Genomic DNA, 119,725 nt, shown 5'->3' on the forward strand with positions numbered 1-119,725 from the left:
GCAGCAGAGATAGCAGAACTGGACTGAGGTACAGCACCGGACAGAACCGCAGCAGAGATAGCAGAACTGGACTGAGGTACAGCATCGGACAGAACCGCAGCAGAGATAGGAGAACTGGACTGAGGTACAGCACCGGACAGAACCGCAGCAGAGATAGGAGAACTGGACTGAGGTACAGCACTGGACAGAACCGCAGCAGAGATAGGAGAACTGGACTGAGGTACAGCACCGGACAGAACCACAGCCGAGAAAGGAGAACTGGACTGAGGTACAGCACCGGACAGAACCACAGCAGAGATAGCAGAACTGGACTGAGGTACAGCATCGGACAGAACCACAGCAGAGATAGGAGAACTGGACTGAGGTACAGCACCGGACAGAACCACAGCCGAGATAGGAGAACTGGACTGAGGTACAGCACCGGACAGAACCGCAGCAGAGATAGGAGAACTGGACTGAGGTACAGCACCGGACAGAACCACAGCAGAGATAGGAGAACTGGACTGAGGTACAGCACCTGACAGAACCACAGCAGAGATAGGAGAACTGGACTGAGGTACAGCACCGGACAGAACCACAGCAGAGATAGCAGAACTGGACTGAGGTACAGCACCGGACAGAACCACAGCCGAGATAGGAGAACTGGACTGAGGTACAGCACCGGACAGAACCACAGCAGAGATAGCAGAACTGGACTGAGGTACAGCACCGGACAGAACCACAGCAGAGATAGCAGAACTGGACTGAGGTACAGCACCGGACAGAACCACAGCTGAGATAGGAGAACTGGACTGAGGTACAGCACCGGACAGAACCGCAGCAGAGATAGCAGAACTGGACTGAGGTACAGCATCGGACAGAACCGCAGCAGAGATAGGAGAACTGGACTGAGGTACAGCATCGGACAGAACCGCAGCAGAGATAGGAGAACTGGACTGAGGTACAGCACCGGACAGAACCACAGCCGAGAAAGGAGAACTGGACTGAGGTACAGCACCGGACAGAACCACAGCCGAGATAGGAGAACTGGACTGAGGTACAGCACCGGACAGAACCACAGCAGACATAGGAGAACTGGACTGAGGTACAGCACCGGACAGAACCACAGCAGAGATAGCAGAACTGGACTGAGGTACAGCACCGGACAGAACCGCAGCAGAGATAGCAGAACTGGACTGAGGTACAGCACCGGACAGAAACGCAGCAGAGATAGCAGAACTGGACTGAGGTACAGCACCGGACAGAACCGCAGCAGAGATAGCAGAACTGGACTGAGGTACAGCATCGGACAGAACCGCAGCAGAGATAGGAGAACTGGACTGAGGTACAGCACCGGACAGAACCGCAGCAGAGATAGGAGAACTGGACTGAGGTACAGCACCGGACAGAACCGCAGCAGAGATAGCAGAACTGGACTGAGGTACAGCACCGGACAGAACCGCAGCAGAGATAGCAGAACTGGACTGAGGTACAGCACCGGACAGAACCGCAGCAGAGATAGCAGAACTGGACTGAGGTACAGCATCGGACAGAACCGCAGCAGAGATAGGAGAACTGGACTGAGGTACAGCACCGGACAGAACCGCAGCAGAGATAGGAGAACTGTACTGAGGTACAGCACCGGACAGAACCGCAGCAGAGATAGGAGAACTGGACTGAGGTACAGCACCGGACAGAACCGCAGCAGAGATAGGAGAACTGGACTGAGGTACAGCACCGGACAGAACCGCCTGCCGGACCCTGGTAGTGCAAGTGTGAAAGTAGCCTAAAACATGCAAGAAAACGTGACAAAAAAACCTACATGTGAACCTACCCGAGGGGAATTTCTAACATACAATATAATGAATCTTTCTGTAACTTCATCATCTTCAAGATCTCTGCCGGTGTCAGTGAATGATTTTTGAAAACACTGGAGCTGCAGAGATCCTTTAATAAAGCGACATCTCATACGATGTTCTCCCGTGGAATGCTGAAATAACCGTGCCCCAATAATATCGCCATACTGCAACTGATACAACCAGGAAGTGAACATGAAATAAGAGAGCGATACCGCCAGACAGCGACACGGCTCTGTTCCCATGACTATTGAGCCTACCGTCAGAGGATCTCCCGAGGTGTACCGCCAATGCTCTGATATAGGACTCCATACATACACATACAGTGGAAAATCCCCAAAGAAGACTTCTCTGGCATCAGTTGTGTAACTGAGCCCCAAGCGGGATCTTTCCCAGTATAAATGCCATGTGTATGGCGGAACGTCAGGGTCAACATAGCCTAATACCGCCACACACAGCTGAAATAAAAAAGGCTATAGTGCTAAAATATAACTGCCATACAGTGTTCAAATAATACTGCCAACAGCAGCTTATATGATACTGCCGTACAGCGTCCACGCCATACAGTGACTGAAGAATACCGCCATAATCCTGCCGCACACAGCTCATAATAAAAGGTTATATAGTGGTTGAATAATACTGCTGTATGCTACGTGCACAGGTCACGCAGTGCTGCCATACTGGGAGTGAATAATTCCGCTATAAGCAGCTTACAGTATATGCCAGTGTCATATGGCGCTTAAATAATATTCCCATATACAGCTCTATTAATACCGCCATACAGCAACCATATAGCGCTATATCGTACTTACAGACAACGGCCTGATCAGCAGTGACCAGTGGGGCAGGTTGACCAGACTGGAGAGGCATCCCAGGTGCCACCACACACCAGGATGGGGCCTCGGGGTGGGGGCCCATGTCGCCTGCGCTGTGTTATCCACAGATCATTCACTCAATGTAGTTTTCTATACACTCATTTATTTATTTATTTTTGAAAGCCCAAAGTCCGTGCTTTCATCACCCGTGCAACAAAATCGTGCAGCGTGCCACACAAAAACGTGCACTAGGTTGCGGTCTATCGAAGGCCCTCTCCATAAGAGACGGGCCCCCATAAACCATTCCCTGTCCCTCTGGGCCTATGGCTCCTGCAAGGGACTGGGACAAATGGCGACCCTCAGCCGAAGCCAAGGGCACGCCCGTCTATGCTCCCGGCTTTCTCTTCGGCTGCCACCCAGGGCGTCACCCCGGAGCTTCAACAAGGACTGGACTCTGCCCGGAGGGAGAGCCCAAGGGGTTTGGCAGGGGGTGAGGAACCAATATGGCCACACGCCCCCCCCCAGACCTCAGGGGGGGAACACGTACGGGCGCCACAACCCTGAAAATCCTAGTGAACACAACAAACGTGTAAAAGTGCAAACAGTGAACACAAAAAATAAACAAAGTCAACGTGCGCCATTACGGCCCGGACATTCGACCGGAATTATAACAATTCCTCATATTTTTAGGGCTGAAGCCGAGGAAAGAGGTGAGTGCGCTACAAATGTGAGAAAGAAAGTGCTGCGCCAACGTGCCGTCTCTCAGTGGGATCGCACCCCCGGTGAGTTCAGGCACCCCTGGGGCACGACTCCTGGGGCACCACCCCTGGGGCACTGTGCACTTTGGGCATTCAACACAACCCTGCCTCATGGCTTCGATCCGTGGTTTTCCGCTCCACATCCACGGTCTGGGTAACCGCTCCTCCCATAGACGGAGCAGAGTGCGGCTGCACTGAAGGACGGGCGCTGCACAGCGGTTCTCTGCGCCACGTCCATGGTCTGGGTAACCACTCCTCCCATAGACGGAGCACAGTGCGGCTGCACTGAAGGACGGGCGCTGCACAGCGGTTCTCTGCGCCACATCCATGGTCTGGGCAACCACTCCTCCCATAGACGGAGCAGAGTGCGGCTGCACTGAAGGACGGGCGCTGCACAGCGGTTCTCTGCGCCACATTCATGGTCTGGGCAACCACTCCTCCCATAGACGGAGCAGAGTGCGGCTGCACTGAAGGACGGGCGCTGCACAGCGGTTCTCTGCGCCACATTCATGGTCTGGGTAACCACTCCTCCCATAGACGGAGCACAGTGCGGCTGCACTGAAGGACGGGCGCTGCACAGCGGTTCTCTGCGCCACATCCATGGTCTGGGCAACCACTCCTCCCATAGACGGAGCAGAGTGCGGCTGCACTGAAGGACGGGCGCTGCACAGCGGTTCTCTGCGCCACATCCATGGTCTGGGTAACCGCTCCTCCCATAGACGGAGCAGAGTGCGGCTGCACTGAAGGACGGGCACTGCACAGCGGTTCTCTGCGCCACATCCATGGTCTGGGCAACCACTCCTCCCATAGACGGAGCAGAGTGCGGCTGCACTGAAGGACGGGCGCTGCACAGCGGTTCTCTGCGCCACATCCATGGTCTGGGTAACCGCTCCTCCCATAGACGGAGCAGAGTGCGGCTGCACTGAAGGACGGGCACAGCACAGCGGTTCTCTGCGCCACATCCATGGTCTGGGCAACCACTCCTCCCATAGACGGAGCACTGTGCGGCTGCACTGAAGGACGGGTGCTGCACAGCGGTTCTCTGCGCCACATCCATGGTCTGGGTAACCACTCCTCCCATAGGGGAGCAGAGTGCGGCTGCACTGAAGGACGGGCACTGCACAGCAGTTCTCTGCGCCACATCCATGGTCTGGGTAACCGCTCCTCCAATAGACGGAACAGAGTGCGGCTGCACTGAAGGACGGGCGCTGCACAGCGGTTCTCTGCGCCACGTCCATGGTCTGGGTAACCGCTCCTCCCATAGACGGAGCAGAGTGCGGCTGCACTGAAGGACGGGCGCTGCACAGCAGTTCTCTGCGCCACATCCATGGTCTGGGTAACCACTCCTCCCATAGACGGAGCAGAGTGCGGCTGCACTGAAGGACGGGCGCTGCACAGCGGTTCTCTGCGCCACATCCATGGTCTGGGCAACCACTCCTCCCATAGACGGAGCAGAGTGCGGCTGCACTGAAGGACGGGCGCTGCACAGCGGTTCTCTGCGCCACATCCACGGTCTGGGTAACCACTCCTCCCATAGACGGAGCAGAGTGTGGCTGCACTGAAGGACGGGCGCTGCACAGCGGTTCTCTGCGCCACATCCATGGTCTGGGTAACCACTCCTCCCATAGACGGAGCACAGTGCGGCTGCACTGAAGGACGGGCACTGCACAGCGGTTCTCTGCGCCACATCCATGGTCTGGGTAACCACTCCTCCCATAGACGGAGCAGAGTGCGGCTGCACTGAAGGACGGGCACAGCACAGCGGTTCTCTGCGCCACGTCCATGGTCTGGGTAACCACGCCTCCCATAGACGGAGCACTGTGCGGCTGCACTGAAGGACGGGTGCTGCACAGCGGTTCTCTGCGCCACATCCATGGTCTGGGTAACCACTCCTCCCATAGGGGAGCAGAGTGCGGCTGCACTGAAGGACGGGCACTGCACAGCAGTTCTCTGCGCCACATCCATGGTCTGGGTAACCGCTCCTCCCATAGACGGAACAGAGTGCGGCTGCACTGAAGGACGGGCGCTGCACAGCGGTTCTCTGCGCCACGTCCATGGTCTGGGTAACCGCTCCTCCCATAGACGGAGCAGAGTGCGGCTGCACTGAAGGACGGGCGCTGCACAGCAGTTCTCTGCGCCACATCCATGGTCTGGGTAACCACTCCTCCCATAGACAGAGCAGAGTGCGGCTGCACTGAAGGACGGGCACTGCACAGCGGTTCTCTGCGCCACATCCATGGTCTGGGTAACCACTCCTCCCATAGACGGAGCAGAGTGTGGCTGCACTGAAGGACGGGCGCTCCACAGCGGTTCTCTGCGCCACATCCATGGTCTGGGTAACCACTCCTCCCATAGACGGAGCAGAGTGCGGCTGCACTGAAGGACGGGCACTGCACAGCGGTTCTCTGCGCCACATCCATGGTCTGGGTAACCACTCCTCCCATAGACGGAGCAGAGTGCGGCTGCACTGAAGGACGGGCACTGCACAGCGGTTCTCTGCGCCACATCCATGGTCTGGGTAACCACTCCTCCCATAGACGGAGCAGAGTGCGGCTGCACTGAAGGACGGGCGCTGCACAGCAGTTCTCTGCGCCACATCCATGGTCTGGGTAACCACTCCTCCCATAGACAGAGCAGAGTGCGGCTGCACTGAAGGACGGGCACTGCACAGCGGTTCTCTGCGCCACATCCATGGTCTGGGTAACCACTCCTCCCATAGACGGAGCAGAGTGCGGCTGCACTGAAGGACGGGCACTGCACAGCGGTTCTCTGCGCCACATCCATGGTCTGGGTAACCACTCCTCCCATAGACGGAGCAGAGTGCGGCTGCACTGAAGGACGGGCACTGCACAGCGGTTCTCTGCGCCACATCCATGGTCTGGGCAACCACTCCTCCCATAGACGGAGCAGAGTGCGGCTGCACTGAAGGACGGGCACTGCACAGCGGTTCTCTGCGCCACATCCATGGTCTGGGTAACCACTCCTCCCATAGACGGAGCAGAGTGCGGCTGCACTGAAGGACGGGCGCTGCACAGCGGTTCTCTGCGCCACATCCTGGGAGTAAACTCCACCGGACGGATAAGAACAGATACTAAGAGGCCGAGAAGCGATGCACACATATAGTGCTCCAGCAGGGGGCGCCACGCAGCAGGCGGATGTATTGCACGCAGTCACTTCTTGTGTCTTCTGTAGACTGAAGAGTAATATCATGGTCTGTACTCCCAGCATCCAGATAGTGAGGCCTCATGCACACGACCGTTCCGTTTTTTTGTGGTCCGCAAATTGCGGATCCGCAAAACACAGAAACCGCCAGTGTGCTTTCCGCCATTTGCGGAACGGAACAGGTGGCCCATTGTAGAAATGCCTATTCTTGTCCGCAAAACGGACAAGAATAGGGCATGATATATTTTTTTTGCGGACCACGGAACGGAGCAACGGATGCGGACAGCACACGGAGTTCTGTCCGCAACTTTTGCGGCCCTATTGAAGTGAATGGGTCCGCACCCGAGCCGCAAAAACTGCGGCTCGGATTCCGACCAAAACAACGGTCGTGTGCATGAGGCCTAACACTCTCATCATGTATTTTACTGCTCTGCATGTGTCAGTCTGCTCTATTGTTCTGGAATTCTATTCATAAACCAGGATGAATGATGTATAGGAGAGAGCTGAAGAGCAGGGGATTGTGGGAGAACCCAGAGGCTATAAATGATGACCCCCCTAAAATGTATCTGGGGGCGCGGCCACTGAACGGCATCTGTCAGCAGCAGAACCGGTCAGCCAGTGTCATTGGTACAAACCTGCTGACAGCTGCCCTGGCCTCATTTCTGTTCTTCATTTTACTTCCCCCTCCCCCATCAACACCAGATATATGGACGAGCACATACTGAGGCAGACATGCGGAGGCGCACATACAGACGCGCACATACGGAGGCAGACATGCGGAGGCGCACATACAGATGCGCACATACGGAGGCGCACATACAGACGCGCACATACGGAGGCAGACATATGGAGGAGCACATACGGAGGCAGACATATGGAGGAGCACATACGGAGGCAGACATACTGAGGCGCACATACGGAGGAGCACATACGGACGCACACATATGGAGGCAGACTTACGGAGGCGCACAAACGGAGGAGCACATACGGAGGTGCACATACAGAGGCGCACATATGGAGGCAGACATATGGAGGCAGACTTACGGAGGCAGACTTACGGAGGCAGACTTACGGAGGCGCACATACGGAGGCGCACATACGGAGGCGCACATACGGACACAGACATATGATGCAGCAATTAGTGGTGGGGAGGAGGGGGGTGCAGCTGCAGCTCTGACATCACTCAGCAGCAGGAGGCTCCTCATGGAAGTTATGATGAAATTCTGGTCACCAGTCAGTGTGGCTTCTGTCACCCTCCATGTCCTGCTGAGAGGTTGTCACAGCCCCGCCCCCTGCTGATGACATCACTGATATAATGACGTGAGATCCACACACCTGATACTACAGGAACATCTATTACTGCTGACAACCTGCCCGTATAGCCTGCCTGAGAGGTAGTCACAGCCACGCCCCTTGTACACTGCTGTATCACACTCTCCCTGTGTCACGAGATCCTTAGATACACTGTATCACACTCCTCCTGTTTCCGGGGATCCTTAGATACACTGTATCACACTCCCCTTGTGTCTGTGGATTCTTAGATACACTGTATCACACTCCTCCTGTGTCTCGGGATTCTTAGATACACTGTATCACACTCCCCCTGTGTCCGGGGATCCTTAGATACACTGTATCACACTCCTCCTGTGTCCTGAGATCCTTAGATACACTGTATTACACTCCCCCTGTGTCTGTGGATCCTTAGATACACTGTATCACACTCCTCCTGTGTCCTGAGATCCTTAGATACACTGTATCACACTCCCCCTGTGTCTGTGGATCCTTAGATACACTGTATCACACTCCTCCTGTGTCTCAGGATTCTTAGATACACTGCATCACACTCCCCCTGTGTCTCGGGATTCTTAGATACAATGTATCACACTCCTCCTGTGTCTGGGGATCCTTAGATACACTGTATCACACTCCTCCTGTGTCCGGGGATTCTTAGATACACTGTATCACACTCCCCCTGTGTCTCGGGATTCTTAGATACATTGTATCACACTCCCCTTGTGTCTGTGGATCCTTAGATACACTGTATCACACTCCCCTTGTGTCTCTGGATCCTTAGATACACTGTATCACACTCCCCCTGTGTCCGGGGATTCTTAGATACACTGTATCACACTCCTCCTGTGTCTGTGGATCCTTAGATACACTGTATCACACTCCTCCTGTGTCCGGGGATTCTTAGATACACTGTATCACACTCCTCCTGTGTCCGGGGAACCTTAGATACACTGTATCACACTCCCCCTGTGTCCTGAGATCCTTAGATACACTGCATCACACTCCTCCTGTGTCCTGAGATCCTTAGATACACTGTATCACACTCCCCCTGTGTCCTGAGATCCTTAGATACACTGTATCACACTCCCCCTGTGTCTGTGGATCCTTAGATACACTGCATCACACTCCTCCTGTGTCCGGGGAACCTTAGATACACTGTATCACACTCCTCCTGTGTCCGGGGAGCATTAGATACACTGTATCACACTCCTCCTGTGTCCGGGGAACCTTAGATACACTGCATCACACTCCTCCTGTGTCCGGGGATCCTTAGATACAATGTATCACACTCCCCCTGTGTCCTGAGATCCTTAGATACACTGTATCACACTCCCCCTGTGTCCTGAGATCCTTAGATACACTGTATCACACTCCTCCTGTGTCTCGGGATCCTTAGATACACTGTATCACACTCCTCCTGTGTCCTGGGATCCTTAGATACACTGTATCACACTCCTCCTGTGTCCTGAGATCCTTAGATACACTGTATCACACTTCCCCTGTGTCTGTGGATCCTTAGATACACTGTATCACACTCCCCCTGTGTCTGTGGATCCTTAGATACACTGCATCATACTCCTCCTGTGTCCGGGGAACCTTAGATACACTGTATCACACTCCCCCTGTGTCCGGGGAACCTTAGATACACTGCATCACACTCCCCCTGTGTCCGGGGAGCATTAGATACACTGTATCACACTCCTCCTGTGTCCGGGGAACCTTAGATACACTGCATCACACTCCTCCTGTGTCTGTGGATCCTTAGATACACTGTATCACACTCCTCCTGTGTCCGGGGAACCTTAGATACACTGTATCACACTCCTCCTGTGTCCGGGGAACCTTAGATACACTGTATCACACTCCTCCTGTGTCTCGGGATTCTTAGATACACTGTATCACACTCCTCCTGTGTCTCGGGATTCTTAGATACACTGTATCACACTCCTCCTGTGTCTCGGGATTCTTAAATACACTGTATCACACTGCCCCTGTGTCCGGGGATCCTTAGATACACTGTATCACACTCCTCCTGTGTCCTGAGATTCTTAGATACACTGTATCACACTCCCCCTGTGTCTCGGGATTCTTAGATACAATGTATCACACTCCCCTTGTGTCTTTGGATCCTTAGATACACTGTATCACACTCCCCCTGTGTCCTGAGATCCTTAGATACACTGTATCACACTCCTCCTGTGTCTCGGGATTCTTAGATACACTGTATCACACTCCCCCTGTGTCCGGGGATTCTTAGATACACTGTATCACACTCCCCCTGTGTCCGGGGAGCATTAGATACACTGTATCACACTCCTCCTGTGTCTGTGGATACTTAGATACACTGTATCACACTCCCCCTGTGTCTGTGGATACTTAGATACACTGTATCACACTCCCCCTGTGTCTGGGGATCCTTAGATACACTGTATCACACTCCCCCTGTGTCCTGAGATCCTTAGATACACTGTATCACACTCCCCCTGTGTCCGGGGAGCATTAGATACACTGTATCACACTCCTCCTGTGTCCGGGGAACCTTAGATACACTGCATCACACTCCTCCTGTGTCTGTGGATCCTTAGATACACTGTATCACACTCCTCCTGTGTCCGGGGAACCTTAGATACACTGTATCACACTCCTCCTGTGTCCGGGGAACCTTAGATACACTGTATCACACTCCTCCTGTGTCTCGGGATTCTTAGATACACTGTATCACACTCCTCCTGTGTCTCGGGATTCTTAGATACACTGTATCACACTGCCCCTGTGTCCGGGGATCCTTAGATACACTGTATCACACTCCCCCTGTGTCTGGGGATCCTTAGATACACTGTATCACACTCCTCCTGTGTCTCAGGATTCTTAGATACACTGTATCACACTCCCCCTGTGTCTCGGGATTCTTAGATACAATGTATCACACTCCCCTTGTGTCTTTGGATCCTTAGATACACTGTATCACACTCCCCCTGTGTCCTGAGATCCTTAGATACACTGTATCACACTCCTCCTGTGTCTCGGGATTCTTAGATACACTGTATCACACTCCCCCTGTGTCCGGGGATTCTTAGATACACTGTATCACACTCCCCCTGTGTCCGGGGAGCATTAGATACACTGTATCACACTCCTCCTGTGTCTGTGGATACTTAGATACACTGTATCACACTCCCCCTGTGTCTGGGGATCCTTAGATACACTGTATCACACTCCTCCTGTATCTGGGGATTCTTAGATACACTGTATCACACTCCTCCTGTGTCTCGGGATTCTTAGATACACTGTATCACACTCCTCCTGTGTCTGTGGATCCTTAGATACACTGTATCACACTCCTCCTGTGTCCGGGGATCCTTAGATACACTGTATCACACTCCTCCTGTGTCTGTGGATCCTTAGATACACTGTATCACACTCCTCCTGTGTGCGGGGATTCTTAGATACACTGTATCACACTCCCCCTGTGTCTCGGGATCCTTAGATACACTGTATCACACTCCTCCTGTGTCCTGAGATCCTTAGATACACTGTATCACACTCCTCCTGTGTCTGTGGATCCTTAGATACACTGTACCACACTCCTCCTGTGTCCGGGGATCCTTAGATACACTGTATCACACTCCTCCTGTGTCTGTGGATCCTTAGATACACTGTATCACACTCCTCCTGTGTCTGTGGATCCTTAGATACACTGTATCACACTCCTCCTGTGTCCGGGGATTCTTAGATACACTGTATCACACTCCCCCTGTGTCTCGGGATCCTTAGATACACTGTATCACACTCCTCCTGTGTCTGTGGATCCTTAGATACACTGTACCACACTCCTCCTGTGTCCGGGGATCCTTAGATACACTGTATCACACTCCTCCTGTGTCTGTGGATCCTTAGATACACTGTATCACACTCCTCCTGTGTCTGTGGATCCTTAGATACACTGTATCACACTCCTCCTGTGTCCGGGGATTCTTAGATACACTGTATCACACTCCTCCTGTGTCTCGGGATTCTTAGATACACTGTATCACACTCCTCCTGTATCTGGGGAGCATTAGATACACTGTATCTCACTCCTCCTGTGTCTCGGGATTCTTAGATACACTGTATCACACTCCTCCTGTATCTGGGGAGCATTAGATACACTGTATCACACTCCTCCTGTGTCTCGGGATTCTTAGATACACTGTATCACACTCCTCCTGTGTCTCAGGATTCTTAGATACACTGTATCACACTCCCCCTGTGTCTCGGGATTCTTAGATACACTGTATCACACTCCCCCTGTGTCTCAGGATTCTTAGATACACTGTATCACACTCCCCCTGTGTCCGGGGAGCATTAGATACACTGTATCACACTCCTCCTGTGTCTCGGGATTCTTAGATACACTGTATCACACTCCCCCTGTGTCCTGAGATCCTTAGATACACTGTATCACACTCCCCCTGTGTCCGGGGATTCTTAGATACACTGTATCACACTCCCCCTGTGTCCGGGGAGCATTAGATACACTGTATCACACTCCTCCTGTATCTGGGGATACTTAGATACACTGTATCACACTCCCCCTGTGTCTGGGGATCCTTAGATACACTGTATCACACTCCTCCTGTGTCTGTGGATCCTTAGATACACTGTATCACACTCCTCCTGTGTCCGGGGATCCTTAGATACACTGTATCACACTCCCCCTGTGTCTGTGGATCCTTAGATACACTGCATCACACCCCCCCTGTGTCTGTGGATCCTTAGATACACTGCATCACACTCCTCCTGTGTCTGTGGATCCTTAGATACACTGTATCACACTCCCCCTGTGTCTGTGGATCCTTAGATACACTGTATCACACTCCTCCTGTGTCTGTGGATCCTTAGATACACTGTATCACACTCCCCCTGTGTCTGTGGATCCTTAGATACACTGTATCACACTCCTCCTGTGTCTCGGGATTCTTAGATACACTGTATCACACTCCTGTATCTGGGGAGCATTAGATACACTGTATCACACTCCTCCTGTATCTGGGGAGCATTAGATACACTGTATCACACTCCCCCTGTGTCTCGGGATACTTAGATACACTGTATCACACTCCCCCTGTGTCTCGGGATCCTTAGATACACTGTATCACACTCCTCCTGTGTCTCGGGATCCTTAGATACACTGTATCACACTCCTCCTGTGTCTCGGGATTCTTAGATACACTGTATCACACTCCTCCTGTGTCTGGGGAGCATTAGATACACTGTATCACACTCCTCCTGTGTCTCGGGATTCTTAGATACACTGTATCACACTCCTCCTGTGTCTGTGGATCCTTAGATACACTGTATCACACTCCTCCTGTGTCTCGGGATTCTTAGATACACTGTATCACACTCCTCCTGTGTCTCGGGATTCTTAGATACACTGTATCACACTCCTCCTGTATCTGGGGAGCATTAGATACACTGTATCACACTCCTCCTGTGTCTCGGGATTCTTAGATACACTGTATCACACTCCTCCTGTATCTGGGGAGCATTAGATACACTGTATCACACTCCTCCTGTGTCTCGGGATTCTTAGATACACTGTATCACACTCCTCCTGTGTCTCGGGATTCTTAGATACACTGTATCACACTCCTCCTGTATCTGGGGAGCATTAGATACACTGTATCACACTCCTCCTGTGTCCGGGGATTCTTAGATACAATGTATCACTTTTTCAGGTTTCCTCAGGCTTCAAACAGGTTTCTGACCAATCAGAGGTCGTGGGAAAACCCTGACAGCGCGCCTGAGCCAATCCCCTGTGAGCAGAGGCGGGCAGTGGGCGGGGCTTGCGCTCGCCGTTCGGCTGAATGAGAACTCGGGCGCACAGAGGACGGAGCGGGATCCGGAGCTGCGCGGGTTCTGGGATCGGCAATTCTGGGCTGGAATCCCGGATCTGAGGGCTCTCTGGGGCCCCTCCTGGTGGTGCTGGGCCCGTGGGGGAGGCAGACAGAAGCATGGAGGCCGGAGGCTGCGGGTGACTCCTTCCAAGGGGAATGGGCAGGATTGAGGACATCCATTCAGGCTCCTGCCCTCCTGACACTGAGGCACCACATCTACCACCCCCACCACTCTGCTGATAGCACCAGGACAAGGACTCCCATCATCCGTGTTGCCGCTGATCCCGCTCTTCGGCATGCCTGGTCCTGACATCCCGGCTGGATCACGCTGAGCCTGGTAACAAAGGGTTAATCCATGCCCCCCGGCAGCGCTGTCTGGGGGTGATGGCTCTGAACCGGCGCCCATCGCAGATCTGGGGGTGACTCTGGATTTACCCCTTGTCATCGGAGGATCGGTGTGAGCGCAGGGATCGGGCAGAGCGCCGCACCGTCTTCTCCATATTGGATTATTGTAATTGGATCTGGAGCCACAGGTGACCATGGGAGGAGCGACCCCGCTCAACCTGGAGACCCCCCTGCACCAGTGACATGAGGCCGCTGTGCCCCCCACAACCCTGCATTCCACTCAGTTTTTTTTCTGATATTTTGGGACCACATGACGCGTTTTGGATTTTCTTCTCCCTTGCGGCATGGCGTGACCTGGCGACCAGTGGACTTCTCGTAGTGAGGGGACATGTCTAGGTCAAACAGCGTCAGCCCACCAGGATTTGGGGCCCCCGCGTTACGGGCAGGTGCAGAGCACCGATCAGCTTGGGTCGAGGCTGAGACCAGGGCCAATGGGTACCCCTACTCCAGCCGCTCCTCTAGAAAGAAGACCTCACGGATGATGGGACTGTGGAGGAGCGAGGAAGACTATGAGCCTCAGCCGGGGAGGAACCCCCTGCCAGACAATAAAGTGGGCTTCAGATCCAAGTCGGCTTGGCAGGAGCACGGCGAGGAGAGCAGGAACAACAACAAGCCCCTCCAGAAAGGCCCCGAGGGGGAGCTGAGACCCAAATCAGTGGAGCTTGGTTTGGATGAGAAATTGGGCAAAGGTAAGGGAGACGGGCCGGAGGATGGGTCGGAGTTCCACTTCTCCATGGGGGTCTGCTGTACCGATGTCCTGCAGATCTTCCGCTCCAAGAAGTTCCAGTCGGATAAGCTGGAGAAGCTCTACCAGCGCTACTTCTTCAGGCTGAACCAGAGCAGCCTCACCATGCTGATGTCCGTGCTGATCCTCCTGTGCCTGGTGATGCTCGCCTTCCACTGCTTCCAGCTGCTCTACCAGGTGCCTTACGTGGTCGTCCTGTGTGTGGCCATGCTGATCATTCTAGTGCTCATAGGAGTATGCAACAGAAACGACTTCCACCAGGACTACATGTGGCTGGCCTGTTACACCGTCATCATCGTCATCTTCATGGTCCAGGTGGTGTGCGTCCTGATGGTGCGGCCGCGGAGTGCCTCCGATGGGATCTGGTGGACCGTGTTCTTCATCTACACCATCTACACTCTGCTTCCAGTGCGGATGAGAGCGGCGGTTCTCAGTGGGATTATTTTATCTGCCGCTCATCTCGCCATCTCCCTAAAGATCAATGAGGGTGACACGTTCCTGGTCAAGCAGGTAAGACCCCCCCCCCCCCCCTTACATGGCCGCCGGGGACATTCAGTTAAGGATCCGCAGAAAACCAGGCGCCTGCCACCAAAATATTCCCATCCAGATGTGTGAATGCACCCTGAAAACACCGTCACACTCTTTGTGGAGTGGTAATCGATATGACCGCCATTACAGCTCACACGGGGGTCATTACCCAACAACGACACAGGACGGCTCGGTGCTGGGGTTCCGTTCCTCTGTGATCGTTGCAGCGCCAATCCCACAAAGTAGATAACAGCATTACAGGGGCTCCTCTGTGCAGCGCGGTGGTTATTTGTGCCGTCTCCTCCATAGACCTTTGCAGCGCGGTGGTTATTTGTGCCGTCTCCTCCTCAGACCGGTGCAGCGCGGTGGTTATTTGTGCCGTCTCCTCCATAGACCTGTGCAGCGCGGTGGTTATTTGTGCCGTCTCCTCCATAGACCTTTGCAGCGCGGTGGTTATTTGTGCCGTCTCCTCCATAGACCTTTGCAGCGCGGTGGTTATTTGTGCCGTCTCCTCCTCAGACCGGTGCAGCGCGGTGGTTATTTGTGCCGTCTCCTCCATAGACCGGTGCAGCGCGGTGGTTATTTGTGCCGTCTCCTCCATAGACCGGTGCAGCGCGGTGGTTATTTGTGCCGTCTCCTCCATAGACCGGTGTAGCGCGGTGGTTATTTGTGCCGTCTCCTCCATAGACCGGTGCAGCGCGGTGGTTATTTGTGCCGTCTCCTCCATAGACCGGTGCAGCGCGGTGGTTATTTGTGCCGTCTCCTCCATAGACCTGTGCAGCGCGGTGGTTATTTGTGCCGTCTCCTCCATAGACCTTTGCAGCGCGGTGGTTATTTGTGCCGTCTCCTCCATAGACCGGTGCAGCGCGGTGGTTATTTGTGCCGTCTCCTCCTCAGACCGGTGCAGCGCGGTGGTTATTTGTGCCGTCTCCTCCATAGACCTTTGCAGCGCGGTGGTTATTTGTGCCGTCTCCTCCTCAGACCGTTGCAGCGCGGTGGTTATTTGTGCCGTCTCCTCCTCAGACCGTTGCAGCGCGGTGGTTATTTGTGCCGTCTCCTCCATAGACCGGTGTAGCGCGGTGGTTATTTGTGCCGTCTCCTCCATAGACCGGTGCAGCGCGGTGGTTATTTGTGCCGTCTCCTCCATAGACCGGTGTAGCGCGGTGGTTATTTGTGCCGTCTCCTCCATAGACCGGTGCAGCGCGGTGGTTATTTGTGCCGTCTCCTCCATAGACCGGTGCAGCGCGGTGGTTATTTGTGCCGTCTCCTCCATAGACCGGTGCAGCGCGGTGGTTATTTGTGCCGTCTCTTCCATAGACCGGTGCAGCGCCTGGTTATTTGTGCCGTCTCCTCCATAGACCGGTGTAGCGCGGTGGTTATTTGTGCCGTCTCCTCCATAGACCGGTGCAGCACGGTGGTTATTTGTGCCGTCTCCTCCATAGACCGGTGCAGCGCGGTGGTTATTTGTGCCGTCTCCACCATAGACCGGTGCAGCGCGGTGGTTATTTGTGCCGTCTCCTCCATAGACCGGTGCAGCGCGGTGGTTATTTGTGCCGTCTCCTCCTCAGACCGGTGCAGCGCGGTGGTTATTTGTGCCGTCTCCTCCATAGACCGGTGCAGCACGGTGGTTATTTGTGCCGTCTCCTCCATAGACCGGTGTAGCGCGGTGGTTATTTGTGCCGTCTCCTCCATAGACCGGTGCAGCACGGTGGTTATTTGTGCCGTCTCCTCCATAGACCGGTGCAGCGCGGTGGTTTTTTATTTGTGCCGTCTCCTCCTCAGACCGGTGCGGCGCGGTGGTTTCCATTTTCGACTCTCGGAAAGCTGGGTAATATCTTCTGTAACGTCACCCAACTTTCCAAGGAGCAGATACAGCTAAGAAGTGACAGACGGGCGAGGGTTGGGGGAGGTCATAAGGTGAGGTGTTATCACCTGTCAGCCTCCATGTACGGTATACTCTGCGGTGGAGCCGGCCTGCACGATGGTCGTAGTGACCACACAGGAGCTTCTGGGCAACGAGCGCAGATCGTGTGTGACGGAGCAGCCGTGTCTTTACAGTGCAGTGTTTCAGCAATGACTACAACTCCCAGTCTCCGGTAAATCACTGTCACATGGTAGATCCACGTACACTGAGGCCGGATTCACACAGACGATATTGGGACAGATTTATGACAAAAAAGAACGAGATATGTAATGGAAGTAGTGGATTTAGATTAGGAGGGCGGCGTTACAGTGTGTCAGTGCAAAACACAGCAGCAGCACAAATGTCTTGGACTCCAAGCTGATGGCTCCTGCCACGCTGAAACATTGTAACAAACCCTCAGCTGTGTGAGTAGGACTATCTGTGCATTTTGTGATGGCGGTAGTATTACAGGTCAGGGGTAATGTGCTATTTATATTAATACAGGTCTGAGCAGAACAGATGATTAACCCCAGAGTCTCCACCAGTTATGGGCCCTCACTGTACGGGGCCCAGACTTCTATCCTAAGAGACTGCAGCTGTACTATATAGCAGTGTCATTGGAGCATTATACAGTGAATATTATATGGGCACTGTATGGCGGTATCATTGGGGCATTATACAGTGATTTATTATATGAGCACTGTATGGCGGTGTCATTGGGGCATTATACAGTGATTATTATATGAGCACTGTATGGCGGTGTCATTGGGGCATTATACAGTGAATATTATATGAGCACTGTATGGCGGTGTCATTGGGGCATTATATAGTGATTATTATATGAGCACTGTATGGCGGTGTCATTGGGGCATTATACAGTGATTATTATATGAGCACTGTATGGCGGTGTCATTGGGGCATTATACAGTGATTATTATATGAGCACTGTATGGCGGTGTCATTGGGGCATTATACAGTGAATATTATATGAGCACTGTATGGCGGTGTCATTGGGGCATTATATAGTGATTTTATTATATGGGCACTGTATGGCGGTGTCATTGGAGCATTATACAGTGATTTATTATATGAGCACTGTATGGCGGTGTCATTGGGATATTATATAGTAATTATTATATGGGCACTGTATGGCGGTGTCATTGGGGCATTATACCGTGATTTATTATATGAGCACTGTATGGCAGTGTTATTTGAGGCGTTTTGTGGCAGTATTATTTAGGCAGCAGTTGTCTCTATTTCCCTCATAATACTCCAGAGGATGTGGCCGGCAATGTATGGTGGTACACCGCCCCTAGGCAGCGGTACACTCTGAGGTAAGATGTTGGATGTTATGTGGCGGTTTGCCGGACTCCTTGACCTCGGAGGCTCCCACACACTGATGCGTCATGGGCATGATATAGCGGTCATCACCAGGGACTCGGCTCAGTCCCGGGGTTCACCCCCATCGGGAGGCCCGAGCACCCTGTTGTCGGTGGTCTCTGGTCACTACCTCATATTATTTATAGATGGTGGGAGATTGGCGCCGCTCCCACCACCACATCCCTCTGTGGTGATGCCGGATTTCTCACATTTATCTAGAAAATTCCCTGACCTTCAGCATGGTTCTACTTTATAGAACGTCCCATTTTATAGCGCCATATGGGGTCCACCAATGGAAAAGATCAGTACGTAATACACAACTACTACCCCCAATTTCCCAATGCTCCAGACGAAGGAGGGGTTGTGGGTCTATCCTTCCCCGGACCCTCTACCCTTGCAGGGGCAGCACCAACAGATTGTCGGGGTTTTACACCTGGGAACAATGAAGTCACCACAATGGCGAGCTCGGGCGTCAGAGGACGTTCCCATGAGTGTCCGATAATCCGGACTATCCAATATGGATGCCGGACTAACGGAATGTTACTGCACATGTCTCGGGAGTCAATCTCAGTTTTGATTGTTCCTGGAATGTGACTCTTGCCAAAAATGCTCAGAGCAGGGGGTCCAGGTTGGGTATGGGGGGTCCACGGTGAGGCTCTGGGGGCGGGGGGTCCACGGTGAGGCTCTGGGGGTGGGGGGTCCACGGTGAGGCTCTGGGGGTGGGGGGTCCACGGTGAGGCTCTGGGGGCAGGGGGGGTCCACGGTGAGGCTCTGGGGGCAGGGGGGGTCCACGGTGAGGCTCTGGGGGCAGGGGGGGTCCACGGTGAGGCTCTGGGGGCGGGGGGTCCACGGTGAGGCTCTGGGGGCGGGGGGTCCACGGTGAGGCTCTGGGGGTGGGGGGTCCACGGTGAGGCTCTGGGGGCAGGGGGGGTCCACGGTGAGGCTCTGGGGGCAGGGGGGGTCCACGGTGAGGCTCTGGGGGCAGGGGGGGTCCACGGTGAGGCTCTGGGGGCGGGGGGTCCACGGTGAGGCTCTGGGGGCGGGGGGTCCACGGTGAGGCTCTGGGGGCGGGGGGTCCACGGTGAGGCTCTGGGGGTGGGGGGGTCCACGGTGAGGCTCTGGGGGTGGGGGGTCCACGGTGAGGCTCTGGGGGCAGGGGGGGTCCACGGTGAGGCTCTGGGGGCAGGGGGGGTCCACGGTGAGGCTCTGGGGGCAGGGGGGGTCCACGGTGAGGCTCTGGGGGCGGGGGGTCCACGGTGAGGCTCTGGGGGCGGGGGGTCCACGGTGAGGCTCTGGGGGCGGGGGGTCCACGGTGAGGCTCTGAGGGCGGGGGGTCCACGGTGAGGCTCTGGGGGCGGGGGGTCCACGGTGAGGCTCTGGGGGCAGGGGGGGTCCACGGTGAGGCTCTGGGGGCAGGGGGGGTCCACGGTGAGGCTCTGGGGGCGGGGGGTCCACGGTGAGGCTCTGGGGGCGGGGGGTCCACGGTGAGGCTCTGGGGGCGGGGGGTCCACGGTGAGGCTCTGAGGGCGGGGGGTCCACGGTGAGGCTCTGGGGGCAGGGGTCCACGGTGAGGCTCTGGGGGCGGGGGGTCCACGGTGAGGCTCTGGGGGCGGGGGGTCCACGGTGAGGCTCTGGGAGCGGGGGGTCCACGGTGAGGCTCTGGGAGTGGGGGGTCCACGGTGAGGCTCTGGGAGTGGGGGGTCCATGGTGAGGCTCTGGGGGGCTTCAGGTTGGGGAAGGCAGCTCTGGATGGACGCTGTGAAGACGCAGCCTGAGCCGTGGGCAGGTGTCCGCTGTCCACGCTACCTCCTCCCCGTGTAACATGGCGGCTGCGTTGAGTGTAAACGGGCGCCACATGTGACTGTTATTCCTCCTCACTCTTAGTAACTTGCGGCGCGGCGCCCCCTCTCATCACATCTCGTATTGCTGTCGTCTGCTGTTTCCATGGTAACCTGCGTTCACTTGGCTTGCGTCCTGTGGCAGCCTATCAGCTCTTCTGCGATTTCCTCCGTTCAGGTTTAACCCTCTCAGTACCGAGACAGCCCACAATAACTGGCATCCAGAAAGTCCGGTAATCTGGTGCGGTGTCGATGGTTTGGAATTTCTTGCGCTCACAAGCCGATGCGACGGCAGCAGGTTTTTGGGGTTCCTGTGTGCCTGGGGATCATCTGTCTCTGATGGCGGGGGGTGCATGCCCCTGGACGGCACTGCTATAACGGCGCTCCTGTGTGTGAACGCTGCTTTGTTATAGGCCGCTGCGTTATAAGTGGACGCGCTCCTTTTAAGGTTGCAGTGTATGGAGCGAAGGCGGAAACCCCTGGACCCCAATGGAAGCCCCGACCTACCATGTCACATCACACTGGGGTCTTCTTTGGACCCCTGCTACCTCTGCCGCCAGTAGGTACACCCCTGATGTGGAGGCTCTGTGCTCCAGTATGGCTCCACCATAGACCTGAGCGCAGCTCCTGCAGCAGCGGATGCTCCAGTGGGATTAATATTTGTGCCATTTCTTCCTGGCACTGTGAATGCCCATGGCATTTATTGGGTTAAGTTGTGTGGTCACTTGGAGTGTGTGAGTCTCTGGGTGTCGGAGCCAGCGCCTGTCTATCACACGCCATCTGCTCTGGCTCCGCACGCGGACTTGGCCCCGATCTGTATTCCTATGAGATTAATAATAGCTATCTGATTATTGTTGTTGCAGCTGGATGCGCCGTGTACGGGAGGGAAGTGTCCACCGCCACACACTGATACATTGTTACCCCGACACAATGGTGACGTACTGCTGCATGGCACAGGCAACAATCAGGGGCTGGTACTGCCAACCAGTGACGCTCCGTACTGCTCCTTACTCTAAGGGGGAATCTGTATTATATCTTATCCATTATACATCATATAATCACCTACAGAGAGAACCCGCACAAACCAAATACTCACTGTGTACATACATTACTGATCCTGAGTTACATCCTGTATTATACTCCAGAGCTGCACTCACTATTCTGCTGGTGCAGTCACTGTGTACATACATTACTTATCCTGTACTGATCCTGAGTTACATCCTGTATTATACTCCAGAGCTGCACTCACTATTCTGCTGGTGCAGTCACTGTGTACATACATTACTTATCCTGTACCGATCCTCAGTTACATCCTGTATTATACTCCAGAGCTGCACTCACTATTCTGCTGCTGCAGTCACTGTGTACATACATTACTGATCCTGAGTTACATCCTGTATTATACTCCAGAGCTGCACTCACTATTCTGCTGGTGCAGTCACTGTGTACATACATTACTTATCCTGTACTGATCCTGAGTTACATCCTGTATTATACTCCAGAGCTGCACTCACTATTCTGCTGCTGCAGTCAATGTGTACATACATTGCTGATCCTCAGTTACATCCTGTGTGGACAGCTTAGTGGAGCGGCGGTTGTTTTTCGTACATCAGGCGCCTGTATACGCCCGGGAGAGATCTGCAGACGCTGAAGCAGGGAATGCTGGGAGATTCGTAGATAATATTAATTCTGTGTGGACGGGGTGGACGTGTTTGGCTCACAGAGGATTGCCTACAGTGACATTGTAACAAACCCCCCGCTGTGTGAGTAGGAATCATTGTGGATGGGTTTTAGCTTTTTAAAATGACTTTATGCTTTGACAGCAAGCAGAGGTCTTAAATTTAGTGAGAAGTTGCAATATTTACTACGGGATGTGACTGTTCAGACAGCGGCTCTGGCATTAAGGGGTTAAGTGCCTGGTGGCCCCGGGTAGATTTACTAACACTGTATGTGGCGAAATCGTAGCCAGGCGGCTAAAGATGCACCAGATTTATGGCGCATACAATGCCACACCCATTCACACCAAGCCACTCCCCCTAGATGCATCACATTTTGGTGCGTTTTTCGACCAGATGAGGCGCCATGACGTTGGTGAATGTGGCCCCTGTGGACGTCCCTCCGCAGCGCCCCCGGCGCTCTCACAGTTACGCGGTTTTGCTTCTATGTTTAGATTCTCTCTGAGGAGACAAAAAACAGTTTGTGGCCGGAGTCCAGCTGCTCGACATGGGAAACCCACCCTGGAGCGGACGGGCGGTCAAAGGTTCCGTCCCTGCGAGGATTTATGTCCCAGCAACATCCTTATTACAGGACAGCCTGTATCTGCTGGAGGGGGGGGGGAGGGGGGGGTAATAATAATATAATCACCGGGGTATTGGGATCCAATAAAGAAACAGATTTATAGGGACAGAAATCCTCACATTACAGATTTTATATCAGTACTGGAGCGTTATAAGAGGAGCGGCTGATATCAGTCACATGTGATGTAATGTCTCTGGAGGTTATATCAGTACTGGAGCGTTATAAGAGAAGCGGCTGATATCAGTCACATAGGATGTAATGTCTGGAGGTTATATCAGGACTGGAGCGTTATAAGAGGAGCGGCTGATATCAGTCACATGTGATGTAATGTCTCTGGAGGTTATATCAGCGCTGGAGCGTTATAAGAGGAGCGGCTGATATCAGTCACATGTGATGTAATGTCTCCGGAGGTTATATCAGCGCTGGAGCGTTATAAGAGGAGTGGCTGATATCAGTCACATGTGATGTAATGTCTCCGGAGGTTATATCAGCGCTGGAGCATTATAAGAGGAGCGGCTGATATCAGTCACATGTGATGTAATGTCTCTGGAGGTTATATCAGCACTGGAGCATTATAAGAGGAGCGGCTGATATCAGTCACATGTGATGTAATGTCTCTGGAGGTTATATCAGGACTGGAGCGTTATAAGAGGAGCGGCTGATATCAGTCACATGTGATGTAATGTCTCTGGAGGTTATATCAGCGCTGGAGCGTTATAAGAGGAGCGGCTGATATCAGTCACATGTGATGTAATGTCTGGAGGTTATATCAGCGCTGGAGCGTTATAAGAGGAGCGGCTGATATCAGTCACATGTGATGTAATGTCTGGAGGTTATATCAGTGCTGGAGCGTTATAAGAGGAGCGGCTGATATCAGTCACATGTGATGTAATGTCTCTGGAGGTTATATCAGCGCTGGAGCGTTATAAGAGGAGTGGCTGATATCGGTCACATAGGATGTAATGTCTCTGGAGGTTATATCGGTGCTGGAGCGTTAGAAGAGGAGCGGCTGATATCAGTCACATGTGATGTAATGTCTCTGGAGGTTATATCAGCGCTGGAGCGTTATAAGAGGAGTGGCTGATATCGGTCACATAGGATGTAATGTCTCTGGAGGTTATATCAGCGCTGGAGCGTTATAAGAGGAGCGGCTGATATCAGTCACATATGATGTAATGTCTCTGGAGGTTATATCAGCGCTGGAGCGTTATAAGAGGAGCGGCTGATATCAGTCACATGACATGTACTGTCTCTGGACCGTATATCGGTAGCAGTCTGTTTGATGCTTGTCTCCGTCGCTCCCACAATCTGCTTTGACATTTGCCGATTACGGACGGATCTTCTCTTTGGTTCTTCCATGACGCGATGTGGCTGCAACTGGAGCCCAACAAAACTGATACTGAGAGTCTGTAATAATCCTGTTATATTATCTCTCATGTAATAATCAGATTATGATATCACTCGTAACAATCAGGGTGTAATATTGTTTGTGTATTCATTGGGGTATGATATGACCCCCCTGGGGGTCATAGCAGTCACGTAGTAGTCGCGGGGTCATATCGGTCACGTTGTAGTCGCGGGGTCATATCGCTCACGTGGTAGTCGCGGGGTCATATCGCTCACGAAGTAGTCGGGGGGGGGGGGGGATATTTCTCACGTGGTAGTCGGGGGGTCATATCGCTCACATTGTAGTCGCGGGGTCATATCGCTCACGTTATAGTCGCAGGGTCATATCGCTGACCTTGTAGTCGCAGGGTCATATCGCTCACGTGGTAGTCGCGGGGTCATATCGCTCACGTAGTATTCTCGGGGTCATATCGCTCACGTAGTAGTCGGCTGGGGGGTCATATCGGTCACGTAGTATTCGCGGGGTCATATCGCTCACGTGGTAGTCGCGGGGTCATATCGCTCAGGTGGTAGTCGCGGGGTCATATCGCTCAGGTGGTAGTCGCGGGGTCATATCGCTCAGGTGGTAGTCGCGGGGTCATATCGCTCAGGTGGTAGTCGCGGGGTCATATCGCTCAGGTGGTAGTCGCGGGGTCATATCGCTCAGGTGGTAGTCGCGGGGTCATATCGCTCAGGTGGTAGTCGCGGGGTCATATCGCTCAGGTGGTAGTCGCGGGGTCATATCGCTCAGGTGGTAGTCGCGGGGTCATATCGCTCAGGTGGTAGTCGCGGGGTCATATCGCTCACGTGGTAGTCACGGGGTCATATCGCTCACGTAGTATTCGCGGGGTCATATCGCTCACGTAGTATTCGCGGGGTCATATCGCTCACGTGGTAGTCGCGGGGTCATATCGCTCACGTAGTATTCGCGGGGTCATATCGCTCACGTGGTAGTCGCGGGGTCATATCGCTCACGTGGTAGATCTGTATATAATGAGTCCAGCAGGGATTACCAAGTGTTCTGGTTCCGGAGAACACCCTGAGGACAGGCAGGGATAAGACCTCTGCTCCTGGTGAGAGCCCAGACTGACGCAGCGCCGGACTATCAGACGGCGGATCACAGGACTGTACATCCTCCACCTCCCGCCGAGCAGCGGAAATAAGATGTTTGGTTCCCCATCTGGAGACGGTCACATAACCCGTGTAGCGGAGCTCAGCGCAGGGTCAGTGTCTGGCGGCTTCCAGTAATCCCTGCAGGATGGAGGCTTATTCAGGGATATTTGGTGACTCTGTGGTTGGACCCCGGGGCCCCATGTGAAGTTCAGGGTAAATAGTAACATTTTATAGACCAGAGGGGACGGAGTTAAAATTCTCACCCAACTTTCTCAGAAATGGATATAAACTGAGCATGGCCGTCTTCAAGATCCCGCGTTGCCGTCAATACAATTCAAAACGTTCCAGTATTTCGCTCCACTCGCCTTGCTGATGGTTTCCCCTGCGTCTCCCAATGTGTGATGGCTTCTTACGCACCGCGATTGGGTCCCCTGCAGTCACATGACACCTCACACATGGCAGGGCCACGGGGCCACGCGTGTTTATTGGAAAGTTTACTTTTTTTTTTTTTTATTCCCTGTGATTTTTAGGGGCAAACTGTTCCCTTCTGCTCCATCCTTAGGGGTCCCCTCAAAACCAGGCCTGGACCACCGAGGGCTTTACTGTGATGGCTGAACTACAACTCCCAAGATGCACACTTGCTTGGCTGTTATCAGAACTTCATAAAAATGAATAGAGCATGCCGGGAGTCGTAGTTTTCACCAAAGCTGGAGGTTAGCTATCACTACTATAAGTTATGGTAGTATTATGTGGACACTATATGGTATGGCAGTATTAAGCAGACTCTATGTGGTATGGCGGTATTATGCGGACACTATATGGTATGGCGGTATTATGCAGACACTATATGGTATGGCAGTATTATGCAGACTCTATGTGGTATGGCGGTATTATGCAGACACTATATGGTATGGCGGTATTATGCGGACACTATATGGTATGGCAGTATTATGCGGACTCTATGTGGTATGGCGGTATTATGCGGACACTATATGGTATGGCAGTATTATGCAGACTCTATATGGTATGGCGGTATTATGCGGACACTATATGGTATGGTAGTATGAGGGCGCTGATTGACAGTTATGTGGTCACTATATGGTAGTACGTAAGTACATATGAGAAACAAGTACAATAAGCATTAGCAAGATGCTTTACAAATTGGTACAGAAGAAGAGAGGACCCTGCACGTGAGGTCTTACAATGTACAAAAGTACAGTTATATATTAGGGTATAGCGGTATTGTTTAATCACCGCATGGCAGGATTTTATGGGAACTAGAAGATAGTATTATTTGGATACAGCATATGGTAGGATTATGGGGCTTCTATACGGTAGTATTATTCAGACATTGTATGGTGGCATTATTTTGACATTCAATATGGTAGTAGTGTTTGGGTAATGCATGACGGTATTATTTAAAGAAAACATGTCATCTCTCCCGAAGTAACCGCATGTTTTCCCCATGTATTAACAATTCTGGAGCATCTGTTCTTATGACTTCTCCTGTGCTATTCCTGTATTATTCCTGCTAGAAGTTTAACAATACATTTTATGTAGCTTGCAGTAAGGGTACCTACGGGTATTACCTCTACTGGTAACACCCAGCAGTACCTTTATTGCAGACCCTAACGCGTTGCGGGAACATGCGCGATTTTTCCGCGCGAGTGCTAAACATTGTAATGCATTTTGCACGCATGTGAGAAAAATCGGCATGTTTGGTACCCGGACGTCTTCACAGAAGTTTGGGTTTGGGATCAGTGTTCTGTAGATTGTATTATTTCCCCTTATAACATGGTTATAAGGAGAATAACAGCATTCTGAATACAGACTGCTTAGTACAATAGCGCTGGAGGGGTTAAAAATAAAATACAATAATGTAACTCACCTTAATCCACTTGATCGCGCAGCCGGCATCTCTTCTGTCTTCTGTGCAGGACCAGGACCTGTGGGGACGTCACTCCAGTCATCACATGATCTTTTACCATGGTGATGGATCATGTGATGGATCATGTGATGACCGGAGTGACGTCACCACAGGTCCTGTTCCTGCACAGAAGACAGAAGAGATGCCGGCTGCGCGATCAAGTGGATTAAGGTGAGTTAAATTATTTTATTTTATTTTTAACCCCTCCAGCGCTAGTGTACTATGCAGTCTGTATTCAGAATGCTATTATTTTCCCTTATAACCAGGTTATAAGGGGAAATAATAATGATCGGGTCCCCATCCGATCGTCTCCTAGCAACAGTGCGTGAAATCGCACCGTATCCGCATTCACTTCTATGGGGCCTGCGTTGCGTGATAAACGCACAATATAGAACATGATGCGTGAAAATCACCGCTCATCTGCACAGCCCCATAGAAATGAATGGGTCCGGATTCAGTGCGGGTGCAATGCGTTCACCCATGCGGAAAACTCGCCCGTGTGAAAGGGGCCTTAGAGCCTGTGTCGGGTCTTTAGCTTCTGTACTTGATCTTGGTCCCTCAGAGGCGACGTCCAGGCAAAAAGCGAATTCTGTTTAGAAGATCACACGGGGTTAAATAAAATAATCAAGTCTGCGGCTCCGTCATCTGCGCCAGGGCCTCCGGGTGTAAGGGTGGATGCTGTCCCCTCAGTGCGGCTCATGTGCGGCCCCGTGACTCATGTAAACATGAATTCTCCAGAGCGGCGCTCAATTTAGCTTAATTAATTTCTTAAATGAAAGATGAGGGCGGGGGAGGGGGCGTCTTTATTCAGCGCCGTGAGTTTCCCGGAGTCTCCTGCCGTACATAACGCATCAACGATATCCTTCTTCCCACTATTCCAGGCAGGTGATCACGGCTTCCACCTTCCATCTAGAACAGGCTTTCATCCTGTTCTTCCTGATGCATGAACAGAACTACAGGGCATACTGACACACGGGCAGCGCAGCAGGAGAGAATGGGTTAATAATGAAGCTTCTATATTGTGACGGTCTGCAATAAGACTTTGGCCCTGATTTATCCAGACCGGTGTGTGCTACCCCAAAAACATGGCGTAGGGGAATGATACATTTCCATCTTTGTGTTCTAATTCCTCACCATTTGCAACATCTCTGCTTGTTGACAGTGAATAGAAACATTCATTGTTTTACCCTGTCCTGACCTATAACTTCTCTTATGTGACGGTTGCTACAATGTAGCAGGAGTTGGAAGCGAGATTAGTGCTGCTGGATTGCTACAATGTATCAGTGCAGGTGTTTACATCACAGAGGGTTGTCAGAGGTGATGCCCGCCCCTTTATGGTACCTGTGGGGCGCCTGCTGCAGTGCTGGGCCTTAGGTGCCCCTGATTTATTATGGGGCGATGTTGATGTTGGCGGCAGCACCCGGGGGCAGATCACCAGTCAGGAACTGGAAGGTCTTGTTCTGGAAGAATAAGTTGAACCTCGGGACGATGTTTTTGCCAACCCCAAAGAATGAGGAGCATTAAGAGCCTCCCGACGTGTGACCTCTCATGAGACCCTCGTCCCTCCAGGATTTTCCTTCCTTACAAGTGACTTTTCTTTGTGGTGAATTATCAAAGCAGTCACATTCCCCGAAGAATCAGGAGCCCCTACAGCAGGGATCAGCAACCTGAAACTACAACTCCCAGAATGCTCCATTCTCTTCTATGGGACTTGTGAGAACAGCCAAGCATGTTTGCATGCTGGGAGTTGTAGTTTCACAGCAGCTGGATTGCTGAAGGTTGCTGATCCCTGCCCTTACAGCATGCACAGAGGATGCAGAGCAATGTTGGGGGAAATACCTGCGGGGGGCTTATGATGTGCTGTACGCTCAGCCAATCGGATGTCTCCACAGCACTGAGGAAGAGACTCTGCAGCTGCATCTCCCCCCCCCCCCCCCCCCCCCTCCACATCTTATATGAGATTTATCACACTAGATGGATTTCCTAACGGCAGAAGACATTTCTGAACAGAGACATCTGGAAGGCGAGGAGGATGAGAATGTGCCACAATATCCCAGGTTTCATGGCCACCTTGCATATAAATGAATGAAAGGTTCATATGTGCACGTGTCTAGGTTGCAGAATAGAGGGCATAACCTATGGTGACCACTGACCAGACCAGGTGTGAGGACATAACCTAAGATGACCACTGAGCAGACCAGGTGTGAGGACATAACCTAAGGGGACCACTGAGCAGACCAGGAGTGAGGACATAACCTAAGATGACCACTGACCTGACCAGGTGTGAGGACATAACCAAAGATGACCACTGAGCAGACCAGGTGTGAGGACATAACCAAAGGTGACCACTGACCTGACCAGGTGTGAGGACATAACCAAAGGTGACCACTGACCTGACCAGGTGTGAGGACATAACCAAAGGTGACCACTGACCTGACCAGGTGTGAGGACATAACCAAAGGTGACCACTGACCTGACCAGGTGTGAGGACATAACCAAAGGTGACCACTGACCCGACCAGGTGTGAGGACATAACCAAAGGTGACCACTGACCCGACCAGGTGTGAGGACATAACCAAAGGTGACCACTGACCCGACCAGGTGTGAGGACATAACCAAAGGTGACCACTGACCCGACCAGGTGTGAGGACATAACCAAAGGTGACCACTGACCCGACCAGGTGTGAGGACATAACCAAAGGTGACCACTGACCCGACCAGGTGTGAGGACATAACCAAAGGTGACCACTGACCCGACCAGGTGTGAGGACATAACCAAAGGTGACCACTGACCCGACCAGGTGTGAGGACATAACCAAAGGTGACCACTGACCCGACCAGGTGTGAGGACATAACCAAAGGTGACCACTGACCCGACCAGGTGTGAGGACATAACCAAAGGTGACCACTGACCCGACCAGGTGTGAGGACATAACCAAAGGTGACCACTGACCCGACCAGGTGTGAGGACATAACCAAAGGTGACCACTGACCCGACCAGGTGTGAGGACATAACCAAAGGTGACCACTGACCCGACCAGGTGTGAGGACATAACCAAAGGTGACCACTGACCCGACCAGGTGTGAGGACATAACCAAAGGTGACCACTGACCCGACCAGGTGTGAGGACATAACCAAAGGTGACCACTGACCCGACCAGGTGTGAGGACATAATCATTGACCAGACCTCCCCAGGATGTAGTAGCAGGTTATGTTGGGAGTGGTAGTGGTCCATGCAGACCAGGTGCGCTATCTGGAGCAGCTGACGCATTTTGTTCCTCCCTTATGTAATCTCATTCCCAGACTTTGACACCCGGTAGAGGATTGTAATGTGACAGAAGTGGCGTCAATCAGCCGGGGTTGTGTGATCATTAACCTGCGCGTCTCATGTCCCGTATAATGTACGGAGGCCGCGCTGATCCTTAGGTTACGAGACGTGTGCCGGAGCCGCTGACCTTCTCCATGAATTCCTTTGTTCTGGAGGAAAGTGAGTGCGTGACATTGTGATGGGCTCATTATCTGCCCCTCTTAGGGCTGTGTTACACCGACAGATTATCTGACAGATTTTGGTCAGACGGCCGTTTTCACAGATCTTTTGTTATACGCACCGACTATTGGTCTGATTGGACAGAAATTGGTCAGATAATCTGTTGGTAATACCGCTCTTATAATAGTGAAGGATCGTCCCCCAGGAGCCGCAAATTACCACCTCTTATCTCTCCTGTAGCCATGCTACCAACCCCAGAATGGCGCGACTAAACCTCAGCAGCCAGCCGAACACCAGGAGCAGAAAACCGATGTGGCGATCCGGAAATGAGCAAGATACCTTATACTGGCGAACATTTACTACTGAACCTGAATTCTGGTGGAATTTGCTGAAAACTGTGGCGCATCTCATTGTAGACGCAATTAGAAAGAACGTAACCATAAAGAATAAGCCGCTGTGATTCATCCGCAGAGGGCGTGGCCTAATGGATGGGGCGCAGCTTTAGATGTAACACTTTACCATAGAACTCTTGTCGAAATTTTGTGCATTTTACACTAAATGTTATACGGGAGTCGGAAATCTGTCTATAAGATCCCGTATAAGTGTAGTTACCGCTCTCCCATCCTGATCTCTACATTGGAGGAGTCTGGAATTCTATTTTTGACCACGACTTTACAGACTAGTAACTAAGGGGCACCCCCCCCCCCCCTATGTAATCTCCGTCTACTTCACATACATGCAAGTGTACATACATTACTTATCCTGAGTTACATCCTGTATTATACTCCAGAGCTGCACTCACTATTCTGCTGGTGCAGTCACTGTGTACATACATTACTTATCCTGTACTGATCCTGAGTTACATCCTGTATTACATTCCAGAGCTGCACTCACTATTCTGCTGGTGCGGTCACTGTGTACATACATTACTTATCCTGTACTTATCCTGAGTTACATCCTGCATTATACTCCAGAGCTGCACTCACTATTCTGCTGGTGCAGTCACTGTGTACATACATTACTTATCCTGTACTGATCCTGTGTTACATCCAGTATTATACTCCAGAGCTGCACTCACTATTCTGCTGGTGCAGTCACTGTGTACATACATTACTTATCCAGTACTGATCCTGAGTTACATCCTGTATTATACTCCAGAGCTGCACTCACTATTCTGCTGGTGCAGTCACTGTGTACATACATTACTTATCCTGTACTTATCCTGAGTTACATCCTGCATTATACTCCAGAGCTGCACTCACTATTCTGCTGGTGCAGTCACTGTGTACATACATTACTTATCCTGTACTTATCCTGAGTTACATCCCGCATTATACTCCAGAGCTGCACTCACTATTCTGCTGGTGCAGTCACTGTGTACATACATTACTTATCCTGTACTGATCCTGTGTTACATCCTGCATTATACTCCAGAGCTGCACTCACTATTCTGCTGGTGCAGTCACTGTGTACATACATTACTTATCCAGTACTGATCCTGAGTTACATCCTGCATTATACTCCAGAGCTGCACTCACTATTCTGCTGGTGCAGTCATTGTGTACATACATTACTTATCCTGTACTGATCCTGTGTTACATCCTGCATTATACTCCAGAGCTGCACTCACTATTCTGCTGGTGCAGTCACTGTGTACATACATTACTTATCCTGTACTGATCCTGAGTTATATCCTGTATTATACTCCAGAGCTGCACTCACTATTCTCCTGTTTGAATCACACTCTGTGCAGTTACAATGTAACTATCGTGTTTACCCTTCTGTAACACTCTGGGCCCCGCCCCCTGTACATATCTTCAGATTATCTGTTCAGCAGGATCTTGATCTGCGGGTTTTTTCACTAATTAGTGGACGATTCTTCATGAATTACTTCCTGTCCGGTTACTTGTACACTTAACCCTGGAGCAGAACCATTGGCAGTGAATAAACCACCCAAAGCCCAGACAGATCCGGGGATGACCATGATCCACCCGCTGGATGAGCTCCTTATCATGGCGCCTAAATCAAGCGCCCGCCCTGCTCGAATGGGAGGGGGCACTGTAAGCACTCCAATGTGAAGTCTGTACCAGGCCCCCCATGTGCCATTTATTGTAGGACTGCCTTGGGGGTGACTGCTCCCTCGTGGCCCTGGCTGTGAGAAGAGGGTCGCCCCAGTAAAGGGCCTTGACGCCATCTCGCTGTGGACACTGGTTCTCGGTCGTCATTCACATGTGACGTCTGCTAGGAAGTTCTGCTGCCACGTTCCGTGCAGTGAGAGACGCTGGTGGCCTCTAGAAACGCAGATTTTAGGGAGTGAGGAGTCATCAGTAAAATCATGAGGCGTAGGGGCTAACGAGCCGCAGGAAGGACGGACGCATACGATTATCTGCACCAGATATGCTAATTACTGCAAGGAGGCTCCAACTACAGCCCTGTACCTAGACGTGTGACATCGCACTCTGTACATCTGTATATTATGTAATAATCACTGTATGGCGGTATTACTTCATCACTGTATGGCAGTATTATTATTTCATCACTGTGTGGAGGGATTTCATCACTATGGCGGTATTAATACTTCACTGTATGGCGATAACTTTATATGTATGTAAATCTTTTTTTTGCGGGGGGTGGAGACTTGTGACTTGTGTCTCTGATTTTTGAAGACCCTGGTGACCCCCTGGCCCCCCACTTCTCCATCTCTTGCGCAGTGAGGGCAGGGGCCGCTCTACGTGGTGAGCACCAGGTTACTTAAGGGCACAAGCACCGGCTAAATTACTGCAATCTGGGTTTAGTAACTGGGGGACTCGGATTGGTTTACTAATTTACATCATGGATGAAAGCCAAATGCGATTGGCCAGAGTCCCGCGCAGCCTCTGGCGACTGTTTGCTGGAGATTATGGTTAGCGAGTGCAGCTCCGCGGTACCATGGGCACAGAGTGAACTCAATTCTGTGATAATCAGCAGAGATCCTGACATTATGGCCGAGGATTAAATCGCCATAGAGACGTTTATTACACCGCGCTCCCCCGGCCTCACCCTCACCTCTCCATTTCCTCTTCATTATTACAGATCTGATTGCCGCTTATAATTAGTTGTCACTGAGGTTGATATAATTTATATCCTGAGAACATTCATCATATTATCCGCAAACGTCCACTGCTCTGGAAATATCTAGTAACCTGCGTTGTAATTATGAGTAATACCCAGAGCATTCTACTATTATACCCAGAGCATTGTACTATAATACCTGGAGCATTCTACTGTAATGTAATACCCATAATATTCTACTATAATACCCAGAGCATTCTACTGTAATGTAATACCTGGAGAGAATTCTACTGTAATGTAACACCTGGAGCATTCTACTGTAATGTAATACGCGGAGAGCACTCTACTGTAATGTAATACCCGGAGAGCACTCTACTGTAATGTAATACCCAGAGAGCACTCTACTGTAATGTAATATCCATAGCATTCTGCTGTAATGTAATACCCGGAGAGCACTCTACTGTAACGTAATACCCGGAGAGCATTCTGCTGTAATGTAATATCCGTAGCATTCTGCTGTAATGTACTACGCCGAGAGCACTCTACTGTAATGTAATACCCGGAGAGCACTCTACTGTAATGTAATATCCGTAGCATTCTGCTGTAATGTAATACCTAGAGAGCACTCTACTGTAATGTAATACCCATAATAATCTACTATAATACCCAGAGCATTCTACTGTAATGTAATATCCGTAGCATTCTGCTGTAATGTAATACCCCGGAGAGCACTCTACTGTAATGTAATACCCGGAGAGCACTCTACTGTAATGTAATATCCGTAGCATTCTGCTGTAATGTAATACCCGGAGAGCACTCTACTGTAATGTAATACCCATAATATTCTACTATAATACCCGGAGAGCACTCTACTGTAATGTAATATCCGTAGCATTCTGCTGTAATGTAATACCCGGAGAGCACTCTACTGTAATGTAATACCCGGAGAGCACTCTACTGTAATGTAATATCCGTAGCATTCTGCTGTAATGTACTACGCCGAGAGCACTCTACTGTAATGTAATACCCGGAGAGCACTCTACTGTATTATAATTCCCAGAGCAGTCTCATATAATACCAAGAGCATCCTATTTTAATGTTATATCCTGAACATTCTAGTCTAATGTAATATGCAGAACACTGTAATGTGGTGTAATACCATTATCATACTAGTCTAATATTCAGAGCATTCTATGTTAATATGAAGCCTGCAGAATTTTCTGTACCACAAGAATTGTAATAACATTTGCAAAGACAGTTGCACTCTACGGTTTTACTAACCCTCATACTGATGTTAAAATTGAGAGATTAGCCAACAGATCCTACTGTGGAGGACATGTCTGAGCCCGGGCACCGCGCCAAGGTTTCTCAAGTAGCTTGGGACCTAACACTCACCTACCTGAGCCGTATGGGCAATACCAGGAGCCAGTGGGCAAATTACAGGGGCGTGAGGTCCGACTCACAGACAGCTCACCAGTTACCTCCAGCATGTAGCCGTGCTTGCAATGGGAGGAGGGAGCAGTCTGCGAGTCCCACTCAAGACTGGCCGATATGCCCAGGCCTGGCAGGTGCACCTAAATGTAGCCTGTGGATGGAAAACAGGGCCATTTAAATTGGAGTTTATACACCTCCAGGCATCTCTATATACAAACTGAAAACATGGTGTGGTGTTACACAGGCAGGAAGTGCTCGCACCCATATGCAGTCGTGCATGTGTATACAGGGGAGCAAATCCTGCACTTGTGGCCCGTTGCTAATGGCGATCCCCAGCAAAATGCATACAGTGGAGGATGCCCGCAGCGGACCACAAGTACCACAATAGACATCCTACACAAGAGAGCAATTATGTGGATGTGATAACCAATATAACAATATAATAACATTTGCAAAGACAGGTACACACTGCGGTCTTCCTAAACCCTCAAACTGATGTTAAAATTGAGAGATTAGCCAACATATCCTACTGTGGAGGACATGTCTGAGCCAGTCTTGAGTCGGACTCGCAGACTGCTCCCTCCTCCCATTGCAAGCACGGCTACATGCTGGAGGCAACTGCTGAGTTGTCTGTGAGTCGGACCTCACGCTCCTGTAATTCGGCCACTGGCTCCTGGTATTGCCCAGTATTGGCACAGGTAGGTGAGTGTTAGGTCCCGGGCTACTTGAGAAACCTTGGCGCGGTGCCCGGGCTCAGACATTTCCTCCGCAGTAGGATCTGTTGGCTAAATCTTTAAATTTTAACATCAGTATGAGGGTTAGTAAGACCGCAGAGCGCACCCGTCTTTGTAAAAGTTATTGTTTTATTGTTTATCACATCCACACATTTGCTATCCTGTGTAGGATGTCTATTGTGGTACTTGTGGTCCGCTGCGGGCATCCTCCACTGTATGCAGCCACAAGTGCAGGATTTGCTCCCCTGTATGTAGATGCACAACTGCATGTGGGTTTGAGCACTTCCTGCCCCCAGAATTGTAGTCTAATATATTATCGGTGTCTTGATACTGAACCAAGTAACATTGCTTCTGGGTAGGATTTATCATAAAAGTTCAGATGTTGGGGGTTGTTGTTGATTGTAGTTGGTCATCCCACGGTGACCCCTGCCCACACACTGCATCAGTCCCATCATTGGTCCGGTTAGTTCTTCAGATTTTACAGCCGGCGATGGCCGCTGCGTCCTGCCGTTTCCATGAAGCGCTCTTGTCATCGATGTTATTGTTTGTCACTTGTGCGATTTTCATAATTAATAATTTACAGAGAAAAGGAAGCGGAGGAGAGGATATTAAACCCCAGGGCAGGGCGGGCACGTCAGCTGCACAGTGCGGATATTGGGGGTGATCATTTACCAGATTCTAACCCATTAGTATGACTTCCCCACATGGGGACACTAGACATCTCCTGATACAGATCTCAGAACCCACAACCGGGCTCCACAGAACCCCAGTGTCACATGGACCCCGGAGGCGAAGGCGGCTCTAAGCAAAGCCCCAAATGAGAGGATTATTTAGGTCGTGTTTCCCAGTTAAAGGGTTTGTCCACTGTTCAGCCCCATTTTACAGATATAATTGACCATAACTTTTTATGGACTTGTCACGTGTTAAAAACGGTCAACTGGACAGACAAACGCTAAAACACACGCAGTATTAGTGTCCGGGTACTGATTCTACAGCCTGTGTTCTGCTCCGAAGCTGCTGGTTATTATTGGAAACAGTCAGCAAGTCCGTGGACCTGTGCCACCTAAGAGCTGAGCCACTATGATGTACAGAAATAGTATGTATACAGTGACTGCAGCAGCAGAATAGTGAGTGCAGCTCTGGAGGATAATACAGGATGTAACTCAGGATCAGTACAGGGTAAGCAATGTATGTACACAGTGACTGCGCCAGCAGAATAGTGAGTGCAGCTCTGGAGGATAATACAGGATGTAACTCAGGATCAGTACAGGGTAAGTAATGTATGTACACAGTGACTGCGCCAGCAGAATAGTGAGTGCAGCTCTGGAGGATAATACAGGATGTAACTCAGGATCAGTACAGGGTAAGCAATGTATGTACACAGTGACTGCACCGGCAGAATAGTGAGTGCAGCGCTGGAGTATAATACAGGATGTAACTCAGGATCAGTACAGGATAAGTAATGTATGTACACAGTGACTGCGCCAGCAGAATAGTGAGTGCAGCTCTGGAGGATAATACAGGATGTAACTCAGGATCAGTACAGGGTAAGCAATGTATGTACACAGTGACTGCACCGGCAGAATAGTGAGTGCAGCTCTGGAGTATAATACAGGATGTAACTCAGGATCAGTGCAGGATAAGTAATGTATGTACACAGTGACTCCACCAGCAGAATAGTGAGTGCAGCTCTGGAGTATAATACAGGATGTAACTCAGGATCAGTGCAGGATAAGTAATGTATGTACACAGTGACTGCACCGGCAGAATAGTGAGTGCAGCGCTGGAGTATAATACAGGATGTAACTCAGGATCAGTACAGGATAAGTAATGTATGTACACAGTGACTGCACCAGCAGAATAGTGAGTGCAGCTCTGGAGTATAATACAGGCGGTAACTCAGGATCAGTACAGGATAAGTAATGTATGAACACAGTGACTGCTCCAGCAGAATAGTGAGTGCAGCTCTGGAGTATAATACAGGGTGTAACTCAGGATCAGTACAGGATAAGTAATGTATGTACACAGTGACTGCACCAGCAGAATAGTGAGTGCAGCTCTGGAGTATAATACAGGATGTAACTCAGGATCAGTACAGGATAAGTAATGTATGTACACAGTGACTGCACCAGCAGAATAGTGAGTGCAGCTCTGGAGTATAATACAGGATGTAACTCAGGATCAGCACAGGATAAGTAATGTATGTACACGGTGACTGCACCAGCAGAATAGTGAGTGCAGCTCTGGAGTATAATACAGGATGTAACTCAGGATCAGCACAGGATAAGTAATGTATGTACACAGTGACTGCACCAGCAGAATAGTGAGTGCAGCTCTGGAGTATAATACAGGGTGTAACTCAGGATCAGTACAGGATAAGTAATGTATGTACACAGTGACTGCACCAGCAGAATAGTGAGTGCAGCTCTGGAGTATAATACAGGATGTAACTCAGGATCAGTACAGGATAAGTAATGTATGTACACAGTGACTGCACCAGCAGAATAGTGAGTGCAGCTCTGGAGTATAATACAGGATGTAACTCAGGATCAGCACAGGATAAGTAATGTATGTACACGGTGACTGCACCAGCAGAATAGTGAGTGCAGCTCTGGAGTATAATACAGGATGTAACTCAGGATCAGTACAGGATAAGTAATGTATGTACACAGTGACTGCACCAGCAGAATAGTGAGTGCAGCTCTGGAGTATAATACAGGATGTAACTCAGGATCAGTACAGGATAAGTAATGTATGTACACAGTGACTGCACCAGCAGAACAGTGAGTGCAGCTCTGGAGTGTAATACAGGATGTAACTCAAGATCAGTACAGGATAAGTAATGTATGTACACAGTGACTGCACCAGCAGAATAGTGAGTGCAGCTCTGGAGTATAATACAGGATGTAACTCAGGATCAATACAGGATAAGTAATGTATGTACACAGTGACTGCACCAGCAGAATAGTGAGTGCAGCTCTGGAGTATAATACAGGATGTAACTCAGGATCAGTACAGGATAAGTAATGTATGTACACAGTGACTGCACCAGCAGAATAGTGAGTGCAGCTCTGGAGAGACATAGACTTCCTTCAGTTCTTTTTCCGTTATTGGTAATGGGCGCAGATATTTTGATGCAGTGAGGATGATCTTCTATATTTTTCCTATGTTGTTGTCATGGGAAATAAGTGTCCTCTGATTGCTGTCGTGGTGAGGACTCTGTGGTAGAGACTTTTCGCCTATTATTGGGTGTATTGGACAGCTGTAGCTTTGCTCCAGTGTCACAGCCTCTCAGCTTTCATTGGTGCAGATTAGGATCCGTCACCAGCAGTCCGGCCTCTGGATGTTGCCGTTCTGTTTACCACAGAGGAGCCGCTTTGTGCCGTATCCTGATAAGGATGCAGATGGACACTTAATGGAGCGGTCAGGGCGGCGCTGGCTCCGACATAGAAGGGGAGATGTTATAGAGCCTCAGACGGACGAGTCTAAAGGTCGCACAGATCACGATAAACGATCAAAGATGTAGCGACTCGTTAACAACAAAAATTCTTCTCATTACACACATTGATAATTGTTTGTATTTGCGGCCATTACTCGCTTTTAAATCGTTAGTTGTTTTCACATGTAAAGATGGCGGCCGCTGCTTGGTCCGGAGGGCGGTATGAGATCGTTACTGCGTAGACGACTCCATATTATACAAACGGATCTATTAACGAGGAGCGATCAGGATGGACGAGAAACGAGAGATTTGTTGCTCATCTTTGAATCGTTCATACTTATTACATCACATGATCCTCATGTATTTTCACTTGCACGCACGAGAATCTGTGCGATATTCGCTCCGTGTAATAGGGCCTTAGAATATGAGGCGCCCGGAGTTTATCTGACTATTACATTACAGTGTTCCAGCCGCGTGGGGGTTCTGTGCGTCTGCGGGAAGTGAGTCATTAAGGGTATTGGGGACGGGCCGAGGGAGGGGCCCAGGGACGCCAGCGCGGAGGGAGGGGCCCAGGGACGCCAGCGCGGAGGGAGGGGCCCAGGGACGCCAGCGCGGAGGGAGGGGCCCAGGGACGCCAGCGCGGAGGGAGGGGCCCAGGGACGCCAGCGCGGAGGGGGGGCCCAGGGACGCCAGGGCGGAGGGAGGGGCCCAGGGACGCGAGGGAGGAGGGAGGGGCCCAGGGACGCGAGGGAGGAGGGAGGAGGGAGGGGGGAGGGGCCCAGGGACACGAGGGAGGAGGGAGGAGGGAGGGGGGAGGGGCCCAGGGACACGAGGGAGGAGGGAGGGGGGAGGGGCCCAGGGACGCGAGGGCGGAGGGAGGGGCCCAGGGACGCGAGGGAGGGGCCCAGGGACGCGAGGGAGGAGGGAGGGGCCCAGGGACGCGAGGGCGGAGGGAGGGGCCCAGGGACGCGAGGGCGGAGGGAGGGGCCCAGGGACGCGAGGGCGGAGGGAGGGGCCCAGGGACACCAGCCCGTGACCTCCTGTAGTATTATACCTTATCACACTACAGGCGCCGCCCAGCCCGGTGACCTCCTGTAGTATTATACCTTATCACACTACAGGCGCCGCCCAGCCCGGTGACCTCCTGTAGTATTATACCTTATTACACTACAGGCGCCGCCCAGCCCGGTGACCTCCTGTAGTATTATACCTTATTACACTACAGGCGCCGCCCAGCCCGGTGACCTCCTGTAGTATTATACCTTATTACACTACAGGCGCCGCCCAGCCCGGTGACCTCCTGTAGTATTATACCTTATTACACTACAGGCGCCGCCCAGCCAGGTGACCTCCTGTAGTATTATACCTTATCACACTACAGGCGCCGCCCAGCCCGGTGACCTCCTGTAGTATTATACCTTATCACACTACAGGCGCCGCCCAGCCCGGTGACCTCCTGTAATATTATACCTTATTACACTACAGGCGCCGCCCAGCCCGGTGACCTCCAGTAGTATTATACCTTATTACACTACAGGCGCCGCCCAGCCCGGTGACCTCCAGTAGTATTATACCTTATTACACTACAGGCGCCGCCCAGCCCGGTGACCTCCTGTAATATTATACCTTATTACACTACAGGCGCCGCCCAGCCCGGTGACCTCCTGTAATATTATACCTTATTACACTACAGGCGCCGCCCAGCCCGGTGACCTCCTGTAGTATTATACCTTATCACACTACAGGCGCCGCCCAGCCCGGTGACCTCCTGTAGTATTATACCTTATCACACTACAGGCGCCGCCCAGCCCGGTGACCTCCTGTAATATTATACCTTATCACACTACAGGCGCCGCCCAGCCCGGTGACCTCCTGTAGTATTATACCTTATTACACTACAGGCGCCGCCCAGCCCGGTGACCTCCTGTAATATTATACCTTATTACACTACAGGCGCCGCCCAGCCCGGTGCCCTCCTGTAGTATTATACCTTATTACACTACAGGCGCCGCCCAGCCCGGTGACCTCCTGTAATATTATACCTTATTACACTACAGGCGCCGCCCAGCCCGGTGACCTCCTGTAATATTATACCTTATTACACTACAGGCGCCGCCCAGCCCGGTGCCCTCCTGTAGTATTATACCTTATTACACTACAGGCGCCGCCCAGACCGGTGACCTCCTGTAATATTATACCTTATTACACTACAGGCGCCTGCCTCCATGTAAAGTGTGAGGAACTCAATGTGGCTAAAGCGCGGAAGCAGGGAAGTGGCTGCCACGGGGCCCGAGCCCGGGAGGAGGGCCCCCTCATACATGACAATATATACAGTGACATACAGTTTATAGGCGCAGGAAATGCGCCTGGTCCGAGAGCCATCTTGACTAGCCACAGGAGTGAGGGTTGCTGGGAGGGGGCCCCGTTCAAAAAATTTCTTGTGGGGCCCAATCACTTCTGATGTCAGAGAATCTTGATTTAATCAAGAAGCTGAAAACGGATTCATACCTAATTCTTCTCACAGCTGAGGGTCTGTTCCAATCATATCCAGTCCTAGATACATTTTACCTGCACTGATACATTGTAACAAGCTGTCAGGACAGGGGAGATTTGTGTCTCTGTAATAAACCCTTAACCCTTCAGGGTGTGACGTCGCTGTGTGCATTATAACAGTATTACTGATGAGTCCGTCCACTGAGGGGCGCTGCAACCAGAAAGTCCCCAAAGTGACGGCTTGTCACCTGCTGCACTGGGAAGGGGCTTTCCCAGGTCTGCTTATCAGTAATTCCCTGGGATGTCACATGGGAGTAGTAGTCACAATGTTGGGTGCTGCTATCAGTTGGCTCTACCGCCTTCTGTGACGCAGCTTGCGCCTCGTATATCATTTCTACATTTCGCTGTCACACGTCTGATGCGCAGGGGTTGAGGGAAGCAGGGTTAATGATTCACTACCCCCAACATCCCCCGGAGGAGATCAGAGATGATGGTGGCAGGACGTGCTGTACACCGTGCAGGGATTTTGGCCATATGCCCCGCCCATTTCTAGAGGACACGCCCCCAACATACTGTATTTGAATCACAAATAATACATCAGATTCCTATAGCAGACCCCAAACTGGATACAGACCCCAGACCGGACCCCAAACAGACCCACTGCGTGCGCAGACCGGTAGGACTGATCCGGCACTAATGCATTCCTGTGGGGAAAATGCCCGATCCGGCATTCAGGCAAGTGTTCCGTTTTTTTGGCCGGAGATAAAACGGTAGCGCGCTGCGGTATTATCTCCGTCCTGAGCGGATCGCTCTCCATTCAGAATGCATGGGGATAAACCTGATCCGTTCTTTCCCGGTATTGAGCCCCTAGGACGTGTGAAAGTACCGCAAGAGAGAACCCCAACCAGAAAGCCCCCCAATACAGACCCTGAACCAGATGCCTATAAGATCCAGGCCCCCTAAACTAGAAGAGAACCCCGACCGGACCCCCATAAATACAGATCCAAGTCCTCCTCTACACAGAGCAAGCCCCCCGCAGCGGGGGGGGGGGGGGGGGGGGGGGAGGGGAGATTTCAGGAGATCCCGAAAAAGTATGACATCGACACAAAGACTGCAGCTCTGAGCAGAACCAAAGTGGTTAACGGTGCGGGAGCATTAGTCTCTGCTGCGCGAGGCTCGGAGTCTGGCGGCGCTGACAGCCCAACACCCCACAATGCAATGTGTCCAGTATCAACATGACACCGCCGACACTGAACCAGTGGAGAGGTTGGGGCCCACAGCCTGAGAGCTAAAGGAAATCGGCAGAATTGGGAGTACAGCTCTGGAGAGCATTGGACACGACGTAACAGCAGCAGTGAATGCAGCTGTGGATGTGACTAGAGTATAAGACATAATATAACGGGATTGTGAATGCAGCTCTGGATGGGACTGGAGTATAAGACATATTATAATGGGATTGTGACTGCAGCTGTGGATGTGACTGGAGTATAAAACAATATAATGGGATTGTGAATGCAGCTCTGGATGTGACTGGAGTATAAAACAATATAATGAAATTGTGAATGCAGCTCTGGATGTGACTGGGGTATAAAACAATATAATAGGATTGTGAATGCAGCTCTGGATGTTACTGGAGTATAAAACAATATAATAGGATTGTGAATGCAGCTCTGGATGTGACTGGAGTATAAAACATGAGATTTGATCACTGCAAGATAAGTATAAAAATAAAATATATACTCAACATTCAGGATGAAAGATAAGAAGCCAGACCTTCCTTCCAGACATTCCAGCTGCCCCGAGATGAGGAGAACGTTCCATGGTGTTTATGGAGCGTCGCTCTGGAGTCATCATTTTCGGTTAACGATGACAATGTTTAATCGCATTTCCAGGCAACACTGCGTTTTGTAAACTCTGGGAAATATAAAAATGAAGCGCAGCGCTGGTCGGGCCGCGCAGGACTGTAGGCCGTGAGGCTGATTTATGGGTCTGCTGATTGTCAGCTCCTATGACTCAGATCATGGAATCGTCTGCTGTCATTTCATCTGCTCCACAGTTTATAATCCACAATATATCCAAAGATGGCCGCGTGGGTGAAGCATGATCCGCGTCCCGCAGGTATGCCGCACAGGGTGCCTGCAGAATGGTAGCATGTGGCAGTGTTATGTGAGCACTGTATGGCAGTGTTATGTGAGCACTGTATGGCAGTGTTATGTGAGCACTGTATGGCAGTGTTATGGCGGCACTGTATGGCAGTGTTATGTGAGCACTGTATGGCAGTGTTATGGCGGCACTGTATGGCAGTATTATGTGAGCACTGTATGGCAGTGTTATGGCGGCACTGTATGGCAGTATTATGTGAGCACTGTATGGCAGTGTTATGTGAGCACTGTATGGCAGTGTTATGGCAGCACTGTATGGCAGTGTTATGTGAGCACTGTATGGCAGTGTTATCTGAGCACTGTATGGCAGTGTTATGTGAGCACTGTATGGCAGTATTATGGGAGCACTGTATGGCAGTATTATGTGAGCATTGTATGGCAGTGTTATGTGAGCACTCTATGGCAGTGTTATGTGAGCACTCTATGGCAGTGTTATGTGAGCACTCTATGGCAGTGTTATGTGAGCACTCTATGGCAGTGTTATGTGAGCACTCTATGGCAGTGTTATGTGAGCACTGTATGGCAGTGTTATGGCGGCACTGTATGGCAGTGTTATGGCGGCACTGTATGGCAGTGTTATGGCGGCACTGTATGGCAGTGTTATGTGAGCACTGTATGGCAGTGTTATGTGAGCACTGTATGGCATTGTTATGGCAGTATTATGTGAGCACTGTATGGCAGTGTTATGGCGGCACTGTATGGCAGTGTTATGTAAGCACTGTATGGCAGTGTTGTGGCGGCACAGTATGGCAGTGTTATGTGAGCACTGTATGGCAGTGTTATGTGAGCACTCTATGGCAGTGTTATGTGAGCACTGTATGGCAGTGTTATGTGAGCACTGTATGGCAGTGTTATGTGAGCACTGTATGGCAGTGTTGTGGCGGCACAGTATGGCAGTATTATGTGAGCACTGTATGGCAGTATTATGTGAGCACTCTATGGCAGTGTTATGGCGGCACAGTATGGCTCTAGGTGTTCTCTGTATGGTACTATGTGCGGTATGTCTTTTCCCCTAACATTACGGCAGCTGCCAGTGACCGCATTAATGATGTGCCTGGGGACCCCCCTGTGTAGACCCTCCTTGTACTAAACCAAACACATCAGTTCCCGGCAGCGCAGTAATCTTCCTATTTCGCAGCCGCGCTCGACACCCCCGTAATCATCGACTCTATAGGAATATTCACAACAATAACATTTTTCCGGACGCGTTTCACCCATAAATGGATATAAACGAGAAAAGTGGAGGAATTCTGCGCATTGTGTTAATTCCACATTATTCACGGTGTTAATGTTCATGTCGCCCGCACCGGGGGCTTCAGGTAACCCGTTTCCATGGAAACACAACAATCATATTGTCCCATAAGATTAACATTGTCATCTTCATGTGTCTACTGTGAGTCCTACCGGATGATGAGCGTTATTAACCCCCTGTCTGCCTCGCGCCGGCCCCAAGGAGACGAGGCGTAAAATCCACATCTCCCTGATGGACGGACATGGCGGAATCATCTCCATAATACACATGTAGTAAATGTTACCTGCAGTCCTATGTAACACTACAGATAACACAGTGATAACTCTCCGTCTACAGATAATGTAGTAGATGTCACCTGCAGTCCTATGTAACACCACAGATAACACAGTGATAACTCTCTGAATACAGATAATGTAGTAGATGTCACCTGCAGTCCTATGTAACACCACAGATAACACAGTGATAGCTCTCTGAGTACAGATAATGTAGTAGATGTCACCTGCAGTCCTATGTAACACCACAGATAACACAGTGATAATGCTCTGAGTACAGGTAATGTAGTAAATGTTACCTGCAGTCCTATGTAACAGCACAGATAACACCGTGATATCTCTCTGAGTACAGATAATGTAGTAGATGTCACTTGCAGTCCTATGTAACACCACAGATAACACAGTGATAACGCTCTGAGTACAGATAATGTAGTGGATGTCCCCTGCAGTCCTATGTAACACCACAGATAACAGTGATAACTCTTTGAGTACAGATAATGTAGTAGATGTCACCTGCAGTCCTATGTAACACCACAGCTCTGGGATAAGCTTGCTGCCTCAGCCCTGGCCAGCTTACAGCGGCTTGTTACCCCCCTCCCTGCACACTTGCCCCTTCAGCCCCCCTTGTTGCACCCCTGGAATTTACCAGGATGCGTTTCAGTGCCGGGCTTGGGGCGCTCTGCCGGTGTCAGGTGGCGGCCGGCTTTACATCGGGGCATAAGCTCCTGGTCAGGGATTTGCTCCTCAGTAATCCGCGACTAATTATTAGGAAGTCGTTATCGTGGAGGGCGTCTTACTGCATCCGGGGACAAGCGGCGCCTCATTTGGATAGGAGAATGACCGGTATAAACCGCACTGGATGCTCGTTACGATGTGTGAATGGAACCAGCAACTCCATAGCCGATTACTGAGCAACCAGTCACGTAGCAGAGCGCTCCTGCCACCAAGACCCGCCTCCTGCGCCGTACAACTGATAAGCGGCACACGACCCCCTGCAGGGCGGTAAAATGAGTATGAGCCCTGCAATTATTATTTTGAGGAATAGTTTAGAATGTGGGGAACATAGTATTAGGGGCGGGTTCTGTTATTTGGGGACATTCAATATGACTCAGACCAACCCTGAGCTTTGCAGTAGGACCACCCCCGAGCTTTGCAGTAGGACCACCCCCGAGCTTTGCAGTAGGACCACCCCCGAGCTTTGCAGTAATACCATCCCCAAGCTTTGCAGTAGGACCACCCCCGAGTTTTGCAGTAGGACCACCCCCGAGCTTTGCAGTAATACCACCCCCAAGCTTTGCAGTAGGACCACCCCCAAGTTTTGCAGTAGGACCACCCCCGAGCTTTGCAGTAATACCATCCCCAAGCTTTGCAGTAGGACCACCCCCAAGCTTTGCAGTACTACAACCCCTAAGCTTTGCAGTAGGACCACCCCCGAGCTTTGCAGTACTACAACCCCTAAGCTTTGCAGTAATACCATCCCCAAGCTTTGCAGTAGGACCACCCCTGAGCTTTGCAGTACTACAAACGGCTAAGCTTTGCAGCAGGAGCACCCCTGAGCTTTGCAGCAGGAGCACCCCGAGCTTTGCAGTAGTACCACCCATGAGCCTTGCAGCAGGACCACCCCTGAGCTTGGCAGGAGGACCACTCCGAGCTTTGCATTAGGACTACGCCCAAGCTTTGCAGTGGGACCACCCCTACGATTTGCAGCAGGACCACCCCCGAGCTTCTCATGCCTGTTGGGGTGATGTTGGGCGGAGTCTTCATAGTTTTGGGGGGTTAATTTTGTAACATTTCCTGTGCTTGCAGTCATCCTGAGTCCTCAAGTTTAATTTTTTTAAATTATTTTAGATTTTCTGGGAGAAACCTCTGAAGCGCGGCAGTTTGTGCTGCTGTGCGGTCGCTGTGCTCATCCCTCAGCCATCTGTACAGCAGATTATGGGGAAGAACTGTCCCTCGTAATCTTCATATTTTCTCTATAACATTGGGGGGGGGGGCGATTGGGATTATCGCTCGTAATCTCTTCCTTCTGCTTCCTCTTGTATATGGAATATTCCTATGAATCACGCGGGACGGTATCGCTGACAGCATCACCCCGGCTCCGCCTAGATCCCCGAAATACTGCCCCGGGAGCAACACTGGAGGTCTACATGGCGCTCTGCCTTAAAGGGACAGTACAATATAAATCTGCTCTTGGGGTGTCAGATAGCAAGTAAAGGAATCCAGCGCTGAGCCCCACAGCCGAGCGCACACGAGGCAGCCGCCGTTCTAACGCCTGGCATCGGGCGCTGGTTGTTATATGGGCGAATACACCCGGAAATCTGTAATGAACGGAGTGAATTGTTCTAAAAACTGAATATTTATGATCGTCCGGGAATTTTCTTGCACGAAATTCAGCAGTGTGAGCAGGACTAAGCTACAGCGCAGAGTGCTGTCCGCATCTTTTGCGGACCCATGGAAATGAATGGTTCCATATACGGAATCAGAATATGGCCCGTATACGGAATGCAAAAAACGATCATGAGCCCAAATACTGTATAATCTCGTTTCTATATCTGGTAATCTGGTATGGATGTGTGCACGTACACAGGATCCTGGATGTAGAATGAAAACCACCATTCTTTACACTGCAGGCTGCAGCCAGACAACTTGAGAAAGGTGCAACATTGGAACTAAGTTGCAGTCTATTGTTTATGTTATTTTGTGACATTGTTGCTGAGCGGTTTCCATCCCATTAAAGTTTGGGGATTTCTGGGCACGATATAGTTTAATGGATTGAGACTTGGAGAGGGGGCACAATATATTGCCAAGGACGTTCAGAGGTCGTGTCGCCTCGGGCGGCCACCTGTGTTTAGGTAGATGTGACGGCTGCGGCGCTGAAGTCATCACAACAGAAATAAAGCCGGGTCTCCAGGGGACGGATTGTGCTCCGCTGGCGTAAGAGCACCAGGCATGCCAGGGACGCTGAAGGTGACAGCGGCAGGTGCCAGGGGCCTCACTAATAAGGGATCCTCATTACTCCAGGCCCCGGGGGGGGGGGGAGGGGTAATTTAATTTGAGGGAATTGATAATCATCTATCCACTCTCTTGACAATGCCACCTCAGGGAGGCGCCAGTCTTTTTGCGGCTCTTCCTGGATTTGCGCAGTGTTTAGATCCAGTTCACACTATTGTTGAATTTTTAGCCATGACCCTTTAAACGGTCTAAATGCCATAATGCATGAGGGGCGGCCGAGCGCCAAACGTTCTTGACACCATTTCTGTAAGAATTTTTGTGGCTTTTTTTTATGGTGATGGATTTTGTTTGTTGCTTTTTACTGTTTTCTGTAATAAAATCTGAGTTCGCCCTTTAAGGTGTGTTACTTGTGCTGCAGTTTTGGTGCAGTGTTTTATAACTGAACCTGACAACTGTCTGTAGAAGAGCGCCCCCGGTGGCTGAGTGATATGAGGAGGTTATATGCTTCCATACACTGTGCCAGATCTGTCAGATAGCGCCACCATATAATGTCACACTCTTCCCTCCCCCACTTATGTTTTCATGTATTCTATTCTATCCATGCAGCAGGGAGCTCTGGATGACCATTGCTCTGGTACATATTGTGGGGGGCATTACATAAAGCAGCGTGTGCAGGACATTGGGGCAGCACGGCCACGGGGCTTCATATAGGATGACCCGTCCCTATAAGGTCAGTTTCTCACGGTTTGCGGCTGTGGATATTCTTATACAGTTGGCACATTATGGGTTAATCAGCGGCCTGAGCCCAGTCAGTGTTTCACGGAACCTGCAGAAACGCTCAGCTCTGCTATATCAGCTGCGGCCCCTGGAAGTACCCGCAGTCCCTGCGTATATTCCTGGGGGGCCACAATATAAATAATAGGTTCCGCTCCCGATACCCTTCCCACCCTCCTCTTCGCCGCGTCGCTCGGCGTTTTGTTGTTTTTATTACTTGAATCAGTCAGGACACAGATAACCAAAAAAGGCCACAAACCGGAGATGAGAGGAGCGCCCGCCGACCGGCCGCTCAGGAGCCATATAAAAAGCTGAGGAACGCCAGGGAGCGCGGTCACCGCCGCGTTTATACAGCGAGGAACTGGTCTCATTTCCATGAGCAGCGACCCCCCCCCCTCCTGGTCCCAGTTCACATTGTAAAAACCTGGGCGTACGCTGTGCATTGTTTACACGCGGTTTATGCTCTGACGCGCGTAATCGCCTCTTCTTGTCCTTGGTGATTGAAGCAGAGTCTTAGTGAGTCCCGTAGATCATCACTGACACTGATTTCCTCAGCATTTTCAAGACCTCTGCTTGCTGTACGTAAATAAAAACATCAACGTTTACATCCAGAGGCTAAAAATCTGTCCGGACCTGAAGCTAATGAGTTTGTTGCGTCCGACAGTCCTCCTCAACAGTACACATCTCTCTTCCATCCTGATGCTTTGTTACAATGTGTCAGTGCAGGTAAAATGTATCAGTCTGAAGAGAAACAGATTGTGTATTTGCAGAGTAAGGGCTCATTCACACGTCGGTGTTTGGTCAGTGATCGGAGCCTCCAAATACATGCGGTATAAAGGGAAGATCTGCTCCTGTTCTGGGGTTAGAGCCGCACCTGGTTTTAGCTCAAAATTGGGCCCCTTTCAAACGGGGGTCGCGGAAGAGGTCGGATGCGTTGAGGGTGCCTTGCGGGAAACCCGTGCGAGTGCGCACGCAATTTCAGTCAGTTTTTTCTGCTTTAATGGGGTCCCGGGGCTCATCCCTATTCATTAACATCATCTCCTTAGCAACCATCCGTGAAAATCGCATTGCATCCGCACTTGCTTTTCCAAAAAACGGACAAGAATAGGACATGTTCTATCTTTTAGCAAAATGGCCATTTCCGTTTTTTTGCGGACCCATTGAAGTGAATGGTTCCGCATATGGGCCGCAAAAATAACAGAATGGACACGTAAAAAAAACATGTTCAAGTGCTTGAGCCCTAAAGCATGCAAAAAAAATACGTTTCAGTAGTGCGAAAACAGTAAAGTTGCCTGAAGGTGGACGTCGCAGGCTGGAGGACAAACACAGGTCATTTGTATGAGGTGAGGATCGTGTGACAGACGCTGGAATCTGCAGAAACGCTGAGCTTAAAGGGGTTTTGGGCTAAAAAAAGAACATTTTATTTAAAACCGCACTGTTCCAGCGCTCCACGCTTTACTGTGTCGCAGAGATGATGCTCGTCTATACATGTGACCCCCGCATCTGTCTAGACAGGCACAACCCCTTAGAGGGGTCACCATATCAATGTAAAACCTACAACAGAGGTCATCGTATACTCCGTTCACATCCAAAGCTGCATTCACCTGGCAGCAGCAGGGGGCGCTCATTATTAGAAGTTCACCAGATAAATAAAATCTTCCTGTTCCTTTAAGAAGCTTTTGTCGAGTGCGTCACAACGGTTTCTATCAGTGGTGCCTGCGGCAGGCAAGGTGTTAATTGACGGTGAGATGCAGCGACGTTAGCAGGGAATAATTTATAACGTGCGAAGTGCGCAGCCCACGGATCAAAGCCTCGCGCCCGGCGCACCACGCAGAATTATTAACCCGTTTCAGCTTAGTGCGAATCGTTTCTATCAGCGAGGATTAGAGCGGCGCGAACAACAAAGGCCGGAGAGTAAAAATAGAAGCGAATTTCACGGGCGAGACTGGAGTGACGGGCGGCTCTGCTCCAGAGAAAACCCATGTACGGTAAAAGAAGCTGAAATGGAAAATGATGTGAGATGGAGAGACTAAAAATCGCAGTGCGGGGGCGAGCGGCCCTGGAGGCGCGGGGTTCCTGTCCTGTACTAGAGGCCACATACACCCGCCACGGAGTAAAGTACTGCACAGCATCTGGGTCGCTGACGTCTGCTTAAAGGGTCTGTCCATTCCTGGCCCAAATGAACTCCTGCACTGACGACGTGTCACATGATCGCGGCCGATCCCTACACAAAACAGCACAGAATTATGGGTGACAAAACTGCGGTGTGTGGCCTCATTCACACGAATGTTTGTTTCCGTGTCCCGTTTTTTGTGGATAGGATGCGGACCCATTTATTTCAATGGGTCCGCAAAAAATGCGGACAGCACACCGTGTGCTGTCCGCATAAGTATGTCTGTTCCGCAGCCCCGCAAAAAAAATAAAACATGTCCTATCCTTGTCCGTTTTAGGCATTGTTACAATGGATCTGCAAAAAAAACGAATGGCATACAGATGTAAATTTTCCGACTGCAAAACACATAAGGTCGTGTGCATGTAGCCTATCTGTTATTGGCCGGAGACCCACAATGGGGCACATTTATTGAGTGCGCCTGTTTTTGGCCATAAAATGAGAGCGCCGTGTTTCCTTCGTCTTTCTTTTACTGGGTATTTATTAAAAGTCGCACAACAGTTGATGAATTAGAGGCGGCGTATCACTATCAGTCTGACCTCTAGTGGCTGTTTTCCAGTACGACAGGTTCATATTTACTTAGACTGGTCTCATTTATTTGTGTATTAAAAAAGTCACATCCTTGCGGAGAAAAGTCTCATGTCTCCAGGAAAGTGCGCCTTCCAATGCAAAAAAAGTCGCACTTCACCACTGAAAAATGAGGCCAGCCCTGGAGTGGAATAGAAGTTAGACACATCCTGTCCACATCCGTTGCTCCATGCCACGGCCCCGCAAGAAAAATAGAACATGTCCAATTCTTGTCCGCAATTGTGGAACGTTCGTGTGAATGTAGCCTAATAAACAGCATTTGTAGACTAAGAACAGCCGCAGACATTTTAGTAAATGTGGTCACAGTTTTTGGTGCAATTATTATCACGGCTTTGGTGCGGTTTCCGCTGGAGTTTTTGGTGCAATTATTATTACGGCTTTGGTGCGGTTTCCGCTGGAGTTTTTGGTGCGGTTTCCGCTGGAGTTTTTGGTGCGGTTTCCGCTGGAGTTTTTGGTGCGGTTTCCGCTGGAGTTTTTGGTGCGGTTTCCGCTGGATTTTTTGGTGCGGTTTCTGCTGGAGTTTTTGGTGCAATTATTATTACGGCTTTGGTGCGGTTTCCGCTGGAGTTTTTGGTGCAATTATTATTACGGCTTTGGTGCGGTTTCTGCTGGAGTTTTTGGTGCAATTATTATTACGGCTTTGGTGCGGTTTCCGCTGGAGTTTTTGGTGCGGTTTCCGCTGGAGTTTTTGGTGCGGTTTCTGCTGGAGTTTTTGGTGCGATTTCCGCTGGAGTTTTTGGTGCGGTTTCTGCTGGAGTTTTTGGTGCGGTTTCCGCTGGAGTTTTTGGTGCGGTTTCCGCTGGAGTTTTTGGTGCGGTTTCTGCTGGAGTTTTTGGTGCAATTATTACTACGGCTTTGGTGCGGTTTCCGCTGGAGTTTTTGGTGCGGTTTCCGCTGGAGTTTCTGATGCAGTTTCGGGAGTCAGTAGATCCAGCAGGATACGTGGATTTCTGCAGCGGATTTTGCCTGATTCAGCTGAGCTAATCTGGGTTCAGCTCCATGCAGAAAACGTGCCAGAAGTGACATGTTGCTTTTTTCCCCTGTGACAAGCATTTCAAATCCACCCACAGAAAAACCTGCGCCATAATGAATTCCCATTCATGGTATTGCTGATTCTGCACCCAAATCCACATGGAAAAGCGGCAGTGTGAACATAGCCTAATCCTTCCTTTCTATTCCGCAGTCACTTCTGGCTTTGGCCACAAAACCTGCGCCTCTACCATAACATTAGACTATTTCCACTAGCTTTAGGATTCTATTCGCTCCGCCGAGTGGCCGTGATGCTTTGGGGTAACTGAACTATTCTTGTTGCCTGCGTGACGATGGGACTTGTCCCTGTTTGCCCCCTCCTCCTGGCACCCTTCTTCTGTCCCCACTTGCCCTTGACAAGAGGCACAGTCTCAGGCGCCAGTTGAGGGTCTGTGTATCTGGATGAAGGGTCCGGCCGCTGGCGTGTCAGAATGGGTACACGCTTCTCACGCCTTGTAGTATCTGTCACCTGGCGCTGGTCCGGCAGTGATTGGCGGGCTCCCAAATAACCACTTGCAGCTCTGCCTGGGTGATTAACCCCCTCAGCTCTGTACCGGCGGATTGACCCCCCAGCTCTGCCCTGGCTAATTGACCCCCCAGCTCTTCCACTGGTGATTGACCCCCCAGCTCTGCCCTGGCTGATTGACCCCCTAGCTCTGCCCTGGCTGATTGACCCGTCAGCTCTGCCCAGGTGATTGACCCCCCAGCTCTGGCCCAGCTGATTGACCCCCCCAGCTCTGCCCAGATAACTGACCCCCAGCTCTGCCCTGGCTAAATGACCCCCCAGCTCTGCCCAGATGACTGACCCCCCAGCTCCGCCCCGGCTGATTGACCCCCCAGCTCTGCCCAGTTGATTGACCCACCCTGCCCTGGATTATTAACTCCGTCCTGTGATTAACCACCTGATGCCACTGCAACGGCAATTACAAGTAAGGATGCAGTAACATGAAGAACTGGAACAGAAATGTAAGACATTTTCATGTGAAATTTCCCAGAATACGTCTGCGCCATTTATTGCAGCGCAGATAGTATTCACCCCCCTTCCGTGTGTCCGGTTATTACATATATGTCTCACTGAACAGCCGCTAATGCGGTAAATCTCCGGCTTTAGAGATAGAAAATTCTCCAACTTTCATATAAGCCCTGTGTAAAGTAAGTGCCCCCTCCCAGTTCATGACACATGAGGCTTTATTCGGGTCATTCGGGTCTCCAGAACTTCCATGTCGGCGTCTTCTGGTTCCTGGATCATTGTTTTGCTGCAGAAACGAGGTTCCCTCTATGATGATACGTTGTCCAGGTCCTGAGGCAGCAGATAACGCAAAAAGCGGTTATTATGGGAACGGCACCATCCATAGAGCGCCATTGTGACAGGACTAGGCCCGGGGGGATCTGGAGCCTCTGTACATCAACAGTGAATGTTCCCATTCAGTAACAGCAAGCAGAGATCTTGACAATGGTGAGGAGTAATAGGAGTATAATTCTGGAACTGTCTTACAGTAGGCCGGTCTGTGTTACCCATAGCAACCAATCACAGCGCAGCTTTCATTTTGTTTTATGTTTGTGAGAAATGAAAGCTGCGCTGTGATTGGTTGCCTTGGGTAACACAGACCGACCTACTGTAAGATGGCTCCAGAGGTCGCCCCTTTATCAGGACCATTATCTGGACTGTGCGCTTTATGTAGCGGAGTCCTAGTCTGTGCTGTGTGGTGTCTGTGTCGGCTCTGCTGTGCGGTGTGATGAAACGTGGTCTCAGCGTTTCCTTGGTAACACAAGAGCGTCAGCAGCAGGTCTGAATTCTACAGCCCGTGTACAGGGAGCCGTCACTAGGACTGCCAGTCTGAACAGCAGCCTATCTGTGCCAATCAGAAGCCTGGAAGAGGTGAACGTTCTGGATTCCGGTATGACTTTCCGTTATAAAATGGTTACAACGGAATCCATAAGATGGAATTCAAAACGGAGGCCTTTAGAGGCATTCCGCTCTGATCCGTCCTAATAGAAGTCTATGGGAATCAAAACGAATCCATCTGGGTCCCGTTATGTAAGACGGAAAACAAAGTCCTGTCGACAGGACTTTTTTCTCCATTCTGCATAACGGAAACCAGACGGATCCGTTCCCCATAAACTTCTATTAAGGCGGAAAGCAAAACGGAATGCCTTTTAAAGGCTTCCATTTTGCATTCCGTCATAATACAAGTCTATGGGCAGCATAACGGATCCGTCCTTCCGTCTTATGGAGTCCGTTATTTTCCAAAAGCCATAACGGAATCCAGAATGCAGATGTGAACCCACCCTTTGAAACAGGGAGAGTCAGGACTGTAGGGAAGGTTGTCGGGTGACTCCCTGCAACTGTTGTCAGGAGGTGGAGTTGACTTCTTGAGGATCCTCAGTTGGTTCTTCAAGGAACACATGATCCAAAGGGAGGCGACCTGGAGAGTGACCAAACAGACACCTGGCCATGTTACCCACGGCAACCAATCACAGCACAGCTTTCATTTTTCAAAAGCAGTATGATAAATGGAAACTGCGCTCTGATAGGCTGCTGTCGGCAGCATGGGGAGGCCTGATGTTGTTTGCTGGGATAAGGGGTGGGGACCCTGCAAACAGCTCTTTGTATCTCAGCTACCGTGACCCCTGTAAGGAGGAGAGCTATGGAAACAGTGTAGCACAGCCGGCTATGCAGATTCCCGAACTCAGAAACAGTGGAGCTTGTTGTTGTACATTGTTTCTGTAGATCCCATGGATCGCAATGGGAGCTACTGAGAGAGCGGGCGCCGGAGTATTCTGCTGCATCCCGGCCGGGGCCGTGTCTTATCTCGCCTTAGTAACGGAGACATCCCCTTTAATTACTAGCAAAATGAGTTTCCTACCAGAGCAAAGTGAATGGTCATCAAGTCTTCATAAATATATTCCACACGTGGAAAGACATTGAACTGTAATAAAGAGACAGAAATAGAGAAATATACAGAGCACTAAGAAAGTCTTCACACCCCTCACTGTCCTCGCATTCTGTTATCTCGCTCCTTGTGCTATCAGTTTCCCCATCATTCTGCCCGCCCCCCGAATGAGAAAGTGAGGACAGAATGGTACTTTATTACAAAGGAAAAACTTTAACATAAGTCTTCAGCCCCTTTACTCAGGATATAAGTCTTCAGCCCCTTTACTCAGGATAGAAGTCTTCAGCCCCTTTCACATGGATGTAAGTCTCCAGACCCTTTTACATGGACGTAAGTCTTCAGCCCCTTTCACATGGATAGAAGTCTTCAGCCCCTTTTACATGGACGTAAGTCTTCAGCCCCTTTCACATGGATAGAAGTCTCCAGACCCTTTTACATGGACGTAAGTCTTCAGCCCCTTTCACATGGATAGAAGTCTTCAGCCCCTTTTACATGGACGTGAGTCTTCAGCCCCTTTCACATGGACATAAGTCTTCAGCCCCTTTTACATGGACATAAGTCTTCAGCCCCTTTGCTGTGACACTTGACATTTCGCTCGGGTTCCTCCCATGTCTCTGGATCATCTCTGAGACGTTCTACACCTTGATTGGAGTCACCTGTGGTAAATTCCGCTGATTGGAGATGATGTGGAAGGACACGGTCCTGTCTATAGAAGATCTCACGGCTGACAATGCATCAGAGCCAAAACCAAGCCACGAGGAGGAGAGAACTGCCTGTAGAGCTCAGAGACAGGATTGTGTGGAGGCTCAGATCTGGAGAAGGGGGCAGAGACATTGCTGCTGCACTGAGAGTTCCCCGGAGCACAGCGGCCTCCATAATTCTTACCTGGAAGAAGAAGAACCCGGACTCTTCCTAGATCTGCCGTCCCCCAAACTAAGTAATCAGGGGAAGGGCCTCGGTAAGAGAGGAGACCAAGAACCCAATGGTCACTCTGGCCGAGCTCCAGAGATCCTGTGTGCAGATGGGAGAAACTTCCAGAAGGTCGACCGTCACTGCAGCCTCCACCAATCTGGGCTTTATGGCTGAGCGGCTAGAAAGGGGCAGCATCATGTCTGGAGCAGACCAGGCGCCGCTCATCACCTGCCCAATACCATCCCTACAGTGAAGCATGGTGGTGGCAGCGTCATGTCTGGGGGAGACCAGGCGCCGCTTATCTCCTGCACAATACCATCCCTACAGTGAAGCATGGTGGTGGCAGCGTCATGTCTGGGGGGACTGGGAGACCTGGGTGGAGAGAAAGTTGATTGGAGCAAAGTCCAGAGATATTGTTACTGAGAACCTGATCGAGAGCTCTGGGCCTCGGACTGAGCTGAAGGTTCCTCTTACAAGACAATGACCCTAAGCACACGGCTAGGACAACACAGGGGCGGCTGACAAAGCTGGAGAGGATCTGCAGAGAAGAACGGCCAATAATCCCCAAATTCAAGTGTAAACCTTGTGGCATCATCTTCAAGAAGACTGGAGGCTGGAATCACTGCCAAAGGGGCTTCAACCAAGACCTGAGTAGAGGGTGTGAAGACTTATGTTCCAAGTAAAGGGGCCGAAGACTAGGTAGGGTCAGGACGTTCTGAACACCGTGGGCAGCATGGTAGTCTGAAGCCAGGCCTTCAGCAGTGAGCAAGCCTTCAGAGGCCCTGAATGGGGGCAGTATAGAAGCTGAGCGCCTGTGCAGCTTAGGCTACTTTCACACTAGCGTTCGTCGGTCCGCTCGTGAGCTCCGTTTGAAGGAGCTCACGAGCGGACCCGAACGCCTCCGTCCAGCCCTGATGCAGTCTGAATGGAGCGGATCCGCTCAGAATGCATCAGTCTGGCGGCGTTCAGCCTCCGCTCCGCTCGCCTCCGCACGGACAGGCGCACAGCTGAACGCTGCTTGCAGCGTTCGGGTGTCCGCCTGGCCGTGCGGAGGCGTGCGGATCTGTCCAGACTTACAATGTAAGTCAATGGGGACGGATCCGTTTGAAGATGACACCATATGGCTCAATCTTCAGACGGATCCGTCCCTCATTGACTTTACATTGAAAGTCTGGACGGATCCGCTCAGGCTACTTTCGCACTAAGAAATTTTTCTAAGTTATTAATGCAGACGGATCCGTACTGAACGGAGCCTCCGTCTGCATTAATATGATCGGATCCGTTCAGAACGGATCCGATCAAGCGCAAGTGTGAAAGTAGCCTAATGCTCACTGGGAAGAGCACTACTCTTCCTGCAATTTAGTGCTACACTGGGTCCCCGGACTCCGTCGAGGTGTCACCACGTGCTTCTGTTCTCCGGAATAGATGTAAGGCGTGGTGCAATGGGAAATAAGTCCAGAGAGTCAGGGTCTGCAGTGACCAGGGTGCTTCTTTACTGGAGGGATTCAGGTGCAAAACAATACAGAGGAGGCACAGGGCCGGCTTCTCCAGTCTCCTCCCTGAGACGAGGCACAGGGCTGGCTTCTCCGGTCTCCTCCCGGGCAGAAGAAGGTTCTGTGCTGAGGAAAGGCCTGAGCTAGCTGTCCCTCACTCTGTCAGACGTCTGGTACCCTGACCAAAGGCTGGAGGACCAAAGTCTGCCATCTTGCTGTCTCTGTGGTCACAGGACTGGTAACCCAGGTTCCGTGGCTCAGTGTCTGGCAGAGTTAAAGGGTTTCTACCACTTTGTTTTCACATAATTAGGTGTCAGACACTAGCGATCCGCTAGTGTCTGCTCTGCCAAACAATCCTAATATAATAGCTTTTGGGGCAGCCGTTTCGCTAAAAAAAGAACTTATATTGATATGCTAATGACCCTCTAGGTGCTATGGGGGCGTCATTAGTACCTAGAGGATCGGTCTACCTTCACAAAATGCCGCCGCCCAGCGCGTCCCTCCAGCCCACCCATCTCCTCCGGAATGCGATCAAGCGGACGAATTCTCGCGCATGCACCGTGCGCGTCTGTATTCGGCGCATGCGCAGTGAATGTCCGACCGCTTCCCTGCTCAGACATCTCCACTGCGCCTGCGCCGATGACGTCATAGTGCTCAGAGGAACAGGCGCAGTGGAGATGTCTGTGCAGAAAGCGGTCGGACATTCACTGCGCATGCACCGAATACAGACGCGCACGGTGCATGCGCGAGAATTCGTCCGCTTGATCGCATTCAGGAGGAGATGGGCGGGCTGGAGGGACGCGCTGGGCGGCGGCATTTTGTGAAGGTAGACCGATCCTCTAGGTACTAATGACGCCCCCATAGCACCTAGAGGCTCATTAGCATATCAATATAAGTTCTTTTTTTAGCGAAACGGCTGCCCCAAAAGCTATTATATTAGGATTGTTTGGCAGAGCAGACACTAGCGGATCGCTAGTGTCTGACACCTAATTATGTGAAAACGAAGTGGTAGAAACCCTTTAAGCGCTGTTCCCTATCTGCAGACAACTAGGGGCTCCGACTGCTCTCCTTATATACAGTTTCTGGCTGAACTAGAACCTTCTAGTGGGAGGGTGGAGTGGAGAAGCACAGCCTAAACATAGACTTGTATAGAGCTTCAATACAAGTCTATGGGAATAAATCAGCATAAATAAGCGGGTCAGTGTGTCTGTTTTTTTCCCTCCAAAACTTTGCATACTTAGAAAATCATAAATTCTCTCAGTTTTAGGTTAGTTTTTCACTAGCTGACATTGTAGCCCAAAAAGACTGGAGCCCCGTCTTTATAGTCAATGGGGCCTATTCTATACTGAGCCACGCAGTATACCAGGCGGTTTATGTTTTCTTCAGCATGCCATGCACTTGGGGTAGACGCAGTTTCTACAAGACGACTTGTATCGTATGATATGAAATGATGGGAGTTGTGGTTCTTCTCTCAGGTCCATCGGTCGATGTGACCGTCCATAAAGAGCACTCATTGTTCTAAGGTCTGTAAAGAAGAACCACAACCCAGTGATCCAGAGGATGGTGAAGAGACAACCTGGAGATCAGAGAATCTGGAAGATAAATTCCTTTCTGGTCCCACATGGGGAGATCGGATATCCCTTGGATCACCACCTGCTGCGAAGAGCTTACAATCTAAAGGAAGAAGTCATCTCTATGAACACCCCTGACTCTAGAGCGGAGGTCCTCCACCTTTAGTATGTTGTGAGCCTAGTATTATTCCTTCTAAGCTGGCACTGTCTGGTGGTAAATCTAGACTTCAATTGCCAGTACATATGGTCACGACTCAGGACTGCCATGGCGAGCCACACAGCAGGGGGCCACGAGTCACATGTGGCTCCTGAGCCATTGGTTGGGGACCACTGCTCTAGAGAGGACTTCTGTCTATTAAACTCAGTCTCCAGTCTTACACTGCGTAATGGCGGCTGCGGACTAAGGTCAACAAATACCGGAGTGAGGGAGAGGAGCGCACAGGCCACGGCCACATGTTCTGCTGGTAATTACACAGGCCACGGCCACATGTTCTGCTGGTAATTACATAGGTCACGGCCACATGTTCTGCTGGTAATTACACAGGCCACGGCCACATTTTCTGCTGGTAATTACATAGGCCACGGCCACATGTTCTGCTGGTAATTACACAGGCCACGGCCACATGTTCTGCTGGTAATTACACAGGCCACGGCCACATGTTCTGCTGGTAATTACATAGGCCACGGCCACATGTTCTGCTGGTAATTACACAGGCCACGGCCACATGTTCTGCTGGTAATTACACAGGCCACAGCCACATGTTCTGCTGGTAATTACACAGGCCACAGCCACATGTTCTGCTGGTAATTACATAGGCCACGGCCACATGTTCTGCTGGTAATTACACAGGCCACAGCCACATGTTCTGCTGGTAATTACACAGGCCACGGCCACATGTTCTGCTGGTAATTACACAGGCCACAGCCACATGTTCTGCTGGTAATTACATAGGCCACGGCCACATGTTCTGCTGGTAATTACACAGGCCACGGCCACATGTTCTGCTGGTAATTACACAGGCCACGGCTACATGTTCTGCTGGTAATTACACAGGCCACATGTTCTGCTGGTAATTACACAGGCCACGGCCACATGTTCTGCAATCTTCAGTGCCCCAGGCCAGCCATGGCGTGTCTTTGTGGAGCGGGCAGTCTGGCAATGGCAGATCAGTCAGAGGCCACATATTTCTATAGGGAGTTATTTTCCTGACTGTGGCCACTGAACCTGATGCTTTCACCGGGGACCATGCAGTACCTACCTGCAGAGACCAAGCCTCTGACTCACAGGTGGTATGTCCCATCATCAGAGCAGTCAGTATAAGAGGGTGTGGTCAGTATATGAGGGTGTGGTCAGTATATGAGGGAGTGGTCAGTATATGAGGGTGGGGCTTATAAATGCAAAATTACTGTTCTACAATTTGAGCTCATAATGGTGGTCTTGGATAGTTAGTGACTCGTGATATTATGTCCAGCCGTTCCTCAAATTCCTCTGTGCTGCTGTGGTTGTGCTGTGTGGATGTCTCACCCTCCCTGTTCTTTTACCCTCAGGTGGTGTCCAACATCCTCATCTTCTTGTGCACGAATATAGTTGGTATTTGCACGCACTATCCGGCGGAGGTGTCCCAGAGACAGGCGTTCCAGGAGACGAGGGAATGCATCCAGGCGCGACTTCACTCCCAGCGAGAGAACCAGCAGCAGGTGAGAGCACGCACTGACGGTGCACACAGTGACCGCGCCACCTGTGCAGCCATTACGCCTGATAATACACAACACGCCGAGATCACATTGTAAGGAATAATAATCCACGAAGCGCTGCCCTGGAGATGTGTCACATGCAGTAGTCGTCATGGGGGGCAGGGACGTCTCTACACTTAAGCTGGATTTACACGGCCCAATATTCCTATGAGCGCTCATTCCTGATAATCTACCCGTCTAACACCTGACGGAGGAGCGAAACACTCAATCATCGGAAGAAGTGATTGTTGGTGCGGACGCCTCAGTCATGGTTCCCGGGCAGAAGATGGTGCGGTCTAAACATACTGTGGAGGAGATCGCTGCATGGAAATATGTCTCCTCCGCTGATGAGCAGGTGACTGTCAGGAAGGAACGCTTCATTCCCAACAATCAGCTGCTCCTCGAAGCGTGTAAATGCACTATTACACCAACTGAAGAATGCTGCAGACCCCGGCCAGAAATGGATGAGAACAGAGAGCAATATACTGCATGGTGTATATGCAAGAGCAGAATAGTGAGTGCAGCTCTGGAGTATAATACAGGATATAACACAGGATAAGTAATGTATGTACACAGTGACTGCACCAGCAGAATAGTGAGTGCAGCTCTGGAGTATAATACAGGATGTAACTCAGGATCAGTACAGGATAAGTAATGTATGGACACAGCGACTGCACCAGCAGAATAGTGAGTGCAGCTCTGGAGTATAATACACGATGTAACTCAGGATCAGTACAGGATAAGTGATGTATGTACACAGTGACTGCACCAGCAGAATAGTGAGTGCAGCTCTGGAGTATAATACAGGATGTAACTCAGGGTCAGTACAGGATAAGTAATGTATGGACACAGCGACTGCACCAGCAGAATAGTGAGTGCAGCTCTGGAGTATAATACAGGATGTAACTCAGGATCAGTACAGTATAAGTAATGTATGTACACAGTGACTGCACCAGCAGAATAGTGAATGCAGCTCTGGAGTATAATACAGGATGTAACTCAGGATCAGCACAGGATAAGTAATGTATGTACACAGTGACTCCACCAGTAGAATAGTGAGCGCAGCTCTGGAGTATAATAATACAGGATGTACCTCAGGATCAGTACAGGATAAGCAATGTATGTACACAATGACTGCACCAGCAGAATAGTGAGTGCAGCTCTGGAGTATAATACAGGATGTAACTCAGGATCAGTACAGGATAAGTGATGTATGTACACAGTGACTGCACCAGCAGAATAGTGAGTGCAGCTCTGGAGTATAATACAGGATGTACCTCAGGATCAGTACAGGATAAGCAATGTATGTACACAATGACTGCACCAGCAGAATAGTGAGTGCAGCTCCGGAGTATAATACAGGATGTAACTCAGGATCAGTACAGGATAAGTAATGTATGTGCACAGTGACTGCACCAGCAGAATAGTGAGTGCAGCTCTGGAGTATAATACAGGATGTAACTGAGGATCAGTACAGGATAAGTAATGTATATACACAGTGACTGCACCAGCAGAATAGTGAGTGCAGCTCTGGAGTATAATACAGGATGTAACTCAGGATCAGTACAGGATAAGTAATGTATGTACACAGTGACTGCACCAGCAGAATAGTGAGTGCAGCTCTGGAGTATAATAATGTAATCTATGTGCTCGGTGACTCTGTGATGTTGGAGATTATTTGCAGACATAGGGCTGCTCTGTTCCGGTTACATCTTTCAGTTTGTGTTATGATTATAATTTCCGGGGGGGGGGGGGGGGGGGGGTTCGTCTCATTCAGAAAATCTCATGTTCTCATTTCTTTAACACATTTTCTCTCTTCCATTAACCCTTTGCTTTGCTCCAGGAGCGACTTCTCCTGTCTGTTCTGCCGCGCCATGTTGCTATGGAGATGAAGGCCGACATTAACGCCAAGCAGGAAGATATGATGTTCCACAAAATCTACATACAGAAGCACGATAACGTGAGGTAGGAGACTGGGGGTTATCCTGACGTCAGAGAGCGCTGACTGTGCTGGTGGTGTGCCGAGGATTTAGAGACTTTGTGGCTCTGCAGGATGATGAGGGTTATAGTGTGGTGAGGTTCTGTAGGATACGGACGATCCCTGAGCACTGGTGCGACACCCGGCCGTCCACGTAACCGCCCCATTCCTTCAGACTGTGCGGTCAGGACGACTCCATCGCTGTGCGCTTGTCATGGCTCCACCACCTTGTAACTCTGCTGTCTTATGAGGGCGCTCCTGGGGCCGGTAATGATTGCTAGCTCTGCAGCCCACAGCTTGATGCGTCTCAGAACTATTGAGAATAACCCCCATCCCTGGTTGCAGGACTGCGCAGACGTCCCTCCGGGTCGCACACAATACCCTCCGGAATCACCGCATCCGTCACTCCAGCGAGCCGCTAAATAATAAGGAATTCCCAGAGCGCCGACGACACGACAAAGTGTAGAGACCTCCCGACAGACGAGAAACCTGCCGACAAGTGCAAGAACCACACACGAGCCTGAGCACTACTACCCCCATCAGAAATGACCGCACGGGGTGCACAGAGGGAGCAGACTAAAGGGGGCGCATCTGAGGGCACCGAGAGAAAGGAATCGAGAAAACCATAAATGTCAGCGCTCACCACTAATAATCCCATCACCAGACTCCAAGTCACATGTCACTGTACATACAAGCCGGGGATGCTGGGAGATTTCAGCTCTGAAGCTGCAGAATAGTGAGTGCAGCTCTGGGGTATAATACAGGATGTAACTCAGGATCAGTACAGGATAAGTAATGTATGTACACAGTGACTGTACCAGCAGAATAGTGAGTGCAGCTCTGGAGTATAATACAGGATGTAACTCAGGATCAGTACAGGATAAGTAATGTATGTACACAGTGACTGCACCAGCAGAATAGTGAGTGCAGCTCTGGAGTATAATACAGGATGTAACTCAGGATCAGTACAGGATAAGTAATGTATGTACACAGTGACTCCACCAGCAGAATAGTGAGTGCAGCTCTGGGGTATAATACAGGATGTAACTCAGGATCAGTACAGGATAAGTAATGTATGTACACAGTGACTCCACCAGCAGAATAGTGAGTGCAGCTCTGGAGTATAATACAGGATGTAACTCAGGATCAGTACAGGATAAGTAATGTATGTACACAGTGACTGCACCAGCAGAATAGTGAGTGCAGCTCTGGAGTATAATACAGGATGTATCTCAGGATCAGTACAGGATAAGTAATGTATGTACACAGTGACTGCACCAGCAGAATAGTGAGTGCAGCTCTGGAGTATAATACAGGATGTAACTCAGGATCAGTACAGGATAAGTAATGTATGTACACAGTGACTGCACCAGCAGAATAGTGAGTGCAGCTCTGGAGTATAATACAGGATGTAACTCAGGATCAGTACAGGATAAGTAATGTGTGTACACAGTGACTGCACCAGCAGAATAGTGAGTGCAGCTGTGGAGTATAATACAGGATGTAACTCAGGATCAGTACAGGATAAGTAATGTATGTACACAGTGACTGCACCAGCAGAATAGTGAGTGCAGCTCTGGAGTATAATACAGGATGTAACTCAGGATCAGTACAGGATAAGTAATGTATGTACACAGTAACTCCACCAGCTGAATAGCGAGTGCAGCTCTGGAGTATAATACAGGATGTAACTCAGGATCAGTACAGGATAAGTAATGTATGTACACAGTGACTGCACCAGCAGAATAGTGAGTGCAGCTCTGGGGTATAATACAGGATGTAACTCAGGATCAGTACAGGATAAGTAATGTATGTACACAGTGACTGCACCAGCAGAATAGTGAGTGCAGCTCTGGGGTATAATACAGGATGTAACTCAGGATCAGCACAGGATAAGTAATGTATGTACACAGTGACTGCACCAGCAGAATAGTGAGTGCAGCTCTGGAGTATAATACAGGATGTAACTCAGGATCAGTACAGGATAAGTAATGTATGTACACAGTGACTGCACCAGCAGAATAGTGAGTGCAGCTCTGGGGTATAATACAGGATGTAACTCTGGATCAGTACAGGATAAGTAATGTATGTACACAGTGACTCCACCAGCTGAATAGTGAGTGCAGCTCTGGAGTATAATACAGGATGTAACTCAGGATCAGTGCAGGATCAGTAATGTATGTACACAGTGAGTGCACCAGCAGAATAGTGAGTGCAGCTCTGGAGTATAATACAGGATGTAACTCAGGATCAGTACAGGATAAGTAATGTGTGTACACAGTGACTGCACCAGCAGAATAGTGAGTGCAGCTCTGGAGTATAATACAGGATGTAACTCAGGATAAGTAATGTATGTACACAGTGAGTGCACCAGCAGAATAGTGAGTGCAGCTCTGGAGTATAATACAGGAGGTAACTCAGGATCAGTACAGGATAAGTAATGTATGTACACAGTGACTGCACCAGCAGAATAGTGAGTGCAGCTCTGGGGTATAATACAGGCGGTAACTCAGGATCAGTACAGGAGATGTATTATTTTTGTACTTTTCCCTCACTTAGTAGTTGGCGGTTTCTTGACGTCTCCCGGGGCTGTGATGCGGTTTCCTCCTGAGATGTGTGAGAAGCTGTGAGGTTAATGATAATTTCTTCCGGACTCCGTACACCCGTTGATATCTCAGCTATAGACTGAGGATGACCCTTGGAACATTTACACAATGGGACCCTAGGGGAAGGATGTGTCCATGTTTAACCCTTTCTCTGCTGAGGTCACAGCTTTCTGATCAGTGATCTTCAGATTTATCAAGCTACTAATCTTTTCATCCCCCAGATTTCTGCCCGGTGATGGGGTGACTGCTCTGATTGGGGGCGTCTCCTCCATCCAGCGCCCTATATTTAGACCCTCGGGGTATTTTTGCACTTCCAGTGTCCAGCGCTGGTCATTGTCCTGACGCTTCACCGGCAGCGTTCTCCCTACGGTCCATTCAATGTCAGCTTCCTGCCGCCTCTGGATAAACACCCGCACTTCCTGCGCAGGAGCGTCGTCTTCCATGTGTATCCCTCTGGCACAGCTGAGCCATAGATACACCATGTGTACACCTTACATGAGATCCTCCAGTCACACCCAGAGCTGCATTCACAGTTCAGACAGTACCTCATGTCTGCAGGGCCTCACAGCTCACTTTAGCCGTTTCAGCTCCTTTCTGCTTCAGTTACATTCATTTAGAGGCTGATAATATTCTCTGACATAGTGCTGCTCACAGCTGAGGGTTTGTTACAGTTGTATCTGTGAAGTAAATGGACTGAACTCCAGATTTTATCTGATCTGATACATTATAGAATATGATCAGGACAGGAGAGAGATTTATGCTGCAGCGTCTTTTAAACACCATTAACCATTTTTAAGACGTCTGCTTACTGTAAGTGAACGGAACATCCAATGGCTACAATCACTTCCTGAACTAAAACTTTTCAAAGCTGAGTTTTTGGTACAAATGTAGCCAGACGACTCCAGACTGATACATTGTAACAAACTATCAGGACAGGGGAGACGTTTGTGCTGCTGTAGTGTTTATCCTGCAATTTGACGGTTTGTTATATGGCGCGGCCCCTTTAACCCTCCACATGTTTCCAGTCCCAGCAGCCTGGCTATTATTGCAGCTGATAGGACGAGCGGCACGTCAGGCGCCGCTCTGCTGGTTCCACCATTATTGGACTGTACAATGAGAACGACCTCGTTGTCAGGAATTTCCCTCTTATTTCCCAGTTCTCATCGTCCATGTGGAATTGTCTAATTGGTTTCTATTGAAATGTTGCATTTGCAGAACATGGCGGCTGCGTTAATCCCGGGCAGACGCCGCTCATCATATGAGGCTCTATGGGAACAACGCCTCGTTGCTCTAGTTTCCATGGAGACACGATGGATGATTTTACATGTGACTCTAACAGTTGGATATTGCACGGTAGAGGCAGAGATACGACGCCGCTGATCCTGGCGCTGGTCATGTGACCTCTGCTGTTTACATTCTGCTTCCTTTAGGGGGTTGGATTTGATTCCCTCGCTCCATTCTGCTGGTGCCCCATAATACATTTATAGCGCATATTACACAGCGCCTCCCTAAAATAGAACAAAATAAAATCCACGCCCAAGAGGCATCGTCAGCATATTCTATTCTCCGCTACTTTAGAGTTGTATATTTCCACCCTACAATAGGTCTTCCTGTAGAAGTGTCAGTGTTCACTGTAGGTCTGTCATACTGCTCCTAAATACAAGTATATACTATAATACTACACCATATATACAAGAATATAACTACTATAATACTGCCCCTATGTACAGGAATATAACTACTATAATACTGCCTCCTATGTACAAGAATATAACTACTATAATACTGTTCCTATGTACAAGGATATAACTACTATAATACTGTTCCTATGTACAAGAATATAACTACTATAATACTGTTCCTATGTACAAGAATATAACTACTATAATACTGCTCCTATGTACAAGAATATAACTACTATAATACTGCTCCTATGTACAAGAATATAACTGCTATAATACTGCTCCTATGTACAAGAATATAACTACTATAATACTGCTTCTATGTACAAGAATATACCTACTATAATACTGCCTCCTATGTACAGGAATATAACTACTATAATACTGCCTCCTATATACAAGAATATAACTACTATAATACTGCTCCTATGTACAGGAATATAACTACTATAATACTGCCTCCTATGTACAGGAATATAACTACTATAATACTGCTCCTATGTACAAGAATATAACTACTATAATACTGCTTCTATGTACAAGAATATACCTACTATAATACTGCTCCTATGTACAAGAATATAACTACTATAATACTGCCTCCTATGTACAGGAATATAACTACTATAATACTGCTCCTATGTACAAGAATATAACTACTATAATACTGCCTCCGATGTACAATAATATAACTACTATAATACTGCCTCCTATGTACAGGAATATAACTACTATAATACTGCTCCTATGTACAAGAATATAACTACTATAATACTGCTCCTATGTACAAGAATATAACTACTATAATACTGCTCCTATGTACAGGAATATAACTACTATAATACTGCCTCCTATGTACAGGAATATAACTACTATAATACTGCCTCCTATATACAAGAATATAACTACTATAATACTGCTCCTATGTACAGGAATATAATTACTATAATACTGCTCCTATGTACAGGAATATAACTACTATAATACTGCTCCTCCGTACAAGTATATAACTACTATAATACTGCCTCCTATATACAAGAATATAACTACTATAATACTGCTCCTATGTACAAGAATATACTATAATACTACACCCTATATACAAGAATATAACTACTATAATACTGCCCCTATGTACAGGAATATAACTACTATAATACTGCTCCTATATACAAGAATATAACTACTATAATACTGCATCCTATGTACAGGAATATAACTACTATAATACTGCCTCCTATATACAAGAATATAACTACTATAATACTGTCTCCTATGTACAAGAATATAACTACTATAATACTGCTCCTATGTACAAGAATATAACTACTATAATACTGCCTCCTATGTACAAGAATATATCTACTATAATACTGCCTCCTATGTACAAGAATATAACTACTATAATACTGCTCCTATGTACAAGAATATAACTACTATAATACTGCTCCTATGTACAAGAATATAACTACTATAATACTGCCTCCTATGTACAAGAATATAACTACTATAATACTGCCTCCTATGTACAAGAATATAACTACTATAATACTGCCTCCTATGTACAAGAATATAACTACTATAATACTGCTCCTATGTACAAGAATATAACTGCTATAATACTGCTCCTATATACAAGAATATAACTACTATAATACTGCTCCTATGTACAAGAATATAACTACTATAATACTGTTCCTATGTACAAGAATATAACTACTATAATACTGCTCCTATGTACAAGAATATAACTACTATAATACTGCTCCTATGTACAAGAATATAACTGCTATAATACTGCTCCTATGTACAAGAATATAACTACTATAATACTGCTCCTATGTACAAGAATATAACTACTATAATACTGCTCCTATGTACAAGAATATAACTACTATAATACTGCTCCTATGTACAAGAATATACCTACTATAATACTGCCTCCTATGTACAAGAATATACCTACTATAATACTGCCTCCTGTGTACAAGGATATAACTACTATAATACTGCTTCTATGTACAAGAATATACCTACTATAATACTGCCTCCTATGTACAGGAATATAACTACTATAATACTGCCTCCTATATACAAGAATATAACTACTATAATACTGCTCCTATGTACAGGAATATAACTACTATAATACTGCCTCCTATGTACAGGAATATAACTACTATAATACTGCTCCTATGTACAAGAATATAACTACTATAATACTGCTCCTATGTACAAGAATATAACTACTATAATACTGCTTCTATGTACAAGAATATACCTACTATAATACTGCCTCCTATGTACAGGAATATAACTACTATAATACTGCCTCCTATATACAAGAATATAACTACTATAATACTGCTCCTATGTACAGGAATATAACTACTATAATACTGCCTCCTATGTACAGGAATATAACTACTATAATACTGCCTCCTATATACAAGAATATAACTACTATAATACTGCTCCTATGTACAGGAATATAATTACTATAATACTGCTCCTATGTACAGGAATATAACTACTATAATACTGCTCCTATGTACAAGTATATAACTACTATAATACTGCCTCCTATATACAAGAATATAACTACTATAATACTGCTCCTATGTACAAGAATATACTATAATACTACACCCTATATACAAGAATATAACTACTATAATACTGCCCCTATGTACAGGAATATAACTACTATAATACTGCTCCTATATACAAGAATATAACTACTATAATACTGCATCCTATGTACAGGAATATAACTACTATAATACTGCCTCCTATATACAAGAATATAACTACTATAATACTGCTCCTATGTACAAGAATATAACTACTATAATACTGCTCCTATGTACAAGAATATAACTACTATAATACTGCTCCTATGTACAAGAATATAACTACTATAATACTGTCTCCTATGTACAAGAATATAACTACTATAATACTGCTCCTATGTACAGGAATATAACTACTATAATACTGCCTCCTATGTACAGGAATATAACTGCTATAATACTGCCTCCTATGTACAATAAAGTATATAATGGATAGGTTTACAGTTTATATATATGGCGGTGTCTGTAGTGATGTGCAGTTGGTTTTGGATTTTTTAGGCCTCTTTCACACTTGCGTTGTCAGGATCCGGCGTGTACTCCACTTGCCGGAATCCGGAAAAACGCAAGTGTACTGAAAGCATTTGAAGACGGATCCGTTTTCAAAATGCTTTCAGTGTTACTATGGCAGCCAGGACGCTATTAAAGTCCTGGTTGCCATAGTGGGAGCTGGGGAGCGGGGGAGCGGTATACTTACCGTCCGCGCGGCTCCCGGGGCGCTCCAGAATGACGTCAATCTGGAGCGCTCCGGGAGCCGCACTGATGGTAAGTATACTGCTCCCCCGCTCCCCACTACACTTTACCATGGCTGCCAGGACTTTAGCGTCCCGGCAGCCATGGTAACCACTCTAAAAAAGCTAAACGTCGTATCCGGCAATGCGCCGAAACGACGTTTAGCTTAAGGCCGGATCCGGATCAATGCCTTTCAATGGGCATTAATTCCGGATCCGGCCTTGCGGCAAGTCTTCAGTTTTTTTGGCCGGAGCAAAAAGCGCAGCATGCTGCGGTATTTTCTCCGGCCAAAAAACGTTCTGTTCCGGAACTGAAGACATCCTGATGCATCCTGAACGGATTTCTCTCCATTCAGAATGCATTAGGATAAAACTGATCAGGATTCTTCCGGCATAGAGCCCCGACGACGGAACTCTATGCCGGAAGACAAGAACGCAGGTGTGAAAGAGCCCTTAGACGTTTGTTTCCTGGTATTGATACAATGTTGCGTGTGATTGGCTGGTTCTGTTGACCTCTCGAGTTTGTTAAATTGTATCATTTTCTGTCTCTTATTTCCCAGCATCCTCTTTGCTGACATTGAGGGATTCACCAGTCTCGCTTCCCAGTGCACCGCGCAGGAACTGGTCATGACCCTGAATGAACTCTTTGCCCGATTCGACAAACTGGCGGCTGTGAGTCTAATGTGGAGACATAGTAGTCCAGGAGAGGGACTCCCCCAGATTCCGCCTCTATAGATGCCGTCCACGCCTGTAGTCGGAGTAATCCTATATCTATACCCCTCCCCCCCTCTCATTGTGCAGGTTCCGCCAGTCGCTCAGAGTCCAGCTGGAGTTCCCCTTTAAGCTAGTACAGAAGCGATGAGGATTGATCTTCTTCTTCTTTTTCCAGGAGAACCACTGTCTGCGGATCAAGATCCTGGGCGACTGCTATTACTGCGTCTCGGGGCTGCCGGAAGCCCGCGCGGACCACGCCCACTGCTGCGTGGAGATGGGTCTGGATATGATTGAGGCGATCTCGTAAGTAGGACACCGCCAAGCACTGGCTGTTAAAGGGCCGGTCCAGTCCGGTCTTCCCAAAGCCTGATGCTCGTATGATGAAAAGTTCGGCAGCTTTCTAACAGACTTTGTTTCAGTACTTGTGTTTCGTGTCAGTGAATAGAATCTTTTGATTCTACAAGGGCTGGAGGACTCGCAGGATAGTGGGTTGTGTGGCATGACAAGCTCAGCTCTGCTGTGTCTGTATGTAGTAGAGCTGCTCGCTGCTTAGTGAGGCCAGAATGCGGCTGCCAGGTACACGAGGAATCTGCGCCGGTAGCGATGAGATTAGCGGGAGAACACGGGGCGGGAACAGAAAGGTGATTGGAAGGAGATGAGAGTCGGACACGAGCCGCCGCCGCCGTGGAGTCATCTGACTGGGAATACTGGACTTAAAGGGACGGTCCTATCTAACGCGCCATTTCCTAAATCCACAGTCGGTTCAGTCCTTGAGTTTTATTCAGCTGTTCCTACAGACAATATGGCCGCCATTCCAGACCCCACATGGGGTGTCGCCCAGCTCGTGGCAGTGATAAGGGCTGTGGGAAAGCTGGGTGACATCCGCTGGGAGCCCCGACTTCGGCCATATTGGTTGTCATTTAGCTTTCCTTGAAACAGATGCGACAAAAAATGGCTGCTGAGAGTTTGTGATGAGGACGACCCCGGGCCTGAGATTTACGGGGGCGCGCGCTCTCTGTGGGGGCGTCGCAGCGCTCAGCTCCAGCCTCCCTCTTACAGCAGGCGTCTGTGTGTGCTGTCTCCCCCTGCAGGCTGGTGAGAGAAGTGACAGGCGTCAACGTCAACATGCGAGTAGGAATCCACAGCGGCCGCGTGCACTGCGGCGTCCTGGGGCTGCGGAAGTGGCAGTTTGATGTGTGGTCCAATGATGTCACCCTGGCCAATCACATGGAAGCCGGGGGCAAAGCCGGGTAAGTGCAGAATGTCTCACAATGTATCACTCCCATCATCCCTGACCCAGCAGCTCACAGTCTAATCACTGTATCTTACACCAGTATCACTCCCATCATCCCTGACCCAGAAGCTCACAATCTAATCACTGTATCTTACACCAGTATCACTCCCATCATCCCTGACCCAGAAGCTCACAATCTTATCACTGTATCTTACACCAGTATCACTCCCATCATCCCTGACCCAGAAGCTCACAATCTTATCACTGTATCTTACACCAGTATCACTCCCATCATCCCTGACCCCTGGAGCTCACAATCTTATCACTGTATCCTACATCAGTATCACTCCCATCATCCCTGACCCAGAAGCTCACAATCTTATCACTGTATCTTACATCTGTATCACTCCCATCATCCCTGACCCAGAAGCTCACAATCTTATCACTGTATCTTACACCAGTATCACTCCCATCATCCCTGACCCAGAAGCTCACAATCTTATCACTGTATCTTACATCTGTATCACTCCCATCATCCCTGACCCAGAAGCTCACAATCTTATCACTGTATCTTACACCAGTATCACTCCCATCATCCCTGACCCCTGGAGCTCACAATCTTATCACTGTATCTTACATCAGTATCACTCCCATCATCACTGACCCAGAAGCTCACAATCTAATCACTGTATATTACACCAGTATCACTCCCATCATCCCTGACCCCTGGAGCTCACAATCTAATCACTGTATCTTACACCAGTATCACTCCCATCATCCCTGACCCCTGGAGCTCACAATCTTATCACTGTATCTTACACAGTATCACTCCCATCATCCCTGGAGCTCACAATCTTATCACTGTATCTTACATCAGTATCACTCCCATCATCACTGACCCAGAAGCTCACAATCTAATCACTGTATCTTACACCAGTATCACTCCCATCATCCCTGACCCAGAAGCTCACAATCTTATCACTGTATCTTACACCAGTATCACTCCCATCATCCCTGACCCCTGGAGCTCACAATCTGATCTCCTTATCTCATACACTGTGTATCACTCCCATCATCCTTATTTGCAGAGGATGATGGGAGAATCTTTCCACTTCTGCTGGGTTTCTTTTCCTTGTGGCTGTGTGGCGGATTATCAGACTTTGGCGCGGTTCTCCTGGTGGCGGCGTACCCGTGAGGCAGCATTGACCTTCTGACCCTGTTTAACCCCTGCTCTGCCTGCCGCTGCCACCCGCCCTCTCTCATTATTGACGTGAATGCTCGATTGCAGCCGCCTGATTGATGGGAGGTGACGGGCAGCACGAAAGGGCAGCGCGGGCGGCAGCCATGAATATCGCCGGCGGTCACGCTGTCCTTCATTTACATTTTAATTGCTGAAATATAATATTTCAATCAAGAAATGATTAAGGAGAATAGAAAGTGTTAATAAGACGGAAACCGCGAGACGAGCGGAATAAAGGTGACAATTAATATGTAAATAACATGCAAATGACCGCTATTAGGGGGGCGCTCCCGCAGTTTAAAGGGCCAGGACCCCGTAAATAAAGTCCCACGACTTTCACTTCTTTATCGTTTCAAGAGCCCTGTTTGCTGTCAATGAATGATAAGATCCTTGTATATTCAGAGACTGGAAAGCCTTCCCGACCTGGTCCTGCTCACACTGAGGGTTCGTTACATTTGTATCCAGTCTAGACGTCATCCGTGTTACCTGCACTGATACATTGTAACAAACCGCCAGAGTAGCGGACACATTGTAACAAGCCCTCAGCTGTGTCCGTTTTTGCCGCCATTTCTCTCCTTTTTGTGTTTTCAGCCGCATTCACATCACGAAGGCGACTCTGAATTACCTGAACGGAGATTACGAGGTGGAGGCCGGCGCCGGCGGCGAACGCAACGCCTACCTGAAGAAGCACAACATAGAGACCTTCCTGATCGTCCGCTGCAGCGAGAAGAGGGTGAGGCGCTGCGGCCGGGCTTATAGCGGACACTGTCCTTGTCACCCAGCTTTCCCAGGAACAGATTTGTCTCTGAGAAGTGACATGTTTATAGTGAGAAGGATGATAGGGGTGATAGTCCATAGGTGGGTACGGTCAGAGCGAGCCATGTAGATGAGACCCCATCCTCTCTTCACCCCTGCACTCATCCTAAACTTTCGTCTGTCATGTCCTCCATCAAATCCCTGGAAAGGGCACCTGAGGGAACTCCCATCATCCGGTATCCAGGTAATTAGCACTAGTGACGCATCTGACACGTCCCGATCCCTGACTGTGTGAGGAGGAGTTACACCAGTCATGCTCCAGTTACATCCAAAGCTGCCCTCAAAATTGTACTGGTGCCCATTTGGGTCTCAGACTCCAGGACCCAACATCTCCCTGTGCAGAGCATGAGCTGCTGCGGAGCATTGTGGGAAATGTAGTGTTACATCGGGCCATGTGCCGTCAGCAGCCTGCCAAACTGTAAATGCAGCTCTGTGTGTGACCTGAGCAAAGTATGTGATGTAACTGCAGAATTGTGGCTGCAGCTCTAGAGGAGATTAGAGTATATATACATTATATAACAGAATTGTGAGTGCAGCTCTGTGTGTGAACTGAGCATAGTCCCTATAGTATGTGATGTAACTGCAGAATTGTGAATGCAGCTCTGGATGTGACTGGAGTGCAAGACATGATGTAATATCAGAATTGTGAATGCAGCTCTGGATGTGACTGGAGTACAGGCTGCCATAACCGTCTGACCGGGGGCCACATCCGAGCTCTATGATTCGGATAATCCGCCCTCTCGCCTGCAGTCATGGTGGCCACTTAATCCTGCGGTTTTGGACCCCCCCAAACATCAGTGGAATTAAATTACTGGATCCAGAATCCAAGGATTATTCATTTGTAGGGCGTGCTCGCCCACCAAGGAAAACGTTGCCCGCCAGCGGCCTCAGCTGTCCCTGTATGACTGCCGGGCATCGGGTGAAGTGTCCCTGGGTCCTTGGGGGGAGGGGGGGGGATGGGCAGGACCAGGTCGGGGGCAGGGGCACAAAAAAAATCAGTGGAGGATTGTAGGAGTCGGCGTTTCCGTAATTTATGCCAAATTTATTAAATATTGGCCAATCTTTGGTAAATTAAACCTAAACCTGTCCTGCGCTGAAGCTGGAATTCTGGACAGCCGGGCGTGATAAACCGGAGGGGCTCATTCACTAATGATGGGCATTTCACCCCCCAGTAAATCCCCGACGGAGGAGAATGTTGCTGGGCGCCTCTGCGATGTCTGTGCGGCGGCTGGGAGTTATACCTTGACTCCGCCCCCTTCTGATAAGCCCTGCCCAGGTTTTTAAAAAGCACGAGTTTAGCGGATAACGGATTTGTGCAAAAATGTGTGACTTTTGTACTTCAGAGAACTGGCGAAATCTCTGGTAAATGACCCCCAATGTGTCTCTGTTTTATGCAGAAAGAAGAAAAGGCGATGATTGCGAAGATGAACCGCCAGAGGGCCAACTCTATTGGGCACAACCCGCCGCACTGGGGCGTGGAGCGCAACTTCTACAACCACCTGGGAACCAACCAAGTGTCTAAGGAGATGAAGAGGATGGTACGTGGGACCTCATCAGCCTCCATCACCCAGCCTCTGCCTTCATGTCTCCATCACATGGCCTCTATCTCTCTGTCTCCATCTCCCAACTTTTACCTTATAGTCTCCACCACCTGACTGTATCTTCCTATCTCTAGCACTTGGCCTCCATCTTTTGGACTCTACCTTCCTGCCTCTATCTCTCAGCCTCTATCTACCTGCCTCCATTTCTCAGCCTCTATCTACCTGCCTCCATCTCTCTGCCTCTATCTACCTGCCTCCATCTCTCTGCCTCTATCTACCTGCCTCCATCTCTCTGCCTCTATCTACCTGCCTCCATCTCTCTGCCTCTATCTACCTGCCTCCATCTCTCGGACTCTATCTACCTGCCTCCATCTCTCGGCCTCTATCTACCTTCCTCCATCTCTCGGCCTCTATCTACCTGTCTCCATCTCTCGGCCTCTATCTACTTGTCTCCATCTCTCGGCCTCTATCTACCTGCCTCCATCTCTTGGCCTCTATCTACCTGCCTCCATCTCTCAGTCTCTATCTTCCTGACTCCGTCCTTTGGCCTCCATCTCTCAGCCTCCATATACCTGCCTCCGTCCCTTGGCCTCCATCTACCTGCCTCCATCGCTCAGCCTCTATCTTCCTGCCTCCGTCTCTCAGCCTCTATCTACCTGCATCCGTCCCTTGGCCTCCATCTACCTGCCTCCATCTCTCAGCCTCTATCTTCAAGCCTCCGTCCTTTGGTCTCCATCTACCAGCCTCCATCTCTCACCCTATCTACCTTCCTGCCTCCATCTCTTGGCCTCTATCTACCTGCCTCCATTTCTCAGCCTCTATCTACCTGCCTCCATCTCTCTGCCTCTATCTACCTGCCTCCATCTCTCTGCCTCTATCTACCTGCCTCCATCTCTCTGCCTCTATCTACCTGCCTCCATCTCTCGGACTCTATCTACCTGCCTCCATCTCTCGGCCTCTATCTACCTTCCTCCATCTCTCGGCCTCTATCTACCTGTCTCCATCTCTCGGCCTCTATCTACTTGTCTCCATCTCTCGGCCTCTATCTACCTGCCTCCATCTCTTGGCCTCTATCTACCTGCCTCCATCTCTCAGTCTCTATCTTCCTGACTCCGTCCTTTGGCCTCCATCTCTCAGCCTCCATATACCTGCCTCCGTCCCTTGGCCTCCATCTACCTGCCTCCATCGCTCAGCCTCTATCTTCCTGCCTCCGTCTCTCAGCCTCTATCTACCTGCATCCGTCCCTTGGCCTCCATCTACCTGCCTCCATCTCTCAGCCTCTATCTTCAAGCCTCCGTCCTTTGGTCTCCATCTACCAGCCTCCATCTCTCACCCTATCTACCTTCCTGCCTCCATCTCTTGACCTCTATCTACCTGCCTCCATCTCTCAGCCTTTATCTTCCTGACTCCATCCTTTGGCCTCCATCTCTCAGCCTCCATCTACCTGCCATCGTCCCTTGGCCTCCATCTACCTGCCTCCATTTCTCAGCCTCTACCTTCCTGCCTCCATCTCTTGGCTCCTATCTATCTGCCTCCATCTCTTGGCCTCTATTTACCCGCCTCCATCTCTCAGCCTCTATCTACCTGCCTCCCTCCCTTGGCCTCCATCTACCTGCCTCCATCTCTCAGCCTCTATCTTCCTGCCTCTGTCCTTTGGCCTCCATCTACCTGCCTCCATCTCTCAGCCTCTATCTACCTGCCTCCATCTCTCAGCCTCTACCTTCCTGCCTCCATCTCTTGGCCCCTATCTACCTGCCTCCATCTCTTGGCCTCTATTTACCTGCCTCCATCTCTCGGCCTCTATCTACCTGCCTCCATCTCTCGGCCTCTACCTTCCTGCCTCCATCTCTCGACCTCTACCTTCCTGCCTCTATCTTCCTGACTCCGTCCTTTGGCCTCCATCTCTCGGCCTCTATCTTCCTGACTCCGTTCTTTTCGCTTGCTCGCTTTCTCCTCTGGGGGCGCCGTACCAGGTTTGGGTCTCTGGTTCTGACTGAAGCTCTTTTCTTTCTGTTTTCCAGGGATTTGAAGATCCAAAAGACAAGTGAGTGTCCGGAACTTTACGGGTGACGTAAACCGTCCGGATGGCGGCTCGGTGCGGGGGGGCTGTATCTCTGGTGTGCATTTCGCTGTAATCTGTAAATCCTGGACTCTGGCAGCCTCTCCAGGATTATCGCCTTCGGCCTCTTATCAGGCTTTTGCAATTTCCAACGCGTTTTAACCCAATTTCTGTCAGTAGTGCCAAAGTCAGATTACCGAGGCACGCTAGCGGGTTCGCAAAACGTCAGCGGACTTTAAAAGGCCGGCGCAGTCCTATGTAAATAAAGCTGAATCTTTTGTGTAGTCACAAGTTCTTCTAATAGACCATTCCTCTGCTTGCTGTTCATGAATGGCCAAAGCCCACCCTTAGTTCTCCCACAGCAGAGGTTGTGCTACAGTTGTATCCAGTGCTTACAGGACTCCGGACTGATACATTGTAACAGTCAGGACAGGGGGCTGGCTACACTGCAATATAACCTCTGCGTTTGAAGAAGGATGTTTCCATTCACAGACAGCAAGCAGAAAATGGCGAGGAATTGAAACACAAAGGATTATAGAAGGTTGCAGATCCCCCAGTGGTGACTGAGATGGAATCCATCGATCTGTGCTCTGCTCCTGCTTCCATGGTGCCGAGGTCATGGGTTGATGCTGGGAGTCGTAGTTCTTGCTGCCGGAGTCGCTGTAGCTCAGCTGTGGCTGCTTCTGCTCGGACCCCGGAGATGCAGCTTTTCTCACGGGTAAAACGTCTCCGGCTCGTCCCAGATTCGGAGAAATGACCTTCTGTGTCCTCCGGGAGCCTGGAAACAGAAGGCACATGGAGAAGGCACTAATTAACCTCTTCCTGAGCCAGGGCTGCGGGCGAATATAGGACGTTGGGGGGTGATGGGAATACGGGGAGCGGCAGAGTAAAATGTGCCGGTAGATTATATCTCATTGTCATCTATTTTAGTGGGGCCCCTGTGCCAGAACAGTATGGGGCCCCTTGCTTTATCATCGTACAGCATTCCCTCATGGCACTGTTTTAAAGTGGTGGCGGGCCCCGTACCAATAGGGCCCTAGTGCTGCAGCAAAGTCAGCTATGTGGTATGTGCTCTCTGGGCGTCTAGAGGCATCAGGAGGTCGAGCAACACAGGACTATGGGACCTGACTACGCAGGGTCGTTTGTAGTCTGTAACCATGGAGACACACAGCTCTGCATAGGAGCTGCAGACACAAAACAGGAGATATTCAATCAAGGTTAGACTAATGAATTTCTTCTCCTTCTCTGTTAACCCTTTGTTCTCTGTCCGGTCTCTTAGGAACATCCAGGAGAACATGAACCCCGAAGATGAAGTGGACGAATTTTTGGGTCGCGCAATTGATGCTCGAAGTATCGACCGACTGCGCTCAGAACACGTTCGGAAGATTCTGCTGACTTTCCGTGAACCAGACCTGGAGAAAAAGGTGATTGTAGCATCCTGTGAGATGTCGTCTGTGAGTGGTCCTCCTGCTCCATGAGGCATCTGCAGATACAGCTCAGTACATCGCAGACCTCGTATCTGACTGGACTGCAACGGCCCAGCACACAAGTAACTATGGGTCCTAAACCTCTACTGGTCTGGAGTCACCACCAGGGGGAGCTCCTCACATACAGATGTATATACAGTCACCACTAGAGGGAGCTTCTCACATACAGATGTATATACAGTCACCACTAGAGGGAGCTCCTCACATACAGATGTATATACAGCCACCACTAGAGGGAGCTCCTCACATACAGATGTATATACAGTCACCACTAGGGGGAGCTCCTCACATACAGATGTATATACAGTCACCACTAGAGGGAGCTCCTCACATACAGATGTATATATACAGTCACCACTAGAGGGAGCTCCTCACATACAGATGTATATACAGTCACCACTAGAGGGAGCTCCTCACATACAGATGTATATACAGTCACCACTAGACGGAGCTCCTCACATACAGATGTATATACAGTCACCACTAGAGGGAGCTCCTCACATACAGATGTATATACAGTTACCACTAGAGGGAGCTCCTCACATACAGATGTATATACAGTCACCACTAGGGGAAGCTCCTCACATACAGATGTATATACAGTCACCACTAGGGGGAGCTCCTCACATACAGATGTATATACAGTCACCACTAGGGGGAGCTCCTCACATACAGATGTATATACAGTCACCACTAGAGGGAGCTCCTCACATACAGATGTATATACAGCCACCACTAGGGGGAGCTCCTCACATACAGATGTATATACAGTCACCACTAGGGGGAGCTCCTCACATACAGATGTATATACAGTCACCACTAGAGGGAGCTCCTCACATACAGATGTATATACAGTCACCACTAGAGGGAGCGCCTCACATACAGATGTATATGCAGTCACCACTAGAGGGATCTCCTCACATATAGATGTATATACATTCACCACTAGGGGGGAGCTCCTCACATACAGATGTATATACAGTCACCACTAGAGGGAGCTCCTCACATACAGATGTATATACAGTCACCACTAGAGGGCCTCACATACAGACGTATATACAGCCACCACTAGGGGGAGCTCCTCACATACAGATGTATATACAGACACCACTAGGGGGGAGCTCCTCACATACAGATGTATATACAGTCACCACTAGGGGGAGCTCCTCACATACAGATGTATATACAGTCACCACTAGAGGGCGCTCCTCACATACAGATGTATATACAGTCACCACTAGAGGGAGCTCCTCACATACAGATGTATATACAGTCACCACTAGAGGGAGCTCCTCACATACAGATGTATATACAGTCACCACTAGACGGAGCTCCTCACATACAGATGTATATACAGTCACCACTAGACGGAGCTCCTCACATACAGATGTATATACAGTCACCACTAGAGGGAGCTCCTCACATACAGATGTATATACAGTCACCACTAGAGGGAGCTCCTCACATACAGATGTATATACAGTCACCACTAGGGGAGCTCCTCACATACAGATGTATATACAGTCACCACTAGAGGGAGCTCCTCACATACAGATGTATATACAGTCACCACTAGGGGAGCTCCTCACATACAGATGTATATACAGTCACCACTAGGGGGAGCTCCTCACATACAGATGTATATACAGTCACCACTAGGGGGAGCTCCTCACATACAGATGTATATACAGTCACCACTAGGGGAGCTCCTCACATACAGATGTATATACAGTCACCACTAGAGGGAGCTCCTCACATACAGATGTATATACAGTCACCACTAGAGGGAGCTCCTCACATACAGATGTATATACAGTCACCACTAGAGGGAGCTCCTCACATACAGATGTATATACAGTCACCACTAGAGGGGAGCTCCTCACATACAGATGTATATACAGTCACCACTAGGGGGAGCTCCTCACATACAGATGTATATACAGTCACCACTAGAGGGAGCTCCTCACATACAGATGTATATACAGTCCACCACTAGAGGGAGCTCCTCACATACAGATGTATATACAGTCACCACTAGGGGGAGCTCCTCACATACAGATGTATATACAGTCACCACTAGGGGGAGCTCCTCACATACAGATGTATACAGTCACCACTAGGGGGAGCTCCTCACATACAGATGTATATACAGTCACCACTAGAGGGAGCTCCTCACATACAGATGTATATACAGTCACCACTAGGGGGAGCTCCTCACATACAGATGTATATACAGTCACCACTAGAGGGAGCTCCTCACATACAGATGTATATACAGTCACCACTAGGGGGAGCTCCTCACATACAGATGTATATACAGTCACCACTAGGGGGAGCTCCTCACATACAGATGTATATACAGTCACCACTAGGGGGAGCTCCTCACATACAGATGTATATACAGTCACCACTAGAGGGAGCTCCTCACATACAGATGTATATACAGTCACCACTAGAGGGGAGCTCCTCACATAGAGATGTATATACAGCCACCACTAGGGGAGCTCCTCACATACAGATGTATATACAGTCACCACTAGGGGGGAGCTCCTCACATACAGATGTATATACAGTCACCACTAGGGGAGCTCCTCACATACAGATGTATTACAGTCACCACTAGGGGGAGCTCCTCACATACAGATGTATATACAGTCACCACTAGAGGGAGCTCCTCACATACAGATGTATATACAGTCACCACTAGAGGGGAGCTCCTCACATACAGATGTATATACAGTCACCACTAGGGGGAGCTCCTCACATACAGATGTATATACAGTCACCACTAGAGGGAGCTCCTCACATACAGATGTATATACAGTCACCACTAGAGGGAGCTCCTCACATACAGATGTATATACAGTCACCACTAGAGGGATCTCCTCACATACAGATGTATATACAGTCACCACTAGGGGAGCTCCTCACATACAGATGTATATACAGTCACCACTAGAGGGAGCTCCTCACATACAGATGTATATACAGTCACCACTAGAGGGCCCTCACATACAGACGTATATACAGCCACCACTAGGGGGAGCTCCTCACATACAGATGTATATACAGACACCACTAGGGGGGAGCTCCTCACATACAGATGTATATACAGTCACCACTAGGGGGAGCTCCTCACATACAGATGTATATACAGTCACCACTAGAGGGCGCTCCTCACATACAGATGTATATACAGTCACCACTAGAGGGAGCTCCTCACATACAGATGTATATACAGTCACCACTAGAGGGAGCTCCTCACATACAGATGTATATACAGTCACCACTAGACGGAGCTCCTCACATACAGATGTATATACAGTCACCACTAGACGGAGCTCCTCACATACAGATGTATATACAGTCACCACTAGAGGGAGCTCCTCACATACAGATGTATATACAGTCACCACTAGGGGAAGCTCCTCACATACAGATGTATATACAGTCACCACTAGACGGAGCTCCTCACATACAGATGTATATACAGTTACCACTAGAGGGAGCTCCTCACATACAGATGTATATACAGTCACCACTAGGGGAGCTCCTCACATACAGATGTATATACAGTCACCACTAGGGGGAGCTCCTCACATACAGATGTATATACAGTCACCACTAGGGGGAGCTCCTCACATACAGATGTATATACAGTCACCACTAGAGGGAGCTCCTCACATACAGATGTATATACAGTCACCACTAGAGGGAGCTCCTCACATACAGATGTATATACAGTCACCACTAGAGGGAGCTCCTCACATACAGATGTATATACAGTCACCACTAGAGGGAGCTCCTCACATACAGATGTATATACAGTCACCACTAGGGGGAGCTCCTCACATACAGATGTATATACAGTCACCACTAGAGGGAGCTCCTCACATACAGATGTATATACAGTCACCACTAGAGGGCCTCACATACAGACGTATATACAGCCACCACTAGGGGGAGCTCCTCACATACAGATGTATATACAGTCACCACTAGGGGGAGCTCCTCACATACAGATGTATATACAGTCACCACTAGGGGGAGCTCCTCACATACAGATGTATATACAGTCACCACTAGGGGGAGCTCCTCACATACAGATGTATATACAGTCACCACTAGAGGGAGCTCCTCACATACAGATGTATATACAGTCACCACTAGGGGGAGCTCCTCACATACAGATGTATATACAGTCACCACTAGAGGGAGCTCCTCACATACAGATGTATATACAGTCACCACTAGGGGGAGCTCCTCACATACAGATGTATATACAGTCACCACTAGGGGAGCTCCTCACATACAGATGTATATACAGTCACCACTAGGGGGAGCTCCTCACATACAGATGTATATACAGTCACCACTAGAGGGAGCTCCTCACATACAGATGTATATACAGTCACCACTAGGGGGAGCTCCTCACATACAGATGTATATACAGTCACCACTAGGGGGAGCTCCTCACATACAGATGTATATACAGTCACCACTAGGGGGAGCTCCTCACATACAGATGTATATACAGTCACCACTAGAGGGAGCTCCTCACATACAGATGTATATACAGTCACCACTAGAGGGCCTCACATACAGACGTATATACAGCCACCACTAGGGGGAGCTCCTCACATACAGATGTATATACAGACACCACTAGGGGGGAGCTCCTCACATACAGATGTATATACAGTCACCACTAGGGGGAGCTCCTCACATACAGATGTATATACAGTTACCACTAGGGGGAGCTCCTCACATACAGATGTATATACAGTCACCACTAGGGGGAGCTCCTCACATACAGATGTATATACAGTCACCACTAGAGGGAGCTCCTCACATACAGATGTATATACAGTCACCACTAGAGGGCCTCACATACAGACGTATATACAGCCACCACTAGGGGGAGCTCCTCACATACAGATGTATATACAGACACCACTAGGGGGGAGCTCCTCACATACAGATGTATATACAGTCACCACTAGAAGGGAGCTCCTCACATACAGATGTATATACAGTCACCACTAGAAGGAGCTCCTCACATACAGATGTATATACAGTCACCACTAGAGGGAGCTCCTCACATACAGATGTATATACAGTCACCACTAGAGGGAGCTCCTCACATACAAATGTATATACAGTCACCACTAGAGGGAGCTCCTCACATACAGATGTATATACAGTCACCACTAGGGGGGAGCTCCTCACATACAGATGTATATACAGTCACCACTAGAGGGAGCTCCTCACATACAGATGTATATACAGTCACCACTAGAGGGCCTCACATACAGACGTATATACAGTCACCACTAGGGGGAGCTCCTCACATACAGATGTATATACAGTCACCACTAAGGGGAGCTCCTGACATACAGATGTATATACAGCCACCACTAGGGGGAGCTCCTCACATACAGATGTATATACAGCCACCACTAGGGGGAGCTCCTCACATACAGACGTATATACAGTCACCACTAGGGGAGCTCCTCACATACAGATGTATATACAGTCACCACTAGAGGAGCTCCTCACATACAGATGTATATACAGTCACCACTAGGGGGAGTTCCTCACATACAGATGTATATACAGTCACCACTAGGGGAGCTCCTCACATACAGATGTATATACAGTCACCACTAGGGGGAGCTCCTCACATACAGATATATATACAGTCACCACTAGAAGGAGCTCCTCACATACAGATGTATATACAGTCACCACTAGGGGGAGCTCCTCACATACAGATGTATATACAGTCACCACTAGAAGGAGCTCCTCACATACAGATGTATATACAGTCACCACTAGAGGGAGCTCCTCACATACAGATGTATATACAGTCACCACTAGAGGGAGCTCCTCACATACAGATGTATATACAGTCACCACTAGGGGGGAGCTCCTCACATACAGATGTATATACAGTCACCACTAGAGGGAGCTCCTCACATACAGATGTATATACAGTCACCACTAGAGGGCCTCACATACAGACGTATATACAGTCACCACTAGGGGGAGCTCCTCACATACAGATGTATATACAGCCACCACTAGAGGGAGCTCCTCACATACAGATGTATATACAGTCACCACTAGGGGGAGCTCCTGACATACAGATGTATATACAGCCACCACTAGGGGGAGCTCCTCACATACAGATGTATATACAGCCACCACTAGGGGGAGCTCCTCACATACAGACGTATATACAGTCACCACTAGAGGGAGCTCCTCACATACAGATGTATATACAGTCACCACTAGGGGGAGCTCCTGACATACAGATGTATATACAGTCACCACTAGGGGGAGCTCCTCACATACAGATGTATATACAGTCACCACTAGGGGGAGCTCCTCACATACAGATGTATATACAGCCACCACTAGGGGGAGTTCCTCACATACAGATGTATATACAGTCACCACTAGGGGGAGCTCCTCACATACAGATGTATATACAGCCACCACAAGAGGGAGCTCCTCACATACAGACGTATATACAGTCACCACTAGGGGAGCTCCTCACATACAGATGTATATACAGTCACCACTAGAAGGAGCTCCTCACATACAGATGTATATACAGCCACCACAAGAGGGAGCTCCTCACATACAGACGTATATACAGTCACCACTAGGGGAGCTCCTCACATACAGATGTATATACAGTCACCACTAGGGGGAGTTCCTCACATACAGATGTATATACAGTCACCACTAGGGGGAGCTCCTCACATACAGATGTATATACAGTCACCACTAGGGGGAGTTCCTCACATACAGATGTATATACAGTCACCACTAGGGGGAGCTCCTCACATACAGATGTATATACAGCCACCACTAGGGGAAGCTCCTCACATACAGATGTATATACAGTCACCACTAGGGGAAGCTCCTCACATACAGATGTATATACAGTCACCACTAGAGGGAGCTCCTCACATACAGATGTATATACAGTCACCACTAGGGGAAGCTCCTCACATACAGATGTATATACAGTCACCACTAGAGGGAGCTCCTCACATACAGATGTATATACAGTCACCACTAGGGGAAGCTCCTCACATACAGATGTATATACAGTCACCACTAGAGGGAGCTCCTCACATACAGATGTATATACAGCCACCACTAGAGGGAGCTCATCACATACAGATGTATATACAGCCACCACTAGAGGGAGCTCCTCACATACAGATGTATATACAGCCACCACTAGAGGGAGCTCCTCACATACAGATGTATATACAGCCACCACTAGAGGGAGCTCATCACATACAGATGTATATACAGCCACCACTAGAGGGAGCTCCTCACATACAGATGTATATACAGCCACCACTAGAGGGAGCTCATCACATACAGATGTATATACAGTCCCACTGTCCTCAATAATTTATTGAATGCAGTGAGCTACTGAGCTCCCTCTAGTGGTGGCTGTATATATCTGTATGTAGTAATCTCCTGAGCTCCCTCTAGTGGTGGCTGTATATATCTGTATGTAGTAATCTCCTGAGCTCCCTCTAGTGGTGGCTGTATATATCTGTATGTAGTAATCTCCTGAGCTCCCTCTAGTGGTGGCTGTATATATCTGTATGTAGTAATCTCCTGAGCTCCCTCTAGTGGTGGCTGTATATATCTGTATGTAGTAATCTCCTGAGCTCCCTCTAGTGGTGGCTGTATATATCTGTATGTAGTAATCTCCTGAGCTCCCTCTAGTGGTGGCTGTATATATCTGTATGCAGTAATCTCCTGCGCTCCCTCTAGTGGTGGCTATATATTTCTGTATGCAGTAATCTCCTGAGCTCCCTCTAGTGGTGGCTGTATATATCTGTATGCAGTAATCTCCTGAGATCCCTCTAGTGGGGGCTGTATATATCTGTATGTAGTAATCTCCTGAGCTCCCTCTAGTGGTGGCTGTATATATCTGTATGTAGTAATCTCCTGAGCTCCCTCTAGTGGTGGCTGTATATATCTGTATGTAGTAATCTCCTGAGCTCCCTCTAGTGGTGGCTGTATATATCTGTATGTAGTAATCTCCTGAGCTCCCTCTAGTGGTGGCTGTATATATCCTGGTCCTCTATGCGTATCGTATAGTAATCTCCTGAGCTCCCTCTAGTGGTGGCGTATATATTCTGTATGTAGTAATCTCCTGAGCTCCCTCTAGTGGTGGCTGTATATATCTGTATGTCAGTAATCTCCTGAGCTCCCTCTAGTGGTGGCTATATATTCTGTATGTAGTAATCTCCTGAGCTCCCTCTAGTGGTGGCTGTATATATCTGTATGTAGTAATCTCCTGAGCTCCCTCTAGTGGTGGCTGTATATATCTGTATGTAGTAATCTTCTGAGCTCCCTCTAGTGGTGGCTGTATATATCTGTATGTAGTAATCTCCTGAGCTCCCTCTAGTGGTGGCTGTTGTGCTTGGACTTGTAACTCCACCATATGATCTTAGATTTGTGCCTCATATAATCTGCTCTGAACAGCTGATCTATAAAAAAAAAAAAAAAAAAAAAAAGGTGACTGGTGGACGCTAGAGCTTGCAGTCTGTGTGACCCTTTATTTTTTCTGCAGTACTCCAAGCAGGTGGATGATCGGTTTGGGGCATATGTTGCGTGCGCATTTATCGTCTTCCTCTTCGTCTGTTTCGTGCAGATCATCGTTATTCCACAGTGAGTAGATTTTGCTTCCTTTAGTCATTTGCTTCGGGTTTGGCAAATGTTTGTCTGTGTATGGTCAGGTCACCATGGTTTTCAGTATCTCTGCTTGCTATTATTCATTGTTTTCTAGTAGTATTTTAAAAGTTATCGGGGTTGCTGTAGTCTGGGGCGGGGGGGGGGGGGGGGGGGGCAGTGGGTCTACAGTGTTGTCTCAGGGTCATCAAGGGTTCTTGTAGTCTCTGGGCGGTGGTCACCAGGGGGTCATGTTCTCTGGGAGCCGTCGGTCTGCAGTGTTGTCTTGAGGTTTCGTTTTCAGGGAGGCTGGTGGCTCTCCAGTGCTCCTGGGGTCATCACACGTCCTGTAGTCCGGGGGGGGGGGGGGGGGGGGGGGATTTGTTCTGCAGTGTTATCTCAGGGTCATCAGGAGTCCCATAGTCTGGGGGGTTGTCTGCAGTGTTGTCTTGGGTTCCTGTAGTCTGGGGAAGGGGGTGGTCGGTCTGCAGTGTTGTCTCAAGGTCTCGTAGGTTGGGGGAGGTCGGTCTGCAGTGTTGTCTTAGGATCATCAGGGGTCCCATAGTCTGAAAAACGGTCTGCAGTGTTGTCTTGGGGTCCTGTAGTCTGGGGGAGGGGGACGGTCAGTCTGCAGTGTTGTCTCAGGATCATCAGGGGTCCCGTAGTCTGGGGAGCGGTCTGCAGTGTTGTCTTGGGGTCCTGTAGTCTGGGGGAGGGGGGCGGTCCATCTGCAATGTTGTCTCAAGGTCTCGTAGGTTGGGGGAGGTCAGTCTGCAGTGTTATCTCAGGATCATCAGGGGTCCAATAGTCTGGGGAGCGGTCTGCAGTGTTGTCTTGGGGTCCTGTAATCTGGGGGAGGGGGGGGGGCGGTCGGTCTGCAGTGTTGTCTCAAGGTCTCGTAGGTTGGGGAAGGTCGGTCTGCAGTGTTATCTCAGGATCATCAGGGGTCCCATAGTCTGGGGGGTTGTCTGCAGTGTTGTCTTGGGTTCCTGTAGTCTGGGGAAGGGGGTGGTCGGTCTGCAGTGTTGTCTCAAGGTCTCGTAGGTTGGGGGAGGTCGGTCTGCAGTGTTGTCTTAGGATCATCAGGGGTCCCATAGTCTGAAAAACGGTCTGCAGTGTTGTCTTGGGGTCCTGTAATCTGGGGGAGGGGGGGGCGGTCGGTCTGCAGTGTTGTCTCAAGGTCTTGTAGGTTGGGGGAGGTCGGTCTGCAATGTTATCTCAGGATCATCAGGGGTCCCGTAGTCTGGGGAGCGGTCTGCAGTGTTGTCTCATGTTCTCGTAGGTTGGGGGAGGTCGGTCTGCAGTGTTATCTTAGGATCATCAGGGGTCCCATAGTCTGGGAAACGGTCTGCAGTGTTGTCTTGGGGTCCTGTAGTCTGGGGGAGGGGGCCGTCGGTCTGCAGTGTTGTCTCAGGATCATCAGGGGTCCCGTAGTCTGGGGGGCGGTCTGCAGTGTTGTCTCAAGGTCTCGTAGGTTGGGGGAGGTCGGTCTGCAGTGTTATCTCAGGATCATCAGGGGTCCCGTAGTCTGGGGCGCGGTCTGCAGTGTTGTCTCAAGGTCTCGTAGGTTGGGGGAGGTCGGTCTGCAGTGTTATCTCAGGATCATCAGGGGTCCCGTAGTCTGGGGAGCGGTCTGCAGTGTTGTCTCATGTTCTTGTAGGTTGGGGGAGGTCGGTCTGCAGTGTTATCTTAGGATCATCAGGGGTCCCATAGTCTGGGAAACGGTCTGCAGTGTTGTCTTGGGGTCCTGTAGTCTGGGGGAGGGGGCCGTCGGTCTGCATTGTTGTCTCAGGATCATCAGGGGTCGCGTAGTCTGGGGGGCGGTCTGCAGTGTTGTCTCAAGGTCTCGTAGGTTGGGGGAGGTCGGTCTGCAGTGTTATCTCAGGATCATCAGGGGTCCCGTAGTCTGGGGCGCGGTCTGCAGTGTTGTCTTGGGGTCCTGTTTGGGGGGTTCTGCAGTGTTGTCCTGTAATAACAGCCCACTCTCTGTGATTGCAGCTCTACTTTCATGCTCGGCTTCTATCTCGCCTGCTTCCTCGTCCTCATCCTTGTGCTGAGCGTCTCCTTGATCTACTCTTGTATCAGGGTAAGTAGTTGTGTCACATGGACAGGAACCTACCTAATTAAAGGGCCAGCACTTCAAGTTCTACCTACTTTGTCTTTCAGTTGCTTAACGTTTTCAATATCTCTGCTTGCTGTCAGTGAATGAGAAACATTAATTGCTTACATTCATGGGTGAAAACCCATCCCGCCCAGATACTCCTCACAGCTGAGGGCTTGTTACAGTGTACCCAGTCTAGACAATCCACTGTGAGCTCTGAGCAGCCGGATTACCCCTCCCCCGCCTCACCATTGGCCCTTGTTTTCTCGTTTTGTTCCCTGGGTCATTTGATTATAATTTTGTAAGCTGCCATCATTTATATCTGTCCATCTGAGGGATGTTTAATGATTACAGGAGGGAAACTGAGATCCATTAACCAATAAATAATCAGCGCCCAGACCGGAGGCGGCATGTAATAGCGTTATCCCTCCGCAGTCAGTCATCTGTGTGGACACGAGACGCACAGAGATGGAAAGTTCCTACAGTTAAAGTGAATTTCCAGAGATTTGGGCAGGAGATGCTCCAGGTCTGTGTCTCGGGGGAGAGTAAATCCAGCTTTTAGCTTCCATATCACCCAAGCAGCAGAGATATTGTATTCTATGGAGGAGGAGAAGTTAGCTGCCTCCTGCCTCGCTGATGACTACACTGCATAAATAAAGGCTTGTTACAATGTATCAGACCTGGCCTACAAGACGGGAGTAATGCACTGATACACTGCTAGACTGTAAGCTCTTGGACTCCAGTGTAACTTCCCGTTTCCCTCCTGCAGCTCTTTCCATCTCCGCTCCAGACTTTATCAAAAAAGATAGTGCAGTCTCGGATTAACAGCACGGCGGTGGGAGTCTTCACCATCATCCTCGTCTTCCTCTCTTCCTTTATTAACATGGTAAGAATGGGCAATTGACACTAAGGAGGCGCACAAGGTCCGTCACGGAGGGCTCTGGAGGGTCCGTCGCGGAGGGCTCAGGAGGGTCCATCACGCAGGGCTCTGGAGGGTCCGTCACGCAGGGCTCTGGAGGGTCCATCGCGGAGGGCTCTGGAGGGTCCATCACGCAGGGCTCTGGAGGGTCCGTCACGCAGGGCTCTGGAGGGTCCGTCGCGCAGGGCTCAGGAGGGTCCATCACGCAGGGCTCTGGAGGGTCCGTCACGCAGGGCTCTGGAGGGTCCGTCGCAGAGGGCTCTGGAGGGTCCGTCGCGCAGGGCTCTGGAGGGTCCGTCGCGCAGGGCTCTGGAGGGTCCGTCGCGCAGGGCTCTGGAGGGTCCGTCGCGGAGGGCTCTGGAGGGTCCGTCGCGGAGGGCTCTGGAGGGTCCGTCGCGGAGGGCTCTGGAGGGTCCGTCGAGGAGGGCTCTGGAGGGTCCGTCACGCAGGGCTCTGGAGGGTCCGTCACGCAGGGCTCTGGAGGGTCCGTCGCGGAGGGCTCTGGAGGGTCCGTCACACAGGGCTCTGGAGGGTCCGTCACACAGGGCTCTGGAGGGTCCGTCGCGCAGGGCTCTGGAGGGTCTGTCTCGGAGGGCTCTGGAGGGTCCGTCGCGGAGGGCTCTGGAGGGTCCGTCGCGGAGGGCTCTGGAGGGTCCGTCACGCAGGGCTCTGGAGGGTCCGTCGGGGAGGGCTCTGGAGGGTCTGTCGAGGAGGGCTCTGGAGGGTCCGTCACGCAGGGCTCTGGAGGGTTCGACGCGGAGGGCTCTGGAGGGTCCTTCACGCAGGGCTCTGGAGGATCCGTCACGCAGGGCTCTGGAGGGTCCGTCGCGGAGGGCTCTGGAGGGTCCGTCGCTGAGGGCTCTGGAGGGTCCGTCGCGCAGGGCTCTGGAGGGTCCGTCGCGCAGGGCTCTGGAGGGTCCATCGCGCAGGGCTCTGGAGGGTCCGTCGCGCAGGGCTCTGGAGGGTCCGTCGCGGAGGGCTCTGGAGGGTCCGTCGCGGAGGGCTCTGGAGGGTCCGTCGAGGAGGGCTCTGGAGGGTCCGTCACGCAGGGCTCTGGAGGGTCCGTCACGCAGGGCTCTGGAGGGTCCGTCGCGGAGGGCTCTGGAGGGTCCGTCACACAGGGCTCTGGAGGGTCCGTCACACAGGGCTCTGGAGGGTCCGTCGCGCAGGGCTCTGGAGGGTCTGTCTCGGAGGGCTCTGGAGGGTCCGTCGCGGAGGGCTCTGGAGGGTCCGTCGGGGAGGGCTCTGGAGGGTCTGTCGAGGAGGGCTCTGGAGGGTCCGTCACGCAGGGCTCTGGAGGGTTCGACGCGGAGGGCTCTGGAGGGTCCTTCACGCAGGGCTCTGGAGGATCCGTCACGCAGGGCTCTGGAGGGTCCGTCGCGGAGGGCTCTGGAGGGTCCGTCGCGGAGGGCACTGGAGGGTCCCTCGCGGAGGGCTCTGGAGGGTCCGTCGAGGAGGGCTCTGGAGGGTCCGTCGCGGAGGGCTCTGGAGGGTCTGTCGCGGAGGGCTTTGGAGGGTCCGTCGCGGAGGGCTCTGGAGGGTCCGTCGCGGAGGGCTCTGGAGGGTCCGTCACACAGGGCTCTGGAGGGTCCGTCACACAGGGCTCTGGAGGGTCCGTCGAGGAGGGCTCTGGAGGGTCCGTCACTAATTCTGCTATCTCATGTCATGTTCCTCGTCTTCCAGTTCGTGTGCAGCAGTGCGGACCTGAGGAGCTGCCTTGCTGCCGAGTACAACGTCCCCCTGAACAACGTGACCCCGTGTCTGGTCAGGAACTCTGCCCTGAACTACAGCTTGTCCACCAAGAGTGGATTCTGTGGGGACCCGGCCCCCAGCTGCAACTTCCCAGAGGTAAAGTGTGGCCTTAAAGGGCCAGGACGCAGATTGTCGCACCTGCTTGCTCAGCGACAGGTTTTATGATGTGTGATTTTCCTGCTTCCTCGCAGTATTTCACCTCCTGCGTCCTGCTGAGCCTCCTCGCCTGCTCCGTCTTCCTCCAGATCAGCAGCATTGGGAAGCTCGTTCTGATGCTGATCATCGACTTTGTCTACGTCATTATTGTGGAGATCCCACAGGTGGTGGTCTTCAACAACGCAGATCTGCTCGTGGCAGCCAATGGCATGTGAGTAATATTATACATTGTAGTGAAGACTGTGTATACTCCAGAGCTGCAATCACTATTCTGCTTCAGTGCTGAAATCTCCCAGCCAGTTCAGTACCTTTATATAGTTTGCTTTGGTGACGTAAGGAAAAAGACTGCCCCCCCAAATTATAGCTGTGGGATCGGTTCACACCAGGCAGATTTGTTCTCTGCAACCGGATAATCCTTTCCATACAGGGGAATGGGGTTGTTTCTGCAGGTGCGGGGATTTTTGCACGCCCCCCCAGGTGACTGATGGCTCTCTGCCGGTCCATGCTGATGTGCATTCTATGGGGAGAGCTGAGAAAGCTGCTGCCAGACACTTCTCATGGTGGCTCATCACCCGGGAGAACGAAAGGATCTGCCAGAATATTCATATCGCCAAATCCTTGTCTCCCCCGACAGATGGTGTCGGGAGCTCCCCATACACATTAAGTGCCCGCTGAACCCGCTGTTCCCAGAGGGTTTATCCGAGGAAAGGCGAATGTGTGTGGGCAGCTTCAGGGGGTGCCTGGCAGATCCATCAGTCCTGTGCAGGTATCCAGAGCTGCGCTCCTTCTGTCAGACGTGGAGTGTAAAATCCAGGAGACCGTCGCCATCTAGTGTCAGTAATACAGCGCTGCAGGGGGATCATCAGCGCCTCATAATCATCACTCTCTGATTTTTGTCTTCCAGTGAATTATCCAACTCCACAATGAACTGGTAAGAAAACCAGCACTCACTGGGATTATTATATCCTACTGTTATTATATTATACTCCTATATGATATGATACTATTATAAGGCCTCATGCACACGACCGAAAACATACATGACGGAAAAAACAGAAGGCGCCCGTGTTGCCTTCTGCAACTTGCCGGCAATATAAATACCTATTCTTGTCCGCAAATCGCGGGCAAGAGAAGGACATGTTATATTTTTTTGCGGGGCCGCGGAACGGAGCCACGGATGCAGACAGTACACGGAGTGCTGTCCGCATCTTTTGAAGCTCCATTGAAATGAATGGGTCCGCACCCTAGCCACCAAAACGGCGGCTCGGATGCGGACCCAAACAACGGCCGTGTGCATGAGGCCTTAGATTATTATACTATTATTATATTATAGTTTATATATTATTATTATTATTAGATTTAGGGATGACTTCATATTTTGAAGTTCGGGTTGTGGTAAATGCTGAATTGCGTTATGGATTCCGTTACCACGGACCATAACGCAATTCCATTAATTCCGTCATAATAGAAGTCTATGGCCTGCAGCACGGAATCCATAAGGCACTTCAGCATATACCCGAACACTCATGTCTAATTAGATTATTATTATACTATTATATTACACTGTATTATGCTATTATTATTATATTACACTATTATCATATACATAAAATGCGCCACATCCGTGCAGTGCGGGCCGTGCCGCAGGGTTATGACACTCACCTCCCCAGACAGTTCTGAGGTGCGGCTTAGCGCTGGGCACCATTATGTTGGTGCTAAATATTGCTGTAAAAGGTGCTAGGTTTATGGCGCAGTGCGCACTTCTGTAAAGAATTTGGCGCAGTTTCTGCCTGGTAAGACGAGCGGTTCATGTATTCGATTTGCACTGATTTACACCAATTTGTAGTATAAATTATAGTAACGCTGACAGGGCTCCGCCCCTCCAACAAAACCCCGCCCACTAAAGGGTAAAAGGGTGAAAACTCAAATTTTGCACAAGTTTCCACCCAAATCTCCAGCTTCTGTTACTTCAGAAAACTGCAAAGCCCTTGATACTCCCCCCCCCAATATTGTGTTTTATTTACTCTCAAGATCTCTGCTTGCTGTCAGTGAATGGGATGATTCTTCATTTACATGGGCAGTTACAGTTGTATCCAGTCCTGACAATCCTCTTCAGACTGATACTTACTATCTACACTGATACATTGTAACTAACCCTCAGCTGTGAGAAGTTTTTTTAGTACTTTTTTATATGATTACATTTTAATTATATAAAACCAGAAAATCCCGAAAAAGAAGCCGTAAAACGAGACGTTTCCGTTGTGCTGGCTCATTTCTTGTGTAAATGTGTTGTTGAAGGGGCGGTTCTGCGAGCACAGCACGCGGTCAGACATAGCTTCACGTGGCCGCCACGTCCTCCATGTTGTCTTTATGATGGCGCTGTGATCACCTCCTTGTGTCTCCACAGCACGGACGGCGTTCCCAGAGTCACCCTGAAGATCGCCACCCCAGTGATCATCAGCGTATTCGTGCTGGCGCTCTACCTCCACGCGCAGCAGGTGGAGTCCACGGCCAGGTTGGACTTTCTGTGGAAGCTTCAGGTATGGGGACGGGATCTCCGATGACGCTATCTGTCCGCCTGCGTACACACCTGAGCGCGAGGAACGGTTCAGACCAGCAGGGAATCTGTGGACGTCAGTGGACACGAGCGGCTGCCACCCATTACATTGTGACCATTGTCTTCCAGGCCACCGAGGAGAAGGAGGAGATGGAGGAGCTGCAGGCCTACAACCGCCGTCTCCTGCACAACATTCTCCCCAAGGACGTGGCGGCGCACTTCCTGGCGCGGGAGCGGCGTAACGATGAGCTCTACTACCAGTCCTGTGAGTGCGTGGCCGTCATGTTCGCTTCCATCAGCAACTTCTCCGAATTCTACGTGGAGCTGGAGGCCAACAACGAGGGCGTGGAGTGTCTGCGGCTGCTCAACGAGATCATCGCTGACTTTGATGAGGTGCGGCCCGGGCGAGATACGCGCCAAACGTGCGAGAATTTATTCAATGTTCTTTCCCATTGAAGAAAGTCTGAGATGTAGATGCATGTTGACGGGTGTCACTCCCACTCTCTGCTCACATCCAGGGCTGCACCGACCATTCTTTTAGCTCAACTCTCGAGGGCAGGCTCCCGATTTATGTGGCCCCCGGGAGCCAGCTCACTCAGGGGCAGATACACTGTGTACACTTCGGCAGAGTACAGCCCCCACTGCTCGGTACTAATACACCCCCCTCTGGCTCTCCACAGATCATCAGTGAGGACGAGTTTCGGCAGCTGGAGAAGATCAAGACCATCGGCAGCACGTACATGGCGGCCTCAGGACTGAACGACACGACTTACGACAAGGCCGGGAAGACGCACATCAAGGCGCTGGCGGATTACGCAATGAGACTGATGGATCAAATGAAATACATCAACGAGCATTCATTCAACAACTTCCAGATGAAGATCGGTGGGTGAATGTACTGCGGGGGTGGGGAATAAGCAGCAAAAGAAGGGAGCATACAGCAGGGGAGGGGCTTATACAGCAGGGGAGGGGAATATACAGTGAGGGAGGGGCTTATACAGTGAGGGAGAGGAATATACAGCAAGAATGGGACCCTGCAGCAGGGAAGGGGAGCATGCAGAAGGGGAGGGGCTCATACAGTGAGGGAGAGGCTTATACAGCAGGGGAGGGGCTCATACAGCAGGGGAGGGGAATATACAGTGAGGGAGGGGCACATACAGTGAGGGAGGGGAATATACAGCAAGAATAGGAGCATGCAGCAGGGGAGGGGCTTATAAAGTGAGGGAGGGGAATATACAGCAAGAATGGGACCATGCAGCAGGGAAGGGGCTCATGCAGCAGGGAAGGGGAGCATGCAGCAGGGGAGGGGCTCATACAGCAGGAGAGGGGCTCATACAGCAGGGGAGGGGAATATACAGCGAGGGAGGGGCTTATACAGCAGGGGAGGGGCTCATACAGTGAGGGAGAAGCTTATACAGTGAGGGAGGGGCTCATGCAGCAGGGGAGGGGCTCATACAGCAGGGAAGGGGAATATACAGTGAGGGAGGGGACTATGCAGCAGGGGAGGGGCTCATACAGCAGGGAAAGGGCTCATGCAACAGGGAAGGGGCTCATGCAGCAGGGAAGGGGAGCATGCAGCAGGGGAGGGGCTCATACAGCAGGAGAGGGGCTCATACAGCAGGGGAGGGGAATATACAGCGAGGGAGGGGCTTATACAGCAGGGGAGGGGCTCATACAGTGAGGGAGAAGCTTATACAGTGATGGAGGGGCTCATGCAGCAGGGGAGGGGCTCATACAGCAGGGGAGGGGCTCATACAGCAGGGAAGGGGAATATACAGTGAGGGAGGGGCTTATACAGTGAGGGAGGGGACTATGCAGCAGGGGAGGGGCTCATACAGCAGGGAAAGGGCTCATGCAACAGGGAAGGGGCTCATGCAGCAGGGAAGGGGCTCATGCAGCAGGGAAGGGGCTCATACAGCAGGGAAGGGGAATATACAGTGAGGGAGGGGAATATACAGCAAGAATGGGACCACGCGGCAGGGAAGGGGAGCATGCAGCAGGGGAGGGGCTCATACAGCAGGGGAGGGGCTCATACAGCAGGGGAGGGGCTTATATAGCAGGAGAGGGGCTCATACAGCAGGGGAGGGGAATATACAGTGAGGGAGGGGGCCATGCAGCAGGGGAGGGGCTCATGCAACAGGGAAGGGCTCATACAGCAGGGGAGGGGGATATACAGTGAGGCAGGGGCTCATACAGCAGGGGAGGGGGATATACAGTGAGGGAGGGGACCATGCAGCAGGGGAGGGGCTCATACAGCAGGGGAGGGCTGATACAGCAGGGAAGGGGCTCATGCAGCAGGGAAGGGGCTCATACAGCAGGGGAGGGGAATATACAGTGAGGGAGGGGCTCATGTAGCAGCGGAGGGTCTCCTGCAGCAGGGGAGGGGCTCATGCAGCAGGGAAGGGGCTCATTCAGCAGGGGAGGGGGATAGACAGTGAGGGAGGGGCTCATACAGTGAGGGAGGGGAATATACAGCAAGAATAGGAGCATGCAGCAGGGGAGGGGCTTATACAGTGAGGGAGGGGACCATGCAGCAGGGGAGGGGCTCATACAGCAGGGGAGGGGAATATACAGTGAGGGAGGGGAATATACAGCAAGAATAGGAGCATGCAGCAGGGGAGGGGAGCATTCAAATGGGGAGGAAAGCACAGTGGGGGAGGTGGGGGGCATACAGCAAGTGAGGGGATGTACCTATAGCGGCCTGGATCTCAGGATAAAGGGGGATGTACCCTCGGCCCTGGAGTAATGGATTGTAGGATGACGCTTATATCACGTGTTGTTCCTCAGGACTGAACATCGGACCCGTGGTTGCTGGTGTCATAGGAGCTCGTAAACCCCAGTATGATATTTGGGGGAACACAGTAAACGTGGCGAGTCGCATGGACAGCACGGGAGTCCCTGAGCGGATTCAGGTGGGTCACTGGTGCAGCACTGTACATGTGATGCTGAGGTTTGGATCCTTTCGTTTGCTCAGTCCTCCTGTTGCGTTTCAGGTCACAGCCGATCTCCAGCAGGTCCTGGCCGCCTGTAACTACTCGCTGGAGTGCCGGGGGGTGGTCAAAGTGAAAGGCAAAGGGGAGATGACCACCTATTTTCTAAATGAAGGACCCTCTAGCAGTTAGCGGGAGAAGCTCAGTGACCACCATGCACCAAGACATGTGCAACCTACCCGCCGGCGAGGAGCCAACGCAGCTGCGCGCAGCCACTTGAACCAGGGGCTCCGGCCGGGTGTTTGACCAAAGATAACGCTCACGAACGTGTGAACTCCAGAGCGGGGAGACGAGCGCGGGACAGACATATTTATTGATTCACTGATTTCCTCTATGAAGGAAGGAATGTATTATGGTACCAGACCGACGGCAATGTACATGGCTCACTCGTAAAGGACTGAAATGCGTCAGAACCGTCCTGTGGCCTTTCCCTTGTGACCCTAGCGGCCACCAGACCCCGTTCTATGGGCTTCTCTTGGTACCTGATACCAGCTATGGCAGGAGCCCGATATCTCCATATTGGCACAGCAGGAGGCGCACAAATCCTGCTCCACAGGCGGCCTCCTCCCCGCGGCGGGTGACAGACACCGCGAGATCTGAACCTTTTGTAATTTTATTTTGTAATATTTTAGCGCAGAGAAAAAAAAAGCACAGATGATATATTTTGTAAATTCGATACAAAAGCCGACGCCGCGCGAACCGAGCACACGCCGCGTTTTCTGTAAAATCGCTTCTCATTACTTCATTTTCTGCATTTCTCTCGTTCCAGACCCGGCAGTTTTACTGGTAGCGAAATATACAGCAGAACCCACGTGTGCATAAAAACCGCCATATACAGCAGAACACACGTGTGCATAAAAACCGCCATATACAGCAGAACACACGTGTGCATAAAAATCCACCGTATACAGCAGGACACACGTGTGCATAAAAACCGTCATATACAGCAGAACACACGTGTGCATAAAAACCGCCATATACAGCAGAACACACGTGTGCATAAAAATCCACCGTATACAGCAGAACACACGTGTGCATAAAAATCCACCGTATACAGCAGAACCCACGTGTGCATAAAAATCCACCGTATACAGCAGGACACACGTGTGCATAAAAATCCACCGTATACAGCAGGACACACGTGTGCATAAAAATCCACCGTATACAGCAGAACCCACGTGTGCATAAAAATCCACCGTATACAGCAGGACACACGTGTGCATAAAAATCCACCGTATACAGCAGAACCCACGTGTGCATAAAAATCCACCGTATACAGCAGAACACACGTGTGCATAAAAATCCACCGTATACAGCAGAACCCACGTGTGCATAAAAATCCACCGTATACAGCAGAACCCACGTGTGCATAAAAATCCACCGTATACAGCAGACACACGTGTACATAAAATCCACCGTATACAGCAGGACACACGTGTACATAAAAATCCACCGTATACAGCAGGACACACGTGTACATAAAAATCCACCGTATACAGCAGGACACACGTGTGCATAAAAATCCACCGTATACAGCAGAACACACGTGTGCATAAAAATCCACCGTATACAGCAGAACACACGTGTGCATAAAAATCCACCGTATACAGCAGAACATACTTGGCCCGAAAATCACAAGCTATAGCGGAACGCACACACGTCCCAAATACCATGATATATGGCAGAACACGTGCACCAAAAAACCTCAATATACAGCAGGAAGCCCCCCCTCCCCCAAATACTGCAACATAGCTCCGTATGCACGTGTGTGCTGCCCACCGCAGTCTATGGAGGATGTATGGTACATTTTATGCCCAGGTGGCAGGGGGGATATTTAGCTGACGCAGTCACGTCACCGCCCGCGCTCAGCGTCTGGTCTCAGAGCGTAATAACAGTCCCCGGCACCTGCACAAATAAAATGCCTCAAAACCGCGGGTGATATGTCCAGCTTTCCATCATTTGTGGATTTAGGAGACACAATTGGATTTTTTTTCACAGAAACGACAAAAATGATGAGGCTATGGCGCCGCTGTATACCGTCCTCTGGTGAAGCTGCCGGTCTTTCTAAGATGCCCTCCATGTATCGCTATAGATTTCTCGTATCGAGTGTATTATTTATACTTCACTCCGTTCAATGCTTCCGTCTGCGCCCATCGCGGTAAACGCAGACCCCTCCCCCGCGTCCTGTAACCTCCGAACTGCGCTCGCGGCCTCACCTACTCTGGCGACGTCTTTTGTTGGTCATTTGGTGCAGCGTTGATTTCCCATGGAAACTATTTAAACATCCACATTAAATGCTGTTCTACTGGAGTCCTGTGGATTATTTACCTCCGCGTATGGGGCGCTTCATACTCCAGTCCCTGCAGAGCTGCACTCTCAATTCTGCTCATTACCTGTCATGTAAACTACACCCCCAAACAATGAAGCGGCAACCTGAGAGCTAACAAGAACTCGGCAGAATAGGGATTGCAGCTCCGGGGGGCACTAGAGTAGGAGAGGTGTACACCTTGTTCTAAATTATTATGCAAATTATATTTTTCTCATTGACCTAAATAATTGATGTAAATAACAGTCAGCAACATTCTCATGTTCTCAACGATCCAGAGGACAATTCTCATGTTATTGAACGAACCTCCTAATGATAACAATATTTTTTTTAAACATAAAAACCTTACATTGCACTGTTCCAAATTATTACGCACAGTAAGTTTCAAAACACTTTATAGGTTGTAAAGAACTGAAAATGGTCCTTTGTTGTGTTTGCAGCAGATTTACTGAAATCAAAAGCTGCCGTATTTCAATCAAACTTTTAACAGCATTTTAAAGAGGACCTTTAATCTGGTGAAACATTGTGAACTAAGTGTCATGATCTGTACAGCGGCGCCCGGGGATCTCACTGCACTTACTATTATCCCTGGGCGCCGCTCGGTTCTCCCGCTATGCCTCTCATAGTGTCACGACCATGCTCATGGTCGTGACTCAGGATCCGCATGCAGTTGCCTGCGGTTTGGTTTTATTGTCAACCACATGGTGAGGGCTGCTGTATGTTGCCTCACGTGTGGTTGCCGCTGGTAACATGGTTGTACTTGGCAGTATAGCAGCCTGAGCTGTTGCTGGGCAGCTTGCTGTCAAGTGCATGCGGTTACACCTGGTTGGGTGTGTGTATGTATGCACTTTGTATGTCTGGTGTGCACTAGGTGTTTATGTTAGGTGTGCACTGTGACTCTTCCCTTCACTGTGGCTGCCCGTGGCAACGTTTGGTTTAGTGTACATGTGGTGGCAGTGTTTCGGCCTTCTGACTGACTCCCAGGACATGGTTGCCACCCATGTCGTTGCCTGCGGTAACAGCTGCAGTGTGATCTTCTTTTGGACACTTCCCCTTTAAGTGGTTTCACTCCCTGGTTAGTGTTGGAAGGGTTAATTCCCTCTCCTGTGTGTGGCCACTTTGGGCTATAAAGCCTCTTTCGAGATCAGAAGTTAAGGGGTTCTTCAGCCATGCTTTGCTGGAGACACCCTCCTGGTAATTCCATCTGCCAGTGGGGGCCACCCTTGTGGTCATAAACAAATTGTTATGTATTGTTTATACACGATGTTATGAGGATGTGTTTGTGTGTCATGTCTATTCTTTGCAGCGTATGGTTTCCTGGTGTCCTGTGTGGTGTGTGTGCTCTGTCGTTTGTGTTTGTGGACAGCAGCACTGATACTTGGGTCACAGGCTCTGTGTCTGTGGCAGGTAAGTGTTAGTTCTAGTTGCACTTACCTGCCATTGCCATATGACTGTTTCGGTTTCCCCTGTCTTTATAGTTTGGCCATCTTTAGACTCCTATTTCTCCATGTCCAGGAGGAACAGGTACTCTACTCAGCTCCTAGCTTAGGGACCTGCGGAGGGCTAGTAGGGACCCGAGGTTCCAGAACATGAGCCCTCCTACCTTCAAGGTCGACTCCTGTCGCTAGGAGTTAGGGTCAGATTAGGGAAGCAATAGGGGGTGACCTGCTCCCTAATTCTGTGGTTCTGGCCAAGTCGTGACTACCATCCTCTGTCATCGCACGGCTGAGTGTTTTCCCCATCCTCAGCCGTGACACATAGACTCCGGTAAGTTCGGACATTGGGTTATAGTAGGAGGAAACTTCGGGGACTTGGTTATAGTAGGCAGAGACTTCTGGGACTTGGTTATAGTAGGAGGAGACTTCGGGGACTTGGTTATAGTAGGAGGAGACTTCGGGGACTTGGTTATAGTAGGAGGAGACTTCGGGGACTTGGTTATAGTAGGAGGAGACTTCGGGGACTTGGTTATAGTAGGAGGAGACTTCGGGGACTTGGTTATAGTAGGAGGAGACTTGGTTATAGTAGGAGGAGACTTCGGGGACTTGGTTATAGTAGGAGGAGACTTGGTTATAGTAGGAGGAGACTTCGGGGACTTGGTTATAGTAGGCAGAGACTTCTGGGACTTGGTTATAGTAGGAAGTGACTTCGGGCACTTGGTTATAGTAGCAGGAGACTTCGGAGACTTGGTTATAGTAGGCTGAGACTTCGGGGACTTGGTTACAGTAGGCGGAGACTTCGGGGACTTGGTTATAGTAGCAGGAGACTTCGGGGACTTGGTTCTAGTAGCAGGAGACTTCGGGGACTTGGTTATAGAAGCCGGAGACTTCGGGGACTTGGTTATAGAAGCCGGAGACTTCGGGGACTTGGTTATAGTAGGCGGAGACTTCGGGGACTTGGTTATAGTAGGAGGAGACTTCGGGGACTTGGTTATAGTAGGAGGAGACTTCGGGGACTTGGTTATAGTAGGAGGAGACTTCGGGGACTTGGTTATAGTAGGAGGAGACTTCGGGGACTTGGTTATAGTAGGAGGAGACTTCGGGGACTTGGTTATAGTAGGAGGAGACTTCGGGGACTTGGTTATAGTAGGAGGAGACTTCGGGGACTTGGTTATAGTAGGAGGAGACTTGGTTATAATGGGAGGAGACTACCAGAGACTTGGTTATAGTAGGAGGAGACTTCGGGGACTTGGTTATACTAGAAGGAGACTTCGGGGACTTGGTTATAGTAGGAGGAGACTTCGGGGACTTGGTTATAGTAGGAGGAGACTTCGGGGACTTGGTTATAGTAGGAGGAGACTTCGGGGACTTGGTTATAGAAGGAGGAGACTTCGGGGACTTGGTTATAGAAGGAGGAGACTTCGGGGACTTGGTTATAGTAGGAGGAGACTTCGGGCACTTGGTTATAGTAGGAGGAGACTTCGGGCACTTGGTTATAGTAGGCTGAGACTTCGGGGACTTGGTTACAGTAGGCGGAGACTTCGGAAACTTGGTTACAGTAGGCGGAGACTTCGGGGACTTGGTTATAGTAGCAGGAGACTTCGGGGACTTGGTTATAGTAGGCGGAGACTTCGGGGACTTGGTTATAGTAGGCGGAGACTTCGGGGACTTGGTTATAGTAGGCGGAGACTTCGGGGACTTGGTTATAGTAGGAGACTTCGGGGACTTGGTTATAGTAAGAGGAGACTTCGGGGACTTGGTTATACTAGGAGGAGACTTCGGGGACTTGGTTATAGTAGGAGGAGACTTCGGGGACTTGGTTATAGTAGGAGGAGACTTCGGGGACTTGGTTATACTAGGAGGAGGACTTGGTTATAATGGGAGGAGACTTCAGGGACTTGGTTATAGTAGGAGGAGACTTCGGGGACTTGGTTATAGTAGAAGACTTCGGGGACTTGGTTATAGTAGGAGGAGACTTCGGGGACTTGGTTATAGTAGGAGACTTCGGGGACTTGGTTATAGTAGAGGAGACTTCGGGGACTTGGTTATAGTGGCGGAGACTCGGGGACTTGGTTATAGTAGGAGGAGACTTCGGGGACTTGGTTATAGTTAGGAGGAGACATCGGGGACTGGTTATAGTAGAGGAGACTTCGGGACTTGGTTTATAGTAGGAGACTTCGGGGACTTGGTTATAAAAGGCGGAGACATCGGGGACTTGGTTATAGTAGGAGGAGACTTCGGGGACTTGGTTATAGTAGGAGGAGACTTGGTTATAATGGAGGAGACTTCAGGGACTTGTTATAGTAGGAGGAGACTTCGGGGACTGGTTATAGTAGGAGACTTCGGGGACTTGGTTATAGTAGGAGGAGACTTCGGGGACTTGGTTATAGTAGGCGGAGACTTCGGGGACTTGGTTATAGTAGGAGGAGACTTCGGGGACTTGGTTATAAAAGGCGGAGACTTCGGGGACTTGGTTATAGTTGACGGAGACTTCGGGGACTTGGTTATAGTAGGAGGAGACTTCGGGGACTTGGTTATAGTAGGAGGAGACTTCGGGGACTTGGTTATAGTAGGAGGAGACTTCGGGGACTTGGTTATAGTAGGAGGAGACTTCGGGGACTTGGTTATAGTAGGAGGAGACTTCGGGGACTTGGTTATAGTAGGAGGAGACTTCGGGGACTTGGTTATAGTAGGAGGAGACTTCGGGGACTTGGTTATAGTAGGCGGAGACTTCGGGGACTTGGTTATAGTAGGAGGAGACTTCGGGGACTTGGTTATAAAAGGCGGAGGACTTCGGGGACTTGGTTATAGTTGACGGAGACATCGGGGAATTGGTTATAGTAGGAGGAGACTTCGGGGACTTGGTATAGTAGGAGGCGACTTCGGGACTTGGTTATAGTAGGAGGAGACTTCGGGGACTTGGTTATAGTAGGAGGAGACTTCGGGGACTTGGTTATAGTAGGAGGAGACTTCGGGGACTTGGTTATAGTAGGAGGAGACTTCGGGGACTTGGTTATAGTAGGAGGAGACTTCGGGGACTTGGTTATAGTAGGAGGAGACTTCGGGGACTTGGTTATAGTAGGAGGAGACTTGGTTATAATGGGAGGAGACTTCAGGGACTTGGTTATAGTAGGAGGAGACTTCGGGGACTTGGTTATAGTAGTAGGAGACTTCGGGGACTTGGTTATAGTAGGAGGAGACTTCGGGGACTTGGTTATAGTAGGAGGAGACTTCGGGGACTTGGTTATAGTAGGAGGAGACTTCGGGGACTTGGTTATAGTAAGAGGAGACTTGGTTATAGTAGCAGGAGACTTCGGGGTCTTGGTTATACTAGGAGGAGACTTCGGGGACTTGGTTATAGTAGGAGGAGACTTCGGGGACTTGGTTATAGTAAGAGGAGACTTCGGGGACTTGGTTATAGTAGGAGACGACTTCGGGGACTTGGTTATAGTAGGAGACGACTTCGGGGACTTGGTTATAGTAGGCGGAGACTTTGGAGACTTGGTTATAGTAGGCGGAGACTTTGGGGACTTGGTTATAGTAGGAGGAGACTTCAGGGACTTGGTTATAGTAGGCGGAGACTTCAGGGACTTGGTTATAGTAGGCGGAGACTTCAGGGACTTGGTTATAGTAGGAGACTTCGGAGACTTGGTTATAGTAGGCGGAGACTTCGGGGACTTGGTTATAGTAGGAGGAGACTTCGGGGACTTGGTTATAGTAGGAGGAGACTTCGGGGACTTGGTTATAGTAGGCGGAGACTTCGGGGACTTGGTTATAGTTGGCGGAGACTTCGGGGACTTGGTTATAAAAGGTGGAGACTTCGGGGACTTGGTTATAAAAGGTGGAGACTTCGGGGACTTGGTTATAGTTGGCGGAGACATCGGGGACTTGGTTATAGTAGGAGGAGACTTCGGGGACTTGGTTATAGTTGGCGGAGACATCGGGGACTTGGTTATAGTTGGCAGAGACATCGGGGACTTGGTTATAGTAGGAGGAGACTTCGGGGACTTGGTTATAGTAGGAGGAGACTTCGGGGACTTGGTTATAGTAGGAGGAGACTTCGGGGACTTGGTTATAGTTGGCGGAGACATCGGGGACTTGGTTATAGTAGGAGGAGACTTCGGGGACTTGGTTATAGTAGGCGGAGACTTCGGGGACTTGGTTATAGTAGGAGGAGACTTCGGGGACTTGGTTATAGTAGGAGGAGACTTCGGGGACTTGGTTATAGTTGGCGGAGACATCGGGGACTTGGTTATAGTTGGCGGAGACATCGGGGATTTGGTTATAGTAGGAGGAGACTTCGGGGACTTGGTTATAGTAGGAGGAGACCTCGGGGACTTGGTTATAGTAGGAGGAGACTTCGGGGACTTGGTTATAGTAGGAGGAGACTTCGGGGACTTGGTTATAGTAAGAGGAGACTTCGGGGACTTGGTTATACTAGGAGGAGACTTGGTTATAATGGGAGGAGACTACCAGAGACTTGGTTATAGTAGGAGGAGACTTCGGGGACTTGGTTATAGTAGGAGGAAACTTTGGGGACTTGGTTATAGTAGGAGGAGACTTCGGGGACTTGGTTATAGTAGGAGGAGACTTGGTTATAATGGGAGGAGACTTCAGGGACTTGGTTATAGTAGGAGGAGACTTCGGGGACTTGGTTATAGTAGGAGGAGACTTCGGGGACTTGGTTATAGTAGGAGGAGACTTCGGGGACTTGGTTATAGTAGGAGGAGACTTCGGGGACTTGGTTATAGTAGGAGGAGACTTCGGGGACTTGGTTATAGTAGGAGGAGACTTCGGGGACTTGGTTATACTAGGAGGAGACTTGGTTATAATGGGAGGAGACTTCAGGGACTTGGTTATAGTAGGAGGAGACTTCGGGGACTTGGTTATAGTAGAAGACTTCGGGGACTTGGTTATAGTAGGAGGAGACTTCGGGGACTTGGTTATAGTAGGAGACTTCGGGGACTTGGTTATAGTAGGAGGAGACTTCGGGGACTTGGTTATAGTTGGCGGAGACATCGGGGACTTGGTTATAGTTGGCGGAGACTTCGGGGACTTGGTTATAGTAGGAGGAGACTTCGGGGACTTGGTTATAAAAGGCGGAGACTTCGGGGACTTGGTTATAGTTGGCGGAGACATCGGGGACTTGGTTATAGTAGGAGGAGACTTCGGGGACTTGGTTATAGTAGGAGGAGACTTGGTTATAATTGGAGGAGACTTCAGGGACTTGGTTATAGTAGGAGGAGACTTCGGGGACTTGGTTATAGTAGGAGACTTCGGGGACTTGGTTATAGTAGGAGGAGACTTCGGGGACTTGGTTATAGTAGGAGACTTCGGGGACTTGGTTATAGTAGGCGGAGACTTCGGGGACTTGGTTATAGTTGGCGGAGACATCGGGGACTTGGTTATAGTAGGAGGAGACTTCGGGGACTTGGTTATAAAAGGCGGAGACTTCGGGGACTTGGTTATAGTTGACGGAGACATCGGGGACTTGGTTATAGTAGGAGGAGACTTCGGGGACTTGGTTATAGTAGGTGGAGACTTCGGGGACTTGGTTATAGTAGGCGGAGACTTCGGGGACTTGGTTATAGTAGGAGGAGACTTGGTTATAATGGGAGGAGACTTCAGGTACTTGGTTATAGTAGGAGGAGACTTCGGGGACTTGGTTATAGTAGTAGGAGACTTCGGGGACTTGGTTATAGTAGGAGGAGACTTCGGGGACTTGGTTATAGTAAGAGGAGACTGGTTATAGTAGCAGGAGACTTCGGGGTCTTGGTTATACTAGGAGGAGACTTCGGGGACTTGGTTATAGTAGGAGACGACTTCGGGGACTTGGTTATAGTAGGAGGAGACTTCGGGGACTTGGTTATACTAGGAGGAGACTTCGGGGACTTGGTTATAATAGTAGGAGACGACTTCGGGGGACTTGGTTATAGTAGGAGACGACTTCGGGGACTTGGTTATAGTAGGAGACGACTTCGGGGACTTGGTTATAGTAGGAGACGACTTCGGGGACTTGGTTATAGTAGGAGACGACTTCGGGGACTTGGTTTATAGTAGGAGACGACTTCGGGGACTTGGTTATAGTAGGAGACGACTTCGGGGACTTGGTTATAGTAGGAGACGACTTCGGGGACTTGGTTATAGTAGGAGACGACTTCGGGGACTTGGTTATAGTAGGAGACGACTTCGGGGACTTGGTTATAGTAGGAGACGACTTCGGGGACTTGGTTATAGTAGGAGACGACTTCGGGGACTTGGTTATAGTAGGAGACGACTTCGGGGACTTGGTTATAGTAGGAGACGACTTCGGGGACTTGGTTATAGTAGGCGGAGACTTTGGGGACTTGGTTATAGTAGGAGGAGACTTCAGGGACTTGGTTATAGTAGGCGGAGACTTCAGGGACTTGGTTATAGTAGGAGACTTCGGAGACTTGGTTATAGTAGGAGGAGACTTCGGGGACTTGGTTATAGTAGGAGGAGACTTCGGGGACTTGGTTATAGTAGGCGGAGACTTCGGGGACTTGGTTATAGTAGGCGGAGACTTCGGGGACTTGGTTATAGTAGGCGGAGACTTCGGGGACTTGGTTATAGTAGGCGGAGACTTCGGGGACTTGGTTATAGTAGGAGGAGACTTCGGGGACTTGGTTATACTAGGAGGAGACTTCGGGGACTTGGTTATACTAGGAGGAGACTTGGTTATAATGGGAGGAGACTTCAGGGACTTGGTTATAGTAGGAGGAGACTTCGGAGACTTGGTTATAGTAGGCAGAGACTTCGGGGACTTGGTTATAGTAGGAGGAGACTTCGGGGACTTGGTTATAGTAGGCGGAGACTTCGGGGACTTGGTTATAGTAGGAGGAGACTTCGGGGACTTGGTTATACTAGGAGGAGACTTCGGGGACTTGGTTATACTAGGAGGAGACTTCGGGGACTTGGTTATACTAGGAGGAGACTTGGTTATAATGGGAGGAGACTTCAGGGACTTGGTTATAGTAGGAGGAGACTTCGGAGACTTGGTTATAGTAGGCGGAGACTTCGGGGACTTGGTTATAGTAGGAGGAGACTTCGTGGACTTGGTTATAGTAGGAGGAGACTTCGGGGACTTGGTTATACTAGGAGGAGACTTGGTTATAATGGGAGGAGACTTCAGGGACTTGGTTATAGTAGGAGGAGACTTCGGGGACTTGGTTATAGTAGGAGGAGACTTCGGGGACTTGGTTATAGTAGGAGGAGACTTCGGGGACTTGGTTATAGTAGGAGGAGACTTCGGGGACTTGGTTATAGTAGGCGGAGACTTCGGGGACTTGGTTATAGTAGGCGGAGACTTCGGGGACTTGGTTATACTAGGAGGAGACTTTGGGGACTTGGTTATACTAGGAGGAGACTTGGTTATAATGGGAGGAGACTTCAGGGACTTGGTTATAGTAGGAGGAGACTTCGGAGACTTGGTTATAGTAGGCGGAGACTTCGGGGACTTGGTTATAGTAGGAGGAGACTTCGGGGACTTGGTTATAGTAGGAGGAGACTTCGGGGACTTGGTTATAGTAGGCGGAGACTTCGGGGACTTGGTTATAGTAGGAGGAGACTTCGGGGACTTGGTTATAGTAGGAGGAGACTTGGTTATAACGGGAGGAGACTTCGGGGACTTGGTTATAGTAGGAGGAGACTTCGGGGACTTGGTTATAGTAGGCGGAGACTTCGGGGACTTGGTTATAGTAGGAGGAGACTTCGGGGACTTGGTTATAGTAAGAGGAGACTTGGTTATAGTAGCAGGAGACTTCGGGGTCTTGGTTATACTAGGAGACTTCGGGGACTTGGTTATAGTAGGAGGAGACTTCGGGGACTTGGTTATAGTAAGAGGAGACTTCGGGGACTTGGTTATAGTAGGAGACGACTTCGGGGACTTGGTTATAGTAGGAGACGACTTCGGGGACTTGGTTATAGTAGGAGACGACTTCGGGGATTTGGTTATAGTAGGAGACGACTTCGGGGACTTGGTTATAGTAGGAGACGACTTCGGGGACTTGGTTATAGTAGGAGACGACTTCGGGGACTTGGTTATAGTAGGAGACGACTTCGGGGACTTGGTTATAGTAGGAGACGACTTCGGGGACTTGGTTATAGTAGGAGACGACTTCGGGGACTTGGTTATAGTAGGCGGAGACTTTGGAGACTTGGTTATAGTAGGCGGAGACTTTGGAGACTTGGTTATAGTAGGCGGAGACTTTGGGGACTTGGTTATAGTAGGAGGAGACTTCAGGGACTTGGTTATAGTAGGCGGAGACTTCAGGGACTTGGTTATAGTAGGAGACTTCGGAGACTTGGTTATAGTAGGCGGAGACTTCGGGGACTTGGTTATAGTAGGAGGAGACTTCGGGGACTTGGTTATAGTAGGCGGAGACTTCGGGGACTTGGTTATACTAGGAGGAGACTTCGGGGACTTGGTTATACTAGGAGGAGACTTCGGGGACTTGGTTATACTAGGAGGAGACTTCGGGGACTTGGTTATACTAGGAGGAGACTTGGTTATACTAGGAGGAGACTTGGTTATAATGGGAGGAGACTTCAGGGACTTGGTTATAGTAGGAGGAGACTTCGGAGACTTGGTTATAGTAGGCGGAGACTTCGGGGACTTGGTTATAGTAGGAGGAGACTTCGGGGACTTGGTTATAGTAGGCGGAGACTTCGGGGACTTGGTTATAGTAGGAGGAGACTTCGGGGACTTGGTTATAGTAGGAGGAGACTTCGGGGACTTGGTTATACTAGGAGGAGACTTGGTTATAATGGGCGGAGACTTCGGGGACTTGGTTATAGTAGGAGGAGACTTCGGGGACTTGGTTATACTAGGAGGAGACTTCGGGGACTTGGTTATACTAGGAGGAGACTTGGTTATAATGGGAGGAGACTTCAGGGACTTGGTTATAGTAGGAGGAGACTTCGGGGACTTGGTTATAGTAGGAGGAGACTTCGGGGACTTGGTTATAGTAGGCGGAGACTTCGGGGACTTGGTTATAGTAGGCGGAGACTTCGGGGACTTGGTTATAGTAGGAGGAGACTTCGGGGACTTGGTTATACTAGGAGGAGACTTCGGGGACTTGGTTATACTAGGAGGAGACTTCGGGGACTTGGTTATACTAGGAGGAGACTTGGTTATAATGGGAGGAGACTTCAGGGACTTGGTTATAGTAGGAGGAGACTTCGGAGACTTGGTTATAGTAGGAGGAGACTTCGGAGACTTGGTTATAGTAGGCGGAGACTTCGGGGACTTGGTTATAGTAGGCGGAGACTTCGGGGACTTGGTTATAGTAGGAGGAGACTTCGGGGACTTGGTTATAGTAGGCGGAGACTTCGGGGACTTGGTTATAGTAGGCGGAGACTTCGGGGACTTGGTTATAGTAGGAGGAGACTTGGTTATAACGGGAGGAGACTTCAGGGACTTGGTTATAGTAGGAGGAGACTTCGGGGACTTGGTTATAGTAGTAGGAGACTTCGGGGACTTGGTTATAGTAGGAGGAGACTTCGGGGACTTGGTTATAGTAGGAGGAGACTTCGGGGACTTGGTTATAGTAGGAGGAGACTTCGGGGACTTGGTTATAGTAGGAGGAGACTTCGGGGACTTGGTTATAGTAGGAGGAGACTTCGGGGACTTGGTTATAGTAGGAGGAGACTTCGGGGACTTGGTTATAGTAGGAGGAGACTTCGGGGACTTGGTTATAGTAGGAGGAGACTTCGGGGACTTGGTTATAGTTGGCGGAGACATCGGGGACTTGGTTATAGTAGGAGGAGACTTCGGGGTCTTGGTTATACTAGGAGACTTCGGGGACTTGGTTATAGTAGGAGGAGACTTCGGGGACTTGGTTATAGTAAGAGGAGACTTCGGGGACTTGGTTATAGTAGGAGAAGACTTCAGGGACTTGGTTATAGTAGGAGAAGACTTCAGGGACTTGGTTATAGTAGGAGAAGACTTCGGGGACTTGGTTATAGTAGGAGGAGACTTCGGGGACTTGGTTATGGTAAGAGGAGACTTGGTTATAGTAGGAGGAGACTTTGGGGACTTGGTTATAGTAAGAGGAGACTTCGGGGACTTGGTTATAGTAGGAGGAGACTTGGTTATAGTAGGAGGAGATTTGGTTATAGTAGGAGGAGACTTCGAGGACTTGGTTATAGTAGGAGGAGACTTTGGGGACTTGGTTATAGTAGGAGACTTGGTTATAGTAGGAGGAGACTTCGGGGACTTGGTTATAGTAGGAGACTTGGTTATAGTAGGAGGAGACTTCGGGGACTTGGTTATAGTAGGAGGAGACTTTGGGGTCTTGGTTATACTAGGAGACTTCGGGGACTTGGTTATAGTAGGAGGAGACTTCGGGGACTTGGTTATAGTAGGAGGAGACTTTGGGGTCTTGGTTATACTAGGAGACTTCGGGGACTTGGTTATAGTAGGAGGAGACTTCGGGGACTTGGTTATAGTAGGAGGAGACTTTGGGGTCTTGGTTATACTAGGAGGAGACTTCGGGGACTTGGTTATAGTAGGAGCAGACTTGGTTATAGTAGGAGGAGACTTCGGGGACTTGTTCTAGTAAGAGGAGACTTCGGGGACTTGTTATAGTAAGAGGAGACTTCGGGGACTTGGTTATAGTAGGATGAGACTTGGTTATAGTAGGAGGAGACTTGGTTATAGTAGGAGGAGACTTCGGGGACTTGGTTATAGTAGGAGGAGACTTGGTTATAGTAGGAGGAGACTTCGGGGACTTGGTTATAGTAGGAGACTTGGTTATAGTAGGAGGAGACTTCGGGGACTTGGTTATAGTAGGAGGAGACTTTGGGGTCTTGGTTATACTAGGAGGAGACTTCGGGGACTTGGTTATACTAGGAGGAGACTTTGGGGACTTGGTTATACTAGGAGGAGACTTTGGGGACTTGGTTATACTAGGAGGAGACTTTGGGGACTTGGTTATACTAGGAGGAGACTTCGGCGACTTGGTTATAGTAGGCGGAGACTTCATTATAGTAGGCGGAGACTTCGGGGACTTGGTTATAGTAGGAGGAGACTTTGGGGTCTTGGTTATACTAGGAGGAGACTTCGGGGACTTGGTTATAGTAGGCGGAGACTTCGGGGACTTGGTTATAGTAGGCGGAGACTTTGGGGTCTTGGTTATACTAGGAGGAGACTTCGGGGACTTGGTTATAGTAGGCGGAGACTTTGGGGTCTTGGTTATACTAGGAGACTTCGGGGACTTGGTTATAGTAGGAGGAGACTTCGGCGACTTGGTTATACTAGGAGGAGACTTTGGGGACTTGGTTATAGTTGGAGGAGACTGCCCTTGTTCTCCTGGGAGTTGTTGGGAGAAGCAGACGCCCAGGAGAACAAGGGCAGACTCTGCCTACTATAACCCAGTGACCGAACATACAGGAGGGCATAGCAGGAGAACGGAGCAGCGCCCAGCAGTGGCCTGGGGTCAGGGGAGGATGGAGGCCACACCATGACCTTCTCTCCTGTTATCCCCATAGCAGCCATTAATGCAGAGGTAGTCTTTGCAGCATGAGATGGTGCATTGTGATGCATGAAGATGATTTTATTACGGAAAGTAGGGTTGTTGCGGGTATCGAAAAATCGATACCCAATCAATACTTTTTTACAAGTATCGATTCGGTACTGTGATTTGCACTTTTTCGATACTGGGCTGCGCAGCCCATTATCTCCTATGACACAACATGGCGCTCCGCCAGAAAGACAGTGGAGAAGGCGGGAGAGAGAAGGCGGGAGAGAGAGAGGGAGGGAGAAGGAGGGAGGGATTCCCTCCCTCCTATGACGCTAACGCCGCTGAGCCCAATGGAGTAAGCGGGCTCTGAAGATGCCTGCATCACTGCCACCAATGACTGTGCGTTTAATTAAAGGAGGAGGAGGGACGGGGGAGGTAATAAACTGCTGCGCCGTCTGACTCTGAGACTAGTGAGCGCTGAGTTCAGCGAACGACACCAGCGGCAGCGGAGCAGCCTCCTCCTCCGTCCTGACTAGAGTCACTTCACTCACACTTGTCTTGTGTGCTGCGCCGTCTAACTGAGACGAGTGAGCGCTGAGCTCAGTGAACGGCACCAGCGGCAGCAGAGCAGCCTCCTCCTCCGTCCTGACTCCTAACTGAGTACTCACGTTTGTCTCGTGTGCTGCGCCGTCTGACTGAGACGAGTGAGCGTCAGCCCGAGCCCCAGAGTCAGCGAGACTGAGCACTGAAAAGCAGCCAGCCCAGCATAGCAGGTACCTAGCCTAGCCCACAGCCAGACCCAGTGCAAGAGTGATGATTAGCCTGCCTCAAAATAAAGGCAGGCAAAAACCATATCTATAAGGAAGACAGCCAGCAAGATTTGGGGTTAATGTGACTCATTAACCCCAATCTTGCCACTACCCATGTTTTAAACATGATGGGGGGTCACTTATTTTTAATGTCAGGCTGGGCGCATGCTTTTGGAGTCTTTGGAATGGACCCCATGTGCCTCACATTAAGAGTAAGTGACCCCCAAAGTACCATCTAAGGCTACTTTCACACTAGCGTTCGGGCGGATCCGTTCTGAACGGATCCGCTCATAATAATGCAGACGGAGGCTCCGTTCAGAACGGATCCGTCTGCATTAAAATGGCAAAAAAAAAGCTAAGTGTGAAAATAGCCTCGGACGGATCCGTCCAGACTTTCAATGTAAAGTCAATAGGGGACGGATCCGCTTGAAGATTGAGCCACATTGTGGCATCTTCAAACGGATCCGTCCCCATTGACTTACATTGTAAGTCTGGACGGATCCGCACGGCCAGGCGGACACCCGAACGCTGCAAGCAGCGTTCAGCTGTCCGCCTGTACGTGCGGAGGCGAGCGGAGCGGAGGCTGAACGCCGCCAGACTGATGCAGTCTGAGCGGATCCGCTCCATTCAGACTGCATCAGGGCTGGACGGCTGCGTTCGGGTCCGCTCGTGAGCCCCTTCAAACGGAGCTCACGAGCGGACCAGCGAACGCTAGTGTGAAAGTAGCCTCAGACGGATCCGTCCAGACTTTACATTGAAAGTCAATGGGGGACGGATCCGTTTGAAGATTGAGCCATATTGTGTCATATTCAAACGGATCCGTCCCCATTGACTTACATTGTAAGTCTGGACGGATCTGTTTGCCTCCGCACGGCCAGGCGGACATCAGAACGCTGCAAGCAGCGTTCAGGTGTCCGCCTGCGGAGCGGAGGACAAACGCTGCCAGACTGATGCATTCTGAGCGGATCCACGTCCACTCAGAATGCATTAGCGCAGTACGGATGTGTTCGGGGCCGCTTGTGAGAGCCTTTGAACGGAACTCACAAGCGGAGCCCCGAACGCTAGTGTGAAAGTAGCCTAACATAATAGGCAACATAGGGTTAATGTCAGTTGCAGAATACAGGTCATTATTAATATGAGGCACATAGATTGAATTCATAAGACTGTGCTGCCAAATAGCAAGTGACTGTTGTAGCTCATACATTATCCCCATGTTGACCATTATGCAAGAATATGAATATAGTTGATGATAGGGTTATTTCATTATTATGAGGCACATGGGGGAGGTTTGTCACCAGGAACGGTTGGACCTGTGCAATTGTGCATCACAATTAGGGTCCATTCACACGTCCTGTTTTTTTCCATCCTGAAAAACGGTCCGTTTTTTGCGGATCCGTTGTTCCTGAAAATGTTTCCGTATGTCATCCGTTTTTTGCGGATCCGCAAAAAACGGGAGCATGTATACATTTCAATAATCAAATAAAGTTGTTTGGATTTCTTTGGAAAAAAATTGGAAAAAAAAAAAAAAAAAAAAAAAATTTGTTATGTGTTTCCAGGAACGGAATCCGCAAAAAACGGATGACATACGGAATGACATCCGAATGTCATCCGTTTTTTGCGGATCCATTGACTTTGTATTGTACCAGGATCCGATTTTTCAGGACAAGAATAGGACATGTTTTATATTTAAACGGACATGCGGAACGGAACAACGGAAACGGACAGCACACATTGTGCTGTCCGATTTTTTCCAGGACCCATTGAAAATGAATGGGTCCAGATCTGGTCCTGATCTGTTCCTGAAAAAACGGAACAGATCAGGAAAGAAAAAACGGACGTGTGAATGGACCCTAACCCTTTGATGTAACGTGGCCCCAGCACCACAACGTATATCATGTAGCAGCTGACCTCAGCCTCTTGCAACCCCAATCTGTGTTGTTTTTTGTGAAGCCCATTCCCCCTCCCCAACCACCACCACCACCCCCACCCCACCTAGTGAATGAGGTGGTTTAAAGGGGTTCTGCACTTTCATTTAACTGATCTATCCTCTGGATAGATCATCAGCTTCTGATCGGCGGGGGTCCGACACCCGGGACCCCCGCCGATCAGCTTTTTGAGAAGGCAGCGGCGCTCCAGCAGCGCCACGGCTTTATCACTGTTTACTGCCGGCCCAGTGACATCACAACTAGCGTGGGCGGGGCTAAGCTCTTCACTTGAATGGAGCTTAGCCCCGCCCACGCTAGTTGATACTAGTCGTGAGTAGAGTTGTTGCGATACCAATTTTTTGATTCGGTTTCGATACCATGAAAAAGTATTGCGATACTCGATACCATTCGATACCACGCGAAAAAAATAAACAAAAAAAGCCACGTGCATTCCTCATTTTTAAAAATGGCGAATCGCGCAGTTTTTATTTTATTTTTTCTGTTCCGGCATTCACCACCTAGATTTTTTTTTATATATTTTAATAGTTTGGACTTTTCTGACGTGGCGATGTAATATGTTTATTATTTAAATATTTTATATGTGAAATTGGGAAAAGGGGGTGATTTATACTTCATATTTTAGTGTTTTTTGTTTGTTTTTTTTACACTTTTTATTTAATGACTATTTTCCCCTTAGGGGCTAGAACCTGGGATCTTTCATCCCTTTTCCTATTCAGCCTGATAGATCTCTATTAGGGTGAATAGGACTCCACACTGTCCCTGCTGCTCTGTGCACACAGCATCAGGGATGTTACCATGGCAACCAGGGCTTCTGTAGCGTCCTGGCTGCCATGGTAACCGATCGGAGCCCCAGGCTTACACAGCTGGGGCTCCGATCAGAAGCTGCCACTGCACCACCAATGAGGGGGGGGGGGGGGGGGGGAAGAGGTCCCTGTGGCCACTGCCACCAATGATTTTAATACTGGGGGGTTGAGAGGGGCCGGCACACTGTGCCACTAATGATTTTAATGGGATGGGTGGGTTGAGGGGGGGGGGGGGCAATGATAACTACCTCTTTATACAGGAGGCGGGTACTGGCAGATCAGCGGCAGTTAACTGCCGCTGATCGCAGCTCCCTGTCAGGGGCAGGGTGCCGGCAATGCGATTCTGCTGCCAGCACCCGCCTCCTGTATGTGTTAAAGACTGACTACTGTATATGAGTCCAGACTTTCACTATCAGGCCACACAGAGCGGCGCCCAGCAATGTCCCAGCACTCACCATTAGTCCTGGGCGCCGCTCCGTTCGCCTGCAGTGCTCCATTACTGTCTCCTGTCCTGCTCCACATGCTGCTGATTACTATCGGAGCGATGGGAGGAGACATCAGATTCACTAGTGGGCGTTCCTTCTCCCTGGCTGTAGCGCTGTCCAATCGCAGCGCAGGGAGAAGGAACGCCTACTAGTGAAGCTGATGTCTCCTCCCATCGCTCCGATAGTAATCAGCAGCATGTGGAGCAGGAGAGGAGACAGTAATGGGGCACTGCAGGCGAACGGAGCGGCGCCCAGGACTAATGGTGAGTGCTGGGGCATCGCTGGGCGCAGCTCTGTGTTGAAATAATCCTATCATTGGTGGCGCAGTGCGCCCGCCCCTCCTCCGCCCCTCTCTTCTCATTGCCGGCGCCGCCCCTCCTCCGCCCCTCGCTTCTCATTGCCGGCGCTGCCCCTCCTCCGCCCCTCGCTTCTCATTGCCGGCGCTGCCCCTCCTCCGCCCCTCGCTTCTCATTGCCGGCGCTGCCCCTCCTCCGCCCCTCGCTTCTCATTGCCGGCGCTGCCCCTCCTCCGCCCCTCTCTTCTCATTGCCGGCGCCGCCCCTCCTCCGCCCCTCGCTTCTCATTGCCGGCGCTGCCCCTCCTCCGCCCCTCGCTTCTCATTGCCGGCGCTGCCCCTCCTCCGCCCCTCGCTTCTCATTGCCGGCGCTGCCCCTCCTCCGCCCCTCTCTTCTCATTGCCGGCGCCGCCCCTCCTCCGCCCCTCGCTTCTCATTGCCGGCGCTGCCCCTCCTCCGCCCCTCGCTTCTTATTGCCGGCGCTGCCCCTCCTCCGCCCCTCGCTTCTCATTGCCGCCCCTCCTCCGCCCC

At 50.1% G+C, this 119,725-nt stretch overlaps 1 protein-coding gene across 1 annotated transcript; it reads left to right on the forward strand.

Annotated features, from left to right (window-relative positions):
- The first annotated feature begins 13,728 nt into the window (after positions 1-13,728).
- ADCY5 (adenylate cyclase 5) lies at positions 13,729-100,999 on the forward strand. Its single transcript, XM_044296341.1, has 21 exons — positions 13,729-15,402; positions 61,522-61,671; positions 63,551-63,672; positions 71,895-72,006; positions 72,224-72,351; positions 73,140-73,298; positions 75,114-75,255; positions 76,736-76,876; positions 78,901-78,923; positions 80,218-80,362; positions 89,040-89,137; positions 91,136-91,223; positions 92,008-92,124; positions 93,841-94,005; positions 94,101-94,276; positions 94,970-94,996; positions 96,473-96,605; positions 96,752-97,015; positions 97,303-97,507; positions 99,410-99,534; positions 99,616-100,999. The coding sequence occupies exons 1-21, from the start codon at positions 14,476-14,478 to the stop codon at positions 99,742-99,744; spliced, it is 3,576 nt and encodes a 1,191-aa protein (XP_044152276.1). The 5' UTR covers positions 13,729-14,475; the 3' UTR covers positions 99,745-100,999.
- Positions 101,000-119,725: the final 18,726 nt, after the last annotated feature.

This window comes from Bufo gargarizans, chromosome 6, assembly GCF_014858855.1.
Source record: "Bufo gargarizans isolate SCDJY-AF-19 chromosome 6, ASM1485885v1, whole genome shotgun sequence".
Classification (NCBI taxonomy): Eukaryota; Metazoa; Chordata; class Amphibia; order Anura; family Bufonidae; genus Bufo; species Bufo gargarizans.

Bases quoted from the DNA above. Each gene is read 5' to 3' on its own strand.
- ADCY5 (XM_044296341.1), top strand. From the start codon at position 14,476: ATGTCTAGGTCAAACAGCGTCAGCCCACCAGGATTTGGGGCCCCCGCG. The intron at 78,924-80,217 runs GTGAGTGTCCGG...CCGGTCTCTTAG, and splicing joins TTTGAAGATCCAAAAGACAA to GAACATCCAGGAGAACATGA. The intron at 94,277-94,969 runs GTGAGTAATATT...TTTGTCTTCCAG, and splicing joins CTCGTGGCAGCCAATGGCAT to TGAATTATCCAACTCCACAA.